This window comes from Hibiscus syriacus, unplaced genomic scaffold, assembly GCF_006381635.1.
Source record: "Hibiscus syriacus cultivar Baekdansim isolate YM2019G1 unplaced genomic scaffold, ASM638163v2 tig00110482_pilon, whole genome shotgun sequence".
NCBI classification, from domain to species: Eukaryota; Viridiplantae; Streptophyta; class Magnoliopsida; order Malvales; family Malvaceae; genus Hibiscus; species Hibiscus syriacus.
Window position 1 is genome coordinate 1090373 of NW_024062758.1, and position 144179 is coordinate 1234551.

General features: G+C 34.6%; 9 protein-coding genes and 3 pseudogenes across 15 annotated transcripts in view; 6 read left to right on the top strand and 6 right to left on the bottom strand.

Annotated features, from left to right (window-relative positions):
- Positions 1–17986: 17986 nt before the first annotated feature.
- On the top strand, positions 17987–18754 carry LOC120128710 (annotated as a pseudogene).
- An 18837-nt stretch (positions 18755–37591) lies between these two features.
- On the top strand, positions 37592–54789 carry LOC120128725 (WD repeat-containing protein 20 homolog). 3 transcript variants are annotated; one of them, XM_039146356.1, is made up of 13 exons: positions 37592–37603; positions 45681–45684; positions 50484–50703; positions 51121–51435; positions 51523–51631; positions 51721–51814; positions 52379–52466; positions 52592–52675; positions 53103–53199; positions 53297–53384; positions 53537–53642; positions 53732–53824; positions 54202–54782. In XM_039146356.1, the coding sequence occupies exons 3-13, from the start codon at positions 50533–50535 to the stop codon at positions 54598–54600; spliced, it is 1644 nt and encodes a 547-aa protein (XP_039002287.1). In that variant the 5' UTR covers positions 37592–37603; positions 45681–45684; positions 50484–50532; the 3' UTR covers positions 54601–54782. The 3 variants fall into 3 exon arrangements, with proteins under 3 accessions (XP_039002287.1, XP_039002288.1, XP_039002286.1); XM_039146357.1 differs by lacking the exons at positions 37592–37603; positions 45681–45684 and having other exon boundaries at positions 50243–50703; positions 54211–54789; XM_039146355.1 differs by lacking the exons at positions 37592–37603; positions 45681–45684 and having other exon boundaries at positions 50245–50703.
- Positions 54790–66980: 12191 nt separating this feature from the next.
- On the top strand, positions 66981–70281 carry LOC120128623 (annotated as a pseudogene).
- A 1911-nt stretch (positions 70282–72192) lies between these two features.
- On the bottom strand, positions 72193–72937 carry LOC120129039 (60S ribosomal protein L12-3-like). Its single transcript, XM_039146641.1, has one exon. The coding sequence runs from the start codon at positions 72847–72849 to the stop codon at positions 72349–72351; it is 501 nt and encodes a 166-aa protein (XP_039002572.1). The 5' UTR covers positions 72850–72937; the 3' UTR covers positions 72193–72348.
- An 8004-nt stretch (positions 72938–80941) lies between these two features.
- LOC120129038 (CASP-like protein 5A1) lies at positions 80942–83138 on the bottom strand. Its single transcript, XM_039146640.1, has 3 exons — positions 82794–83138; positions 81893–82025; positions 80942–81257 (listed from the first exon to the last, which is right to left on the bottom strand). The coding sequence occupies exons 1-3, from the start codon at positions 83003–83005 to the stop codon at positions 81066–81068; spliced, it is 537 nt and encodes a 178-aa protein (XP_039002571.1). The 5' UTR covers positions 83006–83138; the 3' UTR covers positions 80942–81065.
- Positions 83139–93839: 10701 nt separating this feature from the next.
- LOC120128625 (BTB/POZ domain-containing protein At5g03250-like) lies at positions 93840–96183 on the top strand. Its single transcript, XM_039146279.1, has 4 exons — positions 93840–93898; positions 94195–94264; positions 94350–95561; positions 95641–96183. Exons 1-4 carry the CDS (start codon positions 93840–93842, stop codon positions 96181–96183), a joined length of 1884 nt encoding a protein of 627 aa, XP_039002210.1.
- Positions 96184–105256: 9073 nt separating this feature from the next.
- Positions 105257–107768, bottom strand: LOC120128626 (annotated as a pseudogene).
- Positions 107769–108927: 1159 nt separating this feature from the next.
- LOC120128894 lies at positions 108928–124048 on the bottom strand. 2 transcript variants are annotated; one of them, XM_039146503.1, is made up of 21 exons: positions 123854–124048; positions 122969–123442; positions 122686–122782; positions 122105–122186; positions 121446–121591; positions 120761–120948; positions 120537–120667; positions 120133–120399; positions 117082–117231; positions 116554–116808; positions 116298–116438; positions 115918–116226; positions 115615–115788; positions 113899–114847; positions 113667–113734; positions 113510–113569; positions 112406–112510; positions 111089–111835; positions 110329–110751; positions 110034–110232; positions 108928–109673 (listed from the first exon to the last, which is right to left on the bottom strand). In XM_039146503.1, the coding sequence occupies exons 2-21, from the start codon at positions 123345–123347 to the stop codon at positions 109225–109227; spliced, it is 5319 nt and encodes a 1772-aa protein (XP_039002434.1). In that variant the 5' UTR covers positions 123348–123442; positions 123854–124048; the 3' UTR covers positions 108928–109224. The 2 variants fall into 2 exon arrangements, with proteins under 2 accessions (XP_039002434.1, XP_039002433.1); XM_039146502.1 differs by having other exon boundaries at positions 108928–109676.
- A 1607-nt stretch (positions 124049–125655) lies between these two features.
- Positions 125656–128545, bottom strand: LOC120128627 (protein LHCP TRANSLOCATION DEFECT-like). The gene is made up of 2 exons (XM_039146280.1): positions 128348–128545; positions 125656–125871 (listed from the first exon to the last, which is right to left on the bottom strand). The coding sequence occupies exons 1-2, from the start codon at positions 128543–128545 to the stop codon at positions 125656–125658; spliced, it is 414 nt and encodes a 137-aa protein (XP_039002211.1).
- A 3017-nt stretch (positions 128546–131562) lies between these two features.
- LOC120128628 lies at positions 131563–132327 on the top strand. The gene has a single exon (XM_039146282.1). The coding sequence runs from the start codon at positions 131563–131565 to the stop codon at positions 132325–132327; it is 765 nt and encodes a 254-aa protein (XP_039002213.1).
- A 4944-nt stretch (positions 132328–137271) lies between these two features.
- LOC120128629 lies at positions 137272–138598 on the top strand. The gene is made up of 2 exons (XM_039146283.1): positions 137272–137907; positions 138041–138598. Exons 1-2 carry the CDS (start codon positions 137272–137274, stop codon positions 138596–138598), a joined length of 1194 nt encoding a protein of 397 aa, XP_039002214.1.
- A 5155-nt stretch (positions 138599–143753) lies between these two features.
- The window catches only part of LOC120128748, a 5077-nt gene continuing 4651 nt past the window's right edge, over positions 143754–144179 (bottom strand). For 2 of the 4 annotated variants that reach the window (XM_039146381.1, XM_039146380.1), the window contains exon 9: positions 143757–144147. In XM_039146381.1, the coding sequence (XP_039002312.1) occupies positions 143926–144147 (222 nt within the window). In that variant the 3' untranslated portion in view covers positions 143757–143925. Of the gene's footprint in view, positions 144148–144179 lie in introns of all 4 variants that reach the window. The other 2 variants (XM_039146382.1, XM_039146379.1) reach the window with 2 other exon arrangements.

Consider the following 144179-nt stretch of genomic DNA (forward strand, 5'->3'; position numbering starts at 1 on the left):
TGTCTAATTTGTTTTTTCTTAAGATTCAATTAGGTATCCAATTCTTTTGTGCAGCTAGATATTTGAGTTTCATCTTAGGTGAAATTAGGCACCTAACTTTTTTAATTATAAATGTTCAATTCTAATTGGTTTATATTTATTATTTTTTTGAAAAATGATAATTGAATTTCATTTAAAATGAAAAAAATAAATAAAATTACAACGAATCAAAACATAGAGAGAAATTTGGAGATAATAATCACCAAAATACTTATATAAAAGTAAAAATATTAAACTTAAATATAAGAATAAAAATAAAATATTCAGTTGAGACGACTAACATTAAAACCCAATAATTTTCATAAAAACTCATTGTTTCTATCGAATGAGACGCTTTTCGAATTGATAAAGGAGTGGTGAGCAAACCAACAATATGACAAGTTGTTTCGCCACACAATTCTGATTACATCGGCAAACAACCTTTTACCAAAAGAGATGATTTGACTATACTTGACCACCGACAAATGAATCAGAAAATAAATGTCGCGATGATTTTTGTGCGAGAACTAAAACGACTGCAGATGTATACGAAAAAACATACCAAAAAACATAAGGATTATGCCACAAGAACAGAGAAAAACATATTACAAGCACAAAGATTCCTATTCAAAATTAAAAAGACTTAAGAAAAAAATAAAAGACATAATATAAAAAATAAGAGAACTAATAGTCATCGGCGATCGACAACTAACATTAAGATTAATACCGTTGCCGACTAAATAAAAATCAAAGAAAAAAAGATAATATAAAAATATTGAAAGAAAATTAGATTGAAAGAACATAGAAGCGGCTTAATTTTTTTAATGTAACTTAATTTAATAGATAATATATGTTACAACTTCAGCAAATGTGTTAAAATTATAAGTAGTAACACGTGTAATTTTAAAAAGGCTTAAACATACAAAAAAGGTATCTAATCTATGTCTTTTTTTTAGTTTAGTATCTCACGTTTATTTTATTCCAGTTTAGGGCCTAATGTTTTATTCCGTGACTCAAAATGGGTCCAGTCGTCACGGATCGTTAAATTTGGCCGTTAACCCATTAAAAATATCACATGATATTTTTTTAAGATAGAATATATAAGTCCCAAAACTTTTAAGGCACTTGCATTTTGGTCACCCCCGATAACCTCCTCCCCTCCTCCTTATTCTTCTTCTTCTTCGTCAACATCTATAGCTCACGTATCCACACCTGCATTTTGGGAACTGTTTATTGTTTGTTTTACTTATTTTCTTTTAATATTTAAAACGTATAGGTGTTCGTGGTTGCTAAAGCTTTTGCTTTGTCATTTATTGGTGCAGTCGAAGGTGAATTTCTTAGGGAGGTTGTCTCATCCTCATCTTGTAAAGCTGCTCCGATACTGTTGGGAGGATAAAGAGCTTCTTCTCGTTTACAAGCTTCTTCTCCAATTTTCTGATACAAGCATACATGTTATGCGTGCACACTTCTTGACAAACGACCCACCTTCAATTTGGAAGTAAGAGCTTCGAGTTTCGATGAGAAACGACCCACCTCCTTCTCTATCTCTTCAATCTCCATATCAATCTTTTTCTCATCACGCTTCTTGTCATCTTCCCTGCAAACCCCACCCTTCAATTTTGAGCAAAATATTACAGCGAATGGGGCTTGAAATAATGAGGAGGAGTAGGAGGTTAATGGGGTGACCAAAATACAAGCACCCTAAAAATTTGGAGACTATTTATATATTTTATCCTAAAAAATATGCAAGGTGATATTTTTAATGGGTTAACGGTCAATCTTAATGGTCTATCACTGCTGGACCCATTTTTAGTCACAGAATAAAACGTTAGACACCAAACTAAAACAAAATAAACGTTAGACACTGAATTAGAAAATTATACATAGGTTAGTCACCTTTTGTGTATTTAAGACTTTTAAAAAAGCATCCTTTTTTTCACCTTTACTTTAAATCTTAAACTTTAAACCAGTTATAAAACAATTAATTTTTTATACCTAATAGGCTAATAATACATTCCTAAATCACAATTATTACTGTTGGTATTCGCTATCCATCTTTAAATCAAGCATTTTCAATACAAAATTAATTAAAATAAAAATTGTTGAAACATTTTAATATTTCGATATAACAAATTAAGTTAAATGGATTTTAAGATTTTCCAAATGATTTTCTAAGTATATTCGATATAACTATTCGAATATCAAAACATTACTCCAAATATTTCAAAAAATCATTTTTGATCCTTACTTAAGTGTAAAATTAAGTTTTAATCATAAAACAATTTCAAAATAATTTTACAAAGTATTTCGAACCAATTCAAAGCCAAAAATTCCAGATTGCTCAGAGGGAACCGATTCCCCCTAAATGGTTTGGCTCCGAGATTTCCAGAATGCTCGGAGGGAACCGATTCCCCCCAAGGGGGTACCGATTCCCCCCTGTTCAACGGTCGAAATATTTGAATTTTACACTTAGGGAACCGATTCCCTATGAGAGGGAACCGATTCCCCCCACGCTCCAAGCTGTTTTATTAAATGTTTTCACACTAAAACGGCTATAATATCTTCTCTAATTATCCCCAACGTTCAGAAGTGATCCAAGGTGTATTTAAGCAAGCTTAGAAGCCATTGATCAATAACAAGAAACATCAAGCAACTAGAATCAAGAGAGAATCAAAGAGAAAGCATCAAACCTCAAGTTTGAGCATTTCAAGCCCATTTTCATTCAATATTCATTTTGCTTTCAAGAACACTTTTTGTGCTCAATTGTATTCATCTTTGAGTGTTCTTTTCTTTGTTCTAGAATTGTGCAAACATCTTACCTTGTGAGGTTTTCTTGTAAGTTTGCAAATTTGTAATCTTCTCTTTGAGAAAAGAGTGTTCTCAAGAGTTGGGGTATACTCTTGAGGGAATTGTAAGGTTATCTCTTTGGCCTCAAAAGAAAGAACAAATTAGTGAATTTGTTGGAAAATCCTTAGTGTGGATAGCTAAGGTAGTGGACGTAGACTTTGTTTGAGAAAGTCGAACCACTGTAAATCGCTGTGCAATTACTTTCAATTTTCTGCAAAAGCTTCCACAAAATTTTTATTGCCAATTCACCCCCCTCTTGGCCAATTTCGTCATTCGATTAACTCAACAATTGGCATCAGAGCCTAACTCATTTGAAGGTTTAATCGCCTCTTGAGTCGATCCGGGAAGAGTTACATCGATTACAAAGTCATCAATGGCCTCCACTTCAAACTTCGACTCCGGTCTCGATTCGATGCCCGTCAACAAGCCTCCTTTCTTCAATGGAGCTAACTACGCCTATTGGAAGAATAGAATGATGTACTTCATTCAAGCAAGTGACATGGGAGCATGGAATGCCGTAGAAGAAGGATACATTAAGCCTATCACTCATCCAAGGTTGTGGAGTGAAGGAGATACAAAAATGTTCCAGCTCAACTCCAAAGCCATCCATATTATCTTTTGTGCTCTTGGACCAGATGAATACGGAAGAGTTTCATCGTGTACAACCGCCAAAGAAATATGAGACAAACTTCAAGTCACACATGAAGGTACAGATGAGGTAAAGAAATCAAAAATTAGTATTCTAACGCATAGCTATGAAAATTTCAGGATGAAACCAAATGAAGACATCAAAGCTATGACGGATAGATTTTCAACGATTGTCAATGGTCTCAAATCATATGGAGAGATCATCTCAAATGAAAAGCTTGTGAGGAAGTTAGTCTACTCCCTCCCAAAATCATGGCAATCAAAGAAGACGGCAATCATCGAGTCTAAGGACCTATCGTCCTTAACTCTTGAAGAACTTATCGGTTCACTCCTCACTCATGAGATGATGCTTGAAGATGAGGTGGACCTTGATAAAGTTGAAGAGACACCAAAGGAGAAGAAGAAAAACATTGGAGTTGCTCTCAAATCCACAAAAGATGAGAGTGATTCTAATGATGATGATGACGACGAGGAAATGGCATTGTTTGCCAAACGGTTCAGAAAAATGATGAGACCTTACCAAGGAAGAAAATTCAAACGAAACGAAGGCCTCAAAAATGAACCAAAAGAGAAGGACCCAATCATTTGCTATGAATGCAAAAAGCCGGGGCATGTCAAATATGATTGCCCACAATTGAAGAAAAAGGGTCAATCAAAGAATAAGCACAAGGCTCATGTGGCTACATGGAGCGATGAAGAAGGTTCCGATGAAGAGGAACAAGAAGTAGCAAACTTGTGCTTGATGGCATTCGGGGAAGATTCTAAGGTAACCTCTAACTCATCTGATTTTGATGATTTATCTTATGATGAGCTATTAGAGGAATATAATGGGTTGGCTTCGGATTATGAGAAATTATTTTTAAAATATAAAAATGATGTTTCAAAGTTGAAAAATGAAAATAAACTCATATCCAAAACCAACAATGATCTTGAAAGTAAAATTAAAGATTTGCAAATCAAACTAGAAGAGTTTGAAAAGAAAAATTTAGATTTGCAAAATTTACTTTCAAAGGTCAATGATGATCATCAAAAGAAAATTGATGATCTTAAAATCTCTTTTGATAAAGTTGGAACAAAACGTTTTGAAAAAGGAGAAAATTCAAAATCCAACTTTGTTAGAAAAGATTTTAGAAACTACAATCATAGAAATCCTCAACGAACCTTAAATGGTAAAATATTTAGAAGTATATGGGTTCCTAAAGGACTCATTACTACTAAAGATAAAGATATCCTACAAAAATGGATACCTAAGGGAACTAGGATTTTGGAAACTAATGAATATGGACCCAAAAGAATTTGGGTACCAAAAATCAAAAATTAATCTATGTTTGTAGGGAAAGGAGCATTGCTACAAGGCACGGGAAACAAATTCAAATTCATGGTACCTTGATAGTGGATGCTCAAGACACATGACCGGAGAAAAAAGCCGGTTCATTGAGCTTAACGCCAAAAATGGAGGAGAAGTGACTTTTGGAGACAATTCAAAAGGTTACATTGAAGGTATTGGTACAATAGGTAATACCTCTTCCATACAAATTAAGAATGTTTTATATGTGAATGGATTAAAGCATAATCTATTGAGTATTAGTCAATTATGCGATAAAGGATTCAATGTCTTATTTGAAATTAATGGTTGTAAAGTCATTGACATTGCATCTAATCGGATTATGCTTGTTGGTCATAGAATAGGAAACATTTACATGGTGCATTTAGATTCTATTGATATGACTAATTTATGCCTAGTTGCTAAGGATGAGCATGATAGTTGGTTATGGCATAGGATACTGGGTCATGCTAGTATGAGTGTTTTGCAACGGTTAATTCAAGGAGACTTAGTAAGAGGGTTGCCTAAGCTTAAATTTGATAATGATAAATCTGTGATGTGATGCTAAAGGAAAACAAAAACGAGTTTCTTTTAAATCTATTAATGATGTATCAACTAGTAGAGTATTACAATTGATCCATTTAGATCTTTTTGGGCCAACTAGAACTACTAGCTTGGGAGGAAAACAATATGCATTTGTCTTGGTAGATGACTATTCTAGATACACTTGGGTTCTATTCTTAAGTACTAAAGATGAAGCATTAGAAAATTTCATCACATTTTCAAAATAATCCAAAATGAAAAAGGATACTCTATCACTAGTGTTAGAAGTGATCATGGAACTGAATTTGAAAATCTTGGATTTATTGAGTTTTGTAATTCTAATGGTATTAGCCACAATTTTTCAGCACCTAGAACCCCTCAACAAAATGGAGTTGTTGAAAGGAAAAATCAAACTTTAGAAGAAATGGCTAGAACCATGCTTTGCGAAAATAATTTGCCAAATATTTTTGGGCGGAAGCCACAAATACCGCTTGTTATGTTGTAAATCGAGTAATGATTAGGCCAATTTTAAAGAAAACTCCATATGAAATTCTCAAAAATAAAAAGCCTAACATTAGCTATTTTCATCCTTTTGGATGTAAATGTTTTGTTTTAAACAACGGTAAAGAAAATCTTGGTAAATTTGATGCTAAAAGTGATGAAGGAATTTTTCTGGGTTATTCCTTAAATTCTAAAGCTTATCGTGTATTTAATAAAAGAACTTTAGTTGTAGAAGAGTCTATACATGTTGTTTTCGATGATAATCCCCTTCCGAGGAAGGATTCTTCTGTTAATGATGATGTAGGTATTGTACAAGCAAATGACGTTAGACATGACGTTGGAGAATCATCATCAAAGGAAGAAACAAAAGATGAGGAAACTCATGATCCCCTCGAGAATCCAACCATTGAAGAAAGGGAAGTATCTTTTCCAAGAGAGTACAACTATGTCAAGGATGGTGAAATTATAGGTGATCCATCAAAAGGGGTAACTACTCGATCTTCTCTTAGAAATATATGTAATTATGTTGCATTTATTTCATGCATAGAGCCTAAGAACATCAAAGAAGCATTAAAAGATGAACATTGGATTATGGCTATGCAAGAAGAATTAAATCAATTTGAGAGAAGTAAAGTATGGACATTAGTTGAAAGGCCTAGTAATAAATCTACTGTAGGTACTAGATGGGTTTTTAGAAATAAACTTGATGAAAGTGGTAATATAGTGAGGAACAAGGCTAGACTTGTTGCTCAAGGCTATACTCAAGAAGAAGGCATAGACTATGATGAAACATACGCTCCCGTAGCTAGGATGGAAGCAATTAGAATGTTATTAGCATTTGCATGTTTCAATGAATTTAAATTATATCAAATGGATGTTAAAAGTGCATTTTTAAATGGTTTTATAAAAGAAGAAGTGTACGTGGAACAACCTCCAGGTTTTGAAGATTCAAATTTTCCGGATCATGTTTTAAAATTGACAAAAGCTCTTTATGGTTTAAAACAAGCTCCTAGAGCTTGGTATGAAAGATTGTCAAATTTTTTAATTGAAAAAGGTTTTTTAAAAGGAAAGGTTGACACTACATTGTTTTTAAAGAGAAAAGGTAAAGATTTATTAGTAGTTCAAATTTATGTTGATGATATAATATTTGGTTCTACTAATGATGTTCTTTGTCAAGAATTTTCTAAGCTAATGCAAAGTGAGTTTGAGATGAGCATGATGGGGGAGCTCTCATTTTTCTTGGGACTCCAAATCAAGCAAAAAAAAGATGGCATCTTCATTAATCAAGCTAAGTACGTCAAAGATATGCTCAAGAAGTTTGGACTGGAAAATGGGAAACCTCATAACACTCCAATGAGCTCTTCAACAAAGCTTGACTTAGATGAAGGAGGTAAATGTGTAGATGTTAAATTATATAGGTCAATGATTGGCTCTTTGCTTTATCTAACTGCAAGTAGACCGGACATTATGTTTAGTGTTTGCTTATGTGCTAGATTTCAATCATGTCCTAAGGAATCACATTTACTAGCTGTTAAGAGAATCTTTAGATACCTTAAGGACACTCCTAGTTTAGGACTTTGGTATCCTAGAGACTCTAGCTTTAGCTTGCATGCTTTTTCTGATGCGGATTATGGAGGATGCAAATTAGATAGGAAAAGCACCTCCGGTACTTGCCAATTCCTTGGAAATATGCTGATTTCTTGGTTTTCAAAGAAACAAAATTGTGTTGCATTATCTACCACTGAAGCCGAATACATTTCAGCTGGTAGTTGTTGTGCACAAGTTTTATGGATGAAACAACAACTTTTTGATTATGGAATTGAAGTAGGTACTATTCCTATCAAGTGTGACAATACTAGTGCTATTTGTCTCACTAAAAATCCCATCCAACACTCTAGAACTAAGCACATTGAAATAAGACATCACTTCATTAGAGACCATGTCACTAAGGAAGATGTAGTTCTAGAATTTGTTGATACTTTGCACCAATTAGCGGATATCTTTACAAAACCCTTAGACAAGGAAAGATTTTGGACACTTAGGAGAGAATTAGGTTTGACCAACCTATCTTCACTTAGTGTTTAAAATAATTTTAGCACTTTTAATAAATCTTGAAAAATGCTTATAATAATAATTTTTGATTGCATTCTTGCTATTAGTTAGGGGGAGTTTGTGATTCTTAATGAAAATTAATTTTATGTTCAAAAATCAATTAAAGATTAATTTAATTATTTGAACATAATTAATGTTTGATATATGAGTTGCCAATACCACTAGAAAAGATTAATTTAGCATTTTGTGCTTAAAAATTCGGATTTTAGCATTTTGGTGCAGAGGGAATCGATCCCCCCCTGAGGGAACCGATTCCCCCTTTGAAGGGGAACCGATTCCCCCCACAGGGGAATCGATACCCCCCTGGGGTTCTGTTAAAATCGAACAGAACACCCCAAAATCCCAAACCCTCATTTTATTATATCTTCCGCCGTTCTCACCCTCTAAACCCCTCAAATCTCCATTTTTGCCTCAAATCAACGATATTAATCGGAATTTGCTTCATAAATCATCTTCCAAACCTGTTGGAATCATTAAAATCGTGCAAACAACATCTAAATCCCCTCAATCTTCATATTTCAAGGTAAATTTTTCTAAACTCTTTATTTCATTATTTTTGAACATAGGATTAGTTTCAATTAGTTCTAGGTTGAAATAGTGATCGGGCATTGATTATTTAGTGATTAGAAACTAGATGTTACAACTAATTTCATCAAAAACACAAGAATTTTTCAAATTTTTAAAAATTTTCGAAATAATAAAAAAAATGTTATTTTTCAAATTATTGTGTTTTGATCAAATTATATTGTTGTTATGAAAAACTATACATATATTGTTTCTCAAAACCATATTTTTCAAAAGTTTTTCAAAAACTTTGCCCATTAGGATTGATTTAGAGAATCTTGAAATATTGAGGACTCATTTGAGTTTTGGGATTAATTGAATTGCATACACTTGTTTTAAAATTGCAGGTTATTATATCTATTCCGATTTCCTTCACCATGTCAAATCCTAAACGTCCTAGGTCTTCATCTAGTCGTTCTAGTCGTCAACCAAATCCACCTCCAAATCCTCATTCTATTCCAATTTCTAATCCCAATCCCACTGATCCTAACTTGACTATCCAAAATTCGTGTTTCAATCATCCTGGGTCTAGAAATCACCGATATTGGTATTATCAGTATTTCGATTCTTACAAAATCCGGGAAGAACGTATTCCTTCTCGTCAAGCTATGTTAGCTATCAATTTTAAATATCTTCCCATTTTACAAGAATGGAAATTTGATAAACTATTTGATCTTGAACCCATCGTTTACCATCAACTTGTTCGTATATTCTACTCTAATGCAGTATGTGTTAAAAACCAAGCTGAAACCGAAACCATAGGAATTCGTTCCTACCTTCTAGGACAATTCTTATATATTGATCCGGCATATATAACCAATACATTTGGATTAGATAATGATGGTATTTCGAATGAAAAACAAATTTTAGGTTCTCGTTATAAAAGAAGAGATAGTGCGAGTGTCTTAGACCTACATGAGCGTTTTCTTCATCTAATGATTTCTTGGTGGTTTCGACCATCCGGAGGTCGTTATTCTACTCTTAGAGCTTTGGATCTTTGGTGGATACATTGTTTCGAAAACCGTATTAAAATTAACCTACCTCAGATTATTTTTGCTGAAATTGTTGAAACCGTAAATCTTGTTCCTAACAAGAAACACTGTTCATCTCTAGTTTACGGTTGCTTTTTGAGTAATCTGTTTTCCAAAGCTGGGCTTAGAGTCGGTCTAGATGCCGTTTTTCCTCTTAAGAAACAAATAAATCTTCTTTCCTTAACGAGAGCGGGATGGGTAAAGGACAAAGAAACCGGTGAATGGGTTCGATCTTCTACTACGGGAGCTAGTTCTTCACAAGCTCCACCAGAAGCTGACGAAGATCCCGAGCTCGAGCAATTAATGCAAGATATCGATGAAGCCGAAGATGAGCCTGATCAGCCCGAAGAGCAGCCCGAGGAGCAAGCACAACAAACGCATCAAATGCCTCCATATTTTCAATCCTTTATGGAGACATTCGATTTCCGATACGCTACCATGGACTCGCGCTTTTCCTCTATAAAGTCCCATTTATCCACAATGGGAGCTCAACAATTAGAGATTCTTCAGGAGATGCGTGCAAAAAATGAATCAACCAACGCTCGTATCAATGAACTAACTCATGAAATGGCTGCTATGCGAGCCCGTTTTCCTCCTACCGATCCGGATGCTTGATTTTATTTTTAGCTTTAAGACTTTGAACAAAATGAATATTGTTTCAACATTTTGATTTGTTTGATTTTGTGGATTGTTGGATTTTGGATTTATGAATGGTATGAACTTATATGTTTGGTGTATTTCATTCATTTTTGCATCATTTACATTATCATTAGCAAAATGACCAATTTTGCCATATCACATTATTTATGAATATTGATTTATGAAACTAATGGCTAACCTCTCTTTTGATTGTGATCTTAGCAGCTTAAGCTTATAATAAATCAATTGGCTAAATGATTTTCAAAACCTTGTTTTACAATGTCTTTTTGATTTAACAAAAAGGGGGAGAAGAATAAGTGTTAAATGTTTTATATGATAAATTGAAGAAGTGTTAAAGTAAGGGGGAGTAATTTCAAAACTTGATTTCAAAAATCTTAAAATTACTAAAATGTTTTGTTATATCAAAAAGGGGGAGATTGTTGAAACATTTTAATATTTCGATATAACAAATTAAGTTAAATGGATTTTAAGATTTTCCAAATGATTTTCTAAGTATATTCGATATAACTATTCGAATATCAAAACATTACTCCAAATATTTCAAAAAATCATTTTTGATCCTTACTTAAGTGTAAAATTAAGTTTTAATCATAAAACAATTTCAAAATAATTTTACAAAGTATTTCGAACCAATTCATAGCCAAAAATTCCAGATTGCTCAGAGGGAACCGATTCCCCCCCATAGGAGGAACCGATTCCCCCCTGAATGGTTTGGCTCCGAGATTTCCAGAATGCTCGGAGGGAACCGATTCCCCCCAAGGGGGTACCGATTCCCCCCTGTTCAACGGTCGAAATATTTGAATTTTACACTTAGGGAACCGATTCCCTATGAGAGGGAACCGATTCCCCCCACGCTCCAAGCTGTTTTATTAAATGTTTTCACACTAAAACGGCTATAATATCTTCTCTAATTATCCCCAACGTTCAGAAGTGATCCAAGGTGTATTTAAGCAAGCTTAGAAGCCATTGATCAATAACAAGAAACATCAAGCAACTAGAATCAAGAGAGAATCAAAGAGAAAGCATCAAACCTCAAGTTTGAGCATTTCAAGCCCATTTTCATTCAATATTCATTTTGCTTTCAAGAACACTTTTTGTGCTCAATTGTATTCATCTTTGAGTGTTCTTTTCTTTGTTCTAGAATTGTGCAAACATCTTACCTTGTGAGGTTTTCTTGTAAGTTTGCAAATTTGTAATCTTCTCTTTGAGAAAAGAGTGTTCTCAAGAGTTGGGGTATACTCTTGAGGGAATTGTAAGGTTATCTCTTTGGCCTCAAAAGAAAGAACAAATTAGTGAATTTGTTGGAAAATCCTTAGTGTGGATAGCTAAGGTAGTGGACGTAGACTTTGTTTGAGAAAGTCGAACCACTGTAAATCGCTGTGCAATTACTTTCAATTTTCTGCAAAAGCTTCCACAAAATTTTTATTGCCAATTCACCCCCCTCTTGGCCAATTTCGTCATTCGATTAACTCAACAAAAATAAATACAATTTTTTAAACATATGTATTTATATTAAAATTAATATAAGATTGTCGCGACCGTCTTTCGGGTAGGCTCGGAATTGACCTTCGACTTGAATGAAATGATTTGAGTCGCCACCGATCACTTTAAAAGCATTTAGGTAGATCGGACACCATCTTACCAGATCTGCATTTTACCAGAAATGTGTCGGGTTCGGGAGTCAGTTACGGTCAAGGAATGATTAGCACCCTTGAACCGCCCTTTCGATACCAATTAATATGTCGGTTGTCTTTAATTACGAAAATTTAAATTTATAAATTCAATTCGAATTAATTACCTTTGATTGATTGCAGGTATCCCTAAAAAATAAAAAAATGTTAGATAAAAAATAATAAATAAATATTAAATAATCAAAGGGAAAAAATAAAAAAAATTAAAAAACCTACGAAAAGACAACAAAAATGTTAGTGAAAATAGAATAATAATTAAATCAAAATATTAAATCAAATCATAAATGAAAATAAATTAGGGGTTAGATTGACAATAATCAAAGTTAAATATCAAAATTAAATTACAAAGAAATGGACTATGCTATGTGGTGCATCAAAAATAGGGGGACAAGAAGAATAATTTAACCACAATATTTTGAAGGGCTATGGAGTAAATTTACCCAAAACATCAATAAAACAAATTCTAAAATTTACATACACCATCGCATCGCTTGACTCATACTCGTGTAAATATATGTCTTTGACACGCATAAGTGTATTTGTTTTTTGTTTTGTTTGGATAAAATTCTTATATCTTTAGCCTCTTTGTAACCCCCCAGACCGATGCGGGTAGCCCGATCCGATCCGGGAAGTCACATTAGGGCCACCGGAGCGACCCACTGTAAAAATAGCGGAAAATTTAAAACTTTTTTTTTCAAAACATGTAAACTTATAAAATCAGTTTTCACTATTTAAAAATAAAACATATTTCCAAACTCGTATATAAATCAAAATACAATTACATGCCCCCTAATCACATGTACCATACTCTGCAACAACGCCGGACGAATTCCTTTACTGATGTCGATAACTGCACTGGTATAATTCTTTTAACCTGAAAAGGTGAGTAGTAGAGTGAGCTTTGGAAAGCTCAGTAATACAGAACTACCAGATGATGCTGATGAACGTGCAGATACAGATAAATATACATATCCTTATTATTTCCGAACATTTACAGATTTTTATACTGAGCATAGATCCTACTGATATTTTAGATGGTAACGGACAATGAGCTTTCAGTTCAGAGAAATATTTCGGATGATTGAGTTAAGGAGATCAGAATAGGTTTTCTAGTGTGTTCCCAAAAACCATGTAACTTTTCAGATCTTTTTAAAACATATATATATATATATATACCCCCATCCGTCACGAACAAAATGTGTAGGTTCCCCAGAACCATACAACCCCGTCACGTCCAGTAAGGCCCTGAGCACACAGCCGATGAACCGGTAAGTAAGGCCCTGAGCACACAGCCGAGGAACCTCCAAGTAATCTTCCTCCAACAATACCCCCAATAAAACATGTTTCGTCCGTAAACAGATATATCAAAAATCAAAACATAATTCAAGTCAAGTATCATATCAGAATCCAGGTCATGTATCATATCAGAATCCATGTCAATATCAGATCAGAATCCAGATTAGGTATCATAACAGAATTCAAATTTGAAATCATATAAAATATTCATGTAATTAGGGAACACACCAGAGTTTACAGGTATTATTTAGAGGTACTGTATCAGGCAGAGAAACACATTTCTTCAGTATGTCGATAGAATGTTGGAATTTAGAATCACTATTGGAAGAGTTCATTAACTGACAGAATCATCAGTTATTCAGAATGTGAATTATCGGGATATTATCTTATTCGGACAATTTTCAGAAGTTGTACGTAATCAGAAGGGTATTCAGAATCCTTTACATCCATGTCAATTGATCGGATAATCGAACAACTTGAGAACGAAGATTCAGAACCTTAACAATCTATATCGACTGGTCAATTCATTTTCCTTCTAGGGTATTTACTCTTTAATACCACAAATTCTTGTCCGTAGACCATTTTCGGAATTATCGCTGAATAAATCTTCCAATGTCTTTATTTCATTTCCACGCTTCCACAATATAATGAAATGCTGACGTACTTGATTAATTTGTTCATAACCCATTGTAATTGTACACTACGTAAACTCATCAGAGTTTCCAGACTTATCCAAATCACTTATTAAATCCTCAGTCATTGAGGTTACCTAGTTCATTTAGCAGTCATGTCCATTCCAGTTACTTCAGGATTTTCCAGAGTAATTCAAACGTTCCTGAATTTTAGATACATGTTGTACTTCCATTCTATTCAATTTGGTCTTCGTGGTTGATTTGTCGAACAAACGTCCAATACTTATATGCTTACTTGGATTCCTTAATTAATCCAAGACATTTACTTAATTTAGGCCATAAGGGTATTTTGGTAATTTTGATGTTCAATTTTATTCCATTCATTTCAGAACTCGAGGATATTCAATCATTCCTGAGCTTGGTGATATTCTTGAGTCATTTACATTACAGGGGTATTATGATCATTTTACAGATCTACGGTATTTCAATCTTTTCCTTCCATCCGGTCTTATTATTTAATTCAATCTTATCATTTACTTTAGTTCTTACGAACAATTCTGACAGCAGAATACCCCCGATAAATTATTCTTCAAGTATTTACTCATTATTCAGATATTTTCGAGTCAAGTGTCTTCTCAGATTTTACAAACGGAATATCATGAATTTTCTGTACAAAGACAGGATCTTAACAATTAAATTCTTACTTAATCGAGTTAAGTACAAATCCTCAAAGTACTTTCTCATTCAAGGTCAATTCAGACTATTTTATCTCTCAAGGGCATTTTCGTAATTTCTTAACCAAATAATTTCTATATAAGCTCTTAACGAAAATAATTATAATTTAAAGATCCTATGGTTAATTGCTTTATCCAACATTCTCTAATCTTGAAAAGATTCCTTAACAGACTTCTAGCATCTTGCTTAACTCCTCTTGGGTTAAAACCTGTTATCCAAAATATCCAAGTAAAACTAACATTTCTTATGCACCTCAATATTTTTTTTATCAGATCAATATGTCTGTAAAAACCTCTTATCCAACTTCCATATTCCAATCTTGTCTTTTTATAACACAAGGGTATTTTCGTAATTTTACCCTACCGGAGTATTCTCATAATTTCTCATCCAAATACCTTTAACATTTAACCTTTGATGAAATAAATTATAAGTTACAGATCCAGATTGATTTCTTTATCACTAAGCACATAACTTGTAATTTAATTATAACAATCCCTTAATTTCTTATAAAAGTCATCTGAACCATAATCAATTTCTGAACCTTTTTACTGTATTCAGATCGAGTGTAGAACTTCATTAATTACACATATGAGACCAAACATTTCCATTCATGCATTTACCAATACCAACATGTTCTATAAAACATAAATAGGTAGTAAAGTATTACCTCGATTTTCGTGCAATACTGATCGACCATAAAAATTCCATTCGCACGCCTTTGATCTTCAATTCAACTTCCAATAATTCCTCATATACATATCAACATAAATTATATCAGAAACGGAGCTTAATTGCGATAAACGGATCGAATCGGGTGATAAATCAGTGAAAAATAGCTTACCTGGTTCGAATTTGGTGAAACGGACTTCGGATTCGGATTCAGGACGTTGAAAGCATAAAATATGATTTTTTGGAAATTTGAAATTTTCGGTCAAAATCAAAGTCAACGGGTTTGATCGGAAATTTCAAGGCCTTTGGGTTCGAATTTCGAAAAACGGACAGCGGAATCGGATTTGGAACGTCGAAAAATGTCAGGATAGATATACTCGGTCGAAGTCAAAGGTCATTTAATGCCCGGTAAAAGCCGGTCAAAGTTTTGGTCAACAGTGGTCAACGGGTCAACAGGTCGGGTCAACGGGTCGGGTAAACGGGTCGGGTAAACGGGTCGGGTCGGGTTATGACCGGTCAAACAGGTCAAAATAGGAGCAAAACCGGTCAAACCGGTCATTTTTTTCTTCCCCACGCGCAGTAGCGGCGCGTGGGGGCGCGTCAAGAGTGATAAAATCCCGGAAAAATTTCTAAAAATTATTTTGAGCGATTTCGTGATACTTACAAAGCTCAGTTCACAATTTTGAACGGCGGAGAGCTCGATTTCAACAAATCGGAAACTTTGACCGCTTCACCTCCTCACGCGCCACCGTCGACAGAGACCAAGGATGACACCGGCAAACTTGGAACGATGCAACGAACACGATGGTGCGGGAGGTGTCGTAAACGGATGACCCGATCGTCGTGAATCGATGAAAAACCAACTAAAACTGAGTTATTACCGACGATACTTCCGACTGAAATTCACGACGAACGGCAATGATTCACGACGAAAGGTTTGAGGGGTTTTGTTCCTCGATTGACAACGAACACGATGGTGGTTTCGGCTCGTCGTTTGGAGGTCGGACGACGAGTAGATCGAAGTTGGAAGTTGGGTTGTTGGAGAGGGGAAAACAGGAAAATTTCTGCTGCCTGCGCACGGAAAAGAGATTTATAATTCAACATATTAAAAAAATGGTTAAATCATGGGTTTAGCCACTGAACTTCCTGCACTTCTTAAAACGGTCTGCCAACTTTGAAATCTTACAATTTAATCCCCTATTTCTTTCAAAATACCAAATTAAATCCACCACTTTATAATTTCTAAATTTTAGCCCCTAAATTGGGGTGTTACACTCTTATTTCTTTCTTTCATTTTAACCACATATATAAATTCTACTGTCACGTATGCAAAAGACGTCATTTCAAAGATATTTTTCACGTGATGCTCTTTGCCATACGTGATAAAAAAATGTAAGGAAATACCTAAAATAAGTTTTATTTTAAGTATTAACTTATTTTTAGGTGGTACTTGAGTAAAAATCCTCAAATTAAGATATAAAGTTAAAAGAATGTATCAAATTTAGAGGTAAATGAATAATTAACTCGAAATAAAACATTTATAGTTAGTACTCTTTTTGTTCCTTTTTTGGTTTTTAAAATTATTTCATTTAAAATGTCTTATTAAAAAAGTCAATAAATACTAATGCATATATTTATTTTTTACTCTTATATGTCAAACTTTTTTACACTTAACAAAATAAATATATTAAATTTATCAATAATCTTTTAAGGATAATTTTATTGTTTCCTTTAATTAAATATATCTCCTAAAACTATATTAATAGTCAATATAAGATACAAATGATGGGTACGAGAGAGTATCAATTTATAATGGCTTAATATCAAAATAAATGCCCAAGCTATATCGTTATTCTCAAATAGATGCCTAAACTATTTTTTGACTCCTCTAGGTGCCTAACGTTAGAAACGTTACCCATTTAGGTGTTCGTTAAGTGATATGTGTCACAATTTTAGAATTTTAGAAATTTTATTTTTCTTAAAAAATAAAAATATTATTTAAAAACCCTTTCCCAGAGTTTTCCCCTTTTTTCGTCCTTGTGCTCCCTCCTTCCATGGCCAAACGACCAAAGGTCACATGGGCGATTAAACGACCAATCAAATGGCTAACTGTCACAGTTGGTGAAATGGTTGATTATCACGATTGAAATTGAAGGATTGCGTATTTGGGATTTTAGGATTAGGAATTTAAATTTTTGGTTTTGATATGATAATAAGAGTTGTGACTTGTCATTGGGTGGTCGACGAAGTATGGGTGGCCAGTCGATGGTGAATAGGTGGCCAGAGATGATCGGCAGTTGGAGTAAACAAGATTAGAATAAGAGATTTTAAGAGTTTCAGGGTTTTTTATATTTTAGAAAAAAATGGGTTTTTTTGAAAATAAATTATTTTTTGTTTTTAAAAAGTAAATTTATAAAATTACTATATTATGACACATGTCACTTAATAGGAAAATTAACACCATTGATGGCCGAGGAACCTTAGTAACATTATATACATGGATGAATTAAAAAAATAGTTTATAGACCTATTTAAGAATAACGGTATAATTCGGGCAGTTATTTTGGTATTAAGCCATTCATAATTTATGTGAGCCCTTTATTCCCACGTGTAGCCAGCTCAGTGGGTGTTCATTTTCAGTTACTTCTTCGGAGTTTACACCTAACTTGGCTTACTTTCTAAGCAATTTTCCCCTAAACAAACACTAAAAAAACTAACCTCGATCTCAACCACTCCGAAAACCCAGATCAAAATTACCACCATGACAGCATACAATGCACTAAAAGCAGTGGGTTTAACTCACGTAAGGTACCAAAGAGGTGACCAACTAGGCCATTTCCTAGCCTGGGTTTCTTTGGTTCCCGTTTTCATTTCCCTCGGTGGCTTCGTTTCTCATTTCATTCTCGACAGAGAGCTTCAAATAATGTTTTTTGCACTAGGCCTAGTAATATCTCAGTTCATCAACGAACTCATCAAAAAATCCGTTCAACAAGCCCGGTCCGAAACCTGTGCTCTTTTAGAAATGTGTGATTCTCACGATTGGCCTTCGAGCCACTCCCAATACATGTTCTTTTTCACCGTTTACTTCACTCTCTTGACTTGTAAAGGGATTGATGGGATTTGGAATGTCAGGATCAAGTGGGCCGCTTTGTTTCTGCCCTGGTCTTTGGCTATTTTGACCATGTATTCTAGGGTTTATTTGGGTTACATAAGGTGGCCCTGGTCTTTGCCGGAGCTTCATTGGGGATTTTTCTCGGTGGGGTTTGGTTTTGGCTGGTGAATTCCAAGCTCTTCCGTTATTTCACTTTGATTGAAGAGAGCCCCTTTGGGAGGTTCTTTTATGCCAATGATACTTCTCATATATCAGATGTGTTGAAGTTTGAGTATGATAATGCAAGGGCTGCTAGGAAAAATATGGCTGCCAGAAAAGCCATGGCTACCAAGAGCAGCTGATTCAATAGCAAAACATTGGGTATGGAACAATTTTGTCATTCTTTTCAGTTTTATGTTCAAGCTCTTTATCTATATGGGGAATTTTCCTTGAATCTTTTAGGCATTAAATTATAATACGGATCAAACATTTTTTCTCTTTTGTACTAATAGATTACAGATGTTGTGGTTCAAATTCTGAATTCGTTGGATGTCACATTCTAAGGTTGTTTGTATGAAGTGCCCTAGGATTCATGGATCAAGCACCTTTTATTTTTTTGGTACAAATAGATAAGGGAAGTGTCATAGATGTTGGTATTCGAATTTTGAACTTATTGAATGTAGTCTTAAGGGTAGTTGTATGAACTAATTGAGCTAAGTTTCAGGTTCATGTGTAGACACCAGTTTTTGACCGGGCTTAAAAAAATATATACATGTTATTATAAATATTATTTATTATTATTATTATTATTATTATTAATTCTATTAATTTTATTTTTATAGGCCCCACTACCCACTATTATCTCAACTACAAACCTACCCACCTACTCCACTACCACATGCATCAGGGAGCAAATGACGTGGGAAACGGAGGCAACAGAACTTAATTTGGAGTGATTGAAATCAACTTAAAAGGGAAGCTTCGTGGCATTTTGGAGGGGGGGAACTCGCACAAAGGAAAAACACGAAAGAGGGGACACACAATTATTCCTCCTTTACGATCTCTCTCTCTCTCTCTCCTTCATTTCTCCCTTAAAAAGCAGAACAAAGAAAACCCAACATCAGATGCCAAAAATCACTTCCCCGACAACCAACTAAAACAATTGTTCATCATCTTTTGTATGGAACATGTTTCAGAGGTTTCGTCATATAGATATCCTCCTTCGTTTTTAAAGAGTGCACGATAGTAAGGTCTTTTTTTTAGACGAATTTTTTAGGTGTAGCTATTGATCTTTGTGTCTTCAAAGTTGAGTGAAACGACGCGATGATGGCAGTGAGCTCAGCCTGCAAAGAAGAGACCAAGATAGCAAGGGACCTGCACAAACGAATAAAAAACATGTGGGTTTTGAGATAGTAGACGTCATAGCTGAGTCTGAAGGGATTTCCATTACCAGTGTTAACTTCAAAGCCATGCTTGGAAGAGGGTTATTTAGAAATGCTCGTGATATGCTTGCCAAACCACAGATTTTCATGAACTTAAGTGGTAAATCTGTTGGGGCCATTATCTCATATTACAAGATACCACTGAATTGGACATGATGGTGTTAAGGGAGCTAAGATGAACGGTGTCGGGATCGCCGAGTGGAAAGACATCCCATTGGAGCTGCTGTTGAGAATCGTTATACTCGTCGATGATAGGACGGCTATCGTTGCTTCCGGTGTTTGTAGCGGGTGGAGGGATGCCATTTGCTTCGACCTCACACAACTATGTCTCTCATGGTGCAGAAAGAACATGAACAACTTGGTTCTGTCTCTTGCGCCGAAATTCACCGAGTTGCAAACCCTGATATTATGCCAAGAGTATCCACAGCTCGAGGATGATGCCGTCGAGACTATTTCGAGGTACTGTCGAGATATACATGATCTGGACTTCAGAAAAATCCTCGAGGCCATCAAGGGATATTTTCAATTGATCAAAGATCAGTCGAAGCCCAATTCCGGGGCCCAACCGAAAGACGGTTACGACAGCTTGGCAACTCTGCTGGGGACAGGTAAGTGAGTCAGGCCGAAATTAATTTCCGGTTGTCTTTTTTAGCGAAAATTACAAGTCTAAATTTTAATTTGTTTATTTGATTCTAATCATTTACCTTTGATTATTTTTTAAATAAATAGTTGAACTAACGTTTTTTTTAATGATTTCAGATTTTTTTCAAAATTTTCATCTCTAAGCTCTAAACCCGAGCTCCAAACCCGTTTTAAGTGGGGGTGAAAGTGACGCATTCGTGTGAATTTATTCACCGCATATGCCTAGCAAGTAGCCTTCGGGATTCATATACCTTATGTCTTCGTGTGAATTTATTCACCGTGCGGGCATATGGGAATGTGTCCTCTCGAGTTTAACTTAGTCCACACAAGCTTGTAATAGGCTTAGGACTAAGGGTCTGGCAAGCCCAAGGGGGCACCGGTAAGGAGAACTCGAGTACCTTTTTAGAACCTAAATCGGGAGAGTGCAGGGAATTAGAGCTCACCCCAAGACCTCATTCCAAACCCTAGGATGCTTTGTTTCCTGCTTTATTTTCTGTTCAAAGCATGCGAACTAGACAAATATGCGGCTAGGATTTAGCATGCGGGATAGAAATCATGTATGTGTAGGAATATTAAGCATGTTCGGGTAGATTATCATGTGGGGTAGGATTTTTTATTTTTTTTATTTTGATTTACCTCACTAACCCCTTTTATTTTTTGTTCTATTTCATTTTGTTTTCATCATTCGCATCATTTAAAACGAGGTGTTGATCCACCAAAAATGTGTTTGTTAAACATGAATAATCTACATTAATGGACAAAGGGATTATAATACAAAGAGATAAAAAAGCTCAGAAGCCCAGCAGTGGTCAAAGAATACTCGGAGGCAAAGGGTGCAGGGGCAAGACGAGGAAAATGTTACAGACCTGGAGAGTCCTTTCGAAAACTGCGAGATCAAGATGGCGAAACCCTAGCTAAGCTGGAGATCATTATTGATAAATTCTAGAAACAAGTCGATAAACTTTGGGTGGAGGGCTCCGATGGCACTTTCGTTTGGAACAAGCTCGACATAGAGTGAAAGCCGGCGATGCAGTCCTTCGAGACCTTTTGGGGGCAAGCAGCTCGTTATTTTCACATTTTAGCCAAAGGAGCCGGAACGGTTTGACAGGGTATTCAACCGGTGACAGACGAAGGCAGAAGACTAGTCAACCTATCAGAAACTGTTCGAGGTTTATGCCTTCAAAATATTTTTGTCTCTTAAGACGTAACACTTTTGCCCCAATAAGGATTATTTATAATAACAGGTACATTTTTTGGATCAATGCCTCGAACATTTCATGCATCATGCATTCAGACATATTGTGCATTTTGTTATTTTTTTTTACATTCGCATTATTTTTCCTTTTTTTTACATTCACATGTCTCATAAAAAATGAGAACATTTTGATCCAATGACATATAAGGAGCTTTACCAACAGTTGTTTGATGCACATGTGGTGTCACCATATCCAGGGAAATCTATGAAGCCCCGTACCCCAGGTAGTATGATGAGAACGCTCGTTGCGAAAATCATAGCGGAGTCCCAGGGCGCACTATCAAGAATTACTCCACAATCAAGAGAATCATACAGAAAATACGTAACAAGAATCGGATCAACTTCAACAACTTGGGGGCATCCAAGGAAATCTATGAAGCCCCGTACCCCAGGTAGTATGATGAGAACGCTCGTTGCGAAAATCATAGAGGAGTCCCAGGGCGCACTATCAAGAATTACTCCACAATCAAGAGAATCATACAGAAAATACGTAACAAGAATCGGATCAACTTTAACAACTTGGGGCCATCCAAGTGAGGAAGATCATTTCATCATTTGAGGCATTCTGTTTGAATCTGTTTTTTCATTATTTCCCAAGTTTGTATAAGGACTTTTGAATAAATTTATGTTACTTTAAAGATGATAAGCAATGAATCACATTTGTAAACTTGCAATTCTTTGAATATCATATGAATTAAGAAACTCTGTAAGTGGTTCAAAGTTACAGATCTTTGACGCAGTTTAAAACAAGGACTTTGACTTTACCCAGAATATACACTCAAACACCGTACCCTGCTCTTGTAATTAACCAATATAACATTTTCCTTTCATAAGGTGCGGACAACATGGGGCATCCTTTTGCATATGACATTATTATACTTTTTATTTAAGACGTTCAGTGATGATAATGATCTTCACAGATGGAATAGTCGAGTAAGTGAATCTAGTTTAGGTCAGTTGCTTGAGATGAAATTTTTTACTTTCAACAAACACCTAGACTATAACAGGTTCTTCTTGACAATCTTAAGAAATTAAATCCGTAAAACTGAGCTATTCCACTAAGGCAATTGGTTACAGAGGAAACTCGAAAGACCTGGCTTTATGAATAGATTGTATTCAAACCATGACATTGCTCGGACACTTGGCAATTCGGTGTTTGCTCCACTGCTTTTGTCAGGCCGAAGACTTTGTGATGAGATGAACCCTTCAGTTAAACCTGATAAAAGTGATTATAATGTTAAGCTGTCCCTCTAAAGTAATTGGTTAAACACCCCGACTTTATGGATTCAGCTAGCCAGACAATGGAAAATTAAATCAAATTTATCTGAGCAAGAAATTTTCGGTAATGTTGGACTAAGGGAGTTAAGGAACACCTGTTATAGTCGACTACACACGAGCACTCAAGAATTTCATTTTTAGACCGATATTTTTCGCACTGCCTTTGTTGGAGGAGCCTACAAAGCCTGAACAAATGGAAGATTTCAGAGGACCGAAATAAAATGTTTAGTAATTGGTCATTCTAGTTGCGTCATTATGTCCGCACCCAAATGAAATGCCAAAGCATGTTGCGATATTTTAAAAAAATGACATTTTGTGTTACCAAGACCTTAGAAATGAAGCCAGCCTAAAACCAACTCATCCGTTTGAACATTTGTCAAAGAGTTGTAACTCTGAAAGCATTAAAAGAGCTTTTGATTTCATTGATATTTTTTGAACTCACGTTTACAATGTGATTCAGTTGCGAACAATATTTTACAACATTTTTATCATTTTCCCTCATAAAACAAGAAAAAGGAGAAAAATATTTTCAAACAGAACAATCTCATATATGAAGGGTCTGTAAATCCCAAACCTGGAAAATGATGGGGCACGATCGATTCCATGGACCAGATTGGCAGACAAAACACAAGACTCTAGTCCAAGAGATAAAGCATAATTCATTCATGTTGCATACATTTTAGAGCATCATATTTATCATTTTCCACATACATAATTTTTTGCAGCTTTTAGAGTCAAGTTTCGACTTCAAGACGAAGGATACTCGATTCAAAAGCACCTTTAAAGATTCATTTTGGTTGCTTAACTCAGCAGCAAGAAGCTACACTTCGACCAACTCGACAGATTGAAAGTTTCTCTCGAAACAACACAATTTGCTCGAGAGCGGATTTCAACTTCACGACGAAGGGACCGCTGGTTGTCAACAAACATTTCTCAATTTCAGAGCCAATTTCAACTTCACAACGAAGGATATTGGACTCCACACAACGCAAGTTCAACTTCACGACGAAGGGACCGCTGGTTGTCAATAAACATTTCCCAATTTCAGAGCCAATTTTAACTTCACAACGAAGGGTATTGGATTCCAGACAACGCAAGTTCAACTTCACGATGAAGGGACCGCTGGTTGTCAACAAACATTTCTCAATTTCAGAGCCAATTTCAACTTCACAACGAAGGATATTGGACTCCACACAACGCAAGTTCAACTTCACGACGAAGGGACCGCTGGTTGTCAATAAACAATTTCCCAATTTTAACTTCACAACGAAGGATATTGGACTCAAGACAGTACAAGTTCAACTTCACGACGAAGGGACCACTGACTGTCAAACAAACAACTTCTCAATCTCAGAGCCAATTTCAACTTCACAACGAAGGATATTGGACTCCAGACAACGCAAGTTCAACTTCACGACAAAGGGACTGCTGGTTGTCAATAAACAATTTCCCAATTTCAACTTCACAACGAAGGATATTGGACTCAAGACAGTACAAGTTCAACTTCACGACGAAGGGACCGCTGACTGTCAAACAAACAACTTCTCAATTTCAGGGCCAATTTCAACTTCACAACGAAGGATATTGGACTCCAGACAACGCAAGTTCAACTTCACAACGAAGGGACCGCTGGTTGTCAATAAACAATTTCCCAATTTCAACTTCACAACGAAGGATATTGGACTCAAGACAGTACAAGTTCAACTTCACGACGAAGGGACCGCTGACTGTCAACTTCTCAATTTCAGAGCCAATTTCAACTTCACAACAAAGGGTATTGGATTCCAGACAACGCAAGTTCAACTTCACGACGAAGGGACCGCTGGTTGTCAACAAACATTTCTCAATTTCAGAGCCAATTTCAACTTCACAACGAAGGATATTGGACTCCACACAACGCAAGTTCAACTTCACGACGAAGGGACCGCTGGTTGTCAATAAACATTTCCCAATTTCAGAGCCAATTTCAACTTCACAACGAAGGGTATTGGACTCCAGACAACGCAAGTTCAACTTCACGACGAAGGGACCGCTGGTTGTCAACAAACATTTCTCAATTTCAGAGCCAATTTCAACTTCACAACGAAGGATATTGGACTCCAGACAACGCAAGTTCAACTTCACGACGAAGGGACCACTGGTTTTCAATAAATATTTCTCAATTTCAGAGCCAATTTCAACTTCACAGCGAAGGATATTGGACTCCAGATAACGCAAGTTCAACTTCACGACGAAGGGACCGCTGGTTGTCAACAAACAACTTCTCAATTTTAGAGCCAATTTCAACTTCACAATGAAGGATATTGGACTCCAGACAACGTAAGTTCAACTTCACGATGAAGGGACCGCTGGTTGTCAACAAACAACTTCTCAATTTTAGAGCCAATTTCAACTTCACAACGAAGGATATTGGACTCCAGACAACGCAAGTTCAACTTCACGACGAAGGGATCGCTGGTTGTCAATAAACAATTTCCCAGGTTCAGAGTCAATTTCAACTTCACAACGAAGGATATTAGACTCGAGACAGCACAAGCTCAACTTCACAGCGAAGGGGCGGCTGACTGTCAACAAACAACTTCCTAGTTCCAGGGCCAATTTCAACTTCACGACGGAGGATATTGGACTCGGAGCAACTTACTTGGATTTTAACTTCACAATGAATGATATCCAATTCCAAGGCTCAACTTCACAACGAAGGGACCATCCACGGTTTCAACTTCACGACGAAGGGAATCGTGCTCATCATTGTCTCTCTTGAGACAGTTTCCAAGTTTTGTCTCTCTTGATACAGTTTCCCTTGAAACAAAATCTTTGAATATATTTTCCTTGAAACAAATTTCGTCTCCCTTGAGACATTTTCTTTTGAAACAAAGTTTTGTCTCTCTTGAGACAGTTTCTCTTGAAAGAAAAAAACCTTTGAAAATGTTTCTCTTGAAACACCAAACCTTCGAGCTCGATTACACTCAACTCCAAGACACATCATTTGCAACACAGCTCAAGGCAAGAAGGGCTATTTACCAACCAAAGACCTTCGAGTTCGACTACGCTCAGCTCTGAGGCACATCATTTGCAGCATAGCTTAAGTCGAGAAGGGTTATCTGCCAACCAAAGACCTGACGAGTTCGATTTCATTCAGCTCGATGACAGCGATGAACTACTTTCTGGAAGAATTTTCAATCCGAAATCTTTAAGCCGAGAAGAAGACAAATACCCAATTTCAGGAAGCTCAATCACATTTGAGAAGACCGGACAAAAACTGGTTGTCTTTTTCATCTTTGCCCTATTCTTGTTAACACAAGAATGTACAAAGAGGGGCAGCTGTAGACACCCGTTTTTGACCGGACTTAAATTTTTTTATATTGTTATTACTATTATTATAATAATTACTTATTATTTTTTTAGTATTATTATTATTAATTTATATATAATTATTTTATAGGCCCCAATTGGACCCCACCATCTCAAAATGCTTATATTCGTGGGAACGTGGGCACTCATCTTCTCCTATAACTCAGCAGCAAGCATCCATGGGAGTGGGGGGCCAACATCTCTACTTTGTCCTCTTCATAAGGACTATAAAAATCAAAATCCAGGAGGCCATAGGGGGACCACGAATCATTGAGGGGAGGCCACTCATTCATCTCTCTTTTTACTTCCAAAAAACCATTGGTTCCCACGGGGGAATATGCACAGAGGAAAAGCACAAACGGGGGGAGGGCAATAACAAAGCAAAGAGGAATTGAAGGAAAGAGATAGAGAGGTGTGTGGCCTCTCGGCCATGGCGCGAAACCACCCAACACATCCCAGCCTCATCCTCCATTGCCTTGCTCGTCTGCTGCATCATTGTTTTGGTCTGGCGTAGATCCGTTTCTCATGAACCTAAGCAAATCGCTCCTTCTAAGCCATTGATCGTTAAAGATCTCGATGCTGAAGTTGATGATGGAAAGCAGAAAGTCACCATCTTCTTTGGTACTCAAATCGGTACTGCCGAAGGCTTCACAAGACTCTAGCTGAGGAGACAAATCAATTCCATGGGGCCTCCCTACCATGGAATATCTTCGTAGAGGACCCAACAATTCCAAGAAGCTGCTTCCCAGGACCGTGCTTGAAGCCATTCATGAGAGAATCACTGCTTTGCGTGGGGAACCTTGCAGCCACGCACATGCCTCTTGGAAGAATGAGAGATGCACATGGAGATTGTATGATGCCATCCTAAATCCCAACTTTTTGAGGGTTCAACTTAGAGCAGCAAATTACTACCTTGCCCTTGGGAAGTTAAGAATGCAGTGCGCCAATTTAACTCTTTCTTTTCCTTCATTTATTCATTTTTTATTATTATTTTGGGTTTATTTTTATTTATTTATTTCTATTTTTATTTTTATTTTATTTTATTTATTTATTTTCTTTGATTTATTTTTTATTTTATTTTTATTTTTACGATTTATTTAACGTTCATTTATCATTTCTTGTCTAACATTTTCGACTTTTTTTTAGAGGAATCTCAATCGATCAAAGGTGAACAACTCGAATCGAATGTTTTTAAATTTTAATTTTAATTTCAAAATTTTTGCAATAAAGACAACAGACAAATTAATTGGTACCGAAAGGGCGGTTCAAGGGTGCTAATCCTTCCTTGATCGTAATCGACTCCCGAACCCGACACGTTTCCGGTACAACGCAGATCAGGTAAGATGGTGTCCGACCTACCTAAATGTTTTTAAAATGGTCGGTGGCGACTCTAACCCAATTATTCACGTCGAAGCCCAATTCCGAGGTCCAACCGAAAGACGGTTCCGACATCATGGATAAATCACTTTTTGTTTGATCCTGGATGAAAAAGTGATTTATTCCTTTGTGTCATTTAGAGTATATTCCCTTCCTCAAAATAATAGAAAAGTGGAGTTAAAAAAGTATCACTTTTGTGATTCTTGGAAACTTCTTGTAGTGAAAATCAAACCATTTCATAATAGATCAGTAGATTTTGCCTTTGATCCTGTTCCATTCTTTTAAGTTCATTTATCATTGTATCTTAGGGTGTGTTTGGTTGAGTGAAAAAGTGGAAAGGAAAGAAAGATGAGAGTAAAAACTTGGAAAGAAAATAAATTCTAAATGTGCTTGATGGGAAGGGAAAGGGAGAGGAAAGAAAATAGAACGATGACTATTTTTCCTCTTAATTAATAAAAGCAATTCATTCTAAGTTTTAATGATGAAGAGGAAAGAACCAGCAAGCTGTTAGTTGAAGTGGTAACAACCTCAACCCCCATAAGGATGAGGAAACAAGTTCCAATCCTTGGAAGTGCACTTGTTGGGAGTGCTTTACCTTCAAACACTCTCGGCCCGACTGGGATTAGTTTTCTACTTTCAAGTCCAATGTGGCTTGGTGACACCCTGAGTTAATACACACACAAAATATCGAAGTTAAATGTGCATTTTACAAGATTATGCATTTCTTTTTAAGTTTTATCTTCCTTCCTTTCGATTTTTCACTCTATCGAATGTAAATTGTCTTTTCCTTTCAAATATTTTCCCTATTTCAACTTTTCATTTTATCATCCTTTCCACTTTACCAAGCAAAAGCCTTAATGAATGATGATCCTTATTTTTTATTGAATGGTAATCCAACGAATGTTCTTTGAAATTTGAACATGAGTACCAACCACCAAGTATTGGCCTTTTCATTAAAAGGGAGGCCTTTTACTTCAAAATATCTTTATTAGCTTTCAATTATTAGTGAACAATAAGTTTTGAAGCAGTCACATTAGTTTTTTTTACCATGCGGGATAATGTTTTTATCTAATAAGACTATGGTGCTTTTCGAAGGAAGCTTTTACGATGTCTTGTATGTTCAATATGGTATGATTAACTTTAGGAGTGTGATCATTAGAACAACAGACTAACGAGATGAATGTGGAATGATTAAATGTATTGTGACTGATTAAGGTTATCATGATTATGAAACAAAACAGATCTTGTGAATGGTTCCAGTCGGTTCAATAAATCGATCAGTACCACATAGGAAAGGTGGAAGCTTTTTCTGTAGTTTGAGTTAATTGTAAAACACTGTAATTGGGAAAATGGACTTTGGTTCTGATAAGAATTTCAGATTCAAATTCAATATAGAAACATTACATTGTGTATGGTAGCAAAATGACTTGTATAGTTGCCTTGGTTCTGGTAGTTTGGATGTTCAATTACTCGTCTTTAATCATGATTTGCTTGTACTGAATCTTGTCATCTTGAACTTAGTTAAAGTACCAAAACTGCAGCATAGTTTGACCATTGAATATCGATGTCGATTGATTGTATTTGGTGTTATCGTAACTCATATCTTTTGCCTATAAAGTGTTCTTTCATTTTGCAGGTGGGCATCTTCACATAAGGTTTCAAGCTCCAACTTCTATGCCTATGGATGATTCAAATGAGAAGGCAAACGGGATCATTGGTGTCTAAGGTTGCTGTGTGTGTGTGTGTGTTTCGTTAGTTAAGAACACGCTGATGTTTCTATTTGCTGTCATACCACAATGAAAGAAACATCACTACAGAACATATACGTATGTCATTTACATATTTAAATTTGACAACACTTTTTATTACAAATTAGTAAAAACAGGTACTTGCATCTAATGAAAGCTTTACAATGTTTTGCTGTTAACTCTGCCAATTTGGAGTTTATTTCTTCTATGTTTCATTGGTATTTCCATGGTTTTGTTGCTGAACTAAGGATTCAATCTACAGTCTGATTGTATAAGAGATCGAGGTATGCTTTAAATCTTAGAGTCTACGAAGGTGAGCAAAACTCGATTATACTTGAAAGAATCAATTTTTAATTTCAGGTTTCGAATTATCCATATTATTTGAGTTATTCGAGCCAATTTGAATTTTGTGTTCGAGTTGTATTTTCAATTTGTAAAGTTCAAAAAATAAAAAAAAATAAAACCACGCCTTTTTGGTCTTTAGCTAAATTATTTGGTTGGTTTGTGATTTGGTCTTCCTCGTGTTTTCTATTCCTCTTTAGTTTTAAGTTCATTTTTTTTTAAATTTGAACATGTCCTCAAACCACTGTGGAATACATATACAATTTTAATTTCTCTTTTTAACAATAAATTTCTTCTTTTATAATTTAGTCCCTTAATTTTATATGATTTTTTTGTTTCTTCGATTCATAATTTGTTCCAAGTCTATTTTTGATGAAATTTGAACCAGATATTCATTTACCACTGGATAATCCCTACGTAACTTGAATTCCTGTTTTTAAAAATCAAATTACATATTTTGTATTTGATTTATATAATTCAACCAATAAAATTTGGAGTTTGTATCATTTTGCCAAATGCATTGAAGAAAAGGATCCAACGTCTTTAAAGCGTGCAGGTAAGTATTACATCATAGTAAGCATGCATTCGGCATCAAGATCCAGCCATGGCATTGCTGTTTGACATCGCGACCCGACCTCATTCATTCTAGGATAACCATCTCAACATGTTATCCTCAATCTGGGACCATCTACAACCATATTCCCTTTTTCATCTGAATTCAATCTCATCTTTTTATCAAGTTAAATGTAAATTAACTCCATTTAATCAAGATAATTAAATTTAAGATAACTCAAATTTGAAATGATAAATACACTAAATTCAGTTAATAAACTAATATGTTTCAAACTCGAAACTAAATCAAACTTCAACTAATTTAACAATAAAATAATTCAAATATGAAAACTTAAAACCAATATTTATCTTGAATAACTTTTGAAAGCGTTCAAATCATGCACCTTCTTTGGTTAGATTATAACTTATTAATTTTTATTCTCGGTAAGTGTTACGTTGCTCATTTTTGTTCTTTCATATTCCTTTAAATCATGAGTTTTAGATCTATTAGGATTACTCTCCCTCCTCCCTGAAATCTTTCCTTTTCTTTCCTTTTAAATAGATAGAATTTAGATTAAGATTATAGTTTATATATAAAAAGGGAAATGAACAGAAATGTCGATCGATAATATTTTAAAGGCTCTTCATAAATATATAAAGGATAGCTATCCATCCATTTAATGCTTGGAAAAGTTTGGGCCCAATTATATTTTCTTTTGAAACCAATCTTTACAATTTCTTCTTTCTTTTTTAATAATTTATATTTATATTTATTAAATAGAATATTATTATCTAAATTTGATTTTAAAATATACAAATAATAAAATAATTTTTTGATGAAATCTAACGTAGTCGAAACTTTCACAAATCATAATTTTCTATCTTAAATCAATCGGAATTGATATGATTACAAAATAATTCTATAAAATCGATATGTGCAAAATGATAGTACAAAAAAGTACATATTTGTCTTCACAAACAAATGATAATATATAGCTAAAAACCTAAGGAAATATATTAAATGATATTATCTTAGAGTTTTATGAAAATTATAATTTAAAAATGATAATATTAAAAAATATTTTTAGAAAAGAAATTTCAATATAAATTTTGATAAATAAATTATAATATAAAAATAATAATATTTAAAATATGATAAACTACAAAATTTGTCACTTTCGTAAGTTTTGTACACTTTTCCTCAATGAATTCAAAAAACATAATATTTGATCATTTTTGTTTTTGTTTCATTAAGATGAGATTATATTTGTTTTTATTTAATTAAGATGTGACCACTTACTTAAAATTATAATTGAAGAAGTTTTTTTTCATCTTTGCTTGCCAGTAAACGATATTAGTTTTAGTGTTGGTCATCGAGCGTCTATGTTGATTATTATTTTTTCTTCATATCACATTTTTTCTTTATTTTTTATAGTTTTTAATAACTATGATTCTATGACATATTTTTCTCTGTTTTTATGATACATTTTTTCTACCTTTTTGTAACACCCCCAACCCGTATCCGACCCGGATCCAAGTATGAGGTGTCACATTGACTTTTCAAAATGTTTTTCTTTACAAATTGGTAAAATTTGCAATTTAAGAAAGTATTCACTTACATTAATTAAAATTAATTGGTTTACAAAACCTATCAGAGCATCTTCAATTCAAATCTATTAATACATGTCAACTACATTTACTATAACAAAATACATATGATTTAAATACATTTCTGATATGAACTGTGTAAAGGAGAATCTGACATGTCCTGCTCCTCTTAGCTTCTCTTCTTGCTTTCCGGGACCTACGTGTGAAACACTCACACGCTAAGTCTATGACTTAGTGCGACATATAAAACATATAATACAACTATAACTTCTACAATGAATGCATGCTTCATGCTATCATATCATACAACTCATATACTTTCTCATATAACCATTACATACACAGACACACATGTCATCATTTATGTTTTTATCATCCTCCTATACTATTATCCTTCATATCTCTTATCTCTTACATTCATATTCTATATATCATAACAATATCATCATATAAGTCATTTATATTCATTCACATATACATTAACATACATTCATGTGTATCACGTAACAGATGCAATAACCCATAACACACATATATCATATCATACAATTCATATTACACATCATATATATATATATATATATTACATACATTGTATTCATTATTAGCCCATGTACACATGTGAGAACTGTAGATATGTGAGTCTACTGAGGTTGTGCACATATGTTGTCACCACAGCTCGTATAAGTCCCACTAAGTGGCATGTGAAATATGTCCCGGGACCTATGCATTTGTCCCGAATAACCACTATCCATATGTTCTGAAGAACATAGGTAACTGTCCATATGTCCCAAAGGACATAGGTAATCCTATCCATATGTCCCGAATGACATAGATAACTGTTGAAAACATTTTGATATTTCGATATAACAAATTAAGTTAAATGAATTTTAAGATTTTCCAAATGATTTTCTAAGTATATTCGATATAATTATTCGAATATCAAAACATTACTCCAAATCTTTCAAAGATCATTTTTAATCCTTACTCAAAGTGTAAAATTAAGTTTTAATCTTAAAACAATTTCAAAATAAATTTACAAAGTATTTCGAACCATTTCAAAGCCAAAAATTCCAGATTGCTCAGAGGGAACCGATTCCCCCCTAAGGGGGTATCGATTCCCCCTGAATGGTTTGGCTCCGAGAATTCCAGTATGCTCGGAGGGAACCGATTCCCCCCAGGGGGTACCGATTCCTCCTTGTATAACGGTCGAAATATTTGAATTTTACACTTAGGGAATCGATTCCCCATAGGGGTTATCGATTCCCCCCACGCTCCAAACTGTTTTATTAATTATTTTCACACTAAAACGGCTATATTATTTTCTCTAATCATCCCCAACGTTCAGAAGTGATTCAAGGTGTATTTAAGCAAGCTTAGAAGCCATTGATCAACAACAAGAAACATCAAGCAACTAGAAATCATAGAGGAACAAGAGAGAAAGCATCAAACACCAAGTTTGTGCAAATCAAGCCAATTTTTCCTTTCAATATTCATTTTGCTTTCAAAGAACACTATTTGTGCTCATTTATAATTATTTGTGAGTTTTCTTTTCTTGTTCTAGAATTGTGCAAACATATTACCTTGTGAGGTTTTCCTTGTAAGTTTGCAAATTTGTGTATTTCTCTTTGAAAAAGAGTGTGCTTAAGAATTTGGGGTATAATTCTTGAGGGAGCTGTAAGGTTACTCTTTGTCCTCAAAAGAAATAACAAATTAGTGAATTTGTTGGAAAATCCTTAGTGTGGATAGCTAAGGTAGTAGACGTAGACTTTGGTTGATAAAGTCGAACCACTCTAAATCGTTGTGCAATTACTTTCAATTTTCTGCAAAAGCTTCCACCAAAATTTTAATTGCCAATTCACCCCCTCTTGGCCGATTCCGTCAATCGATTAACTCAATAATTGGTATCAGAGCCTCACTCATTTGAAGGTTTAATCGCCTCTTGAGTCGATCCGGGAAGAGTTAAATCAATAAAGATGGCGTCTACTTCCGATTCATTCTCCATGGAAGAATCCAGACCTATTGACGTACCTCCATACTTCAATGGAACAAATTATCGTCATTTGAAGAGGTGTATGATGATATTCATCAAAGCATTTGATATGGAAGCTTGGATGATAATAAAGAAAGGATATTCCTCTCCTACTAAGAAGGCAAAGAAGTGGAGTGTTCAAGAACGGAATGAAGCTCAACAAAATTCAAAGGCTATGCACATGTTGTGTTGTGCAATTGATCCTAATATATATAAAGGAGTTTCTTCTTGTTCAAGTGCCAAGGAAATATGGGATAAGCTTGAAGAGATCTATAGAGACAAGGAAGAAGAAGAACCAATAAAAGTGATGTCTCTATTAGCTCTCACAGAGCCAAAGGTATCTTCTAACTCAAATATATCAAATTCAAAATCTTTTAATGAGTTACAAGATGCTTATGATAAATTATTTTTGGAGTTTGAGACCATGAACTCCAAATACAATAAATTGATTTCTAAATTTATTGCTAAAAATGATCTTCTTTTGAAAGCTAAAACAAACTTGGAAAATCAAAATGAAATGTTGAGAAAGGAGTTAGAGCTTTCAAAAATAAAATCTGAAAACTTTGAAAAAAAAATTTCAAATTAAACAAACTTCTTCTAGAAATGAAAATGGATTTTGAAAATCAAAATGAAATCTTGAAGAAGGATTTAGAACTCTCAAAAATGAAATTTGAAAGCATTGAAAAAGAAAATTTCAATTTGAAAGATAAGCTTGAATGTTTAACAAGAGAAAAAGAGATCATTCTAAATAATTCATCTAGTTCAATAATGACAATATGTTCACATTGTCATTATCATGGTCATAAGGAACATACTTGTCCTTTAAAGAAAGGAAAACGATTTAAAATTAGACAAGTATGGGTTCCAAAAGGAACAAGAGGCATTGAAACTAATGTTCAAGGATCCAAAGCAATTTGGATACCAAAATCTACTTAAATGTCTCTTGTAGGTGTGTGAGAGCAATTGTGATAAAGATGATGATATTCAAGATGCTCTAGCCACACATAAAAAGGGAATGAGTAATCTCTAAACTTAATATTTTTATTATTTGGTTGCTCATTTAGTTTATGCATGCATGAGGTTTTAAAATGTTGAATTATGTTTTATCTCATGTATGTTAAAAAAAATATTGTATGATGAACATGGTAATTTTTGGTAATGTTTTATAAACTCTAGTTCATCATATTATTTTTTGGTCAAAATTGTTTTTAAAATGTAATTGATATCTCTTTAATAATTGATATCGATTTTTCAAGAACTTTGGTTTTGCAAAATTTTGACTTGAAATTTTTCTTAATGTTTATGCATAGATTTTTGTTTAAATATTATAAAATTTTAATGCATAACATTTTCAAAAACTTTATGCATGTGCTCTTAATCTCTATAATCAACATTGCATAATGTTTTATATGTGAATGGGTTAAAAGCATAATCTTTTGAAAAATAAAAATTTGATAAAAGATACAAAGTTTTATTTTAAATGATTGCAAAATTGATTGACATTGCATCTATTTTCGATTATGCTTGTTGGTCATAAAATAGGGATATATACATGATGCATTTAGATTTTATTGATATGACTATTTTGTGCCTAGTTGCTAGGGATGAGCATGATAATTTGTTATGGCATATGAGACCAGGACATGCTAGTATGAGTGTTTTGCAACGATTAGTTCAAGGATAATTGGTTCGAGGGCTACTTAAACTAAAATTTGATAATGATAAAATCTGTGATGCTTGTGCTAAAGGAAAACAAAAGCGAGTTTCTTTTAAATCTATTAATGATGTATCAACTAGTAGAGTTTTACAATTGATCCATTTAGATCTTTTTGGGCCAACTAGAACTACTAGCTTGGGTGGAAAATAATATGCATTTGTCTTGGTAGATGACTATTCTAGATATACTTGTGTTCTATTTTTAAATACTAAAGATGAAGCATTAGAACAATTCATCACGTTTTCAAAAGTAGTCCAAAATGAAAAAGGTTACTCTATAACTAGTGTTAGGAGTGATCATGGAACTGAATTTGAAAATCTTGGATTTACTGAATTTTGTAACTCTAATGGTATTAGCCATAATTTTTCAGCACCTAGAACCCCTCAACAAAATGGAGTTGTTGAGAGGAAAAATCAAACTTTAGAAGAAATGGCTAGAACCATGCTTTGTGAAAATAATTTGCCAAAATATTTTTGGGCGGAAGCCACAAATACCGCTTGTTATGTTGTAAATCGAGTAATGATTAGGCCAATTTTAAAGAAAACTCCATATGAAATTTTCAAAAATAAAAAGCCTAACATTAGTTATTTTCATCCTTTTGGATGTAAATGTTTTATTTTAAACAACGGTAAAGAAAACCTTGGCAAATTTGATGCTAAAAGTGATGAAGGAATTTTTTTGGGTTATTCCTTAAATTCTAAAGCCTATCGTGTATTTAATAAAAGAACTTTAGTTGTAGAAGAGTCTATACATGTTGTTTTCGATGATAATCCCCTTCCGAGGAAGGATTCTTGTGTGAATGATGATGTAGGTGTTATAAATACAAATGACGTTAGACATGACGTTGGAGAACCATCATCAAAGGAAGAAACGAAAAATGAGGAAGCTCATGATCCTCTTGAGAATCCAACCATTGAAGAAAGGGAAGTATCTTATCCAAGAGAGTACAACTATGTCAAGGATGGTGAAATTATAGGTGATCCATCCAAAGGGGTAACAACTCGAACTTCTCTTAGAAATATTTGTAATTATGTTGCATTTATCTCATGCATAGAGCCTAAGAATATTAAAGAAGCATTAAATGATGAACATTGGATTATGGCTATGCAAGAAGAGTTAAATCAATTTGAGAGAAGTAAAGTATGGACATTAGTTGAAAAACCTAGTAATAAATCTACTGTAGGTACTAGATGGGTATTTAGGAATAAGCTTGATGAGAGTGGTAATATAGTGAGAAACAAGGCTAGACTTGTTGCTCAAGGGTATACTCAAGAAGAGGGCATAGACTATGATGAAACATACGCTTCCGTAGCTAGGATGGAAGCAATTACAATGTTATTAGCATTTGCATGTTTCAATGAATTTAAATTATATCAAATGGATGTTAAAAGTGCATTTTTAAATGGTTTTATAAAAGAAGAAGTGTATGTGGAACAACCTTCAGGTTTTGAAAATTCAAATTTTTCGTATCATGTTTTACAATTGACAAAAGCTCTTTATGGTTTAAAGCAAGCTCCTAGAGCTTGGTATGAAAGATTGTCAAATTTTTTAATTGAAAAAGTTTTTTCAAAAGGGAAGGTTGACACTACATTGTTTTTGAAGCATAAAGGTAAAGATTTATTAGTAGTTCAAATTTATGTTGATGATATAATATTTGGTTCTACTAATGATGTTCTTTGCCAAGAATTTTCTAAGCTAATGCAAAGTGAGTTTGAGATGAGCATGATGGGGGAGCTCTCATTTTTCTTGGGACTCCAAATCAAGCAAAGAAAAGATGGCATCTTCATCAATCAAGCTAAGTACGTCAAAGATATGCTCAAGAAGTTTGGACTGGAAAATGGGAAACCTCATGACACTCCAATGAGCTCTTCAACAAAGCTTGACTTAGATGAAGGAGGTAAATGTGTAGATGACAAATTATATAGGTCAATGATTGGATCTCTACTTTATCTAACTGCAAGTAGACCGGATATTATGTTTAGTGTTTTCTTATGTGCTAGATTTCAATCATGTCGTAAGGAATCACATTTACTAGCTGTTAAGAGAATCTTTAGATACCTTAAAGACACTCCTAGTCTAGGAATTTGGTATCCTAGAGACTCTAGCTTTAGCTTGCATGCTTTTTCTGATGCGGATTATGGAGGATGAAAATTAGATAGGAAAAGCACCTCCGGTACTTGCCAATTCCTTGGAAATATGCTAATTTCTTGGTTTTCAAAGAAACAAAATTGTGTTGCATTATCTACCACTGAAGCCGAATACATTTCAGCTGGTAGTTGCTGTGCACAAGTTTTATGGATGAAACAACAACTTTTTGATTATGGAATTGAAGTAGGTACCATTCCTATCAAGTGTGACAATACTAGTGCTATTTGTCTCACTAAAAATCCCATCAAACACTCTAGAACTAAGCACATTGAAATTAGACATCACTTCATTAGAGACCATGTCGCTAAGGAAGATGTAGTTCTAGAATTTGTTGATATTTTGCACCAATTAGCGGATATTTAGATAAGGAAAGACTTTGGACACTTAGGAGAGAATTAGGTTTAACTGACCTATCTTCACTTAGTGTTTAAAAAATAATTTTTAGCACTTTTAAGAATAAATAAAAAATGCTTAAAATAATATTTTTGATTGCATTCTTTTTATTAGTTAGGGGGAGTTTATGATTATTAGTGAAAATTAATTGTTTGTTCAAATGATGTTTAATGACAAATTTGATTGTTTGAACATAGTTAATTTTCGGAATATGAGTTGCCAATACCACTAGGATTAATTAATTTAGCACTATTGGATATTTAAAATACAGATTTTTTAAATATTTGGCAGAGGGAATCGATACCCCAATAAGGGAACCGATTCCCCCTTTGAATGAGAACTGATTCCCTCCTTGAGGGAATCGATACCCCCTGGGGTTCTGGTTATACACGGGCAGAACCCTTACTTTTATTCAAAACCCTTCTCTTCCTTGCCTCAATTTCCTCTAAACTCTCTCCCTATCTCCATTCTTGCCTCAAATCAATGTTCTTAATCAAAATTCACTTCAAATATCATCTTCTAAACCTGTTGGAATCATCAAAAACGTGCAAACTTCATCTAATCTCACTCAAATCTGAAATCCTTCAAGGTATTTTTCCAAAACTTCTATTTCATCAATTTATAAACATAGAACTAGTTTTAATTAGTTCTAGGATGAACTTTAGATCGGACATTAATTGTGTTTTGATTGAATTATGTTGTTGTTATGAAAACTATATTGTTTCTCAAAACCGTATTTTTCAAAAGTTTTCAAAAACTTTGCCCATTAGGATTGATTTAGAGAACCTTGAAATATTGAGGACTCAATTGAGTTTTGGGATTGATTGAATTGCATACATGTGTTTTTTAAATTTGCAGGTTATATATTCTATTCCGATTCTTAAACCATGTCAAATCCTAAACGACCTAGAACATTATCTAGTCGCTCAAGTCAAAACTGACCTCTTATTCCTCCACCCAATCCAAATAACCCAAATATGACCATTATGAACTCTTGTTTCAACGTACCTGGTTATGGACAAGATCTATACCATATGTACCATACTTGTTTTGAGTCATATAAAATTTGGGAAGAGTGTATCCCTTCGATCCAAGCTATAGAAGATATTTACTTCCAATATCTTCCTACTCTTAAATCCTAGAAGTTTGATAAACTCTTTAAACTCAAACCTTTGGTTTATCATCAATTAGTCCGCATTTTTCTATTCCAATGTGGTATGTGTCCAAAACGAGCTCCGATCTGAAACTATAGGAATTTGATCCTATCTTTTAGGACAATTTATTTTTATTGACTCCGACACAATCGCTACCCATTTTGGACTAGATAACTCAGGAAAAAGAGACTATGGATTCACCTTATAAGTCTAAGGATAGTGAGAGTACCCTAAGAACTCATCGTGATAGATTCCTTCATTATTTGATCTCTTGGTGGTTTAGACCATCCGGAGGTAGGTACTCCTCCCTTAGGAACATAGATATATGGTGGATATATTCATAAAAAGAAGATTTATCTACCACAGATCATTTTTAGTGAGTTTCCATAAACATTGTTCCTTCCAAGAATATAGAAACCTTGGTTTATGGTTGTCTCCTTAGTAATTTGTTTATCAAACTCGGTCTTTGGGTCAATGGGTTTATCGTCCCGAACTCAGAACTTTTAATTGTGAAACATTTTGATGTTCATGGATTGTTTTATTTTAGGTGTTTGAATTTGTTGGATAAATGGATATTTGAACTTATATGCTTATATATTTGGTTTGATTTTCACTTTCATTTTGAGCTTAATGTTTATTTTTGCATCAATTACATATTAGTTGCATTATGACCAATTTTTGTCATTTCACATTGTTTATGAATATTGATTATGAAACTAATGGCTAAAGTTTCTCTTGCTTGTGATCTTAGCAGCTTATATTATATATAATCAATTGGCTAAATGATTTCAAAACCTTGTTTAAATTCTTTAAAATGTCTTTTTGATTTAACAAAAAGGGGGAGAAGTTGTTTTTAAATGATAAATGGGAGAAGTGTTAAAGTAAAGGGGAGTAATTTCAAAACTTGATTTCAAAATCTTAAAATTACTAAAATGTTTTGTTATATCAAAAAGGGGGAGATTGTTGAAAACATTTTGATATTTCGATATAACAAATTAAGTTAAATGAATTTTAAGATTTTCCAAATGATTTTCTAAGTATATTCGATAGAATTATTCGAATATCAAAACATTACTCCAAATCTTTCAAAGATCATTTTTAATCCTTACTCAAAGTGTAAAATTAAGTTTTAATCTTAAAACAATTTCAAAATAAATTTACAAAGTATTTCGAACCATTTCAAAGCCAAAAATTCCAGATTGCTCAGAGGGAACCGATTCCCCCTAAGGGGGTACTGATTTCCCCCTGAATGGTTTGGCTCCGAGAATTCCAGTATGCTCGGAGGGAACCGATTCCCCCCCAGGGGGTACCGATTCCCCCTTGTATAACGGTCGAAATATTTGAATTTTACACTTAGGGAACCGATTCCCCATAGGGGGTACCGATTCCCCCCACGCTCCAAACTGTTTTATTAATTGTTTTCACGCTAAAACGACTATATTATTTTCTCTAATCATCCCCAACGTTCATAAGTGATTCATGGTGTATTTAAGCAAGCTTAGAAGCCATTGATCAACAACAAGAAAAATCAAGCAACTAGAAATCATAGAGAAACAAGAGAGAAAGCATCAAACACCAAGTTTGTGCAAATCAAGCCAATTTTTCCTTTCAATATTCATTTTGCTTTCAAAGAACACCATTTGTGCTCATTTATAATTATTTGTGAGTGTTCTTTTATTGTTCTAGAATTGTGCAAACATCTTACCTTGTGAGGTTTTCCTTGTAAGTTTGCAAATTTGTGTATTTCTCTTTGAAAAAGAGTGTACTCAAGAATTTGGGGTATAATTCTTGAGGGAGCTGTAAGGTTACTCTTTGTCCTCAAAAGAAAGAACAAATTAGTGAATTTGTTGGAAAATCCTTAGTGTGGATAGCTAAGGTAGTGGACGTAGACTTTGGTTGATAAAGTCGAACCACTCTAAATCGTTGTGCAATTACTTTCAATTTTCTGCAAAAGCTTCCACCAAAATTTTAATTGCCAATTCACCCCCCTCTTGGTCGATTCCGTCAATCGATTAACTCAACAATAACCCTCGACTCTTGGCATGCCAACTATACCTCTAGCCCTCATGACACATAACATGGGCATGATTATTACTTATATCATTTCATCATATTCACATGTACATGTCACTTTCATATGATTTCATATTCATATATCACTTAGCTTATAACACTTCTCTTGTGTTCATATGACATGTATATCATTGCCATCTCTTGTTCACATTTATCATGGACACTTAACATGTATCATATAAACATATATTCACACATATCATTTAACATATATGCAATAATCAATAGCACACATGTATCATGTCAAACATATGTTCATCTTAATAAATTCATGCATTATACTATAGGAAATAGACTTATTACAAGTCTTCTTTCCATTACACATCATATAACTAATATGCACTCACCTGGTCTCACTATTCAATATTTATCTCTTATCTTTTCCTCGATCGATCCTACTTGTCAATTGTTCCGGAACTCGTTTAGGCTCAATATCTACATAAATATAAAATTTAAGGCAATTATCAGATGCCTAAACCTTATAATTCGATACTAATAACTTAAGCTAATTTAATGGATCAAAATTTGTCTTTTTTCCTTAAGGGGGTATCGGTACACTAAGGGTGTATCGGTACCCAAATCAAGTTCGAAATTCACATGTATCGATACCTGCCTGTTTGTATCAATACACATGTATTGCTACACTCCCGAATGTATCGATACACCCTGAAGATGTTCTTCAAAAATTGATATGAGTGTATCAATACCTATTCATAGTGTATCGATACACACTGCCAAGAACATATTGTTTTTACCCGAAAATTATCAATATTTCACCCAATTTTTATGTAGTAAGCCCTTGCTATGCTACCAAACTCAACTATAATAATTTTAACTAACTTCTATCATTCCAATACCTTATAATCTCCCATATCTCATCCAAATTCTTAAAGCTAATAATCATACCAAATTTTGCATGTTATCCAAACTTAATTCTAACACTTATAACTTCTTATTCTCATATATGACAAGTCAAATTCAAATTCCAAATTCATTTAAACTTTCTTATTCAAAATTTCACTTAAAAACTCCATTTACTTAATCTCTCCAAACATATCCATTTTTGAATTTTTACTTATCTTTAGACTTCCTTAAGCTTTCTTATTATCCAAAGAATCAAAACCCATCATAAAATTAAAGAATAATTAACTCATATAAAACTCTTGCAACTGAGCTCACGGGAAGAAGGAGAAGCAAGCTGAACCATCCTCCAGACTTTTCTTTCATTTTCCTCCCTTTTCCACGTGTTATATCATATATAAAGGAGGAATAAAAATCTTTCTTATGAAATTACCATTATACCCTTCAAAATTTCCATAATTACCATTTAATACAATAAGGAATTATTCCTATTTAAGTCCTTGAACTTTTAACTTGTTTCAAAATCGAACACATAGTTTTCAAAATTGGCAATTTAGTCATTAACCTGATTTGGGATGTTACACTTTTAGGACATTCTCGGTTGTTTGACCAATCTTTTTATTGATATACTTTTTAGGGTTGAATTTGACGTTCGTCTAAATAGATGTAGATGACACTTATATGTATTATTGTTGACATTCTCGGTCGTTTGACCAATCTTTTTATTGATATACTTTTTAGGGTTGAATTTGACATTCATCTAAATAGATGTAAATGATACTTATATGTATTATTGTTGATCTTCTCTGCTTTTGACCCTCATATTATATTTGAATATGTGGTTTGCGTTCGTGAATAGTTTTCTCACATTACGCGTCTTTGGTTTGTAGTTTTGTCAGTGGCCTTTTAATAGTATTTTTTTGTGATTCGTTTGCCAATGCAATCAAATCTATTCATATATATCTTTTATTCAAGTTTATTGGTTGAGTTTTTAACATTTTCTTTTTATGGTCCTAATATGATTTAAGTTAATAATATTTTGTGTCAATGCTTATAAGAAAAAAGATGACTCTTCCATGCTCAACGAGCACCACTGAACATCATTAACGATAGTCACCATTAATTTAATTTATAAAAATTTTAAATTTTAAAGGACTCAACGTATAATTATAAATTAGTTAAAAATTTAAAGGTAAATTAGTTAAAATAAAATATTTATTATATTATTTTCCATAATCTTTTTGGGTAAACTATATCAGTGATTACCTAACTTTTGCCCCTTTTCATTTTAACCACCAATTTTGAAATTTTGTTAATAAAGTCATTAAACTATTTAAATGTATTCAATCAAGCCATTAACAATTAAAGGAAATGTTGACGTGACAATTAAAAAAAATGTGTATAATTTCATGTTTAATCCTTATTACTTACACAATCTATCAAATTGGTCATAATTTTAAATTTAATTCAATATATTTTATCCTTCAATCATATAACTTCAAAATCTTTTATATTGTGATATTAACAAATGATACACATATAATTATAATTTGATGATTTTATCATGTCAATTGTCTAATGACTAAATAGATTTTAAAAAATAAAATTTTTATTCAAATAATATCAATTAATTGTTAGAAGTTCATCAATTATAAAACAAATAATATTTAACTTAGTTTTTTTTAAAGAAAAATTTAAAACATATCTTAATAAACATCAAATTGCAACTCAATCTATACGAGACGTATAGATATAGATATAGATATAAAACAATATTAAATATAAAAAATCAAAATAATAGAAAATATTATAATTGTTACTTGAAAAAATACCACACGAAACTTGGTTTATTGTGTACTTATTGATATCAACAACTACAAAATCATCTCAAACATGTTTCGTTGTTGATCCACCAATTTTTTTTTATTTCCCTTATTTATTTTAAATCATCAAATTATAATTCAAAATGTGAAGTTATATGATTGGAGGATAATTTCCTGTGTATCATTTGTTAATATTTTCAATATAAAAGATTTGAAGTTATATGATTGGAGGATAAAATATATTGAATTAATTTCAAAATATGATCAATTTGATAGATTGTGTAAGTAATAGTGACTAAATGTGTAATTATATAAATTTTATTAACTGTCTTGTCAACACTTCCGTTAATTGTTAAGGACAAGTGGCTTGATTGAATGCATTTAAATATTTTAGTGACTTGATTGATAAAAATTTTATCGAAATGAAAAAGACAATAGTTAGGTGGTCACTATTATAGTTTACCTAAAAAATAATGAAAAATAATATAATAAATGTTTTTATTTTAACTAATTTAACTTTAAAATTTTAACTAATTTTAAATTAAATTAATAGTGCTTATAATTTTAAATTTTTATAAATTAAATTAATAATGCTTATCGTTAATTAATGGTGTTCAACCGTTCTTATTGAACGTTATAAAATTTTCCTAAGAAAAAAGTTTTAATTATGTGTTTAGTTTACGGTTATGATTATAATTTTTACTATAATTTTAAATATTTTTTATTTTTAATAAAACTAACAATTTATATAAAGAAAATTATAATCGTAGAAGATAATAATTGCATTGGAGAGGAAATATAGTAAACATTAATATTTTTATAAGAAAAATCGAGGGATTTCACAAATTTCACCTCAGTTTTTAGAAGATAATTTAAACCATTTAAAATTAATACTTCAAATTCTACAATTTTTTGTGGAGATTTGAATACTTATTTTGTCAAACAATCAAATCTTATTTTAATTTAACCGATATTATAGTAAAAATATAATTAAGCAAAGAAAACAAAAACAGGAAGGTTAGGTGTGAAAAATGTGAAATCCAGCCAACACGAGATCAATGGCATGTCGTGTCTCTCATTGGGACATTTCAATAATAATACACACATGGAGTTGTCCCACCCTAGGTCACTATTTATGTAATTAAATTCTTACAAAAAATCATTTAAGTAAAAATAAGGAAATTAAGAATTAAAAAAAAGAATAAACATTGATTTGAAAATTAAAATAAAATGTTTTAGGTACGTCTCATAAATGTCCTAACCCAACTCATCTACATCCATCCTTCACAACTTATTGCTGTGTAGATGTGATTCTTTTAATATTTAAATTAGTAAACAAAATAGATTTTGTATAAACAACTGTCCTATTATTGCTGTCTATTGAGCATCTTCTCAAATAAAATCATATTCTTGGTGCTTCAAAAGCTACCAATATCCATGGAGCCAATTGTGACGAAATGGAGACCCGTCTCCATTATTTTGCTGCTTCTTCTCATGCTTTCCATGCCTTGTTTTTCAGCAGGTTTGTAGGGAAAGTTTCAAGTTTCACTTTTATAATAGTTCCATTCTCTTTCTGTTTTAAAATTTTCAATTAGTTTATTCATTTGTCATATTAAAGGAGGGTTTGGGGTTTCAGATAATGAGGTTTATGAGATCGATTATAGAGGTCCGGAGACACACTCTGCAACTCCTCCACCGGATAATTCTCATCACCACCGGCATTGGATTCATCGGAAACCCGATACCTTGTTAGCCCACAAATCCTCCAAGGGCTTAAAGAGTGGTATTGGTAACAGGGGAAGAAATGTGAGTTTGTATTATGATTATCTCAACAAATTTCATCTTCAATCGTGGCTTTGCTTACCCTATTTTAGATTCTTAAAACATAAACATTTTTCTTCTTTCGCAGGCTAAGAAAATTCATGGGTGATTATTTGGAAAAAGAATAAGAAGGGTTTTAGGAAGCTTCTTTGAATGTAAAACTTTTATACCAATTTGTAGCTATGTGGTTGGGTGCTTTCTCTTCTAGATGTGTGTGAGAGTTGAGAAATATTTGTTAATTTAAGGTTTTAGATACATATAAAGTTTGAGTAGTTAAATGTAATTGTTCATAATTGTTGTTCCTATATTCATATTCTTATTATGGTCTAAAACCAAAGGTTCAGGTATATACTTCATTTCATTTATCCCATTACCAACATTTGAAAATCTGTCGGCAAATATATTCTTAGTGATCACGAAAAATATATTCACGAATATTAATCCAACATATCAACTCAGACAGAACTTGTGTGTAGTTTCTATTCTTTGTTAGCAAATAAATAAACAAGGCGGAGCCAATCCCTTTGCATGGATCATATCAACCAAGGCTAACGAATTTGATTCATTATTTAAAATTCTTATGGCTTCCAGACAATCACTCTCAACTGTTAGTTGTGTGCTCCATGCAAGTTCTATAATATCCAGGATAGCCCAAAGTTCAGCGTACATGTAAGACTGAACAAATGTCAAGGCAAACCATAGAGCCATCAACCATGATCATCCCGCATCGCAGCATTCACGTATATTTTCAAAGTATCTATAGAGAAAATAATAACTTTTACATTCATGCATTTTAAATTTGTGTAAAACTTTTTTTTAATTTTATATTATTTAATTAGATACCAACTCTAATAAAATAATTAATAAGTTTGCAAGTGTACGTAAAATGATACAAACACTACTATGCAAACTCATTTCTTTAATAAATGAATATGATTTTTTGGTCCATATTTGTTTATCTCACTTAATAAAGAAACAATAGATAAATTATTTACAAATAACTCGTTACATACTTTATTCTTTTAGGTATATTTGGATATAAGAACAAAGAACGGTAAAAAAATATAAGATTAAAGAGAAAATTCTCAAGGGGCTTCAGATAAAAATCCAAACCCAACTCACGTTGGAGAGAATGGAGAGCTGGACAGCTTTCGTTGATAATTTGAGCAGACGCGTTTCAGGCAGGGCGTTAAGAGAGGTTTTCAACCATTACGACAATGCCACTCAAGTCTACATCCCCAGAAACAATAAGAAATCCAGGTATAAAATTCAACTTTTGCATTTGTTCGTTTCGCATCACAAAGGGATTTGGAGCATAGTATTAACAAGAAGAACAAGGCCTGTATTGACGGGGGGTGGTCGAGGTTTCAAAAGCAAGATTTACAAGGCTGTCAGAAAGAGGTGAACAGTTGAAGTCGAGGAGGCAGGCGGGGAAAAAGATAAGTGCCAATCGAAACAACATAAGCAGATTAACGAAGACATATGAAAAGAAAATGGACCACAAATCAAATAAAGAGGCTCTATTGGAAGGCCACAAGTCAATAGAGGAAGAGGGAAATATTGGTGAAAAAAGTGAAGAGTCTGACTTCAACCTGAAGAAGAAGGTCAACCTGTTGGAGTTCAAGGTCAAGGAGAAGGAAGTGGATTGGATAGAGCGGTCTTTGGCAGGGATGATCAAAGAGAGATTCAATTGGATTTTGCTCAGAAAGGATTAGAGAGTGATGGGATAAAAATCAAACTTGCAAAGTGGGGAAATACTTATTCATCCTTCACTGTCATCTTCAGTTCATCTGAAGATATGAACGAAACTTGGGAAAGAAAAAAGGAATCTTTAGCATTTTGGTTTAGTTATATCGCTCCCCTCAAGATCGAGAATGGTCTGCCTCTAGCCTTTTATTCTTGCGCTCTCAAAAAGGTGCCACTGCAGTTGTGGTAAGAAGATTTTTTTTTCTCCGTGCCGGGAAGCAAATGGGGTGTTTTTGTAGATATAGAGGACTCAACGAGAAAAAAGGACTTTGCAACAGCCAGAATGATTATAAGGGCAGCGAGCCCTTTTGATATTCCGAGCTCCATTTTTGTTAGGTCCTGGGGGAGATCATTCCTTATCAGCGTAGAGATCAAGGATACTGTAAATGAGAATATTGTTCGTGTTTTTGAGTGGGATTTAGATTGGTTCACAGACGAGTGGAGTTTAGTTGATAGTTTCGAGGAAGACAATCCAGAACCGCTAGGAAAACTGACTTCTCGAGTACCCACGGTGGAAGAAATTTTGTCGGCATGTAAATCAGGCCACCTTGACAACACCGCCTTGGATCCTGTAATAGGCTTTTCTCCCGAGAAGGGGGCTACAACTTCTATGAAATCATAATTACAGACGTGCATGGTAATGGCAACTTGGTAGGATTTGTTGGCAACACGTCAGAAAGATTTATTGTTCTAGACCTTTCCCGACTTTATCTGCCTGAGCTCAAGATGTGGGTCGTTTGCCTCTTAATCGTTGTTCTAGTGGACTAAAGGAAAGTAGTTCAAAGGATAGTGGGTCGCATTCTTCTAAGAATCTATCCAAGGAAGTTGACAATGTTCTAAATTTCCAAACTTGTGAGACTCTGGGCCGGTCGATTCCCGCCTGTCGAAATCAGTGGACATTGTTGATTAGCGTTTTAAATAGTTAATATTTTATAGTCAATTTTTCGTTGTTCATTACATTTTGTTGCTTATTTGAGTGTTTATACTTGTTTTTTATATAGGACCTTGAATTCTGGATATTGCACTTGAAAGACGAAGTTTTGCAGTTTGTTTTCCAGAATCATGAGCAGCCTAGTAGGCATGAAACCGCTAACGTGGAATCCAGTTAGCATATTCTAGAAGATACAATCAACATTTTTGTGGAAGCAGAAGACTCAACTGTAATTTCGAATTTAAATTTTCAGGATTTATCTTTATTTTTAGGATTTAATTTCAAGAATTATCTTTTGTAATTTCTTTCTACAATTTTAGGGTTTTAGAATAATATAAATACCTATTGGGGTGAACTGAAATTAATATCTCTCATCTTCTGAATTCTTTTGTTTATTCTTTAGTTTTATAAAGTTACTTAACTTTTACTTTTACTTTATCTTTCTTTGCAAATTTTCTTTTTAAAATGCTAAGCATGGTTTGTACCATGCTTAGCTAAGTTTTTCATAAGTTAAACGTTGAAGCGATGACTCAATTTTTAACGTGAGAATTGAAAAGCACCTCATCCTTTCGAGTTACATTTCTCAATTTTTTGGAAACTATATTGACAGATTATCTTTCATAAAATCAAAACGATTTCATTTCAAAAATAGATTTTGGCTTTGATGCTATTATGGTTTATCGTTGGGATTATAAAATCAATTGATTCGAATTCCCTATAAGAAACTTAGTGATAGCACGCTAAGGGGAAATTATGATCGAATTTGACTTTCATAGAGAAAGCATAATTCTAATCGGGCTTTTTCAAGCGCTTTTAAATTATCATGAGTTAACAACAAGGATTGAGATTTCTAAATAGATTTGGGAAAATCAATCACCAAGGTGAAAAGTGAGCTACAAGGATTGGACATTGCGGACTCAAACCGACATTTAACCGGAGTAAAATCCTATTCAAAGATCGATTAGAAATTGAGACAAAACGGAAGCCTGAGACTGCTTTTAATCTTTTATACGTTTTATAAACATATTATTCAGAGTTAAATCTTTTAAACAACTCAATAGATTCAATTAATTTTTAATAATTTAATATTTTACGCATAAACATCTTATAGATAAAATTGTTTAAATTAAAAATCTATAAAAAATAATATTTTTATAATTTATAATAAACAATAGATTGTAGAGTATAAATATAAAACAGAGTTTATAAATATAAATTATTTTTAATCCCCGAATCATAAACGGTGACGAAGAGTCGCATTTCATACTATCCTTTTCCCAAGTTTTGTCCACTTTCCGTCCTTTTCCTATATATATTTATATTTTAGAATTCTAACATGAATTCTGCTACCCTACATAAAGAATAATTTATTAAAAAATATAAATAAAATTAATTATTTTATTCTAGAAAAAAATATTTTACACAAAGCGTATAAGAGATTAGTTGAAGTAATATATATTTCCTAGATAATATTAAAAAGAAATAAAAACTAATATATTTTTTTAGAAAAATGAAAAACAGAGAAACAATTTGAAACGAACTCAAAGAAAATAAATAGATATATCTTCAGTCTTCCCATTGTCTCTCCCCTTTCGTTATCAATTTGCACTTTTACAACTTCAAGGCCTGACAGAACACTCTCTTCAATCCTCCACTTCATCTCCGCCGTCCATTCCGTTGACTTTCTCTTACTCCTAAATAGTCAAACCTTCTTAACCACCCCAAATAAAATAAAGTTCCGATTGAAGAACAAGGGCGTTGGACTTTTCTCTTTATTTTTGGGACTTCAGGAAATAAGAAAATTTCAATATTGAGGAGGAGGAGGAGCCCTAGAGTGTAATGATCAGATGTTATCAGGTGTGTGGTAAGAGACGACATGATCAACACAGCCAACGGTATGATTTCGACCTCTTCTTCATCGGCGAATGCCCAATCACTGGGTTTGAAGACTTATTTTAAGACCCCAGAAGGTCGATATAAGCTTCACTATGAAAAGACTTACCCTTCTGGCCTTCTTCACTATTCTCATGGCAAAACGGTTACTCAGGTAACTTCAAATTTCTATTATATATTTGTTTGAAGTGTTCATTTTTGTAAATTGTTTTTACTATTCTTGGGTTTGAATGAGGCCCCATCTTTATTTGTATCACTTTAAATTAGTCTATTTGTTTTTAGTATGAGATTTTTTTTAATGTTTTTGGAACTCAAGTTTTATAGTCAGTGTGCATTTCCCATTTATTAATAAAAATAGGGTTTTTAAGAAATCCCCGTTTGTTGGAAGCACCGAATGAACAGATTTTTATTTAGTTAGTTTGTATTGTCAATTTGAACATTGTGGTTGAAAGATTGAATTTTGAGTACTTTAAGTCAAATTTTAATCAAGCACGAACAGATAGTTTTTGTGATATATTCATGTTTCATTATTGGTGTTCTTCCATTGTATTTAATTAAGTTTGATTGGCAGGTTACCCTAGCACATTTAAAGGACAAGCCGGCTCCGCCAACTCCAACAGCTTCATCATCCAGCTTCATTTCCAGTAGTGGGGTAAGATCAGCAGCAGCAAGGTGGCTAGGTAGTGGGAATGGGAGCCGTGCACTTGGCTTTGTTGGAGGAAATGGTGGGAGTAAAAGTGTTAGCAGTACTAATAGGTTTGGGTCATTGGGTGGTTCGAGTCCGAGTAATTCAACAGCTAGTACAAATTTTGATGGGAAAGGAACTTATTTAATATTCAATGTCGGTGATGCTATTTTTATAAGTGATTTGAATTCTCAGGATAAGGTAATTTAGCATTTTGTTGTTAATGTTTTTGATGAATGGGAAGGATTGGTCATAGAGGTATTTTAAGAATCATGGTGTTTAATGTAGGACCCAATAAAATCTATCCATTTCAGTAATTCGAACCCTGTCTGCCATGCATTTGATCAGGATGCCAAGAATGGGCATGACTTGCTTATAGGGTTGAATTCTGGTGATGGTAATCATTTTCTTGCTTGTTTAAATTTGCAATTTCATTTCCAATGTTTGAACCCTGCAAACTTATGTATTCTATTTGTATTATTGTAGTTTACTCAGTATCATTAAGACGGCAGTTACAGGATGTTGGAAAGAAGCTTGTTGGGGCACAACATTACAATAAAGATGGTTCTGTAAATAGCAGGCAAGATTTAGATTACTGCATCCTTTATGTTCTTTCTCTGTAGATTTATGTGTTCTAGTTCTTGGATGGTGTGAAGATTGATCGTAAACCTAATTGCTTGGAGCAAGATAATTTTCTATGACATCTTATGGATCTACGGTTTACTTTCCTTTCAAATAGTGCATATTAACTTAATCATTATGAAAATGTCTTTTTCTTTGTTTTATATTGTTGTTTTTCTGGGCCGTTTCCATAGATATAATTTTTTAGCCACCCTGGGACCTTGCAGCTGAGTGCTTCATTTGTTTTCCCTAACCTTTCAATATTTAAACTGTACTTGTACGGTATCAATACTAGCAATATAATATTGGCAATTGACTTGGTCTTTCACTGAGTTGATTGTTAACTCTGGTGGCAATATTGAACTTGTGTGCCTTCCTAGAATTTGCTTCCCTCTTGGGCGCCCTCATAAGGATAAATAAAGGAGCAATGACTTTTGTGACTAATAATTGTTTATCTTGAATTGAAGATCCTAATTGAGTCAGCTCTGTCTCCTATCTGATTAATGCTTGTTGTTTCCAGCAGTCGCTGTACTAGTATTGCATGGATTCCTGGAGGCGATGGTGCTTTTTTGGTTGCTCATGCTGATGGAAATATGCATGTTTATGAAAAGGCAAGTTTCAAATAACTAAAGAAGGTTGTTTTGACATCTGGGGGTTCAACTTTCAAATTTCATGATGTTCTATGCCTTACGTTATTTTTTAAGATATTATTATTTTCTCATATTTTGTCCTCTAGAACAAGGATGGTGCTGGTGATTCTTCGTTCTCTGTTATCAAAGATCAAACTCAATTTTCTGTTGCACATGCACGACATAGTAAGGTACTGGTCACTGGTCAGTGTTTATTATGGAAAACTATTTGAGAATTTCTTAGTTTTGCTTGCCTCCTGAAAATTTGTAGTCTTTACTTAAAGCCATTATCTAAATCCAGAGGAACGTAATGTTTCTATCATGTGCATATTTGTGGTAGGTGGTACATATCTTATAACTTACTATTCACTATATATTTCTAGGTTTGAGCAATAACATTCCGTTTAAATTATGATGCATTTGTTTATATGCATCTTTTTATTACATTACAGCTAATGCCATGATATTTCCGATATATGGGATGATAGAACTGGCCTTTGCACCTTAATTGGTATTAATCTGACTGTTGTTTGACATGGTTGAGGAAACCATATGGGTTTTCCTCCCATCTTTTCATGTATTGTTTTTTATTGTTCACCATCCATTATTTACTTGCAGAGTAACCCGATTGCAAGATGGCATGTATGTAAAGGTTCAATTAATAGCATTGCTTTCTCCTCTGATGGGGCCTATTTAGCAACTGTTGGAAGAGATGGTATCAACTCAATTTGGCACGATTTTCCTTTTATTTTCTGTTTCCTTTTTTAGTTCTCGAACTTTTAAGTTTTATATTCTTCACACTTTGACTGCAGGTTATCTGCGAGTTTTTGACTATTCAAAAGAACAGCTAGTATGTGGCGGCAAAAGCTATTATGGCGCTCTATTGTGTTGTGCTTGGAGGTGCCCTATTCTTTTTTTTTTGTTCCAAAGAAAGTTCTTTAAACTTGTGCATTGCTGTTCATCTAGAGGACACTTTGCATTCTTTTTGTATATTATCTAAGCTACCACCTTTGGAGAAAATAGAATTTCTTATTGAAAACTCCATTGAACAGTATGGATGGAAAATATATTCTGACTGGAGGTGAAGATGACCTGGTTCAAGTTTGGAGTATGGAAGATCGAAAGGTTGTGGCATGGGGGGAGGGGCACAACTCATGGGTAAGATTATTATTTTATAATGAAGGCTTGTTTATTTGTTGTGGATGACAAATAGCTCTGTACTCATTTCTTTCTAATGGTACTGGCAGGTTAGTGGAGTGGCGTTTGATTCATATCGGTCATCACCTAATTCAGATGGCACAGGGGAGAGTGTGAGGTACCGGTTCGGTTCTGTTGGTCAGGTATGTAAATGATGGTAGCCTGGTAAAATAATAGCTGTCCTGATTATAGGGCCCTTGAAACTTAGGTCTGCATTGGTTACAGTACGTTGTAGGTTATACTCGGTTTAGGTCCTTGTTCAAATAGCATCTTGAACAGCTAATATGACAAATATCGTTTCAAGTTAGAATATTAATGTGGCAACCAGAAGAATATGATGGACAAAACATATTACTGATTGCAGGTTTTTAGCATTATTACATTAGAATTTGAAAAATTTGGCCCTAGAATAAACTTGATGAACCTTTTATATGGTTCTTTCTTTTAAATGGAACAATGGGCAAAGTTCATCTGCAGTGCATGGAATACCCTTAACGTCTCGTTACTGCTTCTTGTGTAGGATACGCAGTTGTTATTGTGGGATCTGGAAATGGATGAAATAGTTGTGCCATTGCGTCGATGCCCTCCTGGTGGATCTCCTATATACAGCACCGGGAGCCAATCTTCCCACTGGGACAATGTAGGCCTATCTGGTACCCTGCAACCTGCGCCAAGCATTCGAGATGTTCCGAAAGTTTCACCACTAGTTGCTCATCGTTTTTATACCGAACCCCTCTCAGGCATGATTTTTACCCCGGAATCTGTACTCACTGTTTATCGAGAGGGGCACATAAAAGTTTGGATGAGACCCGGTGTTGCAGAAAGCCAGCAAAGCAACAGTGAAACCGTGTTAAGTTCCATTTCCAAGGATAAACCACTACTTTCGAGCAAGATAAGCAGTTCTAGCTACAAACAATGACCAGAGATCCATTGGTATTTGCTAGTGTGGCCGCTCACTTCTCGGTATCAGTTGGTTTTCTTGAAGCAATGAGGGTAACCAACTGCATCCGTTGTATATTCAAGGACAACAATGCCATTGACAGAACCAAAGAGAGAAATGGAGGAAGAACTTCCTTCCACATCAAATACAAACGGCTATTTCTAGAATATACATATATAGGATACTGATAGGAATCACATAAGTTTGCTTCTTTAAGATTTGTAGTACATCTTAGAGGTGCACGTGATTTTTTTTATTATTATTATTGGTGATGCATCATCACCATTATAGTATAATTTCTGATGGATTATCAATTAAAAAAAAAGGAAAAATTGATGTTGGAACATGCACAGATAGCTTCATGAAATTGAACTTGGTCGAGTTTGTCCTGAAATCTGGGCAAGTTATTTGATGATTTGGTTGAAACACAAGGTTTTACTATTAAACATGAGCTTCAGTACGACTGGAAAGTCTCGCCATTCTTTTGCTCGTAGAATCCAATGTTGAATACTCCCAAACAAAGCTGCATTTTGTGTAATGTCAAAATATTTATATATAAAAAAGATCAAAGCGTGTTGTCGGGCCAAGCCATTGATGATGAACAATTAAGGTGGGTGGTCTGTGAACACTGAACAGACAAAACTGGACCCCCAATAAATCGTACCTTGTCAGGCACCCACAGCGAAAAGACGATAGAAAATGCCGAGTAATAGGAGTGTGTACAAATATACTATTCGAATTATTCGATCGTTTATTCAATGATTCGATTTTTAATTTGGTTATCTGATCCGATTTTTTTTTGGAAAAGTCAGATTAAATATCTGATAAAAAAATCCGAATAACCGGATCAGATACGGATAGAAAAATCTCATTTTTGGATTATCGAATATCTTTAAAAAAAATAGGCCTTTAGCCTGAGGCCCAGAGGATTTGGCAGAATTTCACCCAATGATTAAGCCCAAATGTGCAAGAAATTTGTTTTCCATTCAAACAAGAAAAATGTTCAGAAATTATACTGTTTGAGTGAAAACCCAAATAAATTCCATTTTGCATGAGGTGGAAAGATCTTCCAAATTTGTGGCATTTAAATTTAAAATATTAAAAATTAAATATATAAAGGGACAACATTCAATAAGTTTATTTTTTTCTTAGTCCAAATTAAATAAGATTAAGTAATTTAGTTTGATAAACAAATCTGAGAAATAGATGCAAAGAACTTGCACGACTTTATCTTTTACTAATTGTCTGCTTATTTTTTTTTCATTCCACTCAATATTACCTATGTACACCTAAGAGGAATCAGTACTTTTCATCACTTGATTTGCTAGCTTCAAGCTCTTGTTTTTCGCCTTCGACAAAAGCCCTTTATCGCCTCCATCTCTATCTTTAGTTTTTTCATCTTATTCTCTCGCTCTTGCTTGTTTGCCCATCAAAATCCAACAAAATTCTAGGCCATCAAACTATTACGAGCTACGCAGTAATGCATAAAATGGTCATTGAAGAATTACGAGCTATGCAGTAAAGAATCTCGCCCAAAATTCTATGAAAAATAAATGATTTGTTCGTATCGGATATTCAATTATTTCAGATAAGATCTCAATTACAATTTTAACTATTTTAAATTTTAGATATCTGAATTTTAGGATAGGATATTAAATACCCTACCGAGTAACATGTCCACGCTCTTTACCAGACAAAAACTATAGGTTCTGAATCTCTTTGATCTTTGATGAGCGTGGCCATTTTCTTCACATATTAGAAGCTTCCTATAACTGCCACGTAATCCCTACACACGTGTAGACACACTTTTTGTGACTGAAATGAACATATATTTATATATATATATATATATATATGTATAAATATTATTATAAACATGTTTTACATTTTGTATCAGGCCCAACAACGCCTAATGGTCCAAACCCACAACATGTTAGGGTTTTCAAAAATCCTAGCTCACTCCACTCTTGTCCCAGTCACCAACAATGGGAACCGTTGGATCAAGGTGTGATCCAACGGTCCACAACACGCAAAGGTTTCCAGAAACCATAGCTTTCCATTCGGTTCTCATCTGCGCCGCGTCACCAAGACCCCAGGGGTATCACGCCGCTACCAGCTCTCCTTTCACACATTCAACGCCGAGTTTCAAGGCACTTCATCCCTCATACAACAACCGCAGCAACTTGGATGTTTGGGACACCGAAAAAATAGCAAATAAGGTATTAGTTTAGTTCGAGTAGGACTCAGAAATCAAGCTAAAAATAGTTTATTTTTTAGTATAAATACATGTAATCAGTTCATTTGTACACTACAGTGGATACGAAATAAAAAAGCAAAAGTTACTTACAAATCGCAACCAAGAGCAGTATTTCATTTGAAAGCATTTATATCCGAAAGAAAGAAAGGTAATATTCATACATTTGCGTGTTGTCTTCGTCTGGTTTAGTGTCTTTGTTGTGTTTTGGTTCGAAAGGAACTCAAAGGGAGCGTTTTAGCCGATGAACGGAGGGGTTTGGTCATGATCTTCTTTTGTAGATCTAGCCCCTGAGGCTCATATTTTATAAAAAATGTTTTGATTTTTGAAAACTAGAGAAGAAAAGCTTTCGAAAAAGTAAAAAAACAACATTTTTTTTACCGCCGATGATCGGCAGCCGTCGCCGACCAACGGCGGCGGCGAGGCGGCACAAGGGTGGCCTACGACCACATTCAATTCAGAAGGCGTGGCGCCCACAATTGAAGAGTATATCACTCTGTTACGTTATAAAAGACTCAGAATGAATTGGATCTACATCAAGCATAATGAAAGTCTATCTTGGAAGAATTGACTGGCCGAGGTTGTAGGGGCAAGATGAAGGTTACTGATCTTGGGTGTCCCTTAAAAGACAACAATGGCAAAATGATAGTTGAAATTGGAGACTATTGCTGACACAAACAAGTGAACTCCACATGGTTCATATCAATTGATGGCTCCAATGATGTACTCGTTGGGAACAGGCTCAACAAAAGATAAATGCCAGAGATGCAGTCATTCGAGCTTCTTGGGCCTGTTTAAAAAGCAACTCAATGTTTGTACGGTTCATCCAGAGGAGCCGGAGCAGTTCGACAGGTTATTCAACTGGTAACAGACGAAGGCAGAAGACTAGTCAACTGTCAGAAGCTATCATGATATTTTTGTCTCTTAAAAGATAAAACACTTTTGTCCCCAATAAGGGTTATTTATAATAACAAGCACATTTTTTGGATCAATGCCTCGAGCATTTTATGCATCAAGCATTCTTGCATATTCTGCATTACATTTATTTTCTTTTCCATTTTATTTTATTTCATTCCATCGACGTTAACTAACAAGATACATCTCGATAAAAAGGAACAAATAAGCTCTGAAAGCAAATTGAAGATTACCTGAAGCGTGTCTAAAGATCCACAGCGATGAATGAGACATTAGCGCGAATTAGTAAGATCGAGAAAATTCAAGAGCAACTCCTGAAAACCCAACAAGAGATGATTGATCAAACAAGAAGATTTCAGGATGAATCCAGAGAACAGATGACTAAGTTAATGGATATGATAAATGTTGTGATCCATGGAGGGAAGCCACTAGTGGATTGTAACACCCCAACCTGTACCCGACCTGGATACGAGTCCGAGATGTCACATTGACATTTTCAAAACCTTTATTCTTGTAAAATAACTGAACGTTTGAATTTATATTAAGAAAATACAATCATATATTATTCAATTGTGTTTGGTATAAAATTTTGAGATAAAAACGTGTTTATGAACGGTGAATTACGATATGAACAATACTACAGTAACCTGCTACAGTGCTACAGTGATTTTCGTAAATTGTACATAACACTCGTAAAAATTTAACCGTTCATTTCTTTGCTTTTATACTTATATAAATATGTTTAAAATATTACAAAACTCGATCAGAGCATAAATACCTAATTTACCTACTTTATTTACATGCCAGCCTATTTATCACATAATAATACATACTGTGTAATTTACTTCTGATCTGATCTTTGAGCAGAGATATGTTGTTACTTTGAACTTAGCTTTGATCCTTCTGCTTCATAGACTTAGTGAAGCAAAAACATAATAATAATGCATTTCTCATAAATATAAACATTCAATCTATGAATTCAATCGTGTCGCATATAATTCAGTATACATGATAACATAAGATAATACAAGTACTTTTAATACCTTTTTATCTTATAAATATATATATCGAACATTTCTCTACATACCATGGAACACATATACTACTTCACAACAAAACATACATAGTAGCAAATCAATTTATTTATTTACTCTCTGTAAAGACCATGTATTAGCCCATGTATACTTTTGAGAACTTAAGGTATGTGAGTACATTGAGGTTGTGCACCACTATGCTGTCACAAAAGATCGTATAAATATCCCGAATGACCAGTCCATAGATTCCGAAAAACCTAGGTAATCAGTCCATATGTCCCGAAGAACATAGGTAAACAGTCCATATGTCCCGAAGAACATAGGTAAACAGTCCATATGTTCCGAAGAACATAGGTAAACAGTCCATATGTCCCGAAGAACATAGGTAAACCCTCGACCCTTGGCATGCCAACTATACCCCTAGCTCTCATATCACATAACATGGGCATTATCATTTATAACAGTTCACATTACTTATTCATATTCTTTCTCTTATAAACACATATCTTTTCTTTTCAGTCACGTATCACATGTACGTGTAATCATTTATCTCATAATCACATGTTCCTTCTCTTCTGTCACATACCACATGTATGTGTAAATATATATCTAATATCATATGTTACATTTTCATGTAAGCATGTAAATCATGTAACATCTAAACATACATCCATTTCTATGTACTAATGCACACATAGTAATCACATAACATTTTATAAGTTACTTCTTACCATAGTAACTCTATCATTGACTCATCGCAAGCCAATGTTTGATCAATCACATAAGTACAATTTAAATTGTACTCACCTTAGCCTTGCTTTGATTCGATTATAATCCTTTGATTATTCCGGAACTTGTTTAGGCTCAATATCTACATAAATATATCATTTCAAAACAATTATCAGAAGCCTAAACTTTAAACTTGATGTTAATAACTTAAACCAGTTTAATGAATCAAATTCTATATTTTCATTTAGGGGGAATCGATACCCCCTGAACATACTGTAATTTTTCGTTCAAGAGGGGGAATCGATTCCCATTCATAGGGTATCGGTTCCCTCTACCCAGAAATTGTATTTTAAGCTCGAAAATCATCAATTTTCCTTCAATTTTCTATTTTAAACCCCTACCATGTCATTAAACTCAACTACCATTACTTAAACTAACTTATATCCATGAAAATCCTCTATGACTTCAAAATCCTATCCTTCATATGTAATTCAAGAATCATACTAAAATTTCAATATGTTCTAAATATAATTCTAACACTTCTATCTTCTTATTCTCATAGATGACAAGTCAAATTCAACTTAAAATTCAACTTATCAACTATATTCCATGATTTCATATAAAAACTCATTTTCTGAAATCTCTTATAACTTCTTCATCTTTTGATTTTTAAGATAACTTAAGCTTTCCTTAAGCTTAGTTATCCTCTAAGGATCAAAACTCATGCTTAAAATCAACAAACAATCAAGAAATTAGAGAACTCACCTTTGCTTTGAGTTTTCACGTGGAGAAGAGAAGAAGATGAAGAAGAGAATTGCTTTGAAGCTTATCTCTTCAGTCATTATCCACATGGGTATTATAATACCCATTAATTATTATTTAATTATTTTCCTTGTTCAATTACTTATTTACCCTTTGAATCCTTTAATATTTACTAATAACTTTCAGGAAATATCTCCACATAAATCATTAAACTATTAAACTATTCTACTTTAATCACCATATTCTGAAATTTTTAAAATTTAGTCATTAACCCGTAGTTTGGGATGTTACATGGATCCTATGAATGTTGATGATGAAGCTGAAATGACAATGACCAGAGGACCTGTTAAAAAGCCAAATATTTCAGGTCCGCCCCAAAAACCAAATGTGGTTATAGAAGGTTCCCCTAGGCCAACCGTGGAAAATGAGCATTCCCTTGTGAGAGATAAGTTTCACTCAAAGAATAGGGTCACAAAATATGACCGAATGTTGACCAAGAAAGCCAAGAAGGATCAACATCTCATAATTAGAGGTTCTACCCCTTTTCAATCATCAAAACAGGGCACTCAATGCTCTCAGCCGGATTTATTACACCGGGATATATCCAACCACAATGGCCCCCGAATGTAAAATGGACCTACAAGGAGATTCCTTGGGTAAACCAAGATTGAACCCTAGCTTGTTCAGCTAAAGTTCCTGGAAACTTTGAGGATCCTTTAGAATAAGAATCCAGAAGAGCAAGGTAGAAGACTCGGAAGTTGTCAATTCAACAGAGAATGCCTACGAAGAACATCCGAACATGAGGGTTTCCGTGAATGTAATCCGAGACTGGCCTGTGGGTTTGAGAATGGATGGGGCAGTTGTACCTAGGAAGACACCTCAAACTGCTTCAACAGAGGATTCCTATAAAAAAACCTAAGGTGCAGGAGGATCGAAAAAGAAATCCAAGTAAATGAGCTTTTATGAATGTGGTCCGAGATTGGCCCGTGGGTTTAAGAATCAGTGGAGCAGACGTAGCTTCAACACCTATATCAGATTTCCTGAAGGTAAGAGGGATTCTGGGCAACTCAGGAGGATTAATGAATATTACGCCCATCACAGCTGCAATATGTGTTCGGGATCCAACCAAAACTATCACCACCGAGGAAAATCGTTTTGGATCTAAATTTGTGCCCAATTTCCAGCAACCAGGAAAAAAAATACTGATAAGTCACGAAGAAGTGGGATTTTCCATGGAAAATGAGCCGGAGGAGGCAGAAATTGATGTGTCTGAGGGTACATCAAAAAAGAGCCTCGGCCAGGAAGGAGTGGGGAACTAGCGCAGATGAAAGCCCTAATCCAACTAGTGGGGCACCCAAATGAGGCCTTATTCCATTTCGTGGCATTCTGTTTGAAATTGTTTTTTAATTTTCTTGTATTTGGAACTTATTTTTTAACTCTTTTTGGATATTTAAATGAATTTATGTTGAATGATGAACAAAATTTACAACTTGAAATTCCTTGAATATCACCTGAATTAAAAGTTTTTTAATAATTGAGGTTGTAAATATTTGACAACTGACAAGATTGAACACTGCAAAACAAAGACCTCTTGGTCCTAATTTAAAAGATACATCAGAATACATGTTTTTCTCTTACAGAGACCGAACTAGTTTTCTCTTCTCATGAAGAGTCCATCAAAGGTTTGGTATTCAGGTATGTGTTAGGAGCGAACATAATGGGGCAACTAGCACATGAGATTGCATTGGTTTATACTTTTGTTCAAGACGTTCAGTGATGATAATGATCTTCACAGATGGAATAGTCAAGTAAGCAAATCTAGTTTAGGTTAGTTGTTTGGAAATTGAATTCTAAAGATGAGATTCCTTGACTTTCAAAAAAACCTAGACTATAACAGGTTCTTCTTGACAAACTTAAGAAATTGTATCCGTATACCCACATTATAATATTATATATATACAATAAAGCTTGAGTTGTCCCTCTAGAGAAATTGGTTAAAAGCCCCGGCTTTATAGATAATATTCAGCTAGCCTGATAAAGGCGATTATACTATACAATAAAGTTTGAGCAGTCCCTCTAAGGCAATTGGTTAAACTCCCCGACTTTATGGATAAGATTCAGCTAACCTGATGAAGGTATTTACATATTGAGCTGTCCCTCTAGAGCAATTGGTTAAACGCCCCGGCTTTATGGATTCAGCTAGCCAGACAATGGCAAATTTAAATAAGGAGTTTCGGTAAAAATGGACTAAGGGAGTTAAGGAACACCTGTTATAGTCAAATACACACGAGCACTCAAGAATCTCATTTTTATATCGATATTTATGTACTACCTTTGTTAGAGGAGCTTGCAAAACTTGAACATATGGAAGATTTCAGATAACTGAAATAGAAGTATTCTGAAAGGTCTAGCCATTGATTATGCTAGTTATGGAACTTTTTTCGCCTCCGATCAAATCAAGAAAAAGGGTATGTCATGATCTTCATGATGACTGAATCGATGAAACAAACCTTAATAACCCACCTCTAAACCAACTTTTCATTCTTGATATTTGTCAAAAGTTTGCAGTTATCAAAGATTAAAAGAGCATTTTATTCTTTTGATATCCAATAAACTCTTGTTTTATGATTTACTTCAATTCTGAAACCTAGAAGAAGACAATATTTTCCAAAACTCCTTTTGATATTTTTCAAAATTTTGAAAATTCAAAGGAAGAAAAGCATTTTCAAACAAGATGAGTTCTCTGGAAGCATGTATTGGAAATCAACGAATATCTCTTCGAAGCTCAAGATTGAAACTGGGGCAGGAGAAGCCAATTTTTTTGGGGCAAAATTTGATAGGGAAAGGAAAATAAATTGTCTTAGGTTGAGGTTTGCAAGAGTACACCCTGGTGGAAATAAAGACAAACTGAGTCAGAGATGGAATGAAGACTGGTCACGCAATTATTCCCTTCACAGATCAACATTTTGTTTTAAGCATATTGAAGAATCCAAGATCAAGAATCAGAAATTCAAGATTCTAGCGTCAAGAGTCATCAAGGCTGACAACCAGGGATTGAGATTTCTATCCAAACCCTAAAATAACATATTTTGCATATATATTTTAGGCATACAAAAGAGCATCGTATGCATAGCATCGCATATGTGCATAATTTTGCAGATTCTAGCTAGAGTCAATTTTCAACTTCGCAGCGAAGGATATTGGACTCGAAACGACACAATTTGCTCGAGAGTAGATTTCAACTTCATAACGAATGATATCTAGCTCGAAGCCAAACTTCAAAATAAATGGGTCATCCACGATTTCAACTTCATGGTGAAGGGAATCGTGTCCACCCGTAACATACAATACTTGGATTTCAACTTCACGGTGAAGGATATTCAAGTCAAGGCTCAACTTCACGACGAATGGGCCATCCGCGATTTCAACTCTACGACAGAGGATATCGTACCTACACATCCATGATTTCAACTCCACGACGGAGGATATCGTGACATTCGAGGCTTAACTTCAACGCGAAGGGGCTTCCCAATTTCATAACCAATTTCAACTTCACAGCGAAGGATATTGGACCCAAGACAACACAAGCTCAACTTCACGACGAAGGGGCGTCTGCTTGTCAACAAACAACTTTCAGAGTCAATTTCAACTTCACAACGAAGGATATTGGACTCAAGACAGCACAAGCTCAACTTCAAGGTGAAGGGGCGGCTGACTGTCAACAAACAATTTTCCAGTTCCAAAACCAATTTCAAATTCACGACGAAGGATATTGGACTCGGAGCAATACAACTCATTGGATTTCAACTTCACGACAAAGGATATCCAATTCCCAGGGTTAACTTCACGACGAAGAGGCCGTATACAATTCCAACTTCACCAACAGATTGACCCAACTTCACGACGAGTGAGTCATCTATGACGCATCAATACCGAAGTCTTCAGGACAAGCTTTTCACCTCCACGACGAAGTATCGTGAGCTAGAAGACGGTTCAGAGGCCACTTGCCAATGGTTTTGAGTACGATTTCAACTTCACGACGAAGGATATCGCGCTCAGAAGTTTCCAGTTTATCCTGACCTCACGACGAGGGAGTAATTTTGTGATTTAATCCAATTATCGGATTTTAACTCTACAACAGAGGATATTCTATAGGATTTGACCCCTATAGGGATGATACATTTGTGGTAAATGAAAAGTGTGTCTTTTAATCTTTGCCATATCCCCGTTACACGACTATGGGCAAAGAGGGGCAGCTGTAGACACACTTTTTGTGACTGGAATGAACATATATTTATATATATTATATATATATTGTATAAATATTATTATAAACATGTTTTACATTTTGTATCAGGCCCAACAATGCCTAATGGTCCAGACCCACAACAGGTTAGGGTTTTCAGAAACCCTAGCTCACTCCACTCTTGTCCCAGCCGCCAACAATGGGAACCGTTGGATCAAGGTATGATCCAACGGTCCACAACACGTAAAGGTTTCCAGAAACCCTAGCTTTCCATTCGGTTCTCATCTGCGCCGCATCACCAAGACTCCAAGGGTATCACGCCGCTACCAGCTCTCCTTTCACACATTCAACGCCGAGTTTCAAGGCACTCCATCACTCATACAACATCCGCAACAACGTGGATGTTTGGGACACCGAAAAAATAGCAAATAAGGCATTAGTTTAGTTCGAGTATGACTCAGAAAGCAAGCTAAAAATAGTTTATTTTTAGTATAAATACATGTAATCAGTCCATTTGTACACTGCAGTGGATACGAAGTAAAAAAGCAAAAGTTACTTACAAATCGCAACCAAGAGCAGTATTTCATTTGAAAGCATTTATATTCGAAAGAAAGAAAGGTAAGATTCATACTTTTGAGTGTTGTCTTTGTCTAGTTTAGTGTCTTTGCTGTTTTTTGGTTCGAAAGGAACTCAAAGGGAGCGTTTTAGCCGATGAACGGAGGGGTTTGGTCGTGATCTTCTTTTGTAGATCTAGCCCCGAGGCTCATATTTTATAAAAAATGTTTTGATTTTTGAAAACTAGAGAAGAAAAGCTTTCGAAAAAGTAAAAAATCATTTTTTTACCGCCGATGATCGACAGCGGCGAGGCGGCGCAAGGGTGGCCTACGACCAGATTCTGGAAAGCTTTTTCATGTTCTTCATTTGTGAAGAACATTAAAGAGAAAAACGGTGGAGGGTGAGGGTTCTCTGTTTTGAGAATGAGAGATTATGAAAGCTTTAAAAAAATTTAACTTAAATATTAAACCCATTGGACTGCCCAACCCGATCCATAACCCGTCAGATCCGTGTGTTTCTGAACCAATTAGGGTAAACTACCCTTTTGGTCCCTCCTGCCTTATAGGTCTGTTATTTTGGTCCCAAATCTGATTTTTAAACTCTGATTCGCTTTTAAATTGGCCACTCGGTTTGCTTTTCATTTCATTTTAATCCTTATTATATATATACATACTTAATTATATTTTTCTATTTATTTACTATATTTATCTATTTTTGGTGTTTTATTTATTTATTTATGTTATATTATACCATTTTTTACATATATATTTTATATCACTATTTCTTATATATATACGTATAGATATATTGCTATTAGTATTATTTTTTTTCATTTTCATTTTATTTTATTTCCTTTTATTATTTCATATTAATATCTTGTTTAAACGTTATTATATATGTAAATATTTTGTTTCTTTTTTTATCTTAATATATATTTTATTTGTTTGTTTGTATTCTATTTTCCTAATGTTCATGTATATATGTACATATATTTTTATTGCTTTTTTAATTATCTTATTGAATATTATATTATATATATCACTAGCCTACCTAACCTTTGAATTATCATTTTCTCATGGCCCCCCTTGTTCACAATCTGACCAAAACTTCACATTTCGGTGAAATGATGGTATTTCTTTTTTTTAGATTTATATATTTTTATTAGATATATACATATATGCATATTATTATTATTACTACTTACTTCTTATTATATTTATTTTATTTTATTTTATTTTATCTTATTTTTTATTCAGTTTATTTAATATTTTTATCATCATTTTTTTATTATATGTTTCTTTATTTTATTTTTTTTCTTTGATTTATTTATTTATTTATTCCTTTCATTTGACTTATTTAATATTTTTTTATTTATTTATTTCATCTAACATTTTAACTTTGTAGAAAAATTCTCAATTGATCAAAGGTAAGCAATTAGGATAAGAGTTTTACATTTCAATTTAAATTTTCAATTTTTCTTAATTTAAGACAACTGGAAATTATATAGTACCAAAAGGACAGTTCAAGGGTGCTAACCCTTCATTGACTGTAATCGACTCTCGAATCCGACACATCTTTGGTAAGACGCAGATCAGGTAAGAAATAAGGTATCCGATCAACCCATTTTTCATAAAATAAATGATCAGTGGTGATTCCAATCTACAATTTTCAAGTCGAAGCCTAATTTCGAGATCTAACCGAAAGACGGTTACGACACACGACACGTAAGAATCTTCCTCCGTCCTCATTGTCCCCTCCATAATTATTCTGCATTGAGATCTATACGTTTCTCTTTGCTTTCAGCTAAACAAAGCGTTGGCCTTCTTTTCACACTTCATGCATCTCCTCATTCGGGAAAGAAGCCCTAACTGAAATATTTCATCTTTTTTTTTGGGTTTTATTTCGTTATTTCGATCAAAAGCTGAAAACCCAGATTGAGATTGAAGCTAATTTATCGAAGGATGAGAAGTAGTGTGGTTAAAGATGTAGTCTTTGAGGGTGTTTCCTGGGGGGGGGGGGAAATGGAGGGAATTTTGTTTCAAATGAAGTCGAGAAAAAGGGTTCCAATGAAGGTATGGTTAACTGCTCAAAGATCAATGGGTCTTCTCGTGGGTGTAAATCACATTTCCTCCAGGTATTGCACTCGCTAAATTTGGTTTTCTCATTTTTGTGTTGGCTTCAATCTCTCTGGGTTTTCACATTTTAGTTGATACAACAATAAAAAAAACAACTCTCTCCTCTTCATATTGGATCTTTCTTGTTCCTACTGAAAAAATTCATGGATTTTAAGGCCCCCAAGCCGATAATATTTCAAGGGTCTTTACGGAGGCGTGTCCTTGTACGCGCTTTCATGCTTGCAGCTGCTTTGTCGATTGTTCCTTCGCTGCAAATGATTTCCGGGAGCGGTCCAGATATTTTGTATACCCTTTCTACCTCGGCAGGTTGTGCCATTAGACCCGGTTCTTCAAGCTCCAACGTTTTCCCCGGCAAGTTCTTGTTCTCCAAAGTTTGGGGTTCATTTGGATCGGTTCAATGTGAACAAAACATGAACTTGATAACCAGCGTGGTTAAAGAGTTAATGGAAAAGCAAATGTTGAGTTACACTGCAAAAGCTCTTTGTGTCGACGAAGGCTCAATGTCGGCTGTTATGGCATTGAGAGACTTGGGATTCTCTGATGTTACTGGGGTTTACATGCACCCCTTTTCTCTTAAGCATAAGAAATTTACTCATGACCTCGATTATCATGACAATTCTTATGATTTTGTGATATCTAGGGACCGCAATAAGGTTTCGGGCCCTGCTATTCTTGTGCTTGAGAATGAACGTGTTTTAAAGCCCGGTGGAATAGGGTCCATGCTTGTCGGTCCGAGTGGTTTGGACCCTACTAGCTTGATACGGTCTGTTACCCCTGTTTCTTCCTTACTGAAAGCTTCCACTGTTGTTCATGTTGATTATGTGGATAACTTCACATTGATTGTATTCAAGAAGAAACTTGAAAACGCCTCTTACTTCGAGCAGTATCGGCTTCCGGCCGATTGTCCGTCTATGGCAAACAGCGAAGATATATTAGATAACATCGAGCCTCTTTCGGAGGAGAAGCCAGTTTGGTTTGGAACAAGTATTGCTTATTTGCCTTGTTATGATTCTAATCATATTTGTGTTAAGCAGATATGCTAGCACAGGAAACACAAACAAATGGGGAACGAAAGCTTGAGAGAGAAGAGTAAGAAAGAGAGGCCGTACTCTCACAATCTTTATTGATGAAAAACCTGTAATATCTCTAAAGAGACCAGGTGGTATTATACAAAGTGGTATGAATAAGTTGAAACTAGTATTCTAACAACCTCTCCTAACTCACTCAATCCACAACCACTTGATTAACGATGCAGTTTACACAACAGAAACTTAACCTGCACTCGTTGGAAAGGAAAGCAACTACATTCTAATATTCATAACATTCACTTTACTTTGTCCAGCTTCTTGCCCTTGAAGTAGCTTCACCCTACTTCGAATATTCATTACATGCCTGAGTTCGTCAACATATCTGATAAGCAAGGTTTGGTGTATATTGATATTGGAGCGAGCATTAGAACTCTGATGTCACAGATTGGTTCTTGCCGTCGTATCCCGTGGATCGCAAGGCGTTCGGCGTTTATTTTGTGGATGATAATACTTCGGTGATGCTAACCCTGGTATCAACTTTGTTTACTACCCAGGACTTGCTAGAAATGGAACTACAGGAAGTAAGACTGTTACCGAGTCCGATATTATAGATGACTTGGATCCGTTTGTTGTAAATGAAGGATTCGATTTCCTTCTCTTTGTTAAAGAAACAGTCCAACATGCATACTTTGTGGTTTTGAAGATGAATGCAGGGGAAGTGGGAAATGCTCTCAGGTTGCTTTGTGTGTTTGAGCAGCAGAATAAGCGACCACTAAAGTCTTTAGTTTGCTTGAATAAAAGATGCACGTACTGTGTTCTTATGTTTGGTTCATATTAGTTATACATGAACATAATGAGTCTAAAATATAATAGGTAAAATTAACTTGATAGAAATCAATTGTAGCCGAAAAATTTATCAACAACGTAACTTTTTAAAGTAATATGAATAATATTTTAAATTAAAATTAATTTTTTTATAAAATGTATAATCATTTAGGTTGTAATTTTAAAAATTATTATTAAAACTTTCTCAATTATAATAGAAATTATTATTAATTATCTAATTTTTTAAAGTAGATAGATAACATTTTAAATTAAAAAATTTCATAATATACAAATTTTATTCGTAAATGAAACTATTATTAACTATAAGTAATAATATTTTAAGTTGAATAAATTAGGTTTAAATATCACATTACTCCCTAAATTATACCATTTATATCGAATTACATTTTAAAGTAATTTTCAAAACGCTTGTTTTTATTATAAATTGTTACATCGATTGACCCAAATCATTATTTCTTTTAAAAAATAAATTCTCACACAATCAGATTACTACACATTTAATTTTGATTTATTTTATATGAAAAAATTAAAATTATATAATATGTCAAAAATGGCCCCTCCTTCTTCTTCTCCCCCTCCACATTGCACTCCTTTCTGCAGAACCAACACTCCTCTTTTCCTTTTCTCCATTTTGTATCCTAATCTCTCCCAAACTTTCTTACCCTCTCCATCGCTCCTTCCAACTCCATCAATGTCCAAAAAGGTTATATCTTTATTAATCTGCCTTTGATTCCAAATTTCAGTCCAAAAACCCCGATAGTTTTGTGAAGCTCGGGAGCCAATTGAGGAAGAAAACATGGGGTAATGATTTAACCCTCTCCATTTTGTTTGTGAAGCTTCAGACAGGGAGAACTCCTTCAGCGGTCGATTTGGCTTTTCCACTTCTAGTTTTGTTTCGAGCGATAGATTTTCCGATGAGTTTGTGGAGAATCGGGATTACACAGCTGAGATTCCCGATGAGTGTTTAGCTTATGTTTTTCAATTCCTCGGTCCCGGAGATCGGAACCTTTGTTCGCTCGTATGTAAGCGGTGGCTTTGCGTTGACGGTTGGAGCCGCCACCGCTTGTCTCTCAACGCCCAATCTGAGATCGTCGCTTCTTTGGACTGTTTTCTCAGAGAAAAGAAGAAGAAAGATCAGATTTGGGGAAAATGTTGATTCAGATGGGAAATTATAAGGCAAAAAAAGAAAAAAAAAGTTGAAATGTAGGGTTCATGAATTTGGCCCCGTCAAAGGGGGGAATGCTTCTCCTCGTCGCAAGAAGAAAAAAAGGATGGTGGTGCAAGGGAAAGGGAGAGTGCACGGTGGAGGGCGAGAAAAAGAAGCAGGGGCATTTTGACATATTATATAATTTTAATTTTTAATTGATTTTCATTTCTTTATATAAAATAAATTAAAATTAAACAATGTTGTGACGTGTTTTGATTAGTATGAGAAATAAGGGGTAAAATGTCCGGAAAAATCATTTAAGGGAAGTATCCGTCTAAACATGTTTTGATTTGAGAGAATCTTTTGACTTGTTTCTTTCATAAATAGGGTATATATATACACATACATATACAAATTTACAATAAGAGTGATACACAAAAATTATAGTTACATTGCTAATTCAATGAATGCTTAGTTTTCTCAATCCCTCAGGAACCATTGTTCTAACACGAGACAATGAAAACATTACTTAGATAGCTAAAAGACTGAAAGAATTCAGATATATCAAGCAACGTCATCATATCCCTCTGCAACATCTTCAAAAATCGTTTCCAAACCAGGAGAACTTGAAGGCTTTTCTGGGTAAATGATGGGAGCCGGAGCTACTTCCATCCAATAACTTCTTTGCCCGCTTTTCTTTGCCATTTTTTTTTTTTTGAAGGATTCAATGAAGAGTCAAATTCTGATATTTTGTTGATGTTAACAAAGGGTTAAAACAATGGGAAATACCTCTCTTCCTTCTGTTCCAAGAAAGAAGAGAGATGTTATAAAACCTGGGGAGGACTTCCAAAAAAGAACCTTTTGGTTCTAAGAAATCAATTGAGATTGGTGAAGACCACAACTCCAAAAGAGGTTTAAATGGTGAGCTTAAACAAACATTCACCGACATGGTTTTCGACTGATCTAAAGAGAGGATTGAAATCCGGGGAAGCAATGAATTTTTTTCACTAAAATTAGTATTCTGTTCTATCAGGTGAATAACAAACGTTGATTCCAGGGTAATTTCTAGCATTCAAAATGCTAGAAATAGAAAATGAATTCCAAGACCAGCCATGAAAAGGGTTTACTGAAAATGTAAAGAATCTAAGCGTCAACAGAATACTACGTATAATCCATTGATTTAAAGACAAATACCACTTAGATTATCACATCCAAAAAGAATCCACTGTTATTAATGCGACTGAAACAATTAAATCAGCGACTACTTTAACCAATCAACAAATGGCAAAATGCTACGGAAGCAGACGATGAACAAGAGAAAATCCAAAGCTGTAACTAAAAAATCCCATCACAAATTCAATAATTTCATCAAACATAGAAGCAAATTTGGAAATGCATTCATCAACCCCAATATTTCATTCAAGCATTCGTTCCACAATGAGCAAAACCACCTAAACAGTAGAAAATGATTTAATGAGCAGATATGAGTTTGATTAAATAGCTCGCTGAAAAGCATGTTAGCTGACAATCTAAGCATGAATAAAATATCAAATTGAAACTATTGACCCAAAGCATCAACACCCCTGGGCAAAGTCTAACTCATTAATTGCTTGAACTAATCTTCAACAAATGGCACAGTGCTTGAACTAATCATCAACAATCTATCGAAACAGTCTATAGGCTGATTCAATGTTACTGAAACAAAATCAAACTCAGTAATTGCTTGAACTAATCATCAACAAATGGCGAAGTGCTATCAAAACATAATATAATCAGGAGGAAATCCAATGCTTTAACTCAAGAATCCCATCACACATTCAGTAATTTCATCAAAAACAGAAGAAAATTAAGTGCATCTGAAAATGGCTTCAATCTAAATCGATATTTCATCCCAGTATTGAACTTCCACAATAAGCAAAATCACCAAAACAAAAACTTAAATCATAGGTATCTTTATTCGGAATATATTAAATCCACCACCTACAGAAAATTCTTGAGCATATGAAACCCCTGGGGAACTCGATCATTATCATATGTTAAACAACCACCCAAAAAAAACATGAACTTTATCTTTGTTCACTCCAAGGGAACATCGATATCCCCATCAGAAATCTCCTGCTGCAGGTCTTTAGGGTCTTTCTCATCAACCGTGCACCCAACAGAGACACAAGTTCCCAAGATCTCCTTCACGGTTCCTCTCAGATCCTTAGCCATGGATCTAGGCCTCATGACTCTGGCAATCTCGATCACATCATCAAGGCTAATATTCCCATTATGCTTGATATTCTTCGTCTTCTTACGATCCCTTTCAGGCTCTTTCAAAGCCTTGATGACCAGAGCGGCGGCGGAGGGGACTACGGTGACTTTGGCTTGACGGTTCTGGACGGTAAGCTTGACGGTAACACGTAATCCCTTCCAGTCCTTGGCGGTTTCTTTGGCAATGTCTTCGCCAATTTTCTTGGGGGAGAGACCCAAAGGACCGATCTTGGGCGCGAGGGAACTGGCAGCTCCGACTTCACCTCCGGTAACTCGAACGAAGACGTCGACGACTTGGGTCGGGTCGAACTTCGGCGGCATGTTTAGGGTTTGGAATTTGAGAGGTTAGTTAGAGAGCAAAGAGTGTGAATTTGTGCGGCGGCGACGTGGAAATGAGCAGTGTTGGAGTTTAAAGAGGTGGAAAATTAGGGGTTTGGGGTTTGAGAAATTTTGGGCTTTAGAAATAACGATAATAGTCCAGAGAGTTTGGGAAATCTCTACGCCTCTTATTTGCCCATTGGGATGCTTATTCTAAAAATTGACTTTTACCTCATGCCAGGGATGAAGTAACGTAACATGGAGTTCTATCATCCATTTAAAAAAATTAGATCCTAAATTATTATTAGGGAAAATTATATAAATAGTCTCTAAACTTTAGAATATTTGCATTTTGATCACCCAACTTTTGAAACTTGCAATACAGTAATCGAACTTTTAGTTCGTTTTCAGTAAGATTCTGTTGTTATCTCCCATTAGTTTTTGCTGACGTGACACTTAACTCCGTTAACTCCCCTCATTCTCCTCATCCTTATTCTTCTTCACACACATAAAAATGACTTTTGTTAACCCCACCTCCATTTGAGATATTATTTGAGGCTCACTCCTTCCATCTCGAGTCTCGACAAAGTGTTGTCTGGAATACTTCATTTTATCTGTAATCCCCTAGACTTGGCCTGAGAGTTACGACCGAATCTAAGCTATCACCTGTCGTAATAGAAGTCATTTTCATATTTAAAACATAGTCCAAATCTATTTCATTAAATAAAACTCATGAAATGGTAAAATACTGAAATAACCATTAGAAAAAATCCATACGATAAATATACAGAGATATCGGTGTCGGAAAACAAAATATTAGTAATACATATATGTGAAGAAAGTGGTAAAAATATGTGTCACCAAAGTATAACAAAAAAGACATACAAAAATATACAGTGGTACAAAACTGAGGAGAGATCGGTCTTCTTGATGTCGAGTCTTCTAGCCTACTGTCGCTTACTATCTGAAAAGTTAAAAATTAAATAATGAGCTAAAAACCCCAATATGCTCCTTGCAATGTATAAAAACATACAAATAAAATACTTCGGTAAAAGTTAAGTATAAAATAGGTTTTGAAAACATGAACTCTACTCCCTTCTTGACACCAGAATGTGTATGTTCCCTTGAACCATACACCTACATGTACACCCAATAAGGACCTTATATTGATAGCATAAATGCCTACGGTAAGGACTTGCCCTGTACACAAAGAAGAGGAATATGTGGTAAGGACTAACCCTGTGCACAAAGCAAAGATGCCTACGATAAAGTCTTACAAGTCATAGACTAAGCCTGAAATACTTCCTCCAAGCATACCCCCAATAATAGTAAATATGCATGTATTTGAGTGAAAAAGTATTTTAATTTATTAAAACATTAAAACATGTCATATTCTATAATCAGATATAGAAATATGGTAGCCAGAGATCATGTCAGAAATATATGCAAATCAGATATAATGCAATCATAGTATTTAATATAATCAAAATTTTAAAACAGTTCAAGCAGATAGTCCAAAACAGTACTATAACACCAATAGGAACACACTTGTACCAGTTTGAGAAGTCGGGTACGATAGCCTACTCTCGGGTCTGCTTATCACGATTGGCGATAACTTTAGATCCTACGAGTCAGAAAAATGTATTAAAATCCTAAAATAGTAAATAATAAAATTTAATTCAACTATTTACAAAAACCTACGAGTAGCTCTCAAAGAACGTAGACTGTACGGATTTGTTGGACGAAAAACGTTGGACCTAGTAGGCCATCGGTCAAGGGAATCATGAGTACCTTTATAAAAATATAATCTTAGATTAATTCCATAATCAATTCCCAAATAAAAATGCAGAAATACTAAAAATACTAAGCAACTTTGGTTTAATGGGCTCGATTCGAGGCTTTCAGGTTAGAATTTGGTGAAATAGACCGTAAAATTAGACCCAAGACATCGAAAAATGTCAAGAGGGAGGTTTTTCAGGAAAAAAAAGTCAACACCGGTCAATGGTCAAAGTCAACGCCAGTTAACAGTCAATGACGATGGTCAACGGTGGCAGTCAATGGTCAACTGCTCAGCTAGGCTCGAATCGACTCAATTCGATTTGATCGATTCAATTCAATTTGATCGTTTCAATTCGGTTCGCTTAGGCCTGTCTGATTTGGTTTGGGTTTTGGGCCAGACAAGAATACAGGTCGGGTCAGATACGATTACGAATTGGGTAGCTGGTTTGAATCGGGTTGACATGCTTCTAAAAGCCCACCAGGGTTGTAGAAAAGCCTCACGAGTAGCGGCGTCGTGCGTGGTGGCTTCCGGCTACATAAAAATTACCAAAATTTTTTAAAATTATTTTAAGCGTTTTGAGACACTTACCAAGCTCGGTTCACAACGATGAATGACGAAGAGCTTGATTATGCTACGTCAGAAAATATCGATTGCTCACCCCTCCACACACCGTGACAGAGACATAAAAAGGATAACCGTTTGACTCGGAATGACACTAGGAACACGATGAGATGAACGATGTAACTATCAGAGCTACTTTCGGCGATGAAACATCGTTTGAACTTTCTTGGAGTTGAAATGCTAAAATGGAAGGTTTAGAGAGAGAAGATAGGTTTCCCAAATAGGGCAAGTTTCTAGTTTTAGGGTGCCTTTAAACCCAACTTAAATAAAATGGAAAAATCATGCCATAAGACTTCAAGTGTTTCAAAATTCATGAATTTTCCCCGAATTAAATGAAAACTTCATTTTTTCATCAAATTTATTTTAAATTCATTTTACTCCTCAAAATTAATGTAACATCCCAAAGATCGGGTTAGTGACTAAAATGAGAACTTTAAAAAATTTAGGGATCAATATAGGAAAAATTAAAAAGTTTAAGGACTTAATTAGGAATATTTCAGTGTTGGATTAAATTATAATTATGGAAAGAGAGAAGGGCATTATGGTAATTTTAGTTCAAAAATTTTTTTCCCTTATATAAAAGTGAAACACGTGGGGGGGAGTTATCTGGAAGACTCTTCTTCTTCTTGCTTTCCTCTTCTTCACGTGGGCTTTAGCTATAAGGTAAGTTGGATTTTATTATTGATTTCTTGAATTTTCAAGGGGGTTTTGATTATTTGGGTGTTATATAAGCTTAAGGAAAGCTTATATAAGCTTAAAACATCAAGAAGAGAGAATTAGAAAGGAATTTCTATTAAGAGTTTAGAAATGAACTTTTGATATAGAAAGGTTTTTGAAGTTCTGATGATGAATTTGACTTGTCAAGAGTTTAATTAAGAAGTTAGAGGTAATATAAATGAATTTAGAACACATGGAAAAATTGGTGAAATTCTTTGATTCAAGAATTTTGGTTAATTATGAAAGATAATAAAGTGTTATGAGGTTTAAAGAAGGTTTGCATGTATATGGATGAGTTTTAAGGCATAAGAAAAAGTTAACAAGTAGAATTTGGAGGTAAGTGTTTAATTTTCGGGCTTGAAAATGGAAATCTGAGCTAAGGGGTATCAATACTTGTTGAGTATGTACCGATACCTCAAGACAATTTATGAAGAACTGATTCATAGGGTATCGATACTTATATGAACAATATCGGTATCATATGGAAGATGTATCGATACCTATGTGGAGGGTATCGATACCTGGGAAATTTTGAAGTTAATATTGGTATCGGTACCTGGGTGGGGTATCAATACCCTAGCATAAAGGTATCAGTACCTTGAGGATGATACCGATACCACTTAAGTTGAAATGTTGGAATTGAAGTTTTACTTGGGTTTGTATTAAAATGGATCGTACCAAGTAATCCGAATATCGACACTAATTAAATTTCGTACTCGTGTAGATATTGATCGGAAGCAAAGTTCTGAAAGATCGTCAGAGTAAGATTCGTAAAAGAACAAAAGCTTGGTAATGTCCATTGAGACCCATGTGAGTACATGATGATGATAAGAGTAGGTTATGCTATGGAATTAAGACTTGTGATAAGTCTAATTCCTATATTAGGTTGCATGAGTATGTGAATATAAGTTTATAGGGATATGAGGTTTAGAGGTATTTTAGTCCACACATATGTTAAAGGTAAGTGCATTTTTATACGTGATATATGTGAATATGCCTAGTATGGATTACATGTATGAGATTTATATGAATATATAATAGCATGATTCGAAGCATGATTAGGATTGTGTACTATGTGAATGTGCTTTGCTTGCATTTCATGTTATGTGATATGTATTTATGTGATATGTGTTATATGATAATGATCTATGATACAATACAAGAATGTTACCTGAGTTATTTGATAATAAGTCATAAGATTGCATACATATGTAATATAAATTATAAGATAAGAAAATATGTGTTTATATGTATATGAGAAGATACAAGAACAAGAAACAAGTAAAGTGATATGTGAATATGAAATCATATGAAAACGTGACATGAGCTACGTGATGATATGTTATATAAATACAAGAACTTGTGATATGAAACTCCAAGTGAGTATTATATGATATATATGATATGAAGTCATGAGCTTATATGTGTATATGATATGAATATATGAAAGTGTGATAACAGAATAATAATGCCCATGTTATGTGTTATGAGAGCTAGGGGTAAAGTTGGCATGCCAAGAGTCGAGGGTTCTACGTGGTCCTTCGGGACATATGTGTTCTATGTGGTCCTTCGGGACATAGTGGTCATTCGGGACAAATTCCACGCGCCCATAGTAGGAATATTACGAGCTGTGGTGACAACATATGTGCACAACCTCTATGTACTCACATATCTTAAGTTCTCAAAAGTATACATGGGCTTTAAAGATAATAAATAACTTGTAATGATAATATGTGTGTTCTGTTGTGAAATGATATATGTGTTATATAATGCATATGAATATTAAGTTCATGATAATAATAATAAGTGCATATGTGTATTGGTTATATGTAATGATATGTGATTATGTATGATATGATAGTAGTAATAATTCATGCATTGTAGTTAATTAGAGTTTATGTTATATATTTATGTCAAGTATATGCTTATATGATAAAAAGAAATTAGGGATAATAAAATATGTAATGATAAGCATGTTAATGATGGTTTAAGTAAGTATATCAGTATGTTGTTGTATTGTATGATATGTACATGTATTTGTTAGTATATATATGAATTTGGATGTCTCACTAAGTCTATAACTTAGTATGTAAGTGTCTTACACGTAGGTATGGATAAGCGAGAGGATCAAGCTTAGGACCAACAGAACAACATATCTCCACTCAAAGATCAGATCAAAAATATTTTGTAAAGTATGTTTTGTTATGTAAATTAGTATGTTGGCATGTAACAAAGTTATTAGGTATGTAAGCTCTGATGGAGTTTGGCAATGTATTGAACATGTTTATGTAAAAGAATAACTTTATAGTATGAAAGTTTTAAATTTTTCATGGTTTTTATTAAAGTACATGTTTTGACTAGTCAATGTGACACCTCAGATTCGTATCCGGGTCGGATACGGGTTGGGGTGTTACAATTAATATTAAGAAAAATCTAAGCCCTATTTTGCGGTATGATAACTCTCTCCCCTTAAAAGAAATTTCATCCTCGAAATTTATCTGGTTTGAACAGATGCAATAACCAAGCCTCCATTGACTCCAATGTCTCCCAGGTAGCTTCTTCGGGACTGCGATTGCTCCACTAAAATTTGACCATCAAAATACGCATGTTCCGAAGAACTCCATGATTCTGATCCAAAATCTGAACATGTTCTTCCTCATAGGACAAATCAGGCCTCAATCCACATGCTCAACCTGAATGACATGACCCAAATCAGGACGGTATCGCCTCAACATAGATACATGGGAAAACATCATGAATGTTGCTAAGCTGGGGAGATAACTCAAGCTGATAAAAAATAGGTCAGACTCTCTTTAGAATTCGGCACAACCCAATAAATCTCGGACTCAACTTACCCTTACATCCAAATCTCGACACCTTATTCCACGGAGATACCTTCAGAAAAACCTGATCCTCAACCTTAAACTTGATATCCTTCATCCTCTAATCAACATAAGATTTATGTCTATCAAAGGCCTCTCTTGGGCGATCATAGATCAATCAGTCAGTATCATTTGTCTCGTAGACTAACTCTAGACCCAAAGTCCTCATATCATGCAACTTACTCCAACAGATAGGAGTATGGCATTTAAGTCCATATAGAACCTCATTCGGTGCTATACGGATGCTATCATGATAACTATTATTATAAGCAAACTCAACTAACGGTAAAAATTTCTCCTAGCTACCACGGAAGTCAATCACACAACTCCATAACATATCCTCCAGAACCTGTATCACTCTCTTGGACTGACCATCGACCTACAGATGAAAATTTGTACTAAAGTTTATATGAGTACATAGATCCTCATGTAAAGCCTTCCAAAATCTAGAAGTGAATATCGAGTATTGGTTAGAGATGATAGACAACGGAACACCATGAAGTCTGACAATTTCAGAGATATATATCCTAGCCAGCTTGTCTAGGGAATAATTAACTCGAACATGAATAAAGTGAGCTGACTTAGTGAGTCGATCAATAATCACCCAAACATAATCCTTTTTAGGAGTCAAGGGTAACCTAATCACAAAATCCATCGTGATGTGTCCCTTAAGGTCTGTAGAACGATTCTCAAATGCTCATTGTACTATGCTTCAGTTCGAGAATATACCAATATGTCATGTCGTCTATAAACACGACCATAAACTGTTCTAGATAAGGTCGAAATACTCGATTCATCATATCCATAAAGGCAGTAGGGCATTGGTTAACCCGAATGACATCACTAGAAACTCGTAATGCCCATATCGCGGAAGGCATTCTTTAGGACGTCAGAATCTTTCACCTTTAGTTGGTTATAACCAAATCTCATGACTATCTTCAAAAAGATGGAAATCCATTGGAATTGGTCAAACAGATCAACGATCCTGGGTAAAGGATATTTGTTTTTAACCGTGAGCTTGTTAAGCTTCTTGTAAACAATATGGAATCTTAATGTCCCATATTTCTTCTTAACAAAGAGAATTGGAGCACCCCCTCGGTAAAATACTAGGATGAATGAATCCCCTATCCAACAACTCTTGGAGTTAGACCTTTAATTCCTTAATCTCCTTAGAGGTCATACGCTAAGGAGCCATCAAAACTGGAGTCGGACCAGAATAGACTTCAATCTCAAACTCAACTTCTTTATCTGGTTGTAAACCAGGAAACTCATTAGAGAAGACATCGAGAAATTCTTTAACGGTATGGATTCTCTCTATGTCAGATCAAGAACCCCTGGTATCTAGAATATAAGCGAGGAATACCTTAGAACGCTTCCTTATCATCCTTTTAGTTACCAAAGTGTATTTGCAAAAATTTAATTGATGTCCAATATACAATATTATTATATTCTTATTATAAACTAACATAAATTGTGTTATGAATTTTTTTTATCAATTTTATTATTTTATATTTGCATAACTCGCATGTTAAAGTAATCTAATGATTTTTTAATAATTATAGTTTAATTTATTTTTAATATCTATTTATTTATTTCTATTTTTAAAAGTTAAATACCAAATAATTTTTTACTATTTTAATTTTGGATTCAAATTTTCATTTATATTAACCAAACATGTTTTTCAATTTTCAGAAAACTGAAAATGAAAATTATTTTCTGAAAACAAAAACAAAAAATAGAAAATATTTTTCTAAAACCAAACAAAATTCCCATATAATTTAAATAATATTTTACATCTTTTATTAATAAGTTATTTTAACCTTTAAAATTTTATAAATTAGTCACTCCTAAAATTTTATAATTTCACCTTGCTTAAAATCTTTTATAATTTCACCTGGCATAAAATCTTAAGTTCCTGTATCTCTGTAAACAAATCGTACAGGATCGAGTCTCATAAAAACATCCAATGCTTAAACAGTAATCATATTATGAAAGAGCCTATAAGAGACTACTAGGCTGAGAGAGGTGGGGGAAAAGCAATTTATAATTTAATGGTTGCTTTCCCTCAAGGATATACTGCACTTTCGAAGTTGAAAAAAAATAGCTTAGGAGCCCTAGCAAAACTCATCTATTTACACTGCCTGGAGCAATTGACAATACAACAGATTTGGAAAAGGCTGCACAATGCTGTAACCGAAAAGTACAAACTTATAAAGTCATCACTGGGATGCCAGTGACCAGAAATTCATTAGGAACGACGGCGACATGGCGAACCAGCTGATGAAAGCCATTGCTGTAGCAGTCTCGAACCTGGTACAGTGGTTAAAAGCACACCTGTTGAGATCTTTTCCGATCAGCACTGTAATCCCAGCAGATGCACAAGCTGCAGCAAATGTAAGGGTCGACGTGATCTGCATCAAAACATCACTAGGTTTGTTCAATTAGCAAATGAAGTTAACTAAACATTCCCACCAGTGAATCCCAAAGCTAACCCACCAAAGATTGTGATATGGACACTAGCATGCACATAGAGAGTCATATAACTTCGGATATGGATACTTTAAGGAAAATGAAAGGTCAGGGTCGGAGTAACATAGTTAACATGGGCATTGAAAACAATAAATGTGACGAGTAGTGTCAAATTATCAGTTCTATATATAGCTAAGTTGGCAAGGTAGAGGAGAAAATGTATCAGAATTAGATGGAAATTTCATTCGCAAAACCAGAATATTGCTTAGTGAAATGTTCATCAAGGTTTAAATTACGGTATAAGTGTCTCTTTCTTTAACAATTAAATTTTTAGACCCTTTGTTCTCTTTTAAAAGATCTCTGTATGAACATAAAGCGCAAAATGCAAGAACGAACATCATGCCGGTTATGGTAACTTTAACCCTAAAGAACTAAAAGAGCTTTTATGAAAGGATGAAACAAGAACAGTCCTAAAGTTTCCTAGAGTTAATTCAGTGCATGAATAGCTAACAAACATAGAATAATCTAACGGTTAGCCTTGTTGTAGAGTCTGTATGCTGGATCAAGAGTCGCTTACCCCATCGCCAATGGTGAACAAACGGATTGCTTTGTAGTTCCGCAGGCTTCGTTTCACCAAAAGAGCGTATATATCAACAAAAGCAAGAGACAAGCTCCACAAACTTTGCAAGCCAACAGCAAGAACGAGGTAGCTGATGCATTAAGCATGATACCACTAAGATTAAAATCATGAAACTATCATCTCGCATGTTACAGACAACAGTTTTGTCAAAACTGTTTCGAAATCCCAGCTTATAAACCAAAAACCAGCATAGCTTTGTCACACATTTGGGGATAGTAATCATCTTTTTAGGTTTTAACTAACCTAACATGCACTGGTCAATAAATACAAGGATTAAATCTCAAACTTTACCAAAGCGGGGGGACAAGCAGCATATTTTGACCCAGACATTAATCTAATGGAAGATGATGAATAAACATAACAATTTACCTATACATCTGCTTGAAAGATCAAAATTCTATATAAAAACTTGAAACTAGGAGAGTTGTAGTTGATCATAAAGCTAAAATGATAATCATAATAGTTTGGCGATGATCAAGGCTAACAAATTGAATGTCACTTTCATTAGCTCAAGTTTGCACCTTATTGGTTGAAACTGAAATTTACAATTAGAAAAATCAGAACAAAAAATCAAACTGAAAAATCTTCACTAACAAATTCAATACAACATAAAAGAAAAACCCAAGAAATCAAACAATTAACTCAGATGATAATTATAATAGTTTGCTGGTGATCAAGGCCGATAAATTGAATGTCTCTTTAATTAGCTCAGGTTTGCAGTCGATCAGAACAAAAAATCAAACTGAAAAACCCTCACATTCAATACAACATAAAGGAAACCCCAGGAAAGGGAAAAGATCCCCACTAACAAAATTCTTAAACAAAAGGGGTTAATTACCTAAAAGCGGTGGCGGAGCGGAAATCATTGGTTGTGGCCATTACAGAGACGGAAATGACGGCGAAGCTGAACTGAGAAAGACGAAGAAAAAGGCCACCTTTAGTTCCAGGCATGCCTTGAACGTCCTTCATCCTCACTCTAGGACCATGAACTGCATCCTCCGCCAACGGTGGAGCCTCCACCGGGTGCACCGCCGGACGGCTGACGTTCATTGCTTCACTTTTTTAACAAAAGGAAAAAAAGTTACGATTTTTAATGAATTGGAAGAGACAAAGCTCTATTTTTCCATTGTTTTTTGTGAAAAGAAAATGTATGAAATTAGAATTTGTAAAGGGAAAATTTGGGTTTAGTTCCCTTCTCTTAGAACGAACTGTTAACTAAGCTCTCTTTAGCTGACTTTAGTTAAAAGTCAATGGCTGTCCGTTGTTGGATCTGAGCCGTTGGATTCATGAACAGTGTGTAATTTCGGACCTGATGAAAATCATGGAACCAGCATTGATTCTCTTTTACATTTTGACCCATAACTTTGGCGTTATTCAATAAATAAATAAATAAATAAAACCATTAATTATCCTCAGAATTGTTAGAAAAATGATCCCCAAAGTGTTAACGTAATCGTGTCTTAAGAAACGCGCGATAATGTCTCGCGCTGTACAGAAAGCAAGGAACATCCACATAGATGTACTTTTTGTAGAATACTATTTAATATTGGTATTAATGACCTCATATTATGACGAATCGTCATAGTGAAATTTATCGCGAATGGTATTTATTATACCTCGCGTATTAGAAAAAATGAGGTATGTTGTTCGTTACTCTAAATCGTAAGCTCTTATAGGTATTTTCGGGTGTTTAATCTCAAAATTTTTGTAATTTATAATATTAGAGGCGTAGTATTGAAATTTATATTTCAGTTGAGGTCAATATCAAGACATACAAGATATTGTAAGAAGGTTGAAAATGGTTCCAAAGCTTGTTTTGTACATGAAGAAAAATACTAAAATGGTTTGATAGACATATTTGAGTAGGTTTTTAGGTGTTTAATATGAATTTTTTCATAATGTATAAGATTAGAGATGTAGTATTGTAACTTGTCTTTCAATTGAGAGTAATATCAACACATACAAGACATTGTAAGTGGGGTAAAAATCGTGTTCAAAATAGTTCCAAAGTTTGGTGAAGAGAGTTTAATATTACATATTTTTATTGTTATTTACATCTCATTTATATCTTAGATATTATTGATTTATCTTTATTTTGAGTTTATTTTGGACATTAATTTTATTGGATTAATTAGCCTAAAAATAACAGATTTCGACAGTTCATTCAACATCTTATAGAAGACAAAAAGAACTTCCTTAAATATTTAATTTGGAATTTACCTGGATAAGGTGATCTAGAAGATGAAGAAGAGTTCAACCAGAAGAATTAAATATTTATCTTTTGTGATAAACTTTTTTAATTTAGGATTTTTTAGTTTGATTATTCTATTATTATTTTATTTAAGAATTAGTTGTTTTATTAGAACTCTTATTAGGACTTTTAGTTTGATTATTTTAGGAATAAATTATTTTATTTAGTTAGAACTATCGGGTTATAATACTAATTATGTTCAACAATTGAAACTCAAATTGAAATTTATTTTTCTTAGCTATTTATTGAAGTTCTAATTTTCTTTCATCTTCATCTTTCTTTCTTTATTTTCTTTCATTATTTTCTTTTCACAGTGCTAAGCATAATCCCATCTATGCTAGGCTAAACTTCTACTTAGCCAAAGATTTTTGTGAAACTCAATTCCATTCGTGAGAATTGAATCTTGATCTTCATACCTTTAGATCGTATTCTTTATTCTCTAGAAACTGGGAGTGGAAATCAATCATTCTCTTAAAAGTTATTACATCTTCAACTCAAAAGGTGCACGTTGATTTGAAGACTGTTTTGCTTGATGTTTGGAAGTCGGATCTGTTGGTCATAATTCGGCTTCCTGTGACCAAACTTAGTGGTTGTTCGTTAAGGGGAATCAAGATCGAGTTCGATTCTCGGTGAGACGCTATAACTCGAGTCGGGCTTTTCCAGAGTTTAAAGTTATTTTGGATCTAACAACGATAGTCGTGGCTAGACCAATAAAGATCAGATTTCAGAGATAGACTTGGAAATTTCGATTAACCAGAGAGAAGAGTTAGCTGCAGGGGTCGAACCTTTTTTACTATAACCGAAATATATCACGAAGGAAATTTTTTATTTCGAAGATAGATCGAAATTGAGGCTAAGCAAAACATGAGGTTATATCATCTTTATTGAATTCTTGTACTTTATTTATTTTCTCATTATTTTTTTATTCAATATTTTTTTTATTTTTTTATTTTATTTATTTATTTTCATTAATTTTAAATCCTCTTTTTATTTTCTTGCAGTTGATTTAATTTGAGAAAAAATATTATCAAACTTCTTTAGTTCCTATGGATGGACCCTACTTTTCTATATTACTTTATTTATTTATTTGAGAATTAGAAATTATGTTTATTTGGCAAATTTGACGCTTGTCACTTGGTTTTCTACATGAAGAATAAGCTAATATGGTTTCATAGGCATGCTTGGGGTGGGGTAAAAATCATATTGTTTAAGGATAACTTGAACAAATTAATAATTACAACTTAATTAATAATTTAAACAAATTTTAACATTATATTTGATTTAATGATATACATTAATTGATACGAGGACATGATTGATTAGGACAATCATTCTTCGAGTGAGTAGGATTCCTACAAATACTACATAGCTTCAGTTATCCGGTTCTTTCTCGATATATAAATTTCATGCACATGGGAAACCCTAGGTTCTTCAATGGATCATGCCACCAGAAGATGATGCCTTTTCAGAAACAATAAGTTTCTTGAGAATGTCAGGTTACTCATGTTGAATAAGGTTCATGAGACCAACGAGTTTGATGAAGAGTGAATCGGGCGTAAAAATGGACTTCAGAAATCATGCCCACGACTGCAACAGTAGCCTTATCCCTCTAATAACTTGTTTATTTAGATCTACGGTCGGTTTGATGGAAGAAGAAGACACCACCAAAAGATGATGCCCTTTTAGAAATGATAATTTTCTCGAGAAGTGATGTTCACTAATGTTGAAGAATTTTAAAGAGACCGACGAGTTTGATGGAGAATGAATCATACAACCTCTAATAACTTGTTTTTGTGAAAACATACTCACCATGGGTATGTGAAATGTAGTTTAAAGGCCAATTTGAGGATGCCACCAGAAGTAGATGCCTTTTGAGAAACGATAAGTTTCTCAAGAAGTGATGTTCACTCGTGTTGAAAAGATTGAAGAAGTTTCTCGATAAGGTCATGTTTGACGGAAGAAATATGAAAGATTTATCCATGAATTTCAAAGGGCAACTTTCTTATTAAAGTCATTCTCTTCGGGTGGCATAACTTATAGCATCGATATTGTCATACGAATATGTAAGTCTAGTGCTAAGTCGTGCCACCAGAAGAGGAGCCCCTTATAAGTCTAAACCCTACTTTATAATGTAGAATGCCACCATTAGGGGTCTATTATGTAGGCAAGGAGCTCGTGTTTTGTATAACGCGAGATATTGATGTGAAAAGAACCTCACATTTCTCAAAACGCAAGTTCACCAGAGATTCCTGACGTGGCAGCACCCATAGCGTACACATTTGATTTGACATGTCAATTCCCTCGCATTAGAGAAGACGTGTGATTTTATAATAAAAACATCTATAAATACAAACCATAAACATATTGGATGTATAGCTTCGTAAAAAAAATTAATGGCAAGATTTTCTATGACTATGTTCCATTCGGGAACTTATTTCTACATTTCCTTCATTGCCAATATCAAGAAAGATGAGCTATATGATTTAATTTCAACGGAGCTTAAAAAATCTACAACACGACATATGTCTTCGTTACAAGCAAAACTTTCCATTATTGAGCCCGACCTTGAAGCATATTACATGTTGACCTTATCAAACCCAAGTGACCTTCGGAAGATGTTTAGGGTTTACACACGTATCAGTGATATGAACATCGAGTTGACTTTAAAATTTGAGGAAGAAAAAATTTCATCAAGTAGCGCAGAAGCAACTATGTTGTCACAAGAACAAGAAGACGAAGAGATAGTTCTGCAACGTTATGCACGTAAAAAACAAATAATTGAGGAACTTAACTTAACATCAGGCATTTCTATAGACTACAAAGACACGAAATCAGACTCCTCTATTCATTTCAACTAATAGGAACATTGTGTAGTTCTTTTTTTTATATATTTATAAATTAGTATTTAAACATTTGAGTATTTTATCTAATGAGAACAATGTACTTATGCATCGAAACAAAAAAAAACTAATTAGTATTTAAAAAATAATTGAGTATTATAATTTAAATTTAATGAATATAATAATACCATGAATTGAATTCCTGACATGGCAGTGATATCGCGTTGTGCAAAAAGTGAGTTACATAAAGATTCCTGACGTGGCAACATCCTTAGTGTATACATATGATTTGAAAATGAGCCTCACGTTTGGCAAGATGTGAGGTTAATGAAATTTATTTTCCTATAAAATTGATTTAAAAATCATGTTGGACAAATATCTTTGTAAAACATATTTAATGCAAGATCTTTTTCTAAAAATATGTTTCACTCCAAAACTTATTTCTACAATACCTTTAACAAAAAGATCAAGAAAGATGAATTATATGATCTGATTTCGATGAAGCTTAAAAAATCGACAACGCACCAAATGGATTTTTTACAAGATAAAGTTCCCGTTGATTAACCCGGCCCTAAAGCGCATTACATGTTAACTTTATCAAATGGAAAGTACTTTCGAAAGATGTTTAGAGCTTACAAGTGTGTCTATGGTATGAACATTGAGTTGAATGTAAAATTTAAGGAAGAAACATCTTTATCAAGTAACGCAGAAGCAGCTCGGTTGTCACAAGACCAAGAGGACGAAGAGTCTACGCCCATAGACATTGGAACCAAGAGAAAGAAGCATCTTCATTGGATATTTCTACATAATACAAAAACACATCTTCTAACTCCATGTAGTTATTTTTTATTATGTTTATCATTTAGTATTTAAATAAATTGTCATGTAGTTATCTTCTAACCACCTGTACCGCACTGTGGTGGACGACGAGTCCGATAAGGATTCATGCGAATCAATCTATCACTACCATCACCATCATCATCGCCATCTACATTTCCAGTACCATCACTGTCATTAGAACCAAGACCAGTGCAGAAAATGCTATACGGTGGCGTCTGTTCAATATTGTCGGAGCCGAAGTCTGTTGTCAATGGTTGAATAGATACATATATTATGGTTCAACTAGTGTAGGAAAGAAATAGGATGGGACAACGACTACCGGAAATGAATGAAATGCATCGGTGAAATAACCTTCTGTCGGAGGTGTCATATGTTGAAATACTGACTGAGTCGAGTGGGTAAATGTAGGTGGTGTCAGCGATATTTGATGCTCTGTAAGTTCTTGTTCCATTCTCGATGATGAGGTTGGAGCATGTTTTCTTCTACTCTAACTTGATTCCCCTCTAGAACCATATTACGTCAGAGGATGTTGTATCAGTAGTCGATTTTGGGGAGACACATAAATTTCTCATGCTCGTTCCTCTTCGATCAGTATATGTGGTTTTCTATTTTGTTCATACCACATCATATAATCATTTGAAACATTGTAGTCAAATATGGGTTTAAAAACAGACACCCTGTTTAATCTTGTCATCCACTACACCACCCAGTCTCCATGATGCATCTCTCAATCAACCTTTGTCTTCCCCTGTCGCATTACGCGATGCAAGTCATCCAGATCTGGTGGCGTTAACGGAATCGTTTGGACACAATTAAATTATGGCAACACACGATCGATAGAATGCCACTCGACTATCTCATAGATTATCAATAAGATCTTCGATATCTAAACGTTCGAACTGAGACCTATTTCAACCTAAGTACACGATTTAATCGCATCTTCATTGTACGACGTCCACACGAACTACACAAATATTTTTAAACTAAGTTAGATAAACTTGAATTATAAAATTGATTACCTCATCTTCCATTATAACACCCTAAACCCGAATGGGCCTAAAGCGTCACATTGGGTCACCAAGGCACGCCTGATTTTCAAAACATGTTTATTTTCTTTTAAAACATACTCTATGGTATCATTGATAAACATAAATATCAGTTATAAAACATTTTATAAACTGGAGCTCCATGACACATAGTTTAAATCAAATAATATAAACTCTTTCTCATAAATCTGAATACATGAGTAAGGTTCTATGAATACAAATGCCCACTAAGCTATGGCACAATACTCTGAAAAAGATGTTGGAAGTCCTACTGTGATGGTGCTCCACGAACTGTTCAATCTATTGACCTGGTAACGAAAAACATCCGAAGGCTGCACTTACAAAGCCCATCAGTATAATCACTAACTAGAGCAGCATTAATAGTTTCATAAACACAAACATGTTGAAAAGATTACTAAGCTATAGGTACATGCATGATCTAGATCAAGTGCTACCTACCCATGGCTTAATTTTTTTTTATCATTGAAGCAGGATTCTCAAGTTTCCCTAAATCCTCTACTAAGGGCTTAGCTATAAGTATACCTCTGAAGGGTCACCAACCCTAATAAATATCTCTGCAATGCATTATATAAATGAAATACTAATTCACTTGTGCACAATATGAATGCAATACTGATATTATATGCATTATACACTAATTAAGGTAGGCATTATGATGTGGTTGAGGGGCTACATCTCAAAGCACACATCCCTCTAGTATAACACTGTCACTACTGTATGACACACAACATCAACACAATCTGTGGCGGGAGTCATGGTGCAACTGAGGGTTCTTCATCTCAAAGCTTACACACCTCTTTAGCTTTCCTGAATACCCTCGAGTACTCTAGGGTGAGATCTGGAGTTGCATCGAAAAATTACACCCGACCAACTTACTCCGTCGAGTCTTGGGGCATCTGCACCCAGCTGGCAAGAGAAGTGCCTTGAAACTAACTGGTATATACCTGAACATCCTAGTAAATAAGACAATTGCCCTACTGCTAAAGTAACTCGGGTATCCTGACTGTTTCTCGAGTGTCACACACAAAGGCTAATTTTATGATATCCTAGTTGTTACTGTTTCTAGTTGTTATGAGTTATTAATGATCTCATTTACTAGTCTCCTTAGCTACTATCTCACTCATTCTCTCATCTAGAAAGTTAAATGAGGGTTTATTAGTCTGTTACTACTAATAATCTATGTTGATCTGGTTGTTCGTTAATTAAGGGCATTTTAGTCGATATTCTAACTCTAGAGAAGTCTCTACGCATTCGTGACTTCACAACGACTATTGTGTTTTCTGTTTACTGATTGTGATATTGGTTGGCCCCATACCTGACTCAAGTTTATTTTTAGCTAGCGATTCTTTATTCGTCCTTACTATGCTTTCCCTCAATTAACTCTTGAATTAAAGGGACAAATGTGTGTCCATCACTCTCTGTTGTTCTTACGGTATACACTTTTGTTGTTTTATAATCTATTTTTTGGTTTGTATTGCTTATCAGTACACTCTCTGTAATGATCTTGTATATGCTCAATTAAAGATACTTGGACGCATTACGCCTACTATGGTTACTTTGGTTGTAACCCACTCCTATGAGAGTCTTTGGCTCCTTTTGGCCAATTATATCCCCCACATATTATGTTCTACCATTACCGACCATTATTAGCTCTTACTGACCTTAACCATGTCTAAAATAATCATCCAAGGTGAGTAGTATCAATACTCTACTTGTAGTATCGAAACCCTGGTGTCAAGTATCGATACCCTTATGAGTATCGATACCAAAAATGATTTCGAAAGCTAAAAAATAGGCCTAGTATCGATACTCTCCCTAGTAGTATCGATTCCCCTTTTTGAAATCACTAATTTTTGCTCCAATTCATCTAGTGTCGATACTTGAACCCAGAAATAATTTATTTAGGCTTGGAAAAACACCTAAAATACTCCTAAGGCCATAGTTTGGTTTATAATTGTGTGCTAAAACTTTAGGGAGTCAATTAGGTTCATAAAGTATCTTAGAAACACATACTTTGCATTAAATTCAACATCTATGACTTAAATCAAGTTTGAAAACCTAAAAGGTCAAATATTCAAATGCTAGCAAATCATCATGTTTATGAAAGCTTTAACACTTCAAAGGATTAAAAATACATACCTTGATGTTTGAATCTAGAAATGAAGCTTCTTACTTAGCCAACTCCTTCCCTTTTGATTTGGGTAAAAACCCCTACTTTTTCTTGCAACCAAATAACTCAAAGCTTTGATTCATTAAAAGGATGTTACTGTAGGGATTTAGAACAAAAATGAAGTATGAAAGAGACAAGAAATGGCTCAAAAGACTTTCCCTTAGTTTATGGAGCTTAGAGAGAAAATGAGAGAAATAGAAATGAAAAGAAGAAGATAAAATGAGAGATATAAAAGCTTCTATCCTCTATAATGGAGAAATTGTGCTTTTGGTCATTTCTCATCTTTCTACCATTCAAAAATCCCCTCTAATGACTAATTGGGCCCAAAATTTAACCCAATTAAGCCCAACGACTTGAATTATATATTCTACGATGTACACTTATCTCTCGGGTAAACCCTAAATTACTAACCCAAAATTTATGGTGTTACAACCATCTTATCGATAAACAATATAAAATCATGCAGAGTTCTTAGTAGGTAGGTGTGAGTTAGTGTAACAGTCCACCTATCATTCATATAATAAAATATAATTATTTATAAAACCCTAAAAAACATATAATAATTTAAAGATATAAATATAGTTTATTATTAATTATCTCTGAAGTAGTGGAAATTCAAATGAGATCGGTTGTGTAGGAATCAGTTGTAAGAATGACATTCGATACTACGCCCACGATTGTAACAACATCATACAACCTCCGATCACTTGTTTGTTCGGATTAACAACTTTACATAGCTTCCGGAATGAAAAAGGCCAACATTGTCAATCCCTAACTCTTAGATTTATACTCTCGCAAAACACTTAGATGACACAACCATACCAAATGCACTTTGTTTCAGGATTTATCAAGCATCAAAATCCCCCAATAACTTATAAAATCTCAACACGAGCAAATCGTTGCAAAATAAATATAAAGCGAATAACTGAAAAATTATTCGAAATTGATAAAATAAATGATTTATTCAAAATAAATAAATAATTAATTAATTAAATTTTAATAAATAAATAAATAATTTTTTTGAAGTAAATAAATAAATAAAAATTACCTCAATTACAGAAGAACCATTGGTGGGTAGCTTCCAAAAATTTAACCATGATATTCTCTCCATCCAAATTGTCATATGTCGGAGTAAGTCTCATCAGTTCCTCACACAAGCTTTTCCAGTTCCCAAGTGCCACACCGGTAACAGTAATTTTGTCAACACGTAGCCCAAGATGAAATGCAACATCTTAAATAATAGTCGTCTCCATCGTTCTAGCAATACATTTATCAATGGAGGATTCAACTTCGAAACGCCTATTATTGTGCTAACATAACCAAAATTGGCTTCGTGCAAATATGGAAGAGTATCATCATGAGGTCTTGAGAAACGGTTGATAAAACGTCACGAACATTAATATCCCTTCAAATAAATAAATAAATAAATAATTCAAAATAAATAAATAAATCATTAATTTATTCAAAATAAATGAATAAAGAAATAAAAAAAATGATTCAAAATAAACAAAAAGGTTCAAAATAAAAAATAAATAAAAGTTACCTCCAGATTTATCCGCCAATAATCGAACACATGCCTTCAATCAAGCTTAAGTAATCTCGCCATAATAATCGTAATTAAATAGATAAGAGAGAAAATATGAGAGAGAGAGAGAGAGAGAGAGATTTTTTGGAAGAAGATGTGAGGAATTCGGGAATGAGGGGTCCAAATTTATAGTCGTCCTCACACCGCCCCTGAAGCGAGGTAAGTAATACCTTGAGGTTAGGGAATCTATTCAAATTTCAATCTTAACGTTTTCTTCGCGATAAATTTTGCCACAATAAATCGATATCTCGTAAATCTCACATTTTGCATAACTTGAGGTCATTAATATCAATATTAAATAGCGTTCTGCAAAAAGTGCATCCACGTCAGCCGTACCTTGCTTTCTGTATAACGCGAGATTTTACCCTGCATTTCTTAGGAGTAATTTTTCTAACAAATCTGGGAAGGGTTACTCTTTAAAAAATACTTAATGGAATTTTTCATTAAATAATAACGTCTTTAACTTTGGAAAGGTACAATATTATTTATACACAGTTAATAAATTAAATAATGATATAAATTAATTTATACTAATATATTAACCATTTAATTTATTAATGATTGATAAATTTATATATGCCAGTACATCACATATCAGATTATTAATAATCTTATGAGAATCAAAGATTAAATGGTGAAAAAATTCTAAGGAAGATTAATTAATTTTATTTTAATTATAAGATATAATAAACTTACATTCTTATTGGGAGACGTATCGTTGAGAAATTTATTCACTAAAATCAAGTATATGTCTCACATCGATTAAAATTAATTGGGAAAAAACTTTGGAAGCGGATGATAAAAAAAAGACTGATTAATAAAAATGTGATTAAATAAATGCAGAAAAAAGAGGATATGAAAGTCAAGTGGTAAGTCACAAGGAAGCCAAATGGAAACAACGCCCTTATATTTCTTCACGAGTTTCCTTTAGACTCGCTAACTTCTATTCTTATGTTTTGTTAATAATTTTTTCTTTCACCTTGACAACGATTCTTCATTCATTTCTTCGTCTTTTTTCTTCTTCATGATTTCAAGGTTTTGTCAACTACATCAAAAACGTAAAAAAATATAATAATAATAATAATAATAATAATAATAATAATAATAATAATAATAATAATAATAATAATAATGGCGCTCTTGAGGTTGGGTTCCAAGCCTGAAACATTTCATCGTGAAGGCAACTCTTGGTGAGCTTTTCTTTTCTTCTCTTTTACATTGGGTAATTGTTTTTTTTTTCGAAAAGAAAAATCTTATGTTACTTGGTTTCAGTGTCGGATATATACGAATATGTTGGATTTTTTTTATTTTGATCGTATCTTCTTCGTAGCCGAACATGTTATAACAAGAATGTATATATGATTCTTAGGCTTACATCTCTAGTTCATGAGATTCTAAGATTCAAAAACAGTGAATTGGATTATCAAAAAGTGTGATTTCTTGATGTTTTTTATATTACGGTTCTTCCTTTTATTTTATTTTTCAGGATATGTACATCTGGACTTCCTAATGATGTTGACATTTACATTGGAGAAATGTCTTTCCATCTCCACAAGGTGTGTTACTTCATCTATATATGGTCTTGGAAATGGTTGTTTTTCGAGTTGAGTTGATTCGATTCGTTTTGAATATGGATTACAGTTTCCGTTGCTTTCGAGAAGTGGGATGCTAAGGAAGCTTATTGAAGAATGTTGTACAGGTGATGGAGCGAGTTTTAGTTTGAGGCTTGATGATTTACCAGGTGGAGCCAAAGCTTTTGAGCTTATATCAAAGTTTTGCTATGGCGTTAAAATCGAACTCACTGCACACAACATCGTTAGCGTTCGATGTGCAGCAGAGTACCTCGAGATGACTGATGATAACGGAGATGAGAATCTCGTTTTGCAAACGGAGTTTTTCCTCGAGGAAGTGCTTGGTACTTGGGCGGATTCGATTCGAGCTCTTGAAGCATGTGAAGAAGTTATGCCATATGCTGAAGAGCTTCACATTGTGTCAAGGTGCATCGATTCGTTGGCAATGAAGGCTTGTGAAGATCCGAGTATATACGGATGGCCTTTGGTGGGACGTGAGAGCAAGCAAAGTCCGGAAAATAATGGCTTATGGAACGGAATATCAACCCCAACCAAGACGAAAACTACGGGCGATAATTGGTGGTTCGAAGACGTAACGTTCCTTAGTCTACCGATATATAAAAGACTGATTTTAGCTATTGAATCAAGAGGCACGAGGCCTGAGAGCATTGCTGCATCAGTGGCACACTATGCTAGGAGGTATCTTCCCTTGGTGAATCGACAATCGAGCTTCGACGATGCGAATCAGGGGACAAATATTCCGAAACCTTCAGAAGCTGATCAAAGGGTTCTCCTGGAAGAGATTGTAGGATTAATGCCCAACAAGAAGGGAGTCACATCATCCAAGCTTCTCATTAGACTGCTTCGTACGGCTATGGTACTGCATGCAAGTCCTTCATGCCGAGAAAATTTGGAGAAGAGGGTCGGAGCACAGTTGGATCAAGCTTCACTTGTCGATTTGCTCATACCGAATATGAGTTATTCCGAGACTCTTTACGATGTAAACCGCGTTCAGAGAATTCTTGATCATTTCCTGTTAGTAGAGCAGGCTTCAGCTATAGCCACTCCGGATAACATAGTCGAGGAGGAGCAATTAATGAACAGATCCGATTCATTAGGGCCAATGACAATGGTGGCCCGTCTGGTAGACGGATTTTTAGCAGAAGTAGCGCAGGATGTTAATTTCAAGCTTCCCAAGTTCGAGGCACTTGCTGCTAGAATCCCAGATTATGCTAGACAACTTGATGATGGCCTCTATCATGCAATTGATATACACTTGAAGGTAGTGTTATCTCCCATGGCTGATTTCAATGTTGTTAATTCTTAAGGGTACGAGACCCTGATTAATCCGCAATTTGCAGGCACATCCATGGATTACAGATGGTGAACGAGAGCAACTATGTAGATTGATGAACTGTGAAAAGCTCTCAATCGAAGCCAGCACACATGCAGCTCAGAATGAGAGGCTACCACTTCGAGTAATCGTCCAAGTACTCTTCTTCGAACAATTACGACTACGAACATCGATTTCTGGATGGTTCTTTCTCTCTGATAATCTTGAAAACTCAGCGAAACCTAATGGAAACTTAGGAGTCGAGGGATATGAGTCTCATCCTACCATAGGCTCTGCAGAACATAATGCGACTGATGGCGAGGATGATGTGAAGCATCGTGTTTGTGAGCTCGAAAAGGATTGTTCGAGTATGAAAGAGGAGATCCAGAAGCTGGTGAAGGCCAAGAGAAGTTGGAAGAATTTCACTAGAAGGTTAGGATTTAATAAGTCACAATCTTGTTGTTCGAAAAGATCGAAGCCATCCGATCTTAGAGCCACCCCGTCATCGGTAAACAAACAACAAAACTGTGAAAATATTGAGGTGGTACCTGGAACTTTGAAGGTCATTTAATAGAAAAATACGTTTTATTTTCTGGCATTTGTATCATGATACCTTTTGATGTTATATAAATACAACTAAATCTCGATTCTTTTCAGAATTTTTCATTAGTGCTTATGAGTTTATTACTATTAGAATTAATTATTAGTATTTTATGAGTTGTATTACGATTACGATTAATTATTAGTATTTTATTAGTAACTCTAGAAAATTATTTTGTAGGAATTCTATCATATCTAGGACACTCAATTAAATTTTGTCGAAGAATCGGGTAAAGAAAAATGAAAGAACACAACAATTTTAACGAGGTTTAGCAATGTGTTTACGTCCTCGGTGTCTAGGCGGCGCTAGAAGTTTTATTCAACGTCTCATAGGTTTAGGTTATGTCTCTATTTATAATAAATAAACCCTGGTACATATTTACAAATATAACCATGTACCGTACCACGGGGGCGCGACCCCCACACCCCCAACCCACATAATCGTAACCCCCACTACGAGGCTTTCTTTGTAAGGACATTTGATATTCGCTTCGCTCACTCCGCTCCATCCCCTGTCCTCTTTATTGGTATATTTATGAGCTATACCTAACAAATCTCCACCTTGACGAATATCATGCCCCTTAGGAAACATTCAATGTGAGTTGGGTTATCTTACTTCTTTAACAACTTGAAACATTAAACAAGTTCAAGCAATGCTTGAACTTGTTTGTCGTAACTGGCTTGGTGAACATCAACGGTATTCTCATCAGTATGTACATTCCGAAACAAAATCTCTCCAGATGCAACCAACTCTCTCATCTTGTGAAACCATACATCAATATGCTTAGTTCTAGCACGATATACTTGATTCTTAGCCAAGTGAATAGTACTTTGATTGTCGCAAAGCAACTGAACTCCACCTTGCTGAACACTCAATTCCTTCACTAAACCAGTAAGCCATAAAGCTTCTTTTGCAGCTTCAGCCGCTACCATGTATTCAGCTTCAGTTGTAGATAGTGCCACAACAGATTGAACATTAGACTTCCAACAAATAGGCCCTCCACCAAGAGTAAAGACATACCCTGTTATAGATCTTCTATTATCCAAGTCACCTGCATAGTCTGAATCCACATATCCTACAACCAAAGGATTATCCCGCTGACTACCAAAAATAATTTCATGTCCCACAATACCCTTTAAGTACCGAAAGATCCACTTGACTGCTTCCCAATGTTGCTTACTAGGTTTAGACATGTACTTACAAACTTGACTAACATCATGAGCTATATCAGGACGAGTACATACCATTGTATACATCAAGCAACCAACAGCATTAGAATACATAACCTTTTTCATATCTTCAGGTTTCTTATCTGTCTTAGGGCATTGTTCTGATGAGAGCTTAAAGTGATTCGCCAATGGAGTGCTAACTGGTTTTGCGCTGCTCATCGTAAACCTTTTTAGCATTTTCTCAACATAACCCCGTTGAGATAGCCACGATTTCCTTGAGTCTCTGTCCCTGCAAATTTCCATTCCAAGAATTTTCTTTGCAGCACCTAAATCTTTCATATCAAATTCCTGACTCAATAAAGTTTTCAAACAAATAACATCATCCATGTTCTTCGCAGCAATTAACATATCATCAACATACAGTAACAGAAAAATAAAAGAACCATCATCAAGGCTCTTAATATAGAAATCAATCATACTCACATCACTTGTAGCCAATCTTGATCATATAGGAGTCAAACCGTTTGTACCATTATCTCGGAGACTGCTTCAACTCGTACAAAGATTTTTTTCAATCTGCAAACTAAATGCTCATTTCCAGGTTGAGTGAAACCTTTAGACTACCGCATGTAGATCTGCTCATTTAAATCACCATGTAAAAAAGTAGTTTTCACATCCATCTGCTCTAAATGCAAATCCTAACTAGCCACCAATGCAAGTACTGCTCGGATTGAAGTGTGCCTGACCACAGGAGAAAAAATTTCATCATAATCAACTCCTTTCTGCTGTGAAAAACCCTTTTATACCAAACGAGTCTTGAAATTCTCCCATCTTTTTCTGTTACTGCTGGTTTCTTCTTATACACCCATTTGCAACCAATCGGCTTCTTACCCTCAGGAAGGTGAACTAACTCCCATGTACGATTGTGATTCAAAGACTACATCTCCTCAACCATGGCAACCATCCACTTGTTGTTTTCATGACTAGTAACTGCATCATGAAAAGTAACTGGATCATCACTGCTAACAGTAAGTGCAAAAGAGACCAAGTATTCAAAACCCAATCTGTTCGGAGGCTTTATATTCGTCTGTCTCAACCTGTTTCTAGCGAGACTATAATCCTGCAAATAATCCGTGGCGGAACCACCAGAAGTCGGTTGAGAAGTTTCTGTTTTCTCAACTAGAAACTGCTCGAAATTCACCACTGGCGTGTCTTTTTTCTGCTACAACATGGGATGTTCATAAAAAACTTCTCTACTGATCACAATTTTCTTTGCAATTGGACCCCAGAACTTGAATCCTTTGACACCTTTCTTGTAACCTAGAAAAATGCACTCATTCTATTTTGCATCAAGTTTGGATCTCTTATCAACAGGTACATGTACATAACCAGGACAACCAAAAATTCGTAAGTGATCAAAAGTAACATCATAACCAGTCCATACCTCTTTTGCAACTTTCCCAGACAATGATGCCCTTGGCGATCTATTGATAAGATAACACACCATGTTAACAGCCTCAGCTCAAAAGTGTTTGGGAAGTCCCGCATTCAACCACAAACATCTGGCTCTTTCATTCAACGACATGTTCATCCGTTATGCAACACCATTCTGTTGTGGTGTCTTGCGCACTGTAAAATGTCTCTTAATACCATGCTCCTTACAGAAGTGTAGAAACTGTGAATTTGTGTACTCTGTACCATTTTCAGACCACAAACACTTGATTTTCTTTCTTGTTTGGTTTTCTACCTCAACTTTCCACAGCTTGAACTTCTCAAAAACGTCATACTTATGTTTCAAAAAATACACCCAAAATTTCCGTGAAAAATCATCAATAAAAGTAACATAATACCTAGATCCACCCAAAGTCGATGTTGTAGAAGGCCCCCATACATCAGAATGCACATAATCAAGATTCTCTTCAGTTGTGTGCTTCACAGTCTTGAAACGAACTTTAGTCTATTTACCAAGAACACAATACTTGCAAAAATCGAGCTTACAACTTTTAACACCATGCAACAAATTTATTTTGTGTAATTCAGCCATACCACATTCACAAAGATGAGCAAGACGCATATGCCACAGTTTGGTAGTATAATCACATGACTCAACCGAATGAACTCCACCTATAACGGTACTCCCTAAAAATCTATAAATATTCCCTGCAATCATCTTTCCTTTCATTACAGTCAAAGCTCTTTTAACAATCCGAATGGTTTCCCTATCCTCATCAGCCTTAGGGATAAAACCATTCTTGTGCAAAGTGCCCAAAGAAATCAAATTCTTCTTCAAATCTGGATATGTCAAACACCACTCAACGTCCGAATAGAGTCATCATACATATTAATTCTGACCTCACCAATACCAGCAATATTGCAACATCGATCATCACCCAAATAAACAGAACCAGAATTAATCGACCTGTGTGTCGAAAACAATTCCCTATTTGGCGTGATGTGATAAGAACATTCAGAATCAAGAATCCAAACATCCGTCAATTGAGTCGTTGAAATAAAGAGCATATCACCCTCATTGCAATCAGAATTGTCATCATCGACCACATTCACAGACTTGGATGAGTCATCACGCTTCTCATCAGTATGTTTTTTCAACTTCGGGCAGTCTCGCTTCATATGTCCCGTCTCCTTGCACTTATAACAATGAATTGTCTTCTTATCCCCATATTTGAATCTGAAATTTTGCTTCCCAGACCCTGTCTTCTCTGGCTTCCGTCCACGGTCTCGATTACCCTTGACATATAAGCTATCAACTTGAGAGCTTTCCCATCCATTCTGCTTCTGCTGGTTGTGAGCCAACAAGGCTACAGTAATCTCCTCAACTTTGATAGTCTATTTCCCATATGTAAGAGTAGTCACCATGTGTTTGTAAGAGGGAGGCAACGAACACAACAAAATCATCTCTTTGTCTTCATCATTAATTTTCACATCAAGTCGAGCCAAATCAGAAACGATTTGATTGAAGACATTCACGTGTTGTACCAAATCATGATCGTCATGCATCTTCAGCCCATACAGCTGATGCTTTAGATACAGTTTAGTCGTTAAGGATTTGGACATAAACTGACTTTCCAACTTCCTCCAAATTTCATCTGGAGACGACAGATACATGACGTGATACATGACCTCGTCCGCCAAGCATAATCGTATGGTTCCTGCCGCTCGCTGCTGTAATTCTTCCCAATCTTCCTCCTCTATCGACGCCGGATTTGTAGGTCGCAAAGCCTTCAGGATCCCTTATTGCGCCAACAGATCATTCACCCTTGCTTGCCATAATCCTAAGTTACCATGACCATCAAATTTCACAACTTCGAATTTTGCTCCTGACATCTGATACCAATTGTCGAAGAATCGGGTAAACAAAAATGAAAGAACACAAGAATTTTAATGAGGTTCAGCAATGTGCTTACGTCCTCGGTGCCTAGGCGGTGTTAGAAGTTTTATTCAATGTCTCATAGGTTTAGGTTACATCTCTATTTATAATAAATAAACTCTGGTACATATTTACAAATCGTAACCCCCACTACGAGACTTTCTTTATAAGGACATTTGATGTTTGCTTCGCTCACTCCGCTCCATCCATGTCTTCTTTACCAGTATATTTATGAGTCATACCTAACAAATTTGTATATTACGCTAAGAAATAAAGAAAACATATTTTTAATGAATCCTATTTCTACATGGTATCAGTTGCCAGTGGTCTTGATCTTCTGATTATTTCTGTCACCGTTTTTCTCATCGTTTTTCTCTGTTGATATCGCTATTGTTCCGATCAACAAACCATTGCTTTGCTTTGACGTATATCATTGCCAGTACTCCTTTGCTCACCAAACCGTATTAGCGTCCAATCCTCGTTTGTCGATGTTGCTTTACTCGTTCGTGGAATCTCCCTCTCGTTAATCATGATTAATATTTGAATAAATTAGTTGCAAACCTGTTAATTGGAAGTGTCTTTGAATATGGAATATGTATTTGTAACTCATTGTAATCATGAGAGATCAGGTTTCTAAAATCCTTTAAATGTTCTCTTTGGTACCAAATTTCGATTTCAAATGACTCGTAGAAGACAATGGTTAAACCTAACTTTGCTCGGTTATCTTCTAGTTTTATTTCATGGATTGTTGATTCAGGAGCTAGTGGCCACATGAAGGGAGATATCACTTTCTTTCAGAATTTTATAAAAACAATTTCTTCTTCTAGTGTCCGAACGGCTGATGGTTCCCTTTCATCGATTGCGAGTAGTAGTTCTATTCGAATTAATCAATATATTGTTTTATCTCCTATTCTTTATGTTTTGAATTTGACTTGCAATCTTCTTTCGTTTAGTAAATTGTATTCGGATTTGAATTGCACTTCCTGATTTAACTATGATATTTGCGAATTTCAAAATTTAAGCTCAAGTATGGTGATTGGTACTGCTAAGCATCGTGATAGACTTTACATTCTTGATGCCCCACCTTCAAACCACAAATCCTCTACTAGTATCTTCCTTTATTTCAATATCCCCATCACCTAATGATGTGTCTACTGAGATCGTTTTATGACATTTTAGGTTAGGTCACCCCAATTTTATTTATCTTGCCAAGTTTTTTCATAAACTTTTTATTTATAAAAATCCTGCATCTTTATCTTATGATATTTGTCATCTTGCCAAACACATTCACATCACATATCTTCCTTCTCCATACCATTATTCCAAGCCTTTTTCAATGATATATGGTGACATTGGGGTCCCTCTCGTGTCAAAAGCTTAAATGATGTTCATTGGTTTGTTTTTTTTATTGACGATCATTCTCGTACTACATGGACCTTTCTTATGTGGGATAAATATGAGGCTGTGGATATTTTTACACGTTCCACAATATGATTGAGAACCAATTTCAGAGTTTTATTGACATATTTAAGTCGGATAGAGCAATGAATATTTTTCTCACTCATTGGAGTCTTTCTTTCAGGAAAAGGAATTGTCCATCTCACTTCCTATGTCGATACACCTCAACAAAAAGGGGTTGTTGAACAAAAAAATCGTCATCTTCTTGAGGTAACTCGAGCACTTATTTTTTCCACTCATGTTTCTAAATATCTTTAGAGAGAGACTCTCTTAAATGTCACATATCTCATTAATTGCATGCCCAGTAAAATCCTTGGTTTTAAAAGTTCTCGGGATGTTCTTTCCCAAATTTTCCCACTTTAAACCGTTCACTACTAGTGTTCCTCTTCGTGTCTTTGGTTGTACTATTTTTTTAATGATTATAACCATACTAAGTCTAAACTTGATCCCCGGGCAATCCAATGTGTCTCTGTTGGTTACTTCTCTCTTCAAAAGGGTTATCGGTGTTATTTTCCTTCCACTAAGAAATTGTTTACATCTATGGATGTCACATTCCTTGAATATAAATATTTCTTCTCTAAATCTAAAATACAGGGGGAGAGTGAGTGTAAATTTTAGTTTTTTTCTGGTTAATACTGAACTACACATCAACCTCTCACCCACTAAACCTACCAAAACACAACCACCTTACACCATTATTGCACCTGACATCGAAAACATACACCAAACAATCATTGGAATCTCCAAAAAACACCAAATCCACATAACACCACTATCACACCTGACAATGAAAACATACAGCAAACCATTAACTCGTTAGACTCTTCTAAAACACTAAATCCATCGGTCTCACCACTTATTTCTCAAACCGATCTTCTTACCTACAAACGGCGACCCAAACACATCCTTGTTCTCACATAACCTGTGCAGTGCCAAAAGCCAAAATAGGTCTTAATTCTTTGGAAAATGAAGAAGGCGATCAGAGTAATTAGAAGTTTTGGTTGATACTAGTGAGTTACCAATTGCTCAAAGAAAGGGAGTACGAAAATGCACAACTCATCATATTGATAAATTTGTTTCTTATGGTAAACTAACATATGTTTTTAAGACATTTACAGTTAAGATTGACAACATATGCATTCTACAGACTATAGAAGAAGCTTTAAAATATACCGACTGGAAGAAGACGGTAGAAGAACGTTTTGCTCTCGAAAGCAACAAAACATGGGTAATTATTGATCTTCCTAAAGACAAGAAACTAGTTAGCATCAAAATGGATCTTTACCATGAAATACAAGACAGATGGAAGTGTTGAACGATATAAGGCTAGACTCGTGGCAAAGGGGCTTACTCAGACTCGTGGAGTACACTATCAAGAGACTTTTGCCCCAGTTGCGAAGCTCAATACTGTAATAGTATTATTATCCTTAGCGGTAAATAAGGATTAAATACTTCATCAACTGAATGTTAAAAACGCATTCTTCAATGATAATCTTAAAGAAGAGGTCTATATGCGAATTCCACCAAGGGTATAGGTACAATCTGGAAATCAACAAGTATGTAAATTGTTGAAGTATCTATATGGTCTAAAATAGTCTTCTCATGACTAATTCGACAGATTCATGAAAGTAATTTTGCAAGACAACTATAAGCGATGTCAATTTGACCATACTTTATTTGTCAAAACCACTCCAAATAAGAAAAATACAATATTTATTGTCTACATCGATGACATCATTATCATCACAGGTGATGACTTAGGAGAAATTTAGAAATTGAAGGTGTTGCTATCAAGTGAATTCGAAACCAAAGACTTAGGGACCTTGAGATATTTTTTAGGCATGGAAGTGGCAAGATCGAGAAAAGGGATTGTCATAAACCAACGGAAGTACATTCAAGACTTATTCTCTGAAATCGGAATGACTAATTGCAATTCTTCATAAACTCCCATGGAAACAAATCTAAAGCTTAGGGAAAATGGGAATCCAATAAGGACCAATTTCAAAGGTTAGTTGGTAAACTCATCTATCTGTCACTTACTAGGCCAGACATAACCTTCTCTGTTAGCATTGTGAGTCAATTCATGAATGATCCTAGAGAAAAACATGTGGATATGACATATCAAATTTTGAGGTATTTAAAGATTACACCAGGACATGGAGTAATTTTCAAAAAAACATGAAGATAGAACAATCAAGATTTTCTCTAATTCAAGTTGGGCTGGAGAATTAATAGATAGAAGATCAACTGCAGGTTATTGTTTGTTTATTTGGGGAAACTTGGTGACGTGGAGAAGTAAGAAACAAGTCGTGATTTCCAGAAGTAGTGTTGAAGCAGAATATCATACGATAGCACTCGAAATCTATGAAGGTGTTTGGTTACAAAGACTCCTAACTGAACTAGATGTGTGCAATATAACCTACTTTGAGCTTCAAAGTGATAGTAAGTTAGCTATAAGTATTGCTAAGACACTTCATTGTTGAAAAAGTGAATGGTGGGACAGTAAAACTAAATTATGTCTCTTCAAAAGATCAACTAGTCGATGTCTTGACTAAGGCACTTCCAATGATTAACTTCGATGAGATTACATCCAATCAAGTCTCTCTAATATTTATTTCCCGCCTTGAGAGGAGTGTGAATTATATTACGATTAGGATTAATTATTAATATTTTATGAGTTATATTACGATTAAGATTAGTTATTAATATTTTATTTTACTACTAACTCTAGAAAATTATTTTGTAGGAATTCTATCTATCTAGGACACTCAACTAAACTTGTATAAAAACTACCCTGTTGTAACTTCTCAATTTGCGATAAGAAAAAAGAAAACATATTTTTCATGAATATTATTTCTACGGTACTTCTAGATGATATCGACAGTCAGAATAATCAAATCGGGAAAAAATGAAAGGAATGTTATCAAGCAAGTATATGAAGAGCTTCATTGATGAAAACTTGGTATGTCATAAATGGGAAAACAATCTCAAATAAAGCATTTTGATATCTGGATGTTCCGATCCTGAAATAATAGCCTGGAACTGCAGAAGGGGAGCAGTTTACAAGAGAACAAAGATGAAATAAATACAAACTGCAGGAAAAATTCTTTGTTCCTTTATCATGAAAGAATTAGTAATAATTTTTCGAAATGTTCTAGCAAGGTGGAAGGTCCTTTGGTGGTGGTATGATAGACTCTTCGGGTGATTTCCCATTCTCAACAACAAAGGCCATCTTTAGACCCCACATTGTATGCAGCTCTAGGTGACAATGCATAAACCAAACACCTGCAGAGATAATCCAAAAAACCATAGTTCAACAAGCTCGTATCAATTTTCGATAGGGTCATTTCTGTGGAAATTTACCTGGATTATCAGCTCGGAATCTAATAGCTGTCCATTCTCCAGTTGGCACTCCAACTGTATTTATCTCAGGAGGATCAACGAGGTTGAACTTCGCAGGGTCTTTGGAAGGATCAAAGTTCCCCACGCCATTTCCGACAACGAAAAAATTGAACCCATGAAGATGGAATGGATGTGACTCTACTGTGAGGAGGTTTGTGTCCTGTAATACCAGCTCAATGGTGGAATTGAAAGCCACCTTACTGAGCCTTGTTCCTAATGAAGTGCCGAGATTCGCTGTAAGTGGTGCACCAGTGTAGTTAAAAGGAACCAGAGGTTGGTCGGGGAAGTCGGTTTTGAATACTCCTTTGATGTTGAAATAATGAGACTGCAGAAGACCAACCTTTGGCATCACAAAGGTAATGTTTGTTCAATGAAGCTGTGAGTTGTGTACCATTTTGACAAGTTGAACATGGGTTTGCCCCCAGACCAATTGTGTAAAATAGATGGCGGTCGACTTTAAGTGGGACATTTGCTGGAAATTGAGGGGTGTTTAGGCTTTTAAGTCTTTTGTTATAGCTCAAGGCGACATTGGTGTTGTTTGGTGCAGGTAATTTGGGCATGGATGGGAGAGCTGTGTTTGGGATGCCTTTGTAATGTAGGATTCCTGTAACAGTTTTGTTATCAACAGGAAACGTTGCATCCATGAAAGGCCTGGCTGCCATGAAGTATCAACTTGGAGGCTGATCGGCTTTGATTAGAACATTGGTCGTTTGACCCGGTGCGATTAAGATAACTCTGGTTGTGAAGGGCTTGGTGTAGACTGCATCAATCTCTACAACAGTCATGTTATGACCGGCGATTGAGAAAAACAGTTCATCATTGAGTGCAGCATTGATAATCTGCAACAGATAAGTTTTTCCTGCCTCAACCTCCATTGAAAGCATATCTAGAATCAAAACAAGTCACATTGCTTAACATTAGAATATTGCTTGAAGATGAACATTTCTTAAAAACTGTTTTCTTTTTCTGGTAAAAAGCATGAAGCTACAGCTTACATTTCAAAGAACATGGGAAGAGCGGCCCTGGTTTCCCGTTAATCGTATGAGCATCAGACATTGGCGGTGGCAACCCCAACTTATTGGTTCTGTTAACGAGTGTTTCAACATCTGAATTCCACCATTCCCCTGCATATAAGACTTGTCAGATACCCCATTTCTCCAAATCAAAGAATTTCGAAATATTAGTGACTTTAACCAATTACAAACCTAGGATTATCTTAGTTTCTCTATGAGGTTGAGGGAATGGAAACATTGTTCCCTCTTTCGGCATAATGACAATGGCGCCGTAAACCGTAGCTCGTAGCCACAAAATATGCGCATGCCACCACAGTGTTCATCGTAGTCCCATGACAGTAAAGTCATAGGTGTAGCTATGTCCTGTCTTGATAGGGCATTGTGTTATGTATGCAGGTCCATCAGCCCAACCATTGCGAAACTGCTTTAAGCCATGCCTGCACATGCACAAAAATAATAAATTGATTCAACCATTTCCACATATATACACATATTGTTCATAAAGATAGATATGTATGTAAATGACATACCAATGAATGGAAATGGTATATTCTGCATAGTTTTTAACATTGACGAGAACTCGATCGCCTCTCGAGCATAAATGGTCGGTCCAGAAACCTCGTTCACCGTGACAATCAGTTTCGCATGGCAAAGCCGGCTCACATTCTTGACTCGAATCTGAACCCAGAAGAACAAAGAAAGCAATATAAAGAGTTATATAAAGCCCTTAACCATTCATTACAAAATAAAATTACTACAAATTCAAAAAAAAAAACATTTTTCAAATGCTTATGATTACTATTTTGTGTTGGACTTGGAAGAAAAAAACATTGATACATATAGTGTTGGAAATTGTTGGTAGCTCAGTGTTTTTATTTGATTATGTAAATAAAGCAAATACAAGAGGTACACAAGCCTTGGAAGCAAGTGTTGAAGAAGTTGAGATATCCATGTATTATCTGTTAACTATATGTATAAAAAGAATTACGTGGTTAACAGCTAGGCCTACTCGCAACTCACCAAAAAAATTTTCTTTGCCTTAACATGTTGATTGCTTGGCTGCTGGTTTTGCCTACCGGAGGTTAAGACGGTGGAGATGGTGGGTGATGGATAGCGACCCGGCATTGGGCTAAACTCTCGACATAACGTTCTCGAACAAATTATTTCACGAGATAATGCTCTCCCAAGATTAATTGCTCAAATAGGGTGAAATCTACAGTGTTGGCCGTAGGTCGCCATGTCTTCCCGGCGAGCTATGAGAGAGATTGCATGTGCCATGCACGTTCCAACACGTTGGGCATCCGATACCATCCGACCGAGGCTATCCGAGCGAGCTATGCGAGGGCATCCGAGGGCAAGAGGAATCACGCGAGGAGCATGAGGGAGTGCATGGCGACCTACAAAGTCTCCCGGAGTGCATGGCGACCTACAAGGTCGCCCGGAGGGCATGTCGACCTATGCTTGGGGACGTGCATGGCTGGCCACGTAGTAGGTTGCCCGGAAGGCATGGCGACCTACGGAAGGCATGGCGACCTACAGCCAACAATGTAGATTTCACCCTATTTGAGCAATTAATCTTAAGAGAGTATTATCTCGTGAAATAATTTGTTCGAAAACGTTATGTCGAGAGTTTAGCCCCCGGCATTGGGTGATCAAATTACTGTGGTTTCCTAACATAACCATTAAGTTGGTTACCCTTGATGGATTAAACTGGCTGTTTGTTATATGTATTATCGAGCTGATTTTCATTTAGACAATTGATTTGATTTTTGGGTTTTAATTTTGGGACTTTAATTTGATAAAAAAAAAACCCTAAATTTACATTATTTCATAAAATTTCGAAGTTTTTAATTTTATTTTTTCCTAAAAGTTTATTATTTTTAAAGATACTTACTTTAATAAAAAAAATAAAAAATTAAATAACAAATCGTGATCAGTTTAAATAATAATTTTTTTTAATTTTTTAATCATAAATCTTCTAAATAATATAGTGTAAACGGATTTTCATTTTTTTTCTCAACCATAACGTATTATTAGGGATGAAAATTCTGTCTGTCCTGATTCGGCGGTCATTTTTTTTAAAATAGAGGATTTAGATGAGTTTATTATAAATTTTTTAGACTTGTTCCGACCCATCATGGTATATTTACTAAAATATTTTTATATAATATATATAAGTTTGAGGATGAACAGTCCAACAGAAGTAAATTGTATGATTAAGTAATGTATAATTCGGGAAGATAACTTTTGCCGACTTGATTCCTCAGAGAGGGAATTGTGAGATAATTTTTCCGACTTGATTACCTTTGTCACAGTTATATACAATACCGAATCAATCCTTCTTCAAGCTTGTATGACTAAGTAAATTCTAAGCATTCAAAAGAGTAGTTAGGGTTAACACTTCCTTGAAAAGAAACCCAATGCGATTTTGCAATATGGAGTTGCATCACCCCAAGGTTTATCAACTGTCCTATGAATGATAAACCAACAGTTTCAGCATCAAAAGCAGCAGTAGGGACTAAAGGAGAAGCAGTTTGTTCGCTTGTGTCAGGAAGAAGTAGAACTGAATGTATGTTGACGTCTAACTGATTTGCAGGTCAGAACGAGCATGATTGTTAATAACCGCACTTGGTTCAAGTGGTGGAACATAACTATTAACCAAACCTGGCAAGTCTGCAGCTGTTGGAGGATGAATATAGCATGGTTCTGAAGCAAACCCGGGTGCTACTGGAATCATCGGTCCATTACTTTCTGATCGTTGATTGAGCATCCTTCCCTGTGAATATGACATATGATGTGGGGTCAACATGGATGGAAGATTTAAGGCTCCAAGGTGTGGGGCTGCTGCTCTAATGCCAACCCAGTTGCTTTGTACACCATGGATAGCGGAACTGGAATCCAGTGCAACAGCAGATGGCTGATGGTTAGTCATTTTCACAAGTGGAGCTGCACCTAGGCTTGTCAAGGATGGCTCAATTGGTGGCTCGAGCATTGAAATAGGTTGGTCAATCAATCGACCCATGAAATTGTCTACTACAAAAACAAAATGTTGTCAAACACAAGATGAAGGAAATAGCACCCCATATTGTTTTATATGCCCACAAAGATATTGTCTCAACACATTTGAGAATAAAAGTAAATTCATGCAAATATGCAATCATAACTGTAAAGATGAACGTATCTCCCTCTAATTTAAAAGGGCATGTGAAACTTTTAATGCTAAACTAGTTGCATCATGTTAGGGTTATATTAGAATTTTTGTGACCCGAATTCTATTTGAATTACACTTCTATCATTAGTTGTTGATTAAAAGTAGGAAATTTATAGTTATGGCCAGAATTCTTGTATCCCGTAGTTGCATCATGTTAGGGTTTCCATCACGCTCTTTACCTGGTAATCCAACAGCTTTGTCATTCAGATAAAACATCAGTGCTTCTGCCAATAAGTGATTTGAGTTAACTTTTCTGCAATAACTCTCAAAATCCTGTTCCTTTTGCTTGAATGCCATCTGAGCATTTTGAAGGAGCATGTCATACTTTTTATGTATTTCTTCTATCTCTTTATCACGCTCATACTTCAGCTGTAGTATCTGCTCAATGGGGAATAAGATGTGCAATGCCTCACATAATTTAGTTGACTAAAAGTGAAATTAAAAAATAAATAATTGAATTCATATCGAACAAACCTTATCTTCATGTATCTTCAAGGTTTGCTCTTTAAACTTTTGTATTTTCCCCAGCTCAATTCGAAGTGGGTTCAAGCAAGAAGGCTGCTGTGTCACGGGTCTCACTGTATTTAATTGACAGGGAAGCTCATTTGGAGATTGTAACAGGGTAGTTGATCTCCTTTGGTTCTCAAGGCATGTTTCATTTTCAAGCACAGATCTACTTTCAGATGGCTGCCGTGGCATCTCAACCAAATACATAGCCGGAGCACCCGATGGTTCATCCAGTGGAACCTCTAAGGATGGGTGGCTTGGAACCACAGCCTCTTGACTAAAAGCATGCTGATCGCCGCTGAGTTGATGCTCTACCTCAGGTGCAGGTATAGTGGATATATTGCTTTCAGAGGAAGATGACCTTACAGGAAGTTGACAGGAGAGGGTTGTCTGCCATTTGAGATTAGATCAGAACAATTAGTAAATAGAGGCACTATTTATCTTAAAATATATATGTTGGAACAGTAAACTTTTACATGACCAGAACTAAATGAGTATAATCTCTAGAGATATGTAACGCCTAATCATGACCTCAATTCACCAGTCGTTTTTCTCTCCCTGAGCATGGAGGAGGGAGGGGGAGGAGCATTGTTTATCAATGATTTTTTCCAAAAACTATATTGATGACTATTACTTTTTCTTTTTTTTCTTAATAGAGGGAGTTGGATAGAAGTACATAGAAAATTGAAGCATGCCAAATAAATCTAGTTATTGAACCTTTACTTACCTCTTGGCACAACAATGAATTTGATTCATTGGCGTTAACATCAGCCTCTACCAAGGATTCACCAGTTCCAGTAAACTCCAAAGTATTCAGGTTCCCAGGAAGATGAGTAGCTGCATTATCATGCTGACCAACCTTAGAAACGGTTACTCTTTCTGAGGTCACTGGTTCTGTTTCACCACTTCTTTCATGGGATTTGGCAGTATCGGTAGTCTTCATAAGGTCATTGCCTATACCCAACACTTTATATTGAGCTTGGGGAATTTCAGAAGGTTCTGATACAGATTTCTCATCTATCAGTCTAATAGGACTTTGGTGTTGTTGAGAATCTGATACAAGGACATGATCTTCAGGTTGACCACTGGAACAATCAAGCTCTGAATCAGATCCAAACTGATCAGCTACTATTTTCATATGTAGACTGGATATTTTCTTTTCTGTGAGAGATTCATCAGGATCGGGAGATGATGCACTTTTTACAGTTCCACTTTGATTACAGCTAATAAGAGTAGATGGTATAATTTTATGCACAATACTTTTGGGTTTTTTGAGAACTCTATTTGAACAATTTGACTTCTTGTAACCCTTTATTTTCTCAGAACACTGTGCCAACTTTGCAACACTCTGCAACTTGGAGTAAACATATTCTACCTCTTCATACCCACAATCCAAATTTAATTGTTGTTTTGCAAGTGCAATTGACTCTTTGTGATTCAGCTTATATTTCAACAAATCAGCAGCCGTCCAACACTACAAATTATAGGTAGTTTGTCAGCAAATATTATGCTCAACGAATATGAAACATGCTTGCAACAGGAAGCACACAGGCAATGAATGCAAAAACTCCTTAAGTTCAGCAAAATATGAAAAGAAGCAACTGATACAGAAAATTAGAGACATGAATAAGGAAAACAAGACACAAAAAGGGCGGAGACAAGAGTCCAAATGGGAAAAAGAAGCAAAAGACGGGTTTTTATAAGCTAAATGTTTGGGAAATTGTCAAGCGTTCCATCATTAACAGGCTCCTGTTTGGCAGCAAGGGTGGATTTTCTGAATATAATTTAAATAATCAGAGGATGAAATTCCTTACAGATTAAATGTAATCAATCAAAGGAAGCAGGAGGTTTGTTGAAAACTCTTAAAGAAAAGTACACATTATGGACCTTAACATTTTCAGGATGCAACACGTCCCTTTACAAAGTCAAAGTAAGAAGCAAACTAGAGAGAAAGAGACAAGATGCTTATATATAGGAAACATGTTGAATAATCATTCATACAAAAAGGGAAACATGTTAAACGAAGTTTCAGGATTATTCTAACCAGAGATATTTGATATGCCTGCAATGAAGAAACTGATTCGCAGGTGACATCATAATCTTGCATTATGTACTCAAGAAATGCCACTGCAGTGCCCCTGACATTCTCCTGCAGTTAAGGTCAATATGTAACTTTCCAAAACTCCATTAAATTTAGGGGGGGGGGGGAAGAAGCCTGCACTCCTACCTTTTAGATACAGGAAACTACAATGGCTAAATGTTCAGAGCCACATTTATTTACTTAATCTATTTGCCAGTCTGATTTGCATGATTTCTTTTTATTAATGAAAAAGGATATTTTGGGATTTGTATATACAGGGAAGATCATTTATTATAGGAAAACCTATATAAGCTATTTAAAACATAAGACCTTCTTCTCTCCAAGGGAGACACCGCAGCAGAAGACCTCTGTTAAAGTAAGATCTTTCAGGTTAGAATTCACACCAAAGAAACAATGGAATAATTCCAGGAACCCATACAAGACAGGCAAATAGTAATCCTTTTCGCTTATTATGATGTAAGCCATCTGCCAGATAGAAAAGTTAACCAGCTTTCAATCCCATTTTAAGACATTATTTTCAAACTCCGCTACCTTTCCCTTGTCCTACTCTGTAGGTATATCAGAGAAAATAGTGATGCAATTTATTTTAAATTGCCATTCCATTTCAGAAAAATATTCAATGACAAAAATTTGATTCATCCAAAGATTTTTTCCCCGTATATAAGATTCTTCATGTCAGCCTTTCCTTAACCTAGGGCAATAGGTGATCCAAGCAAATAATTGCAATACCAGAAGCAGCTTACACGGTGCTCTATATTGTGCATTAGAGACTACTAAAATTTAACAGATTTACATTTTGAGCTAATCATTGCTAGCATCCTCCTAACCTTAATCACCTTGGTACCAATTTTTTATGCTAACACAACATAGGATGGGAAAATATAATACTTAACAGAAGCAAAGAGGAAGTGTCCAGTTAAATAAAGAATTTCAACAATTACTTTTATTTCTGAAAATCTAACACGGAAGGTTAATGCAAATCTATATAAAATCTGTCAAGAAGAAATCTATATGAACAATATTAAAGTTATAGAGAGTGTACTGTACTGGGAGTAGCAGAACTTCACAAAGTTTTGAGATCCCAAGCTTCAGCAACAATTGATTGCTCTGCCACGTTATACATTTCATTTCTCAAAATCAAGTTCAGTTTAAATAGTCCTTTTAGCATCATTGAGCAAAGAAGGAACCACTAGTAATTATTTACCTGCTTTACATCTTTCCTACCATCTGTTGGGCAAGGAAAATTTTTCTCACTTGCGCTGTCAGAAGCAGCTGTGGACAGAAAGGTTAGCTTCAGAAAACTGAAAATGGACACCAAAGTTTTGATTTTTTTTTCTTGCAACAACCATATTGCTTTCATCATTTTCCACAAAACAGGAATCTTAACCCTTAAAACATTGAAAACCAACTAACATTGCAGAGGAATTTGTTCATACCAGCAAGCTTTCTTTTCTTGTTCACAAGAGTTACGTTTCTTTTGCCCTTGAGCTTCCATGTTGGATATGTATGATCATCGATGCTGTTGACTGCTATCTGGCTTTTCTTCACAACATCCCCATCTTCAGATTCAGATTTTGTAGGGGGGTTATCAAAATATTGAACCTTCTTTCGGTTTCTTGAAGATGACTTGGATAACAATTTCCATTGTGGACGCTTTCCTTCAAGAAGTTTTATCAAGGAAATCACGGATGATTGGTAGTTCATTGAACCTATCTCTTTTTCGCCAAATAAAGAAATATTTCCATCATAGACAACATTCAAAGGTACTTCTGTAATAAATGAACACTTGGCAGCGTGATTGCTTTCACCATTGCAAGGTAATTGGGTTAGCAACTCTAACAATACAGCATTCAGAAATGACTGTTCACAAGAAACATTTGAAACTGAGACCGACTTACTACAGTCATGAAAGTCATCAAGCTTATTTAATAGATGAGAAGCACACCAACTTAGCAATTTAAGGCAGCTGTTCCTACTTAGAGTTTGTATATTGCCATCTAGACTTGTACCATTCTTGGCAAGGATCAGAAATTTTTCTTCAACAGTAAAAGCTGAATACAAGCGGAACACTTTAAGCTGCTCAGATTGTGAACTAATCGAGATCCTGTGCAGGGCCTTTATGTCATTCTGCGGCTTACAATCACTATTAAACATAACGACAACATCGACTGCTGAAAGTTTAATGCTTGAAAGGCAAGCACGATCTTCAAGCAAAAGAAACTGTCTGCCACTTTCTTTAGTGTTAAACAAATTTACAACAGCTTTTTTCTTTGAAATGGCATATCCTCCACCATCAATGCGAACGTAAGAGTACTTACCAAATCTTTGACAGAGGAAGTCATCCAGAATATTTCCAACTGAGTCTCTTCCAGAACAACCAACTGCCTGCACATTATAAATTTTAAATGAAACCATTGGAAAGGTTAATTAAGAACACTAGGAAAATGAAATTAAGAAAGAAAAAATCAATAATAAGTATTAAACACAAATTTCATCCATAAAAAACCAAGCAGCCACCAATTCTCAAAATAACGAGTTACTTAACTTCCTGCAATCCAATTGCAACCCTAAACATTGACCTACAGAGGGAACATATGCTGACTACAAATCCTTAAAATCTTGAAATGGAAGTCATTAATATACTCATCTAGCAATTTGTTGTCGGGTTAAATGGCTCCATCAATTTTCAGGAAATGAAGTACATTCTACATCATCCATAAAAGGATTAATGAGGCAAATCCTAATCACGCACATGAAGCAATAGTTTATAAATTTAAACTATGAACTAGAAAGAAGTTTAGAATAATTGCTGATAAACACCCTCCAAATAAAATGTCATGATCCTGGCACAATCAAGGAAGCTTTTAATGTATGAAATTTTTTTTTGATAAGATTTGAAGGCCTCGTTAAAAACCACCTTCTTGATTAATGGAGCTCGTAGAAAAGCTCCTTAATTAGCGGAAGGAGGAAAAAGAGTGCCTTAGGATTTCATTAAACATAAGTAGAATTACAACAGAATTACAACTCAGCAATACACCCCTTACAAGAACCAGAAAACCAAATGACAACCGCAAACGATTAATGTATGAAACTTCAATGAATGAACTCTATGACCAACCTCTACCCCAGAAAAGTGCAATCTGGCAGTCTACCTGAAAAAGGATTAATACTCGTAGGCCCCTGGCTTTAGTCTCCAGAAGGATTTTATCAAGAATTTGCAGTTTTCCACTCACTTTGATTCCAACATCCAAATTCTCTTCTGCAGCGAGACCTTTTGTTGCAATAACTTGCAAAGATTGATCAAGAAGATATGGGTGATCACAGCACTGCAATAATAAAAAAGAACGAACATGGTATCATATTGTCCACAACAATAAGCACAGTAAATAATAATAGTAAATAACAAAGTGCAAAACAGCAGCTAACACTGACTGCCATAGTCTGGTTAAGCCAACCTTCCTAAACGAAATAATAAGCTCACGAAGAGCATCGACTTGATCAATTTTCAAGGATGAAGAAAGAAGGCTTGAGTTTGAAAGCACTGTATCACAATACTGCTCAAGTTGCAGATAAGAAAGCTGGACTGGAACCCAGTACTCAGCAAACCTAGAGGAGCTTGACTTGCACTCAAATGCAAAATAACGAGAAAATCTTTCTTTTAGTTTGCATACATCAGTATTGGAGTCAATCATCACATTATCACTGCTTAGCCCATGTCCAGAATCAAATATAGACAGCATACTCTGATAATCAGCTGAGCAATCCTGAAAATGTGAGCAGCAAATGAGTACATCTGAGATTCTAAAGAAAAGATTGGTTATACATTTAAATATACCTTGATTTTACCACTGACAAGAAGAAGCTTCATATCAGCTCTTAGACTTTTGATCTGTTCAAAATATCTAGACATTCCAGGCCTTTGGCACTCATCAATTACAATAGCTCCCCATCTTATGCACTTTAGCATTTCTAGGTCCTGAATGTAACCACACAAACAAATAAAAGCATTTCCTGTGATTATCTCCTTTATCCAAGAAAGTCCATTAGTTGTGACAAGAAATAATATGGAAAGGAGAATTTAAAAAAAGTACCTCGGCAACAACATTAGAAGCGGATAGAAGTATCTCAAACATAATAGAACCATTTTCATTGTAGAATTCCAAGGATCTGATACTACTCCGAACATCTTTGCACCCTTTATAAACTATTATATTGGCAGATGATGCCACATCTAAGAACTCAGATTCCCAAACAGAAAGAGTAGTTGACCTTGAGATTATCAGAAAAGGTCTTCGTGCGGATAATTGCAATGACAAGACAAATAAAATCACTTTTATAATCCGCTCCTGAAAAATGATGTTTAGTTGGTCATTACTTCCAATCATAATACATTTGTGTGCAGGTGCATGTGGGACCAGGTGTAAGGATCAGTGTGTGTCTGAGAGAGATAGGGAATCGGCAAATTTTAAGTTATATATGAACTCATATCCACCCAAGTAACACAAGATGGAGGGAAATGGAAACTCAGCCTATGATTTAAAGTATAAAATCGCAAAAGAAAATATCAACAACAATTGAGAGTGAAAGGAGCTTAGATGTGAAGTTAAACAATCATCTACCTGATCCACATGATTATCATAGACAACAGCATTCTTATTTTTGCGCCGATGCGCAAGAAGCTTATTGACATAACTCAGATAATGGTCATAGTCTCCAGATGGAACTCCAAAAGCCAACTTTGATAGCTCAATAAAGCTGCATTTCTCCTTCTGCAGAATCAGCAAATTGTTTTCAGTAAATCCTAAATGCAAAACTAGAATATTCAAACAATTTAAGGCCTGATACAGAATAACAAACATCACCAGTAACGAAATAGGTAAGTGTACACAAACACAAAATGATGTTATGGAGTGAAACACAAGCTCATATGTCTAAAGAACAGCGGCATACTGCCAAAGAATAAGACATTTTAGGCCTGGTATAGAGCAATAACCATGATAAGAATCAAGCAGGCATGAATATTAAACAAACATGCACAAAGTCTTACTTTGCATGAGTTCATTTAACCAACAACAGATTTTAACTGTCCGAGAGTAAACATACAAAAATTGACTTCATTGAAGGTCTTTTATTAGACTTGAATGAAGTTAAAGTAAGCTAAATGGGCATTTATAGTCCTCTTCCATACTCGAAATTGAAGTTTTTATAAACTATTCTCTCCACCCTTGATTAATTACGCCTTGATTTGTGTGGACAAATGATTTTAATTGAAATAAAGTATTCGTCTCAAACACCAACACTTGATCATGCAATTCACAAAGTAATTCAAGATTCAACTTCTTCCACTCAAATAACCAGATCCTGATGACTACCAGAGACAGAAGAGGTTTTTTCAAGTCAGTTGCCTACTAGGAAGTTACATAAAGCACAAGCTCAAAGTGCGCCAATCACACTAGAAAAGCATGCTCATGTTATTACTTTATTATCCTGCTTTTCAGAAACCCTAACGACCCAGGAACCTCAATGAAAGATATAGTCAACATCTTTTTTTTTTTTTGATAGAATTTGGAGATCTCATTAAAAACTCCCTTCATATTCTTCCACATACTGAGAAGTATGTTGTAGAACATTGGAAGGGAGAAAAGAGTACCTCATATTTTATTAAATAGAATACCAAGTACATGAGGTAACACCAAACCCACATACGGGAATAAACACCAATACAAACCATATTACCTAGAAATCTTACATCGTCAAACAAAAAGCCCCTAAAACAATAACCCCATTTGTAAAATACACCTCAAGATGTAAGATAACATAGCCAAAAAAACCAACAATTACAACCACAAACTTAAAAACGCCTCTGAATACAGCTGCCGAACAATCACAATCCAATTGGAGGATCAAGTTCTAAAGATATATCGCAATCTTCGGGAACCCAAGAATTAGGTTTGAAGGAAGGATCAACTTCATGCACCAAGATTTTGAATAAATGATCCCCGACCTTCAACTCAAACAACTCATTAATTCTCCCTTGAGCATTTGTGAGTATTTGGATTTTCGCCCGATCAAAAGACGAAGGAAACTCACAACTGTTATCAATTGCTATTAACTTGCCCCACTTAGTAGCTATGTTTTTGAAAGTATCCCAATTCCAAGCGTGAAAAGGAATACCTTCGCAAACTAGCCAAACACGCCGGCTCTCTACCATAAGGCTCTCAGACCAAGTTTCCACTTTGGAAAACCATTTTGCAAGAGTCTCTAACTTATCATCCTTTACGTTTCTCAACGAATTAGAATCTTCAAAAACCATTAGAACTACATTTCCAGCAGCTCTCATAAGTGTGAAACCCGCTAGTCCTTTGGCTTGTATTTGGTTAGCAAGATTACCAATCTTGATAAAGTTCTTGCACCACCCCACAAGACAATTACTTAACACGTGAAGTTTCTCTTCGTCCACAACTCCCTCAACTTCACAGTGTTTAATCCTCGGAATCTCTTCCATCCCAGACTTACGTTGAACAACCTTCGAGGACTTTCGCCAGTAAGACTGTCGGGGTTTATATTTAGCCAAAGAGACTCTAATTCTGCTGTCGTAAATATGAACGCCATTCATGCTTGAAATCGCTTTCCTTGCTTCTTCAATAGTTGCAAAGCGAATGAACCCAAAGCGGCCTCCTTTCGAATTCTTTTTGTTAGGAATGAATGCATCAATAACATGACCGTAAGTGCTAAATAAAGATTCGAGTCTCTTCCAATGGATCTTCTCCGGTAGGTTCTCAATGAATAACGAGATGTATCCACTTCTACACCTATTACTACCATTTGTATGACCTTCCTTCCACCAATTTTGATAACCATTTCTTCTCCCTCTCGCTACTTCAGAAGATTTTTCATTGGAGTACCCCTTCGTGATCTTTTTTATTCCATGGTGATCATCAGCTTCAGAACGGGCTGGTTTTGCCTTTGCTGAAGGAAGCATCTCAGTTCTAAAATTCCCACCTTGTGAAGGAGATCTTCCATTTACGTCATTCCTTACAGCATGTGATTGACAGTCTAAAGATGCTTTAGCTGAGCAATTTTCCAAACGCCTGGATGATAAAGGACTTTCACTTGACCTCACAGAATTACCTCTTAACAATCAATATGGAAGGATCTTAGAAGTAATTAAGTTCTGTAACCTAATTGATAGCATCCGATCCCATCTAGCTGTTATACAATTTTTACCATCCCGAATTGAGGATAAAATTAAATTTTAAATTCCAATCAAATGACCAAACCAACAAGCACATAGAGAAACCAAAGATCAGAACAAAAGTGGAGGGAGCAGGGAAAATTTTCTAGCATTATCTACATTTAAAACCACTCATAACCAAGAGAGAGATGGCATTGCAACAGCTATCAAGCAAAGCAAATCCCAAAAAACTTTACTCCAAGTTCACAATGATTTCCCCATAATTAATTCGACTAGCTTCTGCATTCCAATTCACATACTTTTACTTAGTAAGACCTATGAACTAGTTATAGAAAAAAAGGCTCAGACATGGAAAGGCATTGTATGAAAGAAAACATGTAGCATTATCTAAGACCTAAGAGAAGGACAAAAAATATGCAACAAGTAAATAAGTACAATTTTAATCTAATGTCAGTTTTTATATATTTAGTAGCACCTCCTCTTCTTCAGATTTGGAAGACAATCCTTCCGACATTTGGTGCCGAATTTCAAAATCTCTTATGAGCTTCATAGATTCAGATGACATCATAAATGAAGAACTCTCCAACTCCCATGTAGCGTGCTCATAACCAAGGCCGGTCCATTTCACTAGCCACTCATAAGTGCAATCTAAATCATTGTCACCAGAATTTGTAGGAAACAATAACTTTCTCTTCTGCAAGAAACGATTTGGAATAGTCCATTCTGATTTCCACCTGATCGCCTGAAAAAAATACCCCCCACACGTTGCACAAGGAAAGGGAACACATTAGTATTGTTCTTTCCACAAAACTAGGAAAAATATGCATCTCATTCTCCATTTGTGACCATTGAAGTTAAAGATGAAAAACTACTAGGAACCTGATTTCTTCTATTATATTCTGTAACAAATGTGGAAGCCTCAGACTGCAGCTCTTTTTCAGGAATCCAGCGGTTGTGAACATGAGCTAGACCTCGGTACTTTACCAAGTATTGTTTCTCGCTCTGCATTTCTAACACCATAGAACCAACAAATCATTGCAGAAATTGAATTCTTACACGTACTGTATCAACTAATTATAAATGTGGAGAGTAATGCATGGTACCTTTAGCATCAGAAATGACCTCTCTAGCATCCCAAATGGACATTACTTCAGAAACAGAGTGCACTCCAAGTTCTTTCTTCTTTTCAACACACCAAATACAGTGCCAAAATCCAGGAGGATAATTACTAAGAGCAGGAACAAGACATGAAGGGTGGTACTTTCTTTTGCACCCTTTCCCAACACAAGACCTGAAATTTAACAATTGTGATTCAACATTACTAAGATGCAGTTGAAATATAGCCAGAAGATACACTTATGAAAGGAAAGATAACACAATAATTTTAAAACCAATTAACTGTAAAAATGTGAGAATAAAACCCCAATAAAGCGGAACACTTTGCATGAACCAAGACTAAATTTTACAAAACAATTGTATTATATTAACTAATCAAAATAGTTTAGAAAGGATTAAGAAAAAGATAAGAAGGTTATAGAGGGGAGGGATAGGCAGCACTTAGGAACAAGAAAATGTTACATTAAAGAAAAGAAAAATAAATTTTAGCAGCCATCTGCATTTATCACTCTGCTCAAATAATCCATGACCAAACTGCAAAAGATTGCAAGATGAATATAAAGAAAACCATTCAATAAAAACCATCCAGCATATTCACCTCCCCCGATTGGGACCATTCACATGCAACCCAATAAGATATCAAGAAGAGACTAACTGCAATGAATTACTCACAAAAGCTTTCCCCCACGCATACAGGTCAAACATACACTATGTCCATCGCCAGTTAAAATTTCAAACTGAGATTCTTTGTCTAACACATCACTGGTTCGTTCTTCAGTTTGATCCATATTAAGCTCAGTAAGTGATTCCTTTCCATCCTGGCATAATGGATAAGAAATAGGAAGAATAATGAACTTTAAGCAAATTGAGCCAGCAGAAATGTCAATGGAGAGAAAATTTTGAGGGGAACAAAAGATAATTAGAAAACTAAAGAAGTTAACAAAAATTGCTCTGTATAAGGACGTCTTACATACAAGTTAGTACCTCTATTTTAGCACTTGCATCAGTTAAAACAGTCCAAAGAAATTTGCAAGAAAAAAAAATATTTGTAAAATACACAAAAATGAATATGATTTCTTTAAGGATCTCATTCCTCGTGTTATTGCATACAAATCATTCACCATTAAGAACTTCTAAAAGCAAAAGGTTCTTTCAGAATTGCTTAAACATCTACAAAAAGCTCTTACTTTGAAGCTAAACACCATACAGGTACAGCATGCAAGCAACACAAATGGAAAGCTGGGCACCACCAATTGTAAAATATAAGGTATTTATGATGTGAAAAAAGAAAAGAAGAAACATAGAAGTTGAAAACTTTGAAGCAGATCTACCTGAGTAGGAAAGGCAGCATGCAATCTGTTCCCTGGTTCTGCATTCCCAGAGTAACATTGTTGTGCCGAATCAAAATCCACCCTTCAAATGTAAAGAGAATATTAATAATCACCGATTGCCACCAATCTATGAAAAAATGTCTATAAATTATCATCATCAAGTTTCTCAAAAATTATACACATACATTAACAATACTGGTGAACTTTTAAGACAACAAATCAACCAAAATGGAAGTAGCCAAACTAACAAAATGAAGCATAGGGATTTAATTTAAGCAATTTAAAGTAAGATGAACAATAAATGCTTTAAGAAAAGTGAAGGATATATGATGGCCGCCTGTTAAACACAGTTCCCCTTTTATTACCAACAAAAAATGAAGACAGACAGATAGAGCTTGTAGATACGGCCCTTGTAGAATACTTGCATGATTTGCATCTATCCTAAATTTTGCAGTATTATAATACCTTTCCCATCACTAGCAATGGAACAAAAAATATGGTTTTGCATCCTCTGATGATGTAAGCAATAAGTACAAAACAAGTTGCATATTTCAGAAATAGAAAGTAATTAACAAGATTACCTCCGCCTTTTAGAGCATGAAAGATTACCCTCGACGACTGCCCCCTTGACTTTCTTGCAAGCCTCAGAATTATTGCCACTCTGTTTCCTATGGGACCCTGAAGAAGATTACCAAGTTAAAGAACAGATAATGGTAGGCAAATTAGCTATCTTAGAAAAATAAAGATTCCTTTCCATTTGTAATGTCTATATGTAGAGAACTGAGATCATCAGTACACACCAATGGAATTCAATGAGCTAACAACTACAAATATCGTTTTTTCTTTTGAAAAGGAAAATGTTACCTGACACCTTATCTTTTCTAACTCTTGATCCCAGCCATTCTCTGTAACTACGAGCATCACATTTCATCCTATTAGAAGTATCAGTTTCAGGGTCTGCAACCTGCTTCTTTATGGAGTTTCTATCACGTGGTATAAATACTTCCTGAGAACTCACCAACTCAACTTTCTCATAGCGAAATGAGCCTGAAAGTTTTTCACCCATCTTTGAGACAGATAGACATGAAAAGTGACCATCCTTTTTGACCGACATAGGCTTCTCAAATCTTTTAGCGGGTCCACTATTCAAAGGGCCTGGTGAAGTCAGTTTGTTTAAAGAAATTTCAATGGTCGAACTCCTTGAGCAATTTGAATCCTTCATGGCCGAGGCCAAGGAAGTCATAGCATTGTCGTTAATAGAAGCAATTTTTTAATTGTCTGCGCCATTACCTTCGACATTGGTACCAGATAAACCACCACTACTTTCCATGACCATGACTGCAAACATAAATTGAACAAAATGAGATCAAGAATCAAGTTTAAAAGAATAGAAAAAAAAGGAAATACAAACAGAAAGTAAAAGAGAAAGTTCTTCTTCAAGGCTATCTGATTTCTCTTTCCAAGTTCTTTTCCAAACTCCTCCATAACACTCAACTATAAAATTAATACCACTCTTAACCAAATCAACCTAAAATGCTTTATTTCAACTTAGAAAGCTGTATTTTTTTAAATATGGAATGCATGCATTGTTCTTCTTTTAAATGTTCACTGAAAAACTAAAACCGAGACGTTCTATTTATCACTTAAACCGGATCCTAGATGGTTTAAAAGCTAAATAAATGCTAATGCCACAACAGAAAACGCAGATTTAAAAAAAAACGAAGTTAGAAAAATTCGAAAGGAACTTACGGCGATTGGTATGGCTTTTCGAGCATTAACACAGGAAATTCTCACACTAAAAAGAAGTGCGAAATGATTTCCGACAGAAAATAGAGGAAATTTCTTATGTTTGATTTGCTGCCTTGTGTGAAAATAATTGAGGGTTTATATAAACTGTAGAGATCTTGACAATGGCAGACGCACAGACACTGTATTTTTTTTTTCTTTTTGAAAATCGCACAGACAATGTACGAAAACACGGGGGTGTTGTTTTTTTATAGGAGGAAAAATATATTTTTTGTTGTAGTCTTAAATGCTGCCACGTGTGCAAGTACTCAATAAGTTAGACTTCATAGTTCATATAAAAGTGATTGCCTATTATATTTAAAATTGCCTTTTGTTTTAAAAAATATTATTAAAAAGTGATTGCCTATTATATTTAAAATTGCCTTTTGTTTTAAAAAAATATATTAAAAATAAGTATCTAATAATATTATTTTTATTCTGAAATTTTTATTTTTTAAAAAAGTAAAAATATTATTTTAAAAGAAATTTAGAAACTTTCGTCGTGACCTCTCTTCCCTTATCTCTTTCCCTCGCGTTCCTTCTCTCGTCTTCTCTACTTTCTCTCCCTTCATATTTCCTTCTCATTAGGAACTCCAACGACAAATGAATAAAGAATCATCGAAATCATCAACGAGGAAAGGAATCATGGTGTTGCAATCATCTTTTTTTTAATGCACTTCTCGCTTGAATTATGGGGTTTAATTGCTGGGTGTTTCAACAGTTAGATGTTGTCGAGATTTTAATTGATTGACGACTGTTGTGGTGGTCGCTGATAGCGAAATGATTAAAATTAAGTTTTTTTAGATTTTTTATTTTTTATAATTTAATTTTTTTGGATTTTTTATAAAAATAATAATTGTTAAGTATTTTTTTAAATATTTTTTTTGAAATTTTATAGGACTAACCCGTGTCAAATAATAAATAAATTTAATGACAATTACAATTCAAATACTTAAAAATATAACGAAAAAGACGTTAAATATCAATTTTTAACGAAAATTATTTTAGGTATTAAAATTTAATGACACATATAATTTATTCACTTTTTATATATTAAGCATATAATTATTTGGCGGTAATTAAGCTTGACTTATGTTCAATCGTTTCTTACTAATTTTCGTATATGCTGCTTATGGCCATGTCACACCGTGAATACAAAATAAAGGTACACTTCAAATATATATTTTGTTTTTAAGTTAGGTTGTTTTTTTAAGACAAATGAGTAATATTATAATTTATATTTTTTTAAAAGGCACTTATTTATTAATTGGATATATAACAGAGTAAAAAAATACACTCAATTAATTGTACTATTGGGGATTATTTTACAAGTTTAATTTTTTATATTTTATGATTCATGATTCAATTAATTTAGAGTTTAGAATTAAGATTTTATAAAATATAAATTTTAATTATTAATTGGGTAAATTATAGAGTTAGTCACTTTTGTTTTAGTTTTATAAATGTATGGTCACTTGATTCAAAAAACATAATTTGTAGTCACTTTTGTTTTGTTTTAATTAAGATGTGGTTACTGAAATGTTTGATGACGTGAAAGGGTTTAATTTTTACTACCTCTGAACTTTTGATAAAATACTAATTACGGACTATTTTATAAATTCAAAGAAATTTAGGGATAAAATTTTAGTTTACCCTTTTTTTTATATGTTTTCTTCCCCAAAAACACTAATTTTTCATTTAACCAACAATCTTCAAACTAGGTTCAGTCCCCTTTGCGCAGAAAAACCAAGGATCAACTGTTTTATTTATTCATCGACAGCCCTATCAAGGGCAGTACATTCATCTGCATCCTTGACATCATACTTAGCTCCAGCTCTCAATAGCTCTTCGATTTTCGGCTTGTCGCCTTTCGATGCAGCCAACATTAATAAGATGTCTACTGGGTGGATGTTTTGGTTCAAAAGAGCTTCCATTTTATCGTACGTGTCTTCGACAGCAAGCATCCTCGTGTAGTTAAAGCACTGCAAACAAAATAGCTTCATCAATGGAAGAAACAAAGAGCTTTTGCATACATGTATGGATCTATTAACAATCATTCAATAAGTTCATTCATTTTCAATCCTGCATACATGTTTGTAATGACAATATCATAATGAAATCATCTAAAACCATAAAATCAAACATGTTTCGTACACTTCAATTAACCAAATCAAAGAAAAAAATAAAGAGGCATTTGAAGTAGTAACCACTGATGAATGGTGATTGGCGACGTGGGTTTAGGTATGAGAGAGTCACGACTTTAGAAAAGATGGAGGTTTGCGGAGTAAGAAGATGGGGTTGGAGAAGAAAACATATAAAAAAAATGGTAAATTAGAACGGTCCCTGAGTTGTTTTGAATTTATAAAATGATCCCTAATTAGTATTTTATCTAAAATTCAAAAATCAATGTTTCAGTGACCACATCTTAATTAAAACAAAACAACAATGACTACGAATTATGTTTCTTGGATCGAGTGACCATACATTTATAAAATTGAAACAAATGTGAACAATTATGTAGTTTACCCTTTTTAATTTTACTAAACTTGAATCACCCAAATTCAAACACAAATTACGGTGAGAGAGAGAGATGAGGGAAGGAGAACTTTTGCATACATGTATGAATCTATTACCAATCATTCAATAAGTTCATTCATTTTCAATACTCCATGTCTGTAATGACAATATCATAATGAAATCATCTAAAATCATAAAACCAAACATGTTTCCTACACTTCAATTAACCAGATCAAAGAAAAAATGAAGAGGCGTTTAGACTTCTTCGTCTCCGATCACCCAAATTCAAACACAAATTATCAGAGGGAGGGAGGGAGAAGAGGGAGGGAGAAGAGGGAGGGAGGGAGAGAGAAAGAGATAATGTTTGCATACATGTACGAATCTATTACCAATAATTCAATAAGTTCATTCATTTTCAATCCTCCATGCATGTCTGTAATGACAATATCATAATGAAATCATCTAAAATCATAAAACCAAACATGTTTCCTATACTTCAATTAACCAGATCAAAGAAAAAATAAAGAGGCATTTAGACTTCTTCGTCTCCGATTGACAGTGGTTTGAACTTCTTCATTCGTTGACAATGGTGTTTGAAGTAGTTTCCACTGATAAATGGCGGCCATCGGCGTGGGTTTAGGTTTGTGAGGGTCACGATTTTAAAGAAGAGGGAGGTGTGCGGAGCAAAAAGATGGTGTTGGGTAGAAAACATATAAAAATTGGATAAATTAGAACTTTGTCCATGAATTATTTTGAATTTATAAAATGGTCTCTAATTAGTATTTTATCTAAAATTTAGGGGTTAAAGTAAAAAAATTAAACTCTTTTATTAACGTTTCACATCATCAAACTAATAGAATTTAATATTTCAGTGATCACATCTTAATTAAAACAAAACAAAAAAGATTGTGGATTATGTTTTTTAAATCGAGTCATCAAACTAAACTTGAATCATCCAAATTCAAACACAAATTATCATTATCGAAAATGGTTAGACAACATCTTGAATTAATCAACCCGTTTTGTGTTATTATCACATTAAATAACCATTGGATGCAATGTTTCACCAACTATAAGAAAAAAAAATATGGGTAAAAAATATTTTTACAAATTGTATGAATTTTATTTAAAAATAATTATATGAGTAGAAGCCAAATGACAGGGGTGTGCATATAGATCTTGTCTTCATCATTAAATACGATGAAATAAATATATGTTTAAAATTCTATATTTAAACATTTAAAAAAATGCATATTTAAACAATGTAATATTTAAGAATCTCAGGATTAAGTTTATTGATTTTGAATTGTAAAATATACATTTAATTATAAATGTTTTTTTATATAAATTTAAGATAAATACAAGGTAGTATTTGTTTAAATAATCTCAATCATTTAATAATGAATAATCATATCCTTATATACACATTATTCAAATCCAACACCTCAAAAGATAACAACATATCTCTTAATAATTGAGATCACTTTATTTGTGATTCGTGCTTAAAAATGTCTTTGTTAAATGAAAATATCCCCATAAAAAATTTAGTCTTTTCTTAATTTATCTTACTTTTTAAAGCATGAAATTGAAGAAAATTAAATGGAAACTAAAAAATATTTTTTTAAATGTTATTATTACTATTTTGTATTAGTGTATTTTTAATAATATAAAATGATTTTAAGTAAGATATGTTCAAAATATTAATTAATTATAATAATGTATATATTTTTTACAAACACAAATATTTGAATTTAGATTATTTAGAAAGAAAAATATTTTCTTTTATTAATAAGATCAATTAATAGATTTATTTTGCATTAATGTATTAAAATGTCCCTTTAATTATCTTTTTTATTTTTAAATTTATTATAGGAAATTTTATCCAAAAATCATCCAAAAAATTAACAAACACCGATTTGGTTCCGTTTATCGAAAACGTACCAAACTAACACCTTTTCTGACAAAATAGGGGGAGGCTCGTTGCATGAACGCGCCTTGTTGAGTTGGAAATAAGGCGCGTTGCAGGGGACACTTTTCAACTGAATTGGAGCCACTTGGGAAGGCACATTCCAGGAGGCGCGCCTTTGCAGGATTTTCGTGCCACGTGGGAAGGTGTGTTGCATGGTGCGCGTCTTTCATCCCGTCTATTACTCCCGTACATGATTATCGCCTAAACCCCTCCTTCTCTCCCTAATCAAGAAAGATATTTTACTCACTTGAAGTAAAAAAATAAAAAAATAATCGAGTCTTTTACTTCCAAAGCTTGAGTTTTTTTGCTAAAATAGCAACTATTCTTACAGTTGTTTATTATGATTGCAAATCTTTAAGCATGTCTTTTAAAAATACATTCAACTCAACGAGTTGAAGTTGAAAATAGAAAGAAAGGTTAAACTCGAAAGTAATAGAAGAATATCTTCATTATATTATAAAATATCAGTAGCATGCGCAAGGTTTCATCTAAGCGATGATGTCAATCTTGTTGGTATGATTGAGACATACACTATCATTCTATATCTAATGTCGATTTGTTTGTAGAATTCATTGGTCTCGACTTTGCTCGTATGGTTAAAGATGATGCTTCCAGCTCGAGTATCCCACCAACTAAGAAAATGATGAAGAAACAAAGGTAGATGATAGAGTCCCGGAAGCATGGTACCAATTTGTACGTAACGACAACAAGAAAAAACATGGACAATTGAAGAAACGAATATTACTTCTGACAAGTCTACTAATTACGAGGATTAAAACATCATAAAGAATAGTGGAATGTTTATGATTTTATTACTTTTTAAGGTGTGTATAAGGTTTATTATATTTATGTCCTTAACATAATATGTTAGGTTTATTGTTTTATGTCCTTAATGTAATGTTTATGGTTTGAGATTTAATGTATTGTTTATGGTTAAATGTATTACAATCTCAGCTTTAATTTAATTAGTTATACCAAGAAAAAAATCTATTACAATATTACTTTCACAATTCTAAAAACAATAAAAGCAATTTTTAAAAATGTTATCACACAAGCAATATGTTTCTAGAATTCTTTCGATGTACGAAATGATATAATTCGAGAGATAGTAAAGATGGTGATGCTTCTAAAATGCATAATCTCTTTTTGCTTCATCATTAGATGCATTAGGTGAAGAGTGTGTATCCTTCATAGATATAATTAGTTCCCGAAAGAGACATGTTATATCTACATATAATTGACTGAAGTATGCATATAAATCTGACATAAAGGAAAGACTAATTTCACAAGAAGCGCTTTTACATTTTTTAAAGAATCTTTATCATGTCATAGTGTCTCGTCCCATCAAACATAATGGGATTGACGTGAATAGTGCCCCTACTATGAACATCATATTTGCATATAATTAACTGACGTATGTACAAAAAATATGACAAAATGGAAATGCTCGTTCCATAAGAAGCATTTTTTCTTTTTCAAAGAATCTCTGTCATGTCATCGTGTCTATATATTCATTTTAATACTCAACAACTCATACTCTCAAACTATCAAACTCTATTTTCTCTGAAACTTTAAAACTCTCAAAATGGGTCGTAATTTTATTGTTGTTTATTATGATAGACAAATTCGACAATCTGAAAAGGGAGTTATTTTCGAATCAGATTATTATATCCCTTTAACATTCAAGAGAAATAGCACTCTTGAGGAGTTAACCACAAAAAATTCCTTAAAATCACAAGCTATTATAGAAATGTATTTAAACGACTTATTTTTGTTTGGGTCAACTTTTTACCAAGTTCGGGGAACAAGATCTTACTTGGATGCAAAACGATCATGTTTATCACCCAATATTAGTAGTAGATCTACAAAAAAAAGTTACAACATCAAATGGAACGTAGGTAACAAATTTTTCTTGCACCCGTGAATTATTTCATGTCATAGAAATGGCACGACCTCTTTAAGGGATTGAATCTAACTCTTTTAGAGTTAATCTACAGTAAATGTAATGTGATTGTAGGGTTTTTCAAGCTCTAAAGTATCTATGCTCCCATGTCATAGTTGCTTGCTTACATTCTCATTTGGACTATAAAAGTTATATTTATCTCGTATACCAACTTTCACAAGTATTCAATGTATATGAATTTGAGTTTTCTCCATAGGTAATGAAAAAGACCCAAATGAGATTCAGACTTGACTTACAATTATACCAGATTCGTTGTTATTAAGGGAGTCAGGTCGTCCAAAATCTACTCGAATTCATTGAGATATGAATATTCGAGAGACATAAAAAAACAAAAGATGTGAACATTGTAGAACCTAGGTCACAACAATAAAAAAAATGTTGATTTCTTTTATCATCACTTAATCGTTGACCATTACTTATGTAATGGTATTTTCTAATATTTCAATTTATGTGATTTTATCTTCTTGTACTTTCAATTTATGTCATTTTATTTTCTTTTCTTTTACAATATGTGACTTTCTTTTATTGTTTTTCATTTAATGTTTAAGATTAATTATTTTTGATTTAGGCTTTCTTGTTATTAAGATTTTATTTTTAAACTAAACCATAAATCATTTAAACAATAAAACCCTAAACCATTTAAACAACTAAAACCTTAAACCACTATCTAAAAACCTTAAACCCTTCTAACATAAACAAAAACCAGTGAAAAAAATCTTAAAACCGGGATAAAAAACGCATATCCCATGACGCTGCTTCAACGTCACATCCCCCAGAACGTGCCTTTCACCGTGGTGCTATATCAGCATAAACCTACGAAAAATGCACCCCTTGCAACACACCTTTCCTCCACCTCAGAAAGGTGTGTTTCACACAACGCGCCTCTACCTCTATCAATCAGAAAAGATGCTAGTTTGTTACATATTCGATAAACAATACTAAATTGGTGTTATTTAATTTTTTGAGTGTCTTTTAAGTAAAATTGCCCTTATTATTATTAGATAACAGTTCAACTTTTTTTAATAAATTAAATGCAGGGTAAATTGGGCTCAAAGCCCATACGTTTTCCAATTCACTCCTCTCCCTTCACTTCCAATTCAATTCCCAACAAACCCTAAAGAAATATATATTTAAAATCAGAAAATAAGGAAAAACGGAATTCCCTCGTCAATTCCAACTCCCATGCTTCACTTCCCATAATATCTGAACCCACCGGGAATTGCCATGACCGATCACCACCCCCGGTTCGACCAAATCCGGTCCACTTCCCAGATCCTCAAACAAACCGCCGTGCATATCACCGCCCACTCTTTCACATTCATTTCCCTCGCTTTTCTCCTCTTCTCTTTCCGTTCCTTAGTCGAATCCGGTTCCCTCCTCACTTTCTTTATCGACAATGACCTCGCTCTCAAATCCCTTCTTTCCCGCCTCGATTTTCCCCTTTCCCACCCGCACGCGCGTCTTCACCCCGCTCACCGTCACACGCGTCGTCCTTTCCTTCACCTCACCCGTGTCGGTACTCTCGACGATGACTTATTTTCTTCCGACGACGATCACTCGGACCGCTCCCTCTTCGGTTCTTACCCAAATCGTCCTATCAATGGCACGCCGTTGATTCTTTCCAACTTCGACCCTCAATTGGGGTTCTCGCGTTTAGTAACGGATAACGGGATTGTGTTGCCGGAAATTGTTCGTTACGGAATCAAATTCAAGACTACGTCGTTCGAATATGAAAAGAATGAAGGGGAACAACAAGAGGAAAGGAGTGAGGATGTTCGGTTCGTTTATACAGGATTGGGCCGTCAAGATGCAGCGACGCTCTTTTTTCTTGTCAGCTTGTTATCGTTTTCGTATGGATGGGTAATTCTAGGGTTTACAACGATTTACTCTTTGGTTTTGGGTGTTCTCTTTGTTACAATTGTTAATGATTTGATTGGAAGATTTGACTCTTTCTTTGGTGCTTTTTGGGTTGGGTCAAAATGGGTTTGAAAAGGCTCGCTGGTTTCGTTTTAATGAAATGGGCGGTAAGGGACGCGGTGACTCAGCTTCTTGGGTTATGGTATTTCGGAGAAATTGATTATCAGAGGGAGGGAGGGAGAAGAGGGAGGGAGAAGAGGGAGGGAGGGAGAGAGAAAGAGATAATGTTTGCATACATGTACGAATCTATTACCAATAATTCAATAAGTTCATTCATTTTCAATCCTCCATGCATGTCTGTAATGACAATATCATAATGAAATCATCTAAAATCATAAAACCAAACATGTTTCCTATACTTCAATTAACCAGATCAAAGAAAAAATAAAGAGGCATTTAGACTTCTTCGTCTCCGATTGACAGTGGTTTGAACTTCTTCATTCGTTGACAATGGTGTTTGAAGTAGTTTCCACTGATAAATGGCGGCCATCGGCGTGGGTTTAGGTTTGTGAGGGTCACGATTTTAAAGAAGAGGGAGGTGTGCGGAGCAAAAAGATGGTGTTGGGTAGAAAACATATAAAAATTGGATAAATTAGAACTTTGTCCATGAATTATTTTGAATTTATAAAATGGTCTCTAATTAGTATTTTATCTAAAATTTAGGGGTTAAAGTAAAAAAATTAAACTCTTTTATTAACGTTTCACATCATCAAACTAATAGAATTTAATATTTCAGTGATCACATCTTAATTAAAACAAAACAAAAAAGATTGCGGATTATGTTTTTTAAATCGAGTCATCAAACTAAACTTGAATCATCCAAATTCAAACACAAATTATCATTATCGAAAATGGTTAGACAACATCTTGAATTAATCAACCCGTTTTGTATTATTATCACATTAAATAACCATTGGATGCAATGTTTCACCAACTATAAGAAAAAAAATATGGGTAAAAAATATTTTTACAAATTGTATGAATTTTATTTAAAAATAATTATATGAGTAGAAGCCAAATGACAGGGGTGTGCATATAGATCTTGTCTTCATCATTAAATACGATGAAATAAATATATGTTTAAAATTCTATATTTAAACATTTAAAAAAATGCATATTTAAACAATGTAATATTTAAGAATCTCATGATTAAGTTTATTGATTTTGAATTGTAAAATATACATTTAATTATAAATGTTTTTTTATATAAATTTAAGATAAATACAAGGTAGTATTTGTTTAAATAATCTCAATTATTTAATAATGAATAATCATATCCTTATATACACATTATTCAAATCCAACACCTCAAAAGATAACAACATATCTCTTAATAATTGAGATCACTTTATTTGTGATTCGTGCTTAAAAATGTCTTTGTTAAATGAAAATATCCCCATAAAAAATTTATCTTTTCTTAATTTATCTTACTTTTTAAAGCATGAAATTGAAGAAAATTAAATGGAAACTAAAAAATATTTTTTTAAATGTTATTATTACTATTTTGTATTAGTGTATTTTTAATAATATAAAATGATTTTAAGTAAGATATGTTCAAAATATTAATTAATTATAATAATGTATATATTTTTTACAAACACAAATATTTGAATTTAGATTATTTAGAAAGAAAAATATTTTCTTTTATTAATAAGATCAATTAATAGATTTATTTTGCATTAATGTATTAAAATGTCCCTTTAATTATCTTTTTTATTTTTAAATTTATTATAGGAATTTTATCCAAAAATCATCCAAAAAATTAACAAACACCGATTTGGTTCCGTTTATCGAAAACGTACCAAACTAACACCTTTTCTGACAAAATAGGGGGAGGCTCGTTGCATGAACGCGCCTTGTTGAGTTGGAAATAAGGCGCGTTGCAGGGGACACTTTTCAACTGAATTGGAGCCACTTGGGAAGGCACATTCCAGGAGGCGCGCCTTTGCAGGATTTTCGTGCCACGTGGGAAGGTGTGTTGCATGGTGCGCGTCTTTCATCCCGTCTATTACTCCCGCACATGATTATCGCCTAAACCCCTCCTTCTCTCCCTAATCAAGAAAGATATTTTACTCACTTGAAGTAAAAAAATCAAAAAATAATCGAGTCTTTTACTTCCAAAGCTTGAGTTTTTTTTGCTAAAATAGCAACTATTCTTACAGTTGTTTATTATGATTGCGAATCTTTAAGCATGTCTTTTAAAAATACATTCAACTCAACGAGTTGAAGTTGAAAATAGAAAGAAAGGTTAAACTCGAAAGTAATAGAAGAATATCTTCATTATATTATAAAATATCAGTAGCATGCGCAAGGTTTCATCTAAGCGATGATGTCAATCTTGTTGGTATGATTGAGACATACACTATCATTCTATATCTAATGTCGATTTGTTTGTAGAATTCGTTGGTCTCGACTTTGCTCGTATGGTTAAAGATGATGCTTCCAGCTCGAGTATCCCACCAACTAAGAAAATGATGAAGAAACAAAGGTAGATGATAGAGTCCCAGAAGCATGGTACCAATTTGTACGTAACGACAACAAGAAAAAACATGGACAATTGAAGAAACGAATATTACTTCTGACAAGTCTACTAATTACGAGGATTAAAACATCATAAAGAATAGTGGAATGTTTATGATTTTATTACTTTTTAAGGTGTGTATAAGGTTTATTATATTTATGTCCTTAACATAATATGTTAGGTTTATTGTTTTATGTCCTTAATGTAATGTTTATGGTTTGGGATTTAATGTATTGTTTATGGTTAAATGTATTACAATCTCAGCTTTAATTTAATTAGTTATACTAAGAAAAAATCTATTACAATATTACTTTCACAATTCTAAAAACAATAAAAGCAATTTTTAAAAATGTTATCACACAAGCAATATGTTTCTAGAATTCTTTCGATGTACGAAATGATATAATTCGGGAGATAGTAAAGATGGTGATGCTTCTAAAATGCATAATCTCTTTTTGCTTCATCATTAGATGCATTAGGTGAAGAGTGTGTATCCTTCATAGATATAATTAGTTCCCGAAAGAGACATGTTATATCTACATATAATTGACTGAAGTATGCATATAAATCTGACATAAAGGAAAGACTAATTTCACAAGAAGCGCTTTTACATTTTTTAAAGAATCTTTATCATGTCATAGTGTCTCGTCCCATCAAACATAATGGGATTGACGTGAATAGTGCCCCTACTATGAACATCATATTTGCATATAATTAACTGACGTATGTACAAAAAATATGACAAAATGGAAATGCTCGTTCCATAAGAAGCATTTTTCTTTTTCAGAGAATCTCTGTCATGTCATCGTGTCTATATATTCATTTTAATACTCAACAACTCATACTCTCAAACTATCAAACTCTATTTTCTCTGAAACTTTAAAACTCTCAAAATGGGTCGTAATTTTATTGTTGTTTATTATGATAGACAAATTCGACAATCTGAAAAGGGAGTTATTTTCGAATCAGATTATTATATCCCTTTAACATTCAAGAGAAATAGCACTCTTGAGGAGTTAACCACAAAAAATTCCTTAAAATCACAAGCTATTATAGAAATGTATTTAAACGACTTATTTTTGTTTGGGTCGACTTTTTACCAAGTTCGGGGAACAAGATCTTACTTGGATGCAAAACGATCATGTTTATCACCCAATATTAGTAGTAGATCTACAAAAAAAAGTTACAACATCAAATGGAACGTAGGTAACAAATTTTTCTTGCACCCGTGAATTATTTCATGTCATAGAAATGGCACGACCTCTTTAAGGGATTGAATCTAACTCTTTTAGAGTTAATCTACAGTAAATGTAATGTGATTGTAGGGTTTTTCAAGCTCTGAAGTATCTATGCTCCCATGTCATAGTTGCTTGCTTACATTCTCATTTGGACTATAAAAGTTATATTTATCTCGTATACCAACTTTCACAAGTATTCAAGGTATATGAATTTGAGTTTTCTCCATAGGTAATGAAAAAGACCCAAATGAGATTCAGACTTGACTTACAATTATACCAGATTCGTTGTTATTAAGGGAGTCAGGTCGTCCAAAATCTACTCGAATTCATTGAGATATGAATATTCGAGAGACATAAAAAAACAAAAGATGTGAACATTGTAGAACCTAGGTCACAACAATAAAAAAAATGTTGATTTCTTTTATCATCACTTAATCGTTGACCATTACTTATGTAATGGTATTTTCTAATATTTCAATTTATGTGATTTTATCTTCTTGTACTTTCAATTTATGTCATTTTATTTTATTTTCTTTTACAAGATGTGACTTTCTTTTATTGTTTTTCATTTAATGTTTAAGATTAATTATTTTCGATTTAGGTTTTCTTGTTATTAAGATTTTATTTTTAAACTAAACCATAAATCATTTAAACAATAAAACCCTAAACCATTTAAACAACTAAAACCTTAAACCACTATCTAAAAACCTTAAACCCTTCTAACATAAACAAAAACCAGTGAAAAAAATCTTAAAACCTGGATAAAAAACGCATATCCCATGACGCTGCTTCAACGTCACATCCCCCAGAACGTGCCTTTCACCGTGGTGCTATATCAGCATAAACCTACGAAAAATGCACCCCTTGCAACACACCTTTCCTCCACCTCAGAAAGGTGTGTTTCACACAACGCGCCTCTACCTCTATCAATTAGAAAAGATGCTAGTTTGTTACATATTCGATAAACAATACTAAATTGGTGTTATTTAATTTTTTGAGTGTCTTTTAAGTAAAATTGCCCTTATTATTATTAGATAACAGTTCAACTTTTTTTAATAAATTAAATGCACGGTAAATTGGGCTCAAAGCCCATACGTTTTCCAATTCACTCCTCTCCCTTCACTTCCAATTCAATTCCCAACGAACCCTAAAGAAATATATATTTAAAATCAGAAAATAAGGAAAAAAGGAATTCCCTCGTCAATTCCAACTCTCATGCTTCACTTCCCATAATATCTGAACCCACCGGGAATTGCCATGACCGATCACCACCCCCGGTTCGACCAAATCCGGTCCACTTCCCAGATCCTCAAACAAACCGCCGTGCATATCACCGCCCACTCTTTCACATTCCTTTCCCTCGCTTTTCTCCTCTTCTCTTTCCGTTCGTTAGTCGAATCCGGTTCCCTCCTCACTTCCTTTATCGACAATGACCTCGCTCTCAAATCCCTTCTTTCCCGCCTCGATTTTCCCCTTTCCCACCCGCACGCGCGTCTTCACCCCGCTCACCGTCACACGCGCCGTCCTTTCCTTCACCTCACCCGTGTCGGTACTCTCGACGATGACTTATTTTCTTCCGACGACGATCACTCGGACCGCTCCCTCTTCGGTTCTTACCCAAATCGTCCTATCAATGGCACGCCATTGATTCTTTCCAACTTCGACCCTCAATTGGGGTTCTCGCGTTTAGTAACGGATAACGGGATTGTGTTGCCGGAAATTGTTCGTTACGGAATCAAATTCAAGACTACGTCGTTCGAATATGAAAAGAATGAAGGGGAACAACAAGAGGAAAGGAGTGAGGATGTTCGGTTCGTTTATACAAGATTGGGCCGTCAAGATGCAGCGACGCTCTTTTTTCTTGTCAGCTTGTTATCGTTTTCGTATGGATGGGTAATTCTAGGGTTTACAACGATTTACTCTTTGGTTTTGGGTGTTCTCTTTGTTACAATTGTTAATGATTTGATTGGAAGATTTGACTCTTTCTTTGGTGCTTTTTGGGTTGGGTCAAAATGGGTTTGAAAAGGACGCCTTTTTCGTTTTAATGAAATGGGCGGTAAGGGACGCGGTGACTCAGCTTCTTGGGTTATGGTATTTCGGAGAAATTGATTATCACTACTCGATTTTCAAGCTTTTTGTTAGGCTAAAGTTGATGCCTTTTTCGGGCATCTCTCCTTGGATTAGGGGTTTCGATAAGGATATTTCAGGGTTTTTGTTTACATGGTTCTTGGTGGATACCTTAGTTTCATTTGTATTCTCATTAGCTGCTTGGATTGCCATTCTGGATTTGAGAAGAACTGGGAGGGAAATTATTAGAGAAGGTTTTTATTTGATGTCAACACTGTTGAGCCAAGCGATTCAGATCAAGTTCTACGAAGCTATCTTAGGTGGTTCTTTTGCTACGTGGGTTTTGACTTTTATAGGCGGGGAAGTTTTTGCTACTGCTGTTCAGGCGACTTTGGAGGTGTATTTCATGGTTGCTTGGTTGATATTCTACTTTGTGGCGAGGTGTAGGGAAGCTGATGCAGAGGGTAGGAGGTATGGTAGGAGGGAGTTGGAGGTTTTGATCGATGGACTTAGATGATACTCAAGTGGGAAAAAAATGGTTTGAAGTTACTTTTGCTGGTAGAATTTTCGATTGTGACATTAAAGATATTGGCAAGCATCTAAGACTTGTTGAATCTTCCTGTTTTTTGCAGTAGTAGTGATGCAATACTGCCATTGTTTTGTTTGGTGTAACAACCTGCCAATTCGTTGTATGTACTTGTTATTTTGTCACGAGGCAATACATTACTTCTGTATATTTTCCCAAAAATTGCTTTTGTGTATATCCTGTTGCAATCAATTGTTTTTTACTGCCTTGCAGTACTTGTTCCTTCCTGGTATCAATGAGAACGATGATGTTTTTTTCTTCTCATGCTCCAAATTGTGCTGATGCTGTTATATTTAGAGTATTTATTATCTTTGTGTTGTGGTCTTTTCCCTTATCTTCTTGCGTACATGGGAATGTGTATTTCTCCAGTTGTGCCGTACAAGTTTTTTTCTTGAGTTTACCCTACTTTTAATGGATATACTTCTGTAAGATGCTGACTGGAATATGTTATCCTCTTTAGAATGAGGAAAATATAATCCCTATAGATTTTGGAATGCTGGATAACCTTAGTAACCATGCTACTATTTTATAGGGTTGTTTTTTAACTTTGTAAACGAAACAATCAGGAGACTGACAAAGGTTGTTTATGAAACGTCTGATAAATGTTAAGTCAGTTGGTGAGGAGAGGAAAATAAGAGTATATATGAAAAGAACACCTCTGGTCTTGTCTAAATATCATATATGCTTGATTTGGCTATGAGTTATTTTATTTGTCCTAGAAAGAGCGGCAGGCATGCTGTTACATCTTGCATTTTATGCTGTAATACTAATGGGTAGATTATTGTGGTGGGACATGCAATTTTAGCAAATATTAGATGGTGTTTTTAGGCAAACGGCTGTGATAACAAGTGATAAAATCATCCAACATTGGCTAGATTAAGGCAATTTTTACAATTTTAACCTGTTTCCTGTTTGTGTTGGTGATTCTTTTAAAAGGTTTCAGAAAGTTGCTTGTAATTGACAACTTGTCGCTAAGTTGTGCAGTGGGGTGGAGTTCAATAATTTCGCTTTGTGAATGGATTTTTAAGGGATCTACATTAGAGAAATAAATCTAACAGACTTAATGATGATGGCCGGCTTAAATAGTTAGCATTATCCTCAAAATGGATTTCATTATTCCAATGTGGTCGGCTATTGGATGGAAGCATGTATGAAGCGCCTGTTTTGCAATGTAGCTGGACAAGTTCAAAGGTAATAGTCTTGGATTTTATATGGCCTTGCCATGTTACTGGCAATTGGTAATCTAAAGCTTTTGACTTTTGGAATATTGTTTCTCATATGGAGGATGATTTTATATAAGCCTTATCCATGCATATGCTCGTACCAAGTTTTCTGACAGTGTTCACTGTCATTTTTTATGATTATCAGATGCAAGTGCATATTAGTAAGTGGCATTTTGTTATTCTGTCAAGTCCACTGGTAGTCTTTGAATTTTTTTTGGACAAGTTCCCTTTTCTTCTTGCGGAAAACAATAAATTTTGTCCATATATCTTGGTCACTTGAGCAAGTGTGGATGTAGATTTACTGTTATAGGAAGAATGGGTTTAAGTACGTATTCACCTCATTGTTATACACAGTTTAGACATCTGATGCTAATGGCAAAGAACACAATACTCCCATTGGTGTATAATTCTTGGCTAATATTTGGGAGATTCTATAATTTCAAGTATGGTTCCTGTACGATCATGATGTCAATACCATCACTGTCCCTAGCAGAATTGTGGCTCAATACTTGATTACTTTCTTTGTTTCCCTTTTAGTTGTTTATTTTTGTTTTCCGGTGTCATATTGGACATTGAATTACTCGTTGTTGGTTGAATAAGAAGTTGGAACCTTGGAAAATGCAAGGGCTACTGCGGATTATGGCAGTTTGAATCGTTATGTGAAGCCTATGAAATGTGCAGGGTGCTGCACATAAGTGGAAGACCACAAGTTTCTTGTTGAGAGGATGTGAGAAACTACAAATGGAAACAAATTGATAAACCGTACTTTCCCCTGTCAATCAGACCTACTTTTGAGGTCCAAAGCTCAAAAACCTCGACGTTGACCCAGCATTCAATGGTTCCCAGAGCTGAGTATTGAGGATCATAACTTCCTCGTCTTCCGACTTGTAACTTGTCTGTCATCTTTGCATATGGGCATATTGCACTCTGACAGCGTGTAACTGGCTGTTATTTCAAGCATTCTGCTTGCCAATATGGTCTGAATTCTAGCATCATTATTTCCTGAAATTTGAAAACTTTTGACTGTCTGAACTATCTTGATTAATTGCGTGCCTTTTTGGCTTTTCCCATTAGTTTTTAGCCTGATTTAATATTTCAGGTGAATGTCAGGGACACTGCCCTGAGATAGACTCTTAGGAGAACATTTAACTTGCATTTCCAGTGACTGGCATCTATTTTTAGTACTCTTACTAAGTATTCTCAGATTGAGATAATATCTATTAATTCTTTTTTTGAGCCACTGTAATGCCATACTCTTATATCCATATGCTGCATTCGATATTTCACTTTAGAACAAGATTCTTTATTCTGGTTGACAAGAAAAGAGAGTTCCTTTACTTGAGCTAGGTCTTTAACTCTTCAACATAGATTTGGTGCATTTAAAATTCTACTTAGTACTAGTATTTCTCTCAAAATTTGACCTCGGGACGATGGGAAATGGGTGTTTATTTCTGTTTGATACTGAACAAAAATGGCAATAATTCTGTAATTCTATTTATTTACTTTGATTAGCTTAGAAGTTATTATGGTCGAGTTTGAAATGAAGATAGAGGCCAGGATTGGAAACCTTCAGATGCTGTCAACTTCAATTCTGTGAGTTTACTTACAGGTAAAAACGGAGGTTAATATTTTTCAATTAAACTGCATTTATAGATTACAGAATATTTATGTTACAAAATTGTACTCTTCTCATTAGGACTGGTACGTGGTGAACCAATCAAAGTTCCAGCATGAATACTAAAGGCACCTGTGGAGAGTTAACACAACGAATGACATTGAGGAAGAGGCTTTCATCAAAAGGAATGCAGAGTCTGGAATCGGTGGTGAAACCATACTCGTCTCAGGCTCGATCCAGCAATGCCTTGAAAAGCGGGTGCTTGAGCAAGGTGATTTTAATCACAAACCTTTTATAGTCTTTACCAACATACATTACCAAGTGACCCTTTGGCACATCTCTTGCTCTCTTCGTGCATGGAGTTTGGCCAATTAGCCCACTTATAACAGAACCTGCAACTGTCACTATGTGGGACTCTACTACTCATCTTCCTCCATTCGGTGAGGTATGCCTCTAGAAACTTCTCTTTCATGTTCTTCCTATGGAATTATTAGTAGTATACCAATGTAGATGGAAAGTAGGAGGGAGAAAGTGGCTTGTGTCTTAAATAGAGATCATAATTCATATATGGGTTAGAACTTAGATGGTGAAACAGATGAAGTTGAAAGAAAGGGTTATATAGCTGTGGAATTTAAAAAGAGAGTGCTTTTGAAGAGAGCATTAAACAGTTGACATGACTTCTAGGCATAGATTTAAAATCTGGATTGTGCCTACCGTTTCAATCGATTGAATCAAGATTAATTTAATAGTTTAAATAAAAGTTAAATAAAAAATTTAAAAAAAGTAGAAAATTAAAGATAAGAACCAATAAGATTAATTAAAAATTAATTTAGAACCAAAGTAAATATTAAAATACAAATATTTTTTTGAATAATTTGAGATGATTATAGAGTAGTATTGTTCATAATTTTTTATAGTTAATTGATAACGCGTATACACCTTACTGATGTATCTGTTTGAATCTGAACCCTCCATTAAGAATAACATATCTTTTTAGCATTAAAGATAAAGAATCGAAATAACATAGTTATCAAAATGTTGGTAAGTATATTAATAATGATATTTCCCGTGTTAGGCGTAAATGTATAAGTACTAGTGGTGTGCCCTTTTTAACTTTATAGCACTAACATTTGTGTCTTAATACGACGGTGTACGAACATTCATAGAGAGTGACACACAGAAAATCCATTTAATACCCCACAAGTTGAAACTTGAAAGTGGAAACGATATGTAAGAGGGATGGGATAAGCTTCTTGGGCAAAGTGCGATCCCACTAATTAAATTGTTGTTGACATATCTATATATAATATGTAAGTGTAAATGTAAATATAAAGGTTTTTATTTATTTATCCGTCCCATTTCAGTCAACTTCATGTAAAGTAAGACCTTTTAATGTAATTGAAATATTATTTTTTTTGTTTGGGAGTTGGAGTTTTCTTGGCTGGAAATCACATTTGGTGGAATGATGTAAAATGAGGTAAGCCCCCACTAAACACTAATTGATTTCTGCAGATTTTCTCTAGAAGGAAGCATCAGTTTTCTTGCTTTTTATGCGTGTGTTGTTTTAGGTAGGTTTTATTCACTTTTCGGTTATAAGTTTTCAGATCTTGTATCTGGATGGTAGTGCACATAGTCAACACCTCACCCTGTCTGTGCATGCATGTAATGGGATAAATTTTCACACACGTACAGAGGAGAGGTCATAGCTTGAAGATAAGGGTTCATGGATTTTAATATTTAAATTTCGACACTTCTTTTAGGAGAGAGATGAACTTATAAAGTTTGAAGACATGACTATCAAATAAAAGTTCATATTTATTAGATAATACGTTTAATATTTTTATATATTCAGGGAGTTCTTAGAAAATTATATCTCTATTCTCATTTTGCATGTTAGGGGACAACACTGCACCGGTTGATATTGATTGGACTTTTGGGGGCTCCCTAAAGCTTTACCGTTGTGTTCCCTAACTCCCAATGATTTGATTGCATTTTTCTGTTTCTCTTAGCTGTCGTACATCTATTTTGTTCGCTCAACTACCTTCCCATGGCTGCTCCCATTTCCCATTATTTCCTTTCCCTTCCCACTCAGAAACAATATGGTAAAGAGCTTTTTTCATAGCTTCTTGTGCTTTCTTTCTAACACTTGAATTCAGAGGGTTAAATCTGAGATACATATATGCGTGCTTTGTTCAACACTTGTATAATGCTATTAACAGCTAGGCAAACAATATGAAATGATAATGCTATTATTTAAATATAAGCTTAAGTCACTTGGTGTAACGTTTAACAGATATTTGCTAATGATCTAAGTACATTTTTATATGAGCTGATCATGGCAGGTGTTAAGGGCGATGCAAGGAAGAATACACCTTTACAACTATACTTGGATTGCATGTTTTTGCTTTACAGCAAATTACTTAACTGCACTTCTTCCTACGTAAATCTCTCCCCTGAGAGTAAACCGGAGCGACTTTAGCTGTTCTTGGTTGTTTGGACAAAGGAACATAATTATGATCAGATGGTTTTTTAGGGCAGCGGGCCATTGGATATGGATGAATGGTTGCCAGTTCATGGATGCGGCATACCACAGGCATTGGTAGGTGACGTACAGCATGCTTCGGCTTAGTCTCACCCTGCAACTAACAGTTTAAATAATGATTAATAGCATAAG

What these genes read in the sequence shown, in the direction of transcription:
- LOC120128725 (XM_039146356.1), top strand. Translation starts at nt 50,533, where the DNA reads ATGATCAACACAGCCAACGGTATGATTTCGACCTCTTCTTCATCGGCG. An exon ending in ATGGCAAAACGGTTACTCAG is followed by an intron (nt 50,704 to 51,120) that starts GTAACTTCAAAT and finishes TTTGATTGGCAG; the next exon opens with GTTACCCTAGCACATTTAAA. An exon ending in AGGGTTGAATTCTGGTGATG is followed by an intron (nt 51,632 to 51,720) that starts GTAATCATTTTC and finishes GTATTATTGTAG; the next exon opens with TTTACTCAGTATCATTAAGA.
- LOC120128629 (XM_039146283.1), top strand. Translation starts at nt 137,272, where the DNA reads ATGACCGATCACCACCCCCGGTTCGACCAAATCCGGTCCACTTCCCAG. An exon ending in TATCGTTTTCGTATGGATGG is followed by an intron (nt 137,908 to 138,040) that starts GTAATTCTAGGG and finishes GGGTTTGAAAAG; the next exon opens with GACGCCTTTTTCGTTTTAAT.
- LOC120129039 (XM_039146641.1), bottom strand. Translation starts at nt 72,849, where the DNA reads ATGCCGCCGAAGTTCGACCCGACCCAAGTCGTCGACGTCTTCGTTCGA.
- LOC120129038 (XM_039146640.1), bottom strand. Translation starts at nt 83,005, where the DNA reads ATGAACGTCAGCCGTCCGGCGGTGCACCCGGTGGAGGCTCCACCGTTG. An exon ending in CGCTCCGCCACCGCTTTTAG is followed by an intron (nt 82,026 to 82,793) that starts GTAATTAACCCC and finishes TTAATGCATCAG; the next exon opens with CTACCTCGTTCTTGCTGTTG. An exon ending in TGTTCACCATTGGCGATGGG is followed by an intron (nt 81,258 to 81,892) that starts GTAAGCGACTCT and finishes GTTTTGATGCAG; the next exon opens with ATCACGTCGACCCTTACATT.
- LOC120128627 (XM_039146280.1), bottom strand. Translation starts at nt 128,545, where the DNA reads ATGAAAGACGCGCACCATGCAACACACCTTCCCACGTGGCACGAAAAT. An exon ending in TCAGAAAAGGTGTTAGTTTG is followed by an intron (nt 125,872 to 128,347) that starts GTACGTTTTCGA and finishes TTTTGTTTGCAG; the next exon opens with TGCTTTAACTACACGAGGAT.
- LOC120128628 (XM_039146282.1), top strand. Translation starts at nt 131,563, where the DNA reads ATGACCGATCACCACCCCCGGTTCGACCAAATCCGGTCCACTTCCCAG.
- LOC120128894 (XM_039146502.1), bottom strand. Translation starts at nt 123,347, where the DNA reads ATGACTTCCTTGGCCTCGGCCATGAAGGATTCAAATTGCTCAAGGAGT. An exon ending in ATGCTGCCTTTCCTACTCAG is followed by an intron (nt 121,592 to 122,104) that starts GTAGATCTGCTT and finishes CCATTATGCCAG; the next exon opens with GATGGAAAGGAATCACTTAC. An exon ending in ATTCATTGTTGTGCCAAGAG is followed by an intron (nt 110,752 to 111,088) that starts GTAAGTAAAGGT and finishes CTCAAATGGCAG; the next exon opens with ACAACCCTCTCCTGTCAACT.
- LOC120128625 (XM_039146279.1), top strand. Translation starts at nt 93,840, where the DNA reads ATGGCGCTCTTGAGGTTGGGTTCCAAGCCTGAAACATTTCATCGTGAA. An exon ending in CATCGTGAAGGCAACTCTTG is followed by an intron (nt 93,899 to 94,194) that starts GTGAGCTTTTCT and finishes TTTATTTTTCAG; the next exon opens with GATATGTACATCTGGACTTC. An exon ending in TGTCTTTCCATCTCCACAAG is followed by an intron (nt 94,265 to 94,349) that starts GTGTGTTACTTC and finishes TATGGATTACAG; the next exon opens with TTTCCGTTGCTTTCGAGAAG.